General features: G+C 39.6%; 1 protein-coding gene and 1 long non-coding RNA gene across 3 annotated transcripts; one reads left to right on the top strand and one right to left on the bottom strand.

Moving 5' to 3' along the window:
* Window positions 1-34407: 34407 nt before the first annotated feature.
* On the bottom strand, window positions 34408-121568 carry LOC134878040 (uncharacterized). Its single transcript, XR_010167647.1, has 4 exons — window positions 121273-121568; window positions 120292-120334; window positions 120053-120120; window positions 34408-34548 (listed from the first exon to the last, which is right to left on the bottom strand). It is a non-coding gene; the product is annotated as an uncharacterized LOC134878040 (long non-coding RNA).
* A 1646-nt stretch (window positions 121569-123214) lies between these two features.
* On the top strand, window positions 123215-128914 carry lysmd4 (LysM, putative peptidoglycan-binding, domain containing 4). Of its 2 annotated transcripts, XM_063876442.1 has the most exons (4): window positions 123253-123343; window positions 123739-123808; window positions 124958-125217; window positions 127328-128914. In XM_063876442.1, exons 3-4 carry the CDS (start codon window positions 124966-124968, stop codon window positions 127862-127864), a joined length of 789 nt encoding a protein of 262 aa, XP_063732512.1. In that variant the 5' UTR covers window positions 123253-123343; window positions 123739-123808; window positions 124958-124965; the 3' UTR covers window positions 127865-128914. The 2 variants fall into 2 exon arrangements, with proteins under 2 accessions (XP_063732507.1, XP_063732512.1); XM_063876437.1 differs by lacking the exon at window positions 123739-123808 and having other exon boundaries at window positions 123215-123343.
* The last annotated feature ends 15265 nt before the right edge of the window (window positions 128915-144179 follow it).

The following is a 144179-nucleotide window of genomic DNA, read 5'->3' as shown; positions in this document are numbered from 1 at the left end:
AAAACAAATGCCAAAATATATTTAAATGCAATGAATATCAAAAACCAATGTGTGAATTTCTTGACATAAAATATCTAATATATCTAAGACATTATGTAATAATTGCATAATATATAATTGGCTTTACAAGCAATACTACAATAAATCTGCCTTACCTGCAATCACAAAGGGGGCGCCGTATTTGTCGTGTCATTTAAAAAAGGTCAGCAGTTAATCACATATTACAAAGCTAGTATGTCTGCACCTAATTTATACATGATCTGTATAGTGAAACAGTCCCACTGCAAGGCCCTTAGGAGCGTATCACACAATATTGTGTGTGATATGTCCACAGAGGTTGCATGTAGCACTGAGGGGAAACACTGACAACTATACAAGCATGGAAAGTAAAAGGAAGCGAGCAGGATTTCTTTTGGGATACCAACGCTCTGATATCCTTTCACAGTACTTTGATCCCTCTGGTGTAGTGAAGCAAAAAGCCAATCATTCTTAACCACATAAAAGTTAACAGAGCATGGCCTGGTATTTAGCTTTATGTTTATCTGTCTTATTAATGTGGGCGAGAGGAGCGCGGCCTGTCGCTGCGGGTCAGATTGGCAGGTGTTGATCTGCTCTGACGCTGTGATTTCACAGCCTCTTTGCTCTCTGCTGCAGGTGAGTGAAATGATGCTCGCTTTAATAGGGGACTCCGGTTGACATCTGTAGGAGTTTCACACGGCTCAACAACAACAATCGTCACACGGCTTTTTTACTTTGAGCTTTTCTTCCTCAAAGAAAAAAATAAAGCTGCAACGAATTGTAATAAGTGTGTTAGGGATTGAAAAAAGATAATTTGTTGAACGGCTAAATAGGCAGTGCTTTGAGATAGCATCTGGGGGACAAGTGAGTGGCGGGGGGGGGGGGGGGGGGGAGCAGATAAAGAAATGTGAGCACGTTTTTACACATTCTGAAAGCACAGGCAGTCCTGATGAAGATGATAGAGTGAGTCTCTGATTAACCATCCGGTAAGCAGGATGTGTGTCCCTGCCAGAGCAGACAAATGGAACTATTGTAGTGCCATGACAGTCTTTGATCATTGCTGTGTTCAGGGAGAGATCTTCATCAGAAGTGCTCCTTGTTAATGCTGTCACACGCTAGCAGGCATAAATATTTGCACTGTATTATATTCCATACAATAATTGCATTGAACAAATGAGCGCCTTCGGGGAATTTTGAACATCAAAGCACACGATTTGTATTTTGACTAATTTAAATCCATGTTTTATTGAGCTCTTTAAGATCCGAGGGAAGTGCATACAAATATAATTTTCAATTTAGATAGCACAATATCTAAAGAAATTACATAAATTAATCATATATTCATATTTTCTTGAATGTGTGCAAATGTGTGGTATGTAGTCTACTATGGAGACTATTTCAGGCTAACTGACAGACATTAAGATTTTCAGCAGCAGACCAATTGACCTACAGCAGACAGCAGAAAACTTTTCACAGCCAGAAGCCCATCTGTATGGTTCCACTGAATATGCATGGGGCTAAGCACGGTCTACCCTGAGCCATTAATAATCTTGTCATCACAGCTCAGAACTCCCAAGTTATTCACTTGTAGTCTAACTTTTTTCACAGCCCCGACAACTCCCAAATTACTACAAATATCACAGACAGGAGACTAAAAAGCAATACCTTCCAAAATGAAAGCAGTGGTTCACTCTTCTTTAGCGGGATTAAATGTTTGGTGACTTTGCAAGGTATTTGCCCTCACACATACAAAATAAAAAAACACATCCCAGCTGTGTGCAAGACATTTTTAGATGTATGTAAAAGCAAAACTGTTTGTGTAGCTGTGTGTGAATGTGCATGTGGGAGCTGGCCTGGCCCTATAGTGAGCAACTATCAGGAGCGAGAAAGCGGGGGGTAAGAAGACTGACGCAAGGTAGCATTTGCAATTGGGAGGTTTTGGTTTCAGGCTCTCCAGTCATCAATCATGCCGGGCCTATTCTGTTCTTTGACAGCTCACTACAAGGCTTGACATTTAACACTCACGACCCTGCACCAGGCTGTGCTCAAGACCAGAGACTTCAGAAAACACAAAAATTGAATAGAATGACACTTTTCCCCTTTTCGGTAAGTGGGAGAACTGAGGCAAAGCAGATACAAATTAATAATTCCCATCTGCAATACACTTCACTCTTGTGAAATTACTGCTTAAAACCCTGTGTTCCCCCTTTGCCCCTCACTCTGACACACACAAAAGAGCTAAATGAGAGAGTCAAGAGGCCTCTAGGCCTATTAGACTAAACACTAGTATGTTTTTTTATGTATGGATGGACTCTGTGAACTTTGGGAAAGGCAGCTTTTAAACTTACAGCCCACAAATTCATCAGTAGTGTTTTGGAAAAGGGAGACCTTAATACTTTTATAGTTAAATGTTTTAGTTTTATATCCAGCATGGTGTAATCTAGATTAATTGCACAGACTCAAGAAAGCCCATTTTTTAAAGCTGCCTCTGGTATCACACCCATTCATATTTTAAGCAATAAGCTTATGTTTTGTGACCACATTTAGTTTCCTGCTTTAAGGTCAGTAGGGCTCAATAAATGGAGTAATAATCTTGAAAAAAAAACCACTGTTTTGATCCACACTCAGCCTGACATGAACTGGATAATGCAGCACTATGGCTTATGAAATGCCAGATTTACCAAATTTGAACAGGGTTGTTTTTTTTTCTTTCAATAAGCACATCTGTCAGTCCAGGGATGTCACAATGTGACCTAACCGATTCTGTAAAAACTGGTTCAGCAGTATTATATAACAAAACCCAAGCACCTCTCACACACACACACACACACACACACACACACACACACACACACACACACACACACACACACACACACACACACACACACACACACACACACACACACACACACACACACACACACACACACACACACACACACACACACACACACACACACACACACACACACACACACACACACACACATTGGTGACCCACGATAACTCAACAAAGAGCATGCTTTTTTTATTTACACTGTTTTCTCTCAGGCCATACAGGCATGGGCCTCACTGTCTTGCTTGCTTCCCTCATGGATTTAGTATGTGGATACCGATAACATCGCCTGGACATCAACCATATCCATTCACTCTTATGTCAGGGAATTGATAGCTTCTTTTGGATTGTGTGAGCCAAAGAAAATCTCCTCCATCTTTGTGTGTGTGATACGCTCTGCTTGCTGCATACTAAACATGTTGCCAGACAACTGGTCATGTCTTAACTGTGAAACTGGCAACTATTGTTCGTACTGCTATTGAACATGCCTCTAACGACTCCAGGGGCAACCTTTCATCCCGCACAAGGTACCAGGGCTCTTAAACTGTGTAGCTATTTAAGGCATTTAACATTACAACAGGAGTCGATATGGTTAGATAGTCCAGATAATAATAGAAGCATATACAAACATTATTGAAAAAATGTTGCATGAAGTTTTTTTTTAAAATGTTCTAAATAATGGATTAGGTGCATAACCACCTCGCTATGTATCTATAGGAAAACCAGCACATGTGTGGACCTACAGTTAATCACATGTGTCCCCTGAGTACTTTTGTTCTTCTTCTAAATATTTCACTTTTTAAGCTGTACACTAAATATGCATGCACACAGACACAGTGCAGACTGTTGTGCAGGCTGGACAAGATTGGCTGTGATGTCATCATAGAAAACCTCTTTTCTGAGAAAGATTCATCAGATTATGACCAAAGCCGAGCCTTTCTTGCAACACTCCACTAGCTGCACCATATGGTTGGGTCCTAAAGCCATGGGTGGAGGGTTTAATGACAGAGCGGATGTGCAGCGCACATGCCGAGGGATGTTGGGGGATGGGCTAAAAAAAACACTCATCAAGTCTTTGGCCTGGAAAGGCTGCGCAAGGTCAGCTGAGCGGCGGGGGCAGGGTGACGGAGCCAGACACATGTCTACAACAAAAGGCAGGTGACTCGAGCTAAACTTTGTATATGGAAAACACTAAAGTGCAGAATTAGACATGTCAAATCTTGTTTCAAAAAGCTATTTTTGACGTGATATTTCTTTACTTAAACATCAATCACAAGGCTGACCTGTTTAGCGATTAATAACAACATCTTTCCTCAAATACACAAGGTCGATAGTAAAGGCACAACACCAAAATATAGTGACATGGAGATCCAATCCTCTTGGCAAATATGCACAGCTGCCAGTGTGGGGTGTAGGGATGAGTAAATAAAGATGGACTCATAATTAATGTTTACTAAGGCTGATGCAACTGCATGACATTTCCACCGCTGCACGACTTGTCCACTGACCACAAATGATCTCTATAAACACTTTCTTAGTCTGACATCTTTCCTTTAGAGCCGCACACATTTTTTAGACATAGAATTTTAATTCTCTCGCCAACTGTGCATGCTTATATTACTTCGTCTCAGCAGCTAAATCGATCTGATGTAGAAGAAAATAATAATAATTTGGAAAACAATACAGAGGTCGATATGACGACATCTGATTCTCTGCCCTCTAAACATAATGAATATGTATATTTGTAAACCCCTAAGTTTCAGAGGAAGAAATCACTTTGTTTTTTAGTCGGTGCATACCACTACAGACAGAGCTTTAGGTAATATCAGCCCAGCAGTGGTGAGTTGGGACATGGAGCAGCCCGAGGAGGGAGAAGGCAGGGCAAATGATTGATGGAGTTGTGGTTGGTCTATAAAGGTCTGCAAAGAGTGCTTGGAGATAATCAGAGAGAGGGTGTCTGCAGGCCTCATAACCCCCCCACCACACACAAACATGCGCACACCCACATACGCTGACTCAAGAGACGAGATGAGACGGGAGCCTCCGAATTATTAAGCAGACAGAGGCACTGATGATGAAATTCTGAAGGTTGGGCGTAACAAGAGGCACCTTACAAGGGTCACAACCTTTTCCTTGCTGGGTGTTTTGTTCTTTGTACCCCCCTCACAACATCACCTTCCCACCTTTGTGTTCACTGGGGGGCAGGTTAGTGGGGGGAGTTGTGTTACATCCCTGTTTATCTGTTCATGACCTCTAGCCGGCAATTCTGCACTTGATAAGAGGAGGGCTCGCCTCATAATGTGCACGGCAGCTGATATCAGCCCTGTATCCTTGTGAAATTGATTACCAAGGCCCAGGGAGCGTGCAGAATATAATAAATAGAGATGACACATAAGGCACACATGGACTTGTAGGCCGATGGGTAACACTGCCTCAGCAATTACCTGCTACCCACTTAAAGCAGGGGTCATGCAGGGCAGGCTGGCAGTGGAAGGAGTTATGGTTATTTCTTATTTTCTCTGCCGGGTAAGACACTCTGGGAAACATCTCTCTCTCTCTCCTTCTGCGTATAACTGTCTCTGTGTGTGTGTGTGTGTGTGTGTGTGTGTGTGTGTGTGTGTGTGTGTGTGTGTGTGTGTGTGTGTGTGTGTGTGTGTGTGTGTGTGTGTGTGTGTGCAAGCAGGTGTCTCAACTTGATGTTTGGGTATAAAGGTGAGGAAAAGGTGTGGTTAAAGGATATTATTTTAATTATGTTGAACTGTGGTGCAACTAAAAAATAACATTAAGGTAAGGGCTTCATCAGACTTATTTGCTATTTAGAACCTTTGACAATCTAGTCTGCAGCTAGGCTCATCTCTCTAAATATTTAACATCATGTTGGTGTCAAAAATCCAAATAACTGTTTTGGTTTGATCTTGATTACATCTGTTTTATTATTTTCAATGTGTTATGAGTGTGAAAAAAATAAAATAAGGCCATGTGTGTGAAAAAGGTTCAATAAATAGTTCAGCATTAATGTTAAGCTTTCTTATTGGGAGTGAATATGTGCCATAAAGCGGTGATAGGGCTGTACAAGGTTACTGAAGGCCCACACGTTCACCAGAGTCCACCACCAGGCATGCAGCAATTCAATCAGTTGTTCCTCTTTATGACACAACCATTACACAGTACTTTTCATTAGTCAAATTAAATCAATGCACTGTTTAAAGCTAAACATATAATTTTCCATTTAAACCCTCTTGTAGCCTATATTATGTCAAAGACAGATGGATAGAGAAATATAGGCTGTGTATACACATGGAAAGAGAGACAACATCACTTTAGTCATCAACATTATTAGCAGAGCAAAGCCATCGTTATATAACCAGACAGCCGAGTCATAATCATCACTGTGAGAATACAATGGCTTTTACTATTTCAATTTCATCTCATAACATTTACAGTGAGACATTTTGTTAATCATCTTTAATCTGTGTGCCCTTTATTACGCCACCGTCTGGTAACTGTTGCGACATCCGCAGAGAGACCATTATCACTGCTTGAGACTTGAAGATGCCAGGGCGGTATTTCTTGTCATCAAGTTCCGCTTGATGACTAATAATGTGTTTTATTACACTTGCATCACATCCCCAAACCAAGAAACATTGGATGTAGCCATATCCTACCATGTGGATTCAAAAGTTTGATTGATCCCTATCAAATATGATCATTTATTTCCATAAATTATAACTTGCAAAACTATAAACTTATTGTAATCTACCCACCCTGGTTTGAATCAGCTGTGGGTTGCATCTTGATTCTGATCATTTATTGCATAATAACAAACAATCTATCAGATGCTCTTTGCCCTTTCAAAAAACACTTACTTCAAGACAGGGGGAAAGTTTACAGGATGTACGCATTCCAAAATGATTATCATACAACGGGTTGGAAAGACAAGCAGGGTTATGAAAATCAGGCCAACCTGTTACGATGTTGATAAATCGTGAGAGAAAATGCTAATTTCCCAATCGTTATTCTAATATTTTGGATGATTGATTGCAAAAGTAAACACTTTTTAAATTGGTGATGATGCTTTTATCCAAATTAATACAGTAACAAAGTAACACTGTGATGAATAACACATTAGCCGCCAACACTGCAAACAACACATTCAGGCTGTTGTTGTGTCTTAAAAGAAAATCACCGACATTCCAGTTGATTGTGTGCTGCATATTTAATTGGCCCAAAAGAAAATGTATCTATTCATGTTCCTTAAAGTTTCCATCTGAGATATCTGAGCGAGTGTGGCGCATAATGTATGGTTCATTTCAAAAACAGGCACTCCAGTTGCTTAATGTTAGCATAAAGCAACCCATGTGGATGTGCTGCTCGCGGTTTCAATGAAGAAATCTGAATGGCTGTAAGCTGCCAGGCAAACCTTTATATCTATTTGTTCCACTTGTCTGGCTCTCAATGAGTTTAATCAGCTGAGAAGAAGCCGTGAGGGGGGTGTTGCCTTACCCGCCCATACATTAGAGAGCCCCCCAAACCCTCCCCCTGCACCACACACTCACACTCAAACACACACAACCCCACAGCCCCATTCTCTGTGCATCGATGTGAGAGTTGAGGGTCTCCCTCTCCCCTGTTGCCTTACGGATTATCAAGTACACTTCAATTACTGCCGATCGATACACTTCTGGCTGCAAAAGGGAGTGTGAGGGAAATTAGACAGACTTTGGGTATGGCCGTGACTACAAAGCAATGGATTAACACTGATATGCATCTCTTCATTTACATCAGGAATGGGCCCATTCTCCATCAGCACACTGCACTCTCCTCTGCTCGGACGTACATTCACATAGGCTTTAAAGGGGGACTTTTTGAAAGATTGCTTCTTTAAGTGCTGGGCAAGGTGAGGGCAAGTCTGTCATATACTGTAGGAGGATTAAAACCTACTGTAGTCACAACTGGAAAAAGAGCCACTGTAACCGCAGGCTTTCAAAGTGAATAAAAGAAAAGAACCATTTATGTCATCATGATAATACTATGTCTTTGTACGGGTGTCTTGTGTGTGGGTGTATGTTGTGCTCCAAATTGTCCCGGACTCATTAAATGATTAAAGACACACTAATCCTGAAGTGCTTCACAAAGATGTATTATCCAGCCAGGTTCAAATATTTGCTGTAAAAGAGAAAAAGAAAAGGAGCATTTCCACCCTTAGAAAATGCATGTCAGCAGATAATACAATGGCTGGTGGGTTGGTAGGAAATAATGCCGGAGTACTCGTCCTCCTAGACCGAGAGGAAAGGGAAATGAAAGCAGTGCTGTGGAAGAGGATAAAAAAGAAGTAAAAGTGTAGGAAGAGATAAGCAGTGGCTGTATCCCCCTGAGGCCGGCTGTGAAGGTCTCTCAAGCACGGCCCCTGATTCTGAACCCCCTCCAGGTCATCTGCCCTCGCTCTCCCACCCTTCCTCTGTACAGAGGCAGTGAAAACACTCCAACACCTGGGTTCTCCTTCTGCTGAGCGCCAGCTACAATACTACACACAGCCGACTACATTTTTCATCTGCAGACAACACAGACTCAAACACAGAGAAAAGACAGAGCGCTTTGTGATTACATCTTGTCATAACGAAACCAAAAATCTCCTCTCTGATAGAGAAGGCCAGGTAATAATGACTGCAATTACAACATCTGTACAGACATTACTATGGACTGACCTTCAAACATTCCTAAAACAAAAAGCCATTGATGGTCTTTTTTTTTTTTTTTACAGTTGCAGGATTTAAGCTAAACTTTTGGAAATCATCTGCATGTTTTCCTCCATTTCCAATAAATTACTGTGACAAATAATATCAAGCGCTCTCTGAAGCTTGTGAATCCAACCGTTTGTTTTGGTTGTGATAATTTAGATATGTCTGTCACTAAAGCTTGCGTTTACAAGGCCCGCTGAACCGCATCCACTTCTCTCATCTCAGGGTCAGAGTCACATTACACATTACTACCCAGAGTGGGAGTTCAGTTTTGCGTCTAAAATGGCCTCCCTCTCCAAATAAAGATGCCTCTCTATTGAAGGCTCCTCACTCCACCATGAATTTGGCCCCCCCTCCCCTCCTTCCTTCCCTCCCACTGCAATCTGTCCTGCCAGCTCCCACGGTTTGTCTTTGGAAGTGATCCGTCCCTGAGCGTTGAGCAGAGCCACTTCATGTTCACATCGGCCCCAGAGGCATTCCTGCCTGCCCACTACTCTTGCTTTCTTTTGTCAGCCAAATGGATACCAATTAAATCAACTGTTCTCCAATTAGAATTTGGAAGAATCTATCTTGTTCAGTGTTCTAAATCCCACTGCTTGACTTCTTTCTCTCATGTAGCTCCTTTCCTGGAATCAGTTACAGAGAAAATGAGTCTAGTTATTTCCTGCAATAGGATACTCCTGGGTTTCTTTGTTTTTTTTCTGTTTGTTCAATACATTAAAAGTGCATTTAGTCAAATGTTTATAGGACTGTACACAAGGGACATTATTATGGTGCAAGTTAGTTTGGGGGCAATGGTCAATTGTGGAAAAGAGAAACAGGACTTTGTGACAAAAATCCCCAAAGCACAGGGATGGGGCAATTTACATTTTAAACTGGAGGCTTTACTGTGCATTTCAAAAAACAGCAGTTTCTTTTTTATTTACTGCTGAAAACTCAGGAAATTAACTACATTTACGCACCTGGATACTCACATACTGACCCCACAGAGAGGCCACTATTTGATTAATACAAGAAGGGGCATATCTTAATCTGCAGACAAGGACAGTGAATGGTTTGGACTTGAGCCACGTCATTATTGCCTAATAGTCGTGTTCAGAAAGTATGCCCCATTGTGTTTCATATGACCAGGCAACACCCCCTCCTGCCACTCGAAATCACATCCAGCTAAACAAACCAGCAGGCCTGCTTCCTGTGGCGCAGCGATTCAGATCCCAGGCACAGTTTAGCCCTCTGCTGCCTGCCACCATCCACATGTGGACCGCGTAGCCTGCTGCTCACTCCTGAACCCTCAAACTAATATATCATTTGTCTGTTTAGCAGAGTTATCTTAATGTTTAAATCCTAACTTGGTTTACTTTCTACTTTGCTTTACATTAGCCACTTGTTAGCTTAAGAGTAGTGTTAAGTAATCAGCCCCCTGTAGGGACGCAGTAATAGAAACACAAATCAAGTCCTCTTGCAATGTAAAGACGATAAAGTGAGTTACTAATGAGGCAAATGTGTTCTCCCTGATTTGTTCGTAATTTATTGACGTTTAAATAGTCCTGATAGCACAACAAAAAGCGCAATTACAAGAAGCAAAGCCAATAATGATCATTTGGTAACATTTTATATACACAAAACACTTTTCTTCATACTTTGAATACTGCCTTCTATTATAAGGCAGTTTCAATGTTTTTATTTTAATTTCATATATTGAAATAATATTAAATAACAAAAGGGTAAATGTGAGTGACTGTCAGAAGAATATTTTAAATCAATAATACTTATTCAGCTTTTCCCTCCATTAGAATGGCTAATATGTAAATAGTGTTGTTTGGACCCGTCTAGTTTTGGAAGTTTGACGGCCCCCTACTTTTACTTTGTTATGCTTATCTGCTTTAAGAATGGAGCCTTATTGTCTCCGAACAATGGGAGCTCTTTTATGTCCATCACTGAACAAAGATGGCAACTGACATTGTGCAACAAAGTGAAGTAACTATTTCAAACTGTTTGCAGACTTCAGTTAGAGTTTAACATTATTTCTAGACTTAAATATAGAACATTGATATATTGAAATGACTCGTGACTTCATAATTGGTATTTTAGTTGTGAACCAAAACATCTCATAGCCCTATAAAAGTAAAACTGGATTTTATTGTATTTAAATGTTTAACACTGGGGTCTATATGTATACACTATTTAAAGATGTTTAATTTTTTTTAATGAATGCAAATTTGAACACTTACTAAACTGATTAGCTGGAAAGTAAAGAAAAAATGTTGTTCTTTTCTGAAGCATGAACCCTTATTTGGTCTTCATTTCACATGTGTGCAGCACCATTTATCCTCCCGTGCTGGAATCACATCTGGCACTAACTATGTTGAGGGTGCATTTTTCTTCAGTAGGTATTCTGTTACAAAGATAATAGAGATTATGTTAAAACATTAACTGACGGTATTAATAATGAGTTCCTAGTTTGTACAATTCACAGAATGCCTATACTAAAAATGAAATCTTAGACATATGTTGTAAAATGCTTGATGACAGATGACCATTCCTCATGACACAATAAAGTATTTATGGATCAGCTCTGAACCCATATAAACAGAATCAGATATATATGAGGAGAAAACAAAAACAAAAGGAAATTAAAGCAGACATCTATAAAAATATATGACTGTAAAATAAACACCATAATCTCATCTCATAATAAGACTTTGTTCTGTCCATCAGAACTATTGTTATGTTAACGGCTGTAATGTTGCCAAATCAGGAAATGTCATTCTATCCGGATGAAAACCACCGACCAGTTTATAAATGTACTTGCTTCTTTTTCAACACTTTCCGACCCTCAACCTCAGAGCTGAACTCTGAAATACCTCCAGTTGGGAAACCATCTCAGTGAGCTCTTAATGAATGCCAAAATACAGCACTTGTTATTCCAGCTGTTGACTGAGTGTATAAACACACAGAGTACATCATTTTAACTGTTCAAAGTAGCTTGATTTATATCATACTGAACAGAATTAATATGCATAATTTGGATCACATGGAGAACATTAGCAAACATTACTGCACGAGTTACATGAGAATAGCATGCCATAAGCAGTCACTGCCACCCACAGTTTAAAACCTTATCCACTGTAAGGTAAATAAAGGAACAATCACTGATTTTTTTTTTCCACTGACTAATTCCAGTAGAAGAAAAAAAAGAAAAACAATTAAAAGTCCCTTCCCCTTCCCATCCAGACTATTCCCACGCATTTCTTGGCAGAGCTCTGCTGATGATCTCCAGAGGCTTTGCTTCTTGAGGAACTTGTCAGGAAAAGATCCACATTTCCCAGGGATGAGTGTGGGTGAAAGTGAGAAGGAAACTGCGAAACAGAGCAGAAGTTTGAGTGCAAGCCAAAAAGCGAGAATTAAAAGTGAAAAGAAGAGTTCATGTATTGACAGGGGGAGACATGGGGTTAAGAATTTGAGGACTGGGCTCAGGGGGGATTTGTGATATCCACAGAGAAAGGAAAGAAAAGGCCTAACTGAATAGCAAAAAATGGCACCTATCTGTCAAGGATCTCGCGCTGACTTTTGTATGATAAAAGAAGTAAGGAGCCAAGGGAGAAATATAGATCCTTTAATATCACTTTTGTTCTTCAAACTGTGACCCACTGAACACAAGTGCATTACTAATCAGTTTAACCCTGTTATACTAATTCAGCTCTGTAGTTTCACATGATGTGTGGCTGACACAAGTGCCAGTCCCACTCCAGAGTCAGTGTGGCCCTGAACCCTAGCCAGGGCAAAAGCCCCGACCTCAGAGGCATACTGACCTGGCAGGGGCACACCTCTCATGGCATTTTGACATCAGGTTCAGAGACAATGGAAATCTTTCCAACAGCATCTTATAGACTCCTCAACTTGCCACTATTATGATATTATCCTTATTCAAATGAGGGTTCATTCCTTTTGTTTTTTGATTTGTCCTCACTGACACTTTGTTGATGGGCTGGGTCAGTGCTACGAGTAGTGGGTCACAAGCTGACAAAAATGTCAAAAGTGGTTTCCTTTGGCTTTTCTAACACAAACACAAACACACCATGCCTGTTTGCTTTATCTCTTGAAGTGAGGCAACTATGAGACATATGAGTGACTGAAATGTGAGAGACCTAAAAAAATAAATGTTTCACATGTTTGACATTTTACATTTGAAACACAACTGAGCTTCCCTAAATAATGCAATAAATACTGAGTCCCAATTGAAACGTGTGCTGTGCTGTAATGCTGTTATAAAGAAAACACACTATGCAGTGGCTTAATAACAGAAACACCAAAGTTTTTCAGCACTAATTTAGTCTGTTTCTTATGATTTATAATCTCAGTCACGGATAACTATCTTGTTTTTTTTCACTCTGTCCAGGACATGTTCATCTCAGGGGATCTCCAAACTCCAAGCCCAACAGGAAGTCACTACCGTCACGCCCGTTAGGTCAATAAGCATTTTTGTGCATCAGAAGGCCCTACTCTCAGACATATTTATATACTGCAGACATGGCCATTCGTCTTACTTTATGTTCACTTTATTTTATTCAATGCTTTCATACGAGTTGTATGTGCTAGCTGTAGTGCTGTAGTGTGAGAGCATTCAGTGGGACTCTGCTGAAGGGAAGGATGTGTTTATCTTTCTTTTAAGGTTGTTGTGCTTGAGTGGCTAACCATTGAGATGTTGGCATCGCATCTTTGAAATGGTTAAACATCTCAAACACCTTGAGTATCTGCATCATAGATTCAAACGTGGACACCTAAGGCTGTGGTAGCTTATCCAAGATCCAAGACTTATCTCAAATCAGAAGGATAAGGGGCTCACTACTACTAAAAAAAACCTGGAGACAAATCTATCTGCAAGCCAAAGGCGAGAATAACTATACAGTGTCATACCATTTAGAAATAATTTATTTCATGTACATAAGAAATTCAGCTTACTAGAAATAATTAACACGTTTTTTTTTTTAACTGCCATTACACCAGCAAAATATAACACTGAACAAGTCCCGTGCAACAGCTGCACTTCAAAACATGAATGTTTGATGAGCTACACTTCATGCTGACAGTGTCTGAGCCTCATTACAAAGCAATACATCCCCATCATTTCATTGCTGTTGTCAATTGAATGGCTCAAGACATTAGTGAAGAGATTGACAGCCAACGCCTGGAAAGCCCATACAACATTAAAGATCCCAGTTTATGACTTAATTCCGGGACTTAAACCCTTTCGATATCAATGTAAAGTCTCAAAGTCTCAATGTATGCCCAGTACTTTGAGATTGATATTCTAATATTTTAAATAGTTATCTGGAGTATTGCATTAAAGCGATTTAAAGATAAATTACTGACTGAATGAAAGTGCAATGAATTGCAAGCTGCATTGGAATCAGTTACATCCAAACCATCTGAGAGTCAGCCGTAACTCATTGTTTTACATGATATGGGTCTTATGTCTCTACTTGGTCACAGGCTACCAAAGTGTAAAGCGTGTCAGTTTGTCTTTATTAAGCAACAAGCAAGTTGAATCAATGATGGGGAAACTGTATGCTTTCTTCTCTCTAATGTGCCATTAAGAGCCATTCAGAGTGACTGAACAGTTGTCACAGAAAGTGGAGAAACACTGAACAATCAATGATAGTTAAGAACTGTAATTTATCACCTTGCCACAACTGAGGGTTCGCAGAATGAGCCCTCCTGCTTGTAGAAGAGAATGTGTTGGGGGGAGCTAGCGCGATACGTTGGTCGAGGCACACAAGGGTCAGGGCCCAATTACTCTTCATCTACTGCTCCTCATCACCACTGACAGAAGCACAGTTCAATTGCAGCATTATCTAAGCATATCAATAGTGCGGAATTAAAAGGCATTGATTTTTGGCAAGTTTCTTTTTTTTCTCCTTTTAGTCAAAAGAAGGTAGAAAGAGCTGTTTCACTGAACTGATGTTTTTTAAATTAGTAAATGCTATAGAGATTGAAAATTGAACGGGAGGAGCAATTTATGTTGATCTTTGTAACAGACTGTTTGAAATGAGTGCGGAGTCAGCCATATCAAAGTTTTTAACATGGCAAAACAGATTAAATAAGGTAGCTTTAATGTGAACTTTCTGCTAATACTTTAATGTTAAAAAATAAAAGCCAGTTCAGGAGCGCTATATTATATTAGAAAATAAAGAAAGCAAGGTTTTCCTTTTATATTTCTGTTACAACCTTCCTTCTATAAAGTAAGAGTTCACTGTAAGGTGGAGTCCTGATCGTGGGTATTATAGATCTGTCTTTGAAAATGACCCCAGAAACATAAATAAAGATTCTAGCAATCAAACATCAATCATTTTGTGCATGAACAGTCAGAATGGCCATAGCAGGAAAGGGTTGAAAGGGCCAAAAAAAGAGAGAAGAATTTCAATTTCAAGAGCATTATTATTTTCATTAATCATAGCCCTGCCATCAACCTATCCTTATGCCTTACCGAGGGATCTATTATACGCTCCATTTAGCCTCAGCCGTATTACCTCATATGTTTTCCTGGCTGACCAAATAAGACTTAAGAGATAAAACAATTTACTGTTCATTATGAGCCATGTCACTGGAATCAATCTATTAACCTGTGTTAACTGGAATGGCTGGCAAGATCTCATGAACTGTATTGAAGAAGGGAAAATTGATATTTATGTTTTGTATGCCCATGGTCATAAAATGACTGGGCATTTAATTTGCTCCCTCCAACTCAGTGGACGGCTTTATTTTTCCGGTGGCCAACGCGCCCTCCTCGCCTTTAAGCAGCCCCTGACCTGTGAAAGATTCTAACAAATTAGCTTCTATTGTGAAGCCAAAGGTGCCATCAATGAGGAGGCGCTCCACTGCACCTAAAGTATGATGGTAGAGGCAAGCAACAGAGCAGGGAACCTTGACATGATTGAATTAACCCTTTGTAGGAAACGTGCTGATAAGGATTGTGGTGGAAGGTGGGTTAAAGGGCTGAATTGTTTGTCTCGTCTGACAAGAAACAGGTGCCACGCCTGAATCTTACTTCCTAAACACAAAGACTCTGGATGGACCCCGCAATTAACCTACAGAGATGTTTCTATTGGGATATTTGTTTTTTGTTCATGCTGTGATTTAAAACTGGTCCGGTTCAAATGTGAGAAAACAAGACACTAGTTTACAAGTTTGCTAGCATGTTGATGTGTAGCTGCTATAATGGTAACCAGATTAGCTACTTTAGTCTAGCGTGTTTACTTCCAAAGGCTATGTTTTTTATTGACCGTCTCTACTATGGCAGTGTTATGACTCGGAACTTCATTTGCCCTTTGATGCCTTCATGAACCCGCTAGTTTGTGAAGCAGATACAACACACAGCATACAACGTATTGAGCCACAAGATGAAAACTGTACCTGGTTTAAGAAAATATTTGTTGTATTTGGGGTCTGGTTAAAATTATACATTGAGATTCCAATGAAATTACTGTTATGGAGCCTTTTGGAAAAGTGTAATAAAGTGCAAACAGTAATGCGTGTAAAATTTGAGAAAGCCATAAGAAATGCACATTTAATGTTAAATGACACTCAAAAAACACATTTGTGCTGGACTGGAATATATTCATAAATATGCCACTAATATATGTTGGATTCTGTTTGGATTACTGTTTTCAAATCATCACATTGTCAAATATTGTTGAACCAGTTTACTGACATTATCATATTTGTAATCAGACTTCCACACCTGTGACACTTTTCATCATGAAAAGAAAGACTGCCAACTATGAATATATGTTTGGATAGAAAATGAAGTTCATAGGTCACCAGCATGATATGCAGGCTAACAGGGGTCAATTTTGCTTGTTTGTTTTTTTTAAGTCAAGACTGATTTGGTTAAGAGTGGGAAAAGGTCAGCATGACACGAAGAAGAGATTTTACTCCTGCAGTGTGATCCAACCACACATCACTGAGCGAGTGAACCTGAGGATGCTGCTTTGGTTGAGGAATCTGGGTATACTGGTTTAAACAAGGACATATTTCCCTCACTACAAACTGCATTTTAATATATCAAGACAATTAGAGAATAGTATTCTTTCCTAAAATGGAAAAGTCTTAGGTTAAAGAGATTGTGAATTGTGAATGAAAAATATGGCTGCATTTACTCAACCAAAGAACCTGTCCAGCATATCATTAAGCTATCACGATGGGTAAACACCATTTAAAATCAAAATGTTAGCTGGCGGGGCCTGAATGTCGGATGGTTTACCCAAGGAAATGTATGTACCTTATGGCTTTAGCAGCAGCCATACAAAGGGAAAAAAATAAATAAAGGGAAGAAAGGATCCCATACCACAGTATTGCCTTTAGGGGACTCGGAGTGTGGAGAGGACAATGGGGTCAAAGCAACTTGATTTGTATCTTGTGTCCTGTGGGACATGAGAGTACACCAGTCAAATCCAAGTTACCTGGCCTTTGGCTACCCCTTTGCTCCTAAACAATAAGCTGGAATACTACAAGATGTCTACCCCAGAGGTGCAAGAAAGAGGAAGGGAATAAAATTGTGTGTGTAAATAGACAGAAGGGACGGGGGGAGAAAAAGGCAGAGTTGGGGGTTATAAAAAGGTATGATCACAAATAATTGCAAAACTACTTGGGAACAAAATCAGACTCTTATTTCAAAGGTTGACAAAACCATATGAGCTGCTGGGGCACCCTTAAGAAAATCCTAAATAACTTACAAAAAAGACAACATGCAAATCTCTGTGAGGTTGAACCCTAGATCCTATATATTTCACCTACCAAGGGCAACTTTATGGTGTGCAACCTGTTTAAAATAAATGATATGTGGTCTAAATAAGCTTTTCATGGTTATATTTAACTGAGAGGACTTAAGTTAAGGCTAAGTAAAGATGGGCGTCAACATAGACAAGAGTGGACATGTTAACACATGTTATTACCCCTTTCTCATCTTTGATTTCCATAATTAGTTTAATGCCCTATTACAAAATGTTAATAAAAGTAGCATGAAGTCACTTTTTCAGACTGCCATCATCATAAGCCATTTACTCCTCAGCATTGTAAATCACTGAGGTGTTTTTGTTATCTGAACAATGTCACACTATGATTGTTTGACAGTATTCTAAATAATATAATACTACATCTAGAGTCAGAGAAAAATATGTGAATCCTTGGTTTTATTATTCCAAGCACGCATGACCTATAAAAACCTACATTGTACGGTATATCCCTTTTTTTCATTATAATCCATGCTCAATAGACAAATAAAAAACAAAATGATGAGGTCTAAGATAGCAATTTGTCTTAACACACGGAAAGCATATCTAGGCCAGGCAGGGGGAAGTGATTTGGCACCTAAGCTCCTTGTAAGATATGCTGTGAAATATGCATCCAAACAGGTCATCCCTCCGTTTCATCATCGGTATCAGGTACAGTGATCAGATGCTGACCCAACAACATCCCTCTTGACACAGCACTGAACAGATCTAATATTCTTGGACACCAGTCAACCAACATTGCATCAATGTGATGAGGAATCACTTATCAGGTATTTTGTAAATTCAAAAATCACCAATGAGGTTAATGTAACATTCTTAAACATATGGATTGCTTATTTTTACTTAATATGAAATAAATTCCTCACCAGCTTTTATATTTTGTGTGCTGCCTTCAATACAATATGTCTGCTTAGAATTAGGAGCAGTAATTCAACTAAAAAAATGACCAAATTATCTGGCAGGTTTCTTTTCTCTTACCATCACCCTAGGTCAATAACCTAATGAAACCTTAGTGAACGGTTGTGTCCTGAAGGGTGCATTTATGGTTTTATTGGTAATCTTTCTGACAGACGGCTGGGATATTTCAAGTTCATCATCACTGCATGACTGTGTTTTGCAGTGGCCAAGAAGCGGGAGAGTTGTGCAAACCCTGATCTCCAGGGTTATTGGATTGTTTCGATTCATTGGTGAGGTGATTGCATCCTTTATTAGCCTCCACCAGCGTCAAACATCCCTGGTGATTGATTTGATTGATTGATACCCTTGTGTATTTTGACCAAACACTGCTGTGATGAGGTGCGTTACAAGAAGCAGCCAACTGATAATGATTAGGTCTTAGTGACCCAAGAGCCTTTTGGGAATTCCTATATCTTCTGGCAGATTTAAAAGGTTTTAGGTGCTAAAATGATTTAAGAAAAACTGAACAAAGCAGAACAATGAGGTAAAGACTAGCGTGTTATCTGCAGGTTTTTCATTTTGAATAGGTTAGTAGAATCTACAGTATGTTAAGGCTGCACTAATACAATGGGTCTAATGACTATGTGTAATGGGAGTGGTCGGATAGTGTTGGGAAAGAGTATTTAGTGTCTTTCGACTCATTGTTTTGGATTTTCGGCCCGCAACAACAGCTGTTTCCAATGTTAAAACTAATGACACGTTAGCACCAGCTGTTGAACAAAGAGCAGCATTTAGATTTAAAAAATGATTAAATCAAAACAGGTCTAAAAAAATGTAGGGAATGTTGGATTCACATTAACCAGGTATTACAGGAAAACACAACTCTAAATGATACAAAATATTGCTAAATGTCGGCTGGATGTGTAAATTGGCATTTTGGCCATTGCATGTCTAGGTGTATATTTGTCAGTGTTGTATCTATAACTTGTAACACTGCCTCCAATTGACTGAAATAAGGTAAACACAAATGTCCAATTTACAAAACGTGTTTATAACCAAGTTTTTTTTTTTTTCACACTCCATTGTGCCACTATTCTTTTAAAAGGGTTAATTTGATGGACACAGGTGTAAGAATAAATTGGTAATGCTGTCGGCCAGTTAGCCGAACCCCAGAGGTAATTAAATGTGGAGCTCCTCTTCACACTCCTCTAACCCATAGAGAGGAAATGGCTCTGATAGCCTATTATCAAGCTATGATATGACATGACTCACATAAATAACAACCATAATGTATGTTTTTTTTTCTCTGCTTCCCTATGCCATAGGAGTTCATCTGCAGTGTATTGACATGTTTCGGCTTCCAATGAAAGCGTCACTGAAAGCACGGACAAAAATCAATATAAAAATATTACCTAATTTAGATGAGGTAGTGAGGTTACTGCGGTGTGATCACAGAGCAACAAACCAACACTTTCCTTCGTATCCTCTATACGGGGGGGGGGGGGGATAAAAAACTGATAGAGGAAAAGAGAATGCACAAGGTGTTCCTGACTGTGTAATGGCTGTTAAAAAGTACAAAGCCAAACTGTCTAAATGTAGCACATATATGTCATACATTTGTACTTTATGCAAACAGAGGTGGTTCATGATATTACACAGCACCAAATAATCTCTCATGAATGTTAGCATTGCGTTCGCTTACCCATACCGTTCTTATCCAACAGGATTCACTTGAACACAAGCTTATTTATTCATGTCAAATTGAATTATAGACAATGAAGCGCTCATTCCTACCTTATCATCATTCATTCTGCGTTTCATTTTCTAATATTAATAACAATCTGCCTTGAATATCTACCGAATTGCCGGTGCAGTACATTATCTTCAATTCCTGTTTCTAAATCGCTAGGCTTCATTCCTTCCACTTCCACTGGTCATTCCATGACTGACTTTCTATTTTTGCTTGGGTTTATTCAAAAGTAAATTACTAGGGCAGTAACCAATGCTGGACTCACCTATTTGTGTGTTTAATTGGCCATATTGTCGCTGGAGTTAATTGGTTCTCTGAGTCCAGGTAGTTACTAAATGTTTGGCAGCATTAGAACCTCAGCACTTTTCCATTAATGGTGCGTGAAATGAAATGTTTGATACTGCAAATAAAATCAGTGATATTCAAGGATGTTATGGTTGGTAATGTGTTGAAACTGCCATTTAATGGGTCCTGGAAGATTGGGGTAGTGTCAGCCGGAACCGCCTGGGCCCTCTCCTGACATTGCTAGTTGCCTCTCCATTCCCTTAACGACTGTCTACACTGATTACACAGACCCCCCGAAAGCTTAAAGCTGGGGAAACAGTCTCTATTAGTAGTCCAATTAGAGTCATTAGCATATTCTACTTCATTTTGATGCAATGATTATGCTGCACAAAATATACACCTTATGTGTAGGAAAATTACAGTCAACAGAAACGTCTAAAAAGAAAAATAACAGGGTTTTTTAAGGACATGGGGAATACCGTGCAACAGTTACTTTATTTAACTCTGTGATGAAAGCTAAGGCTGAAAAACCAACATTATTATGTTTGAAAAGCAGTCCTGGGAAAGAGGTGTTGCAGGACATGCATTAACTATGTTTTTGAAGGTGGATGAGGAGTGATGCAATCTTTTGAGTCTTCAAACAAAACAAAAAAAAAAAGTTTCCTTCAAAAAATGCTTTCTTTTGCAGTGAAAATAAATACCATGCTTTTATCAGTGTCTCAGTTGGTCTCTATGAGCACTAAGACTGAAGGTGCCGCAAAAAATTGTTAACTGTGCTACCATTACTTTGCAGGAAGATAAAATAAACGATGCCATCAAACGTATTGGCCCACAATTGGTTGAACTGCCAAGAGATTTAAGATTATCTATGACGCCCCTCAATTAATTGATTGACTGAACATAACATTAGAGAAAATAAAATATTCAACTCAAACACAGGTAACGTTGGAGAAAATACTTCATTTTGACAGGTGGTTAGTTGCATTCTTTATCTCAGTAATGTCAAATCTGTTCTATGAGGGTTGGCAGGAAACCACTATACAACTCTTTGGTTAAAGGGTTAGGGTGATACTCTTAGTATTAGTAATAATATAAATAATAACGATAATACAGAAATACTTTAAAGCATTTGTTGTAATATTGCTTGGATTTAGCTAGAGTCATTTATCAACATCATATTGATTTAACCTCACAAACCATGAACAATTACAGAGATATATTCCGAATATTAAATACACCAGCCACAAGAACGGAGCAATGTAAAGCTGCAAGTAATCTGGATCCTCATGACAACTCTGACAATGATAGATGGTGGATACAAAGCAGCGCTGTTTGTGAGAGAGAAGGGTGACAGACAGGTTTTAATGAGCACAGCGGTGTGACAGTATCAGATGAGAATGGAAATGAGGCCTCAATCTATCTCTGCAAAGGTTATGTCCCAATTTCATAAGAACATACAACCAGACAGTCTTTAGCAATGTAATTGATTTCCTATTTTAGTGCCACTAAATGGACACTGTGATATGGAAAATCAGCCTCTTCCGGCGCAAATTAAGGCTTTTGTGTTTCCTTTCAAAACACGAACATTTTACGTTTCAATGTTGTTGTTGTTCATGTTGAATTTCACCCTTTACCCCAACATGTATAAATTCATTAGTTTAAAGTAAAACACACTAACGGCATTAAAAAACAACAAAATTAACCTTTAACTAATTCGCCCGGAGTGCATTCCTACTTCACACTATACTGAACGGTGTGACATAGAACATGTGCTTCACGCCATGAGAATCAATGCACACACGTTACATTTACGACTCATAATTCCTAGGTCATTTATTGATAAGTGAAATACTATTGATAAGGCAATGCAAAAATGCAACTTATTGAAAACTAATAAATTATTGAGCGATGTGCTGTCCAACCAAGCAGTGGTATGTACAGAGAGAGAAACAGATAATTATGTGTCGTATCAATTAGTGATATTATTAACACAGATAGTAAGTGCCAGCTGATCAAGAACAGGGCTGTAGCTATTTTCTTAACAATTTAATGACGAAAAATAATTGGCTAACATATCTTTATTTAATGTAATGTTCCCCATTCCCCTAATTTTAGCTTCAGTAGTATGGAAATGTTCAGATTTCTATTCGACATTGAGTATCTTTACATTCTGGAGTGTTATTCAAATTTAAAAAGCCAAGCTGTTTGGTTAGATAACTTTATACTTCAGAAATGTACAATGAGTTTCATATATGTTATATGTTAATAACAAGTTAATCCTAATCAAGAACCAACAACCTGTTTCTCAATTAGTTTAAATATTACATTTGAGGTGGAATACTAACAATAGTGGTGTGTAAATTCAAAGAGCCATAACATTTCAATTACACAAACATGTATTTGCTCTGCGTTATATTGCCTCGTTTTTATGCTGCTACAACGTAAACATTTCCCAAATTGGGATCAATAAAGTAATTCTATTCTATTGTATTTATTCTACTGATGTAGCCACACTATATTTCACAAACATGTGTGCTGTAATTAATTGACCTTCATGTTGATTTGGCTATTAAAATAAATGAATGTATTTCATAGTAAAGTATTCAACATGGTTGGGTTTTCTATCCTATAAGAAACAGGTTATAAACAAGGTAAAATAAACACATACACCCTACCGTGTGGCATCTCCGTTTATATACTGAATAACACATTTCAAAGTGATAGTGTTAAATTGATCAAACTATTTCTCCTCTACGGTTTCTTTTTATGTGGGTAGGTGAAATGTTTACATGCTTGTGGTTCAAATATCAGCGGAAAAAAGACCTCTAACTTGTGTATAAATTGGTAAACATGCAGGCAGGAACACAAGTCTGTTCTCGGCGATAAATATGCAGTTGCCGATGACTGGACAAGATAACAGATGTGTCTTCAGAGGTTATCGGGGAGGCTGCCACATTTGGATATATTTTATCAGAGTTTATCTGTTATCTGTTTAGCTAGTGGCTACGGCAGAAATCACAACAGAGGAGATTTTGAATCAAAATGAGATTGTACTTAGTGAAATCAATATATCTCTCTCTACATAACCTTTTGTGTAACGCATGGACAATGATGCTACATTTTATCCTGCTTTGAAATGTTAACAGAGCATTTTGTACATGGCTTTAAAGCAGTAATGTTTATCTCACTAAAACGTCTAGCTTTTTTGTATTAAAGAAATGTCAACGATGCCAGCCCAAAGAGTGTCATCAACATAAACATCAAGTTGTATTATATATCAGTTAAATACATATAAGGATCTAAAGGTTACAAGATAAAGAATAAGAGATTACTAATCACATTTGATAAAAGCCTGTATAAAAGTGTATCCCTGGTGATTTGCTTGATGAAAAACACACACTCGATCCATTGACAAATAAGTGAATGAAGAAGAAACAAATTGTATTTTCTACCACCTACACTTGGTGAGAGAATAAAATTGTAATTAATAAAACACCCAAGAGCCAACATCTCAGATTTATTCTATACCTTTTTGTCAATTAGGCCTTTGAAGGTGGGACCTCTTTTGAAAGAGGCTTTTAGATTAATCATATTATCTGCAGGTTCTGAAACAAGAATGGTTCTTGACCTCCTCTTCCATAAGAATCCATTATCTTAAACTATCACAGTAATCCTGGCTTTGGGAGGGGAGAGAAGGAAGCAAGAATCAAGCCTAATAGATAGCAAATAAGATTAATCTATGATCTAAGTGCCGATTACACTTGGACCTGCCCTTGAACACTCAGGTGTAACCTTGAGATCTGCATCCACTCTAAGCAAGCAATTGGATTGAAAGTCCCTTAAGGGCCTCGGGTCGTGGGGGGGGGGGCACTTTGCCAAGACCTTACCCCGAGAGATCAAAGGCCAAGCAGCTTAACCCTTACAAAACCGAAGGTGTTAAATATCATAGGTAATGGCTGGTTATAACAAATCTATGAAACCATTTAATTCTGTATGGCTCCTTCACATTAGTAAAGCATATTTAGAATATGATGTGTATCTGTTCTTATTGAGTGGCACATACAACATATGTAGGCCCCAGTGGAATCTTGTGGGAATGCTTTATTTAAAAAAAAAAAGGAATATAGGAGTTCAATTAGGTTAATATAAACTAAATTCATGAAGCTATTTCAACAAATCTTATACATGCTGCCTGAATGTATTCTCTATTAACCAGAGAAAGAGAACAGGTAGCAGCAGGTAGACATGTGCCTCTGCTCTGAATAATTGTTTTGTGATGGACTGTACATGTTTAACATATGGAGATCAATATATAAGACTTTCACTCAAGGTTCAGATCAGCAGCACGGACGAACCGCAGACAAACACAGACTGGTGGATCGATGCTCCCCTCAGTTTGACTCTGAAGCTGACTATTTGATTAATCTGCCGGGGCGGCCGGGGAAGGGAAACCAGGCATACAACAGCTGATAGTTTCATGCCATTAGGATGGCTAGAGTAATGAAATTTCATTTAATTTGTCAGGAAGAGAGTGCTAATGTTAAAAAGCTTTTGGGTAATAAAAAAAGTCTTGAGAGATGTGAAGGAAAGCCTTAAGTAATTACTCTGTGTATCTTGGGTCCTCATGATGGAATATTTACATTACTGTCATGGAGGTCCTAAGAGTAATTAAATTAGCGAGGTGGGTAAGCTCTTTATTCCCACATTTTTCTAGCCTTTTTGTGAAAGAAAAGACTAATATGTGGACAAAGCCACTTTTCCTCATGATGGAATTGCTTTGCAGTCGAGCCACGGCACGGAGGCTTACTGAATGACTGTTATTTTATAGCATATTAAGTGAATACCACCTTTACCCCTTTGAACTTGAGTGTGTGCCTCAATCCAAACCTTTGACAGTGCACAATAAGCTTCAGTAAACCCATCATGGCTTTCCTGAAGATATCATTCTGATGTGGTGCTTTTTCATGCAGCATTTACATTTATGTCATCTTGAGTTTGTCTGTCAAATTAGCACATAACGCTCATCTGTTAAGCCTCTAAACTGGAGCCGTGATTTAAAACGGCTGTCACCGTGCTAAGAGGCAAGTTGCTGCTGACAACTGCAGAACTTAAGAAAATAAATTGTATGATGAAATAATGAATGATACGTATTAGAGCGGGAACAAGGTTAAGCGTAATGCTATTCCAGTTTACACTCCAAGGGTACAGGCTCCATGATGGTGTTAAAAAAGGTCTTCAGAACAAAATAATCATAAATCCAGCAAGCTGTGTGTTGCGTCTGACATCTCTATCAGGGTATATCAGCATCCTTTCTCACTCTATTCGAGTCTTACCAAGACAGATGTGTGAAAGGGCCTGGAAATGTATCTGACCGCTGGCTTACTCTAATGAATAACTTCCACTTTAGGTCTTGCAATGTAAGCAGAAAATCCACCTTGCAGACGCTGGAGCCCCGTCATGAATCTAACCCGACAGCCGACATAATATAAAGGCGACAACACTTGTATGACTTCCATTTTCTTTGCTATCTATTGATTTTCAGTTAATAACGGAGGGAAATACTAAACGTCCGCGCTGAGTACCTAATAAATCCTGTCTGAGCTTTTTTATTGAGGCGAATTTAATAAAAGCAGTGGGCTAGGCATGGGGATTTGTCTCAGTGAGAGCAGACAAAAAATAGGGAGGAGTGGGGAAGGGTAAACCCACATACTAAACACTCATTCAAGTCTGATAACCATGGTAATTTATCCGTCCATTTATGACGGATAAATGTTAGCCTTTTACATTTAAGAAAATACTACGTTAGTTATTTTAAAAAAGGCGTTTTTTTTGTATCAAGATCAGACAAGATAATACAGTGATGACACAGTAAAGGTAGTTCAAGTTAAGTTTAAAAGCTGAGGCCTGATTGTCAAAAATATTTGCGATCCTTCCTCAAATTCCTGGAGGCCTGAGTGATAGTAGACGCGTTATTAACAATAAATAGCTAATGACATGACTGCAAATAGTAACTAAGTGGGGAGAAGCATCTTTCCCCAGGGTGAAACATGTCAACCAATGCTTAATTTGTCCTTCATAAACATCAAAACAATTCATTAACTCAGATATACGTACTTTTAAAATGGAAACTAAAGAGAAAAATGTCTATTTAATTTAACTCAAGTTAGGAGGACTATACTATGAAGTCTTTTTTCCCCCCAGGTGAAGAGAAATAGACAGCCCAGATGGGTCGCATGAAGGTAAAACATCAGCTGTAGCCGTGATGTCAATCGGTTAAGGCAGGGCTCCACTGAGCCAAAGGTCTCTGTGAGGTCTAATTATGTGCCTTTGAGGGATCATTTAGAGCACAGCACATTAAGCTTTCAACGCATACCACAGAACAAAAATAACATGTGAAGTCGAGGTTGATAAAATGTTGCAGTTTCACATTCAGGTTCATTACTAGTGCTCATGTCAATGTCAATGACTTCTTGACCATTCAATGTCTCCCTATTACAGTTATGAATGCAATAACCGCCCTTGTGCACAATCTCATTATCTAATCTAAAACACAGATTTCCTGGGTCTTTCAATAATGATATTTTTCCAGCATGACTTTTTCTCTATCTCAGTTGAGGACAGAGAGAAAATAAACCAACCAACAAAATAAGGCTCTTAAAACAATCAGCACAAAAATCAGCCCTGATAAAATCAACCCTACTGCGGACACCATCACATCAACACTTAAAGGAGCTATTACACAGGACTTATCCTAAATGTGCATACTTAATTTTAAGGTTTTTTTTACTACTCCATTAGGCCAGCACAAAATGCTTTATTGCATCATGAACAGTACCATCACAAATCACATAATCATTTGGCCAAATTGAAAAACAGTGTAAGAACACATCCACCTGTGACAGTGCTAATGCTAATGCTTTAAACTACTTTGTATGGTATAGCCGTTTAAGTCATGAGCATATTTTAAAGCACACATTATATTTCATACTCGCACAACAAGATAAAGCTAGCATACACCATATACTCAAAACTCAACCTCTGCAGTTTGCAAAGCTGTTACAAATAAGTGAAATTACTAAATTGACTCAAGTATTCTTATTGTGTTCCTTGAACATTGGTGTCACATTCTTGCAACTTGACCAGCTCATTTCCACTTTTCTTCTACTTCTAAACCTATTCCACCAAACAACAAAAACTAAAATATGTGCACCTGCAAGTGGGTATAATTGTAAGATCAGGATGTGTTTATGTACAGTACCACATTGTTAGCTCTCAGACACAAGCTCTTGTTTCTCCTTCCTTCCATCTTTGACACTTAAGGAAAAGCTACAGAGTGGAGTTTTGCTCCTAGCTACCAAAGAGCTAAGTAGTTTTGCTAACACTAAATCAATGAGCCCTGCAGTGTCATTGTGGTGATGTGCTATTCTCATCCCTGGTTTTGTACCCCTTAATGTTGTCTTGCAAAAATCAATGAACAAACAGCAATGTCTCACTGCTCTCTGCAATTGATGGATGGCCAGCAACACACTGTAGCGGTAATAGTCTCTTTCCTTCTGGTTCTTTCATTCGTTCTCCCTCTTTCTACTAAAAACAGGGAGCCAGATGCAATGGGAAAAGTGTTTTAAAAATGTTACTGGACAAGTGAAAACTTTGACTTGTCAGCGGCGCTAGACAAAAAGCTAAAGGAACACAGGAGTCTTAAAGACCATCCTCTGGGCACCATGAATGAATAAGAAAACCAAATAATGACAAACAACTGGAGGAGATGAATGACTCATGTAGAACTCAAGTTTAGCTCTTGATTTAGGAAGGTAATTGTTGAGTTAAACATAAAACAATTCATTTAACCCACTTTGAATTTGACAAATAAGAGAATAGGCCAACCTTTAGTTATACGAGAATGGGATTGACACCGACTGAAATGCACAATGGGTTTAATCAGGTGGACTGAATAAACAAACACCAGCAATCTTTTTTTAAATTTATCATAGTAAAGCTTTGATAATCAGCCATTACTAGAGCATTGCCAGGTTGTCTGTCTTTAAAAATTCTAATCAAAACATTGCAGTCATATTGCTTTTTCCAAACCCCTGTGGCAAAATGTTCTCAACACTTACTGTGTCTCTCTTTGATTTCCTTACCGCCCTTTTGTCTGCATGAGAAAAGCCACTCGGGGTCAAGCCATTAAAGGACTACCCTCGTAGTGGCTGCATTTTCTCACAATTGAAAGCTAGAGCAAGAGATTAACAGACAATTGATTCAGGGGAAGAGGGAAACCAGGTATGCAGACATGATAACCTGTACAGGTCAAGCAACAACAGCAGTGACGATTACTATTATCTGCAATTATAATTCAGTGCCAAGAGCAAAACACTGAGCAACTACTGTTTAGACAAAGTAGTTATGACTAAAACAATTACAAAGCAAAACAAATGCTAAAATACCCTGTAACCTTTGACTTTTTATCTAAATGCTTTTCATGCAGTGAGTGAGTGAGTGAGTGAGCGATAACATTGTCTACATCAGTGGTTCTCAACCTCCTGGGTTAAGGCAGTGTAGAACGCCTTTAAAAATACCAGACAAGAAGTTATTGCAAGCTAAAAAAAAGGAGTTATTTAAAGTTGCTATCCAAGCATGCACTGGATGAGTGGTAGAGTACAGTATGCACTGGGTAAGAGGCAGAGTACAGCACAGTCTGAACAGGTTACTCATCACATGCATTACATATTTAGACAGGAAAATATTTCATTTAATCCAAACTGCATGTTTTTGTGGGGGGGAAAGCTAAAAAGACCTTGGTTGTTTCTTGCTCTGTTCAAAAATGTAATCACGTAATTACAAACATTTGGAAAATAGATGTCCCTATTTTAGCTATATATGTTTATCTTTATACTTCAGTGTTGTTAATAGGAGGCCGTTAGGGTTTGTGGGTCGACACAGCCCACAGAAAACAATAGGTTGAGTCTTTATCTGACCAGAGAACGCAGGCTCAAATAATTAAGTAGCAACATTTAAATAATCAAAGGTATAAATATCAAGAGCACCAGTTTACAGGACTCAAAAACATATGGTAATTCACTTTTAGTTCACTGATATTATATATCGACCCCCAACCTGAAAACACACATGTACTCTCTCACACACACACACACACACACACACACACACACACACACACACACACACACACACACGTCCATTAACATATTGCATGAGAAGAATCATTTGCTTGATTGGACATAGCTTTTAAATACTGCAGAGGTGCAGGAACCCAGTGGAGGTCTTTTCATTTCCTCCATCATGAACAACCTACAAATTAGTATCTATGAAAGATTCACAACATGTCTTTTACTCAAGCAGCAGAAGTGTCACGTTGAAGTCCACCAAAGCAAGCAAACTGTTAATCTGAGGAAGTACACTCTGAGATCTAAATGATTCCAACCTCAATGTCATTGAAACATTTTTCATTTCACTTCAACCAAAGTTATCCAAAAATCTTCACAATATACAGGACTACTTTTGAATCTTTGTTTTATTTTCACAGATTGGAGTTGTGTATTGTCTACCTGATACATTTATTTTCAATATTTATTTTCATTCTAAGTTCGGTTTACACCAATGCGGTAAATATCTGGCTCTTGAGCTGCTAAATTGTCTTATAGGTTCACCAGCTACTTTAATACTTGGTCATTTGGTGCTAAGAGACCAAAAATGATGCTAATGATAGCAGTGAGACTTAACCAAAACAGTGACTTAAAAGTGAAAAGTGTATCTCTAAACAAAGTCTCTAACAAAGGTCAGTTAGATTTTAGGTGATTTAACATTTCATTATTTCTTTCAATTATATATATTTTTTAAATTTCTCAGAGTTTGATTAAAAAAACCTAAGGGTAAAAATATATAAGTTCATAGTTTGTGCATCTCAAATTACAAGTTTTTGTTCAGATCGAAAGTCCTTCTAAAAGTGCAAATGTTGGACTTTCTGGAACATTTGCTTAATATTGTTTTTTTATTTTATTATTTCAAGCCCTGGCTACATCCTATTTTTAAATGTTTAAAAGATACAATGAATGCTAATGAAATAAATATATATGCATGTCCAGAACAAAAGTTAAACACATATTTACTAAAAACAACAGTTTAGCAAACTGTAAAATCCTCCCAACTATAAAATCATTTGCACAGGATCTTGTATTTGTTTAGGGGAGTGTGTCTGCTCACTCTTAATAAGTCGAGCAGGCGGCAGCCGTGGAACGACAGTTTCCTGTGTTTTAGAGCTTGTGGTACCAGACCTTCTGCATCTACTCAGCTGCTATTATTCTGTCAAGAGCTGCCGTGTTTTCCCGGGAAAAAGGAAGTTATTTCATTTCCACCCTTTGTCTGCGTCTGAATGCGAGCGACGCTCTTTCAGCAATATTCACTCATTTCAACTCCCCTCTCCATCCTAACCAAAATATACAGCCTTTCTTCACCCCGCAACTCTCGTTGGTTGCAGAAAAATAGGAATTTCCTCAATTGGTTCTAGCTTCAGCAAATTCCTGCTTTGTTATCAGCTGTGCAGACAGACCGCTCATAGAGGGATGAGAGATGATATGAGAAGAAAAACATCTAAGTAGATGTCAACAAAATATCTAAAATGTTGAATGGACTCTTATAAAACACATGCTGCCTCTACAAAAAGTGAAATGGTGCATCCTGATCTCCAACGTTAATACATATTGCCTTTTGACGGCCCTATGTCTGAATGTTTGGCCCACTTGGTCTCCTGGCTCTATGTTTAAGAAAACTGAGCCCAAGAGCAAACACAAGTGCAGAAGGGCAACTTTACTGTTTCACTTCTTCAATTTAGTGCATTCTGAAGGGAAGTCCAGTCGACTTCACATAAGATAAAACTGTCCTTGTCCTTTCCCATGTACTGTTAGTTTTCAGAAATGCATGTCATTGCAGGGAAAATGATGCCCATAGGGGTTGATGTGGTGATGTTGTGGAGGATTGGGTGGCCAACTAAGATTGATTTAAAAGAGCTATTGGAAATTGAGAAATGGGCCAGGAATGTGAAATATATCCGAGTTTCTTGATTAGATTATAGTGTGTAAAAACTCAAAACTCCTGCAGGAAATCTGTTTGTGCTTCCACCTAGCAGCAACCAACAGCATTTCCGTATGAGGCCAACCTGATAGAAAAAAGGCCACTATTTATGCCAGGCTAGCTGATGTCAAATGTCTTACCCAGCAGCTCTAGAGAATCAAACCACAGTCATTCTATAAGACTGACAGCCCAACTTTATGATGAAAGGTTTCAAGTGGTAAAAGTGGTGAATTGGCCTTTTAAGTGCTTGATTAGCACAAAGCAAAATCATGCTTTAAACATGTTCGGATCGGCAGGATTTGAAGCAATAATTGCAGCTATCAATGACATCAAAGCGTCCAGGAACACTCGGTATACTACACCTTTCCTTCAAAGCAGACTTACACTAATAATTTTTACTGCTGCTATGATCCTATTTGATATAGAACTAGTTGTCCATGCTCCAAAGATTCATAATCCAAAAGTCCCGGGCGTCCTTCACATCCCACCACTCTTGTTATTGTTGCTGCCTGACCTGCATGGCCTCTCCAAAAGACACACTTTGCTTTGCAGGACTGCTGTTAATCCTTCGAAAGAGCTATGAGCTTCCCCATCTGCTCCCGTATAACAGGTAATAAAAACAGTAGGCTTCTTTTTGCAGCACTGTGTGCAAGACTTTAATATCTAAAATGTCATCTTAGCTTACCGACGGATATCTTAAAGTCCAAATCAACTGTTTTGGGTTTGAATTATGTTTAATTCCCATGAAGCACATGTTTTTTTCTCTTCCCTTATGAGAAACGGTTTATCCTGTATTTTCATTTTTGGCTTTTGTCCACTGATGTGCACAATATATGACCTGTCCTCCTGCTGAGGGGAGCAGACACATTAGGAGCAATGAAGCTAATGATATCAGAGCACTCTATAGAGCACATCAGTGCACAGGGATGACAAACCTGTCAGAAGGCATAATCTAGGAGGAGGTCGTAACATCCTCAGAAAACCGTAGCGATTTGCACTTCTTTCTCTGCCATCCCCTAATAATGGAGCACCAATAAATTCCTAACCTGCCACAAGGCAGCGAGTTCATGCGTAATAGCCAATAGCATTAAGGGATGAAACATATCAAGGAGACTGCTTGTCTTGCTAGGCGCACAGGACCTTGTTTAGGTCTTAATTTCCAAAGAAGCCCTGAAACCGTTCATCACCGGCTTGTTTTGAGAGGATTCCTATTTTTATACTGCGGTACGAAATATGGTCTGCATCACTAAATATCCGGTAGATGTGAACGCAACAACATATTCCTAGGTATACAAACTGTAATATAGTTGCTGTGTGATTGGGTCAAAGTGGCATTGTTCTGTCTTAGAATTGACACAGACCAACTAGCCAGCAAGAAAAGGTTTAATGATAGTGTTTACATGCAATCACATGCATCTCACAACCATTAATTATTAACCAGAAATGACAGGTGTAATATAAAGCAACTGCATCAGAAACATGTTTTGGTTTCAAATATGTCCAGGAGAGCTAATACAGCAAGGACCAAGTGTAGCCCAGCAAGTGGCGTCTTCGTCCAACCAGGTAGAGGAAAGGTTTGTGTTGATGTGTGAATAAAGATATATCAGCAGGATTTTGTCTAAACCGGGTAACAGGGGCGCTGCGCCCTCTTACTATCTGCGTGCGACCCTCAGCGGATCGATGTCCGGTCAGTCTGCCGGTGAATGAGTGGAAGGCTGACACTTAAACTGTGATTTCAGAATTAGATTGTTTATTTTACTGTCCTGGAGGAAGTAAAGAAACCCTAACTCGAGATGAATTTGTTGTTTGAGGTGCAATACATGACTCAGCAGCTTTAAGACATGAAGAAACTATTATTGGGAAAGTGGGAAGGGCCTTCATTTTGGCTGGAAGTGGCGTTAGCACCCTCATACTATATTATTCCATAAAAACAACCATTTTGAATACTATAATATTGCTTAAGTATTGCATTTATGTGGTTTTTCATGGTAAGATCTTTAGTTCAGTGAGACTTTTCTGCATGCAAGGGCCTGTGGCGGTTACAGTACATCAGGCCAAAACTGTTACTGTATTAGATCTGTAGCTTACTCCGCTTTGAATGGTATATTCCCTTTGCATGCAAGTGGAAATATGTTATGACATTATTACAGCCATGAAATATGTATCTCATCGGGTGAAACGTGATAGTTACTGTGTCAATACTTCCTAACAATAGATTCTCACAGGGAGAAATGTGAGATAACTTTGTTGTATTTTTCCTCTTGTTCGTGTTTGTAAGAAGTGTGTTATGACAACATGTATGCATTTGGATCAGGAGAAAGGAAAGCGATGTTTCGTCTCTCCGACATAGGTAGGATGTCAGAGATAATAGAAAAGATTGGTGAAGGGCTCTGAATGTTGAAGCATACCTGTGTTAATCCTGCTCTAGAATGCTGTGCTGAGACTGCTTGTATTTACATATGCAGAGGATCCTGCTGTTTTGAGCACACCATTGACAAGACAGAGCAATTAATCATCCCCAAATACTCCCGCCGTGCAACAGACGACCCTCGCAGAACATGCTCCCACAGACGGTGTGCAGGTGTGAATCAAGCTGCAAGAAGGATTTTCAGAGGCAACCTCTTCCTCAATCTTCCCAGTTTGTCACGACTATCTCTGTAGTCAACAGAATTCATCCATCTTGTCTTTGCTCCTGCCCCCTTTCTGAAAAATAATTTCTAGTGCTAAATCCATTTAAATGATTTAATAACTTACAGCTAAAAAGGTAGAACACTATCATCCTTGTTACATGGTGTGGTAAGGCTGTTTAAGTACAGGTCAAATATGATATTTTTGGAACTACATTTTATTTAATGCTCATTTAAAGCCTTTTTATTTTGTAGTTTTGGTATAATGTTTGTCTAAATGTTGAATCCTTTTTTTATTAGACACAAGGCTTCCATTCAGATGTGAACAGCTCTCCTTAAAATGTGTATAAATAAAGGAAAACATCAATGAATGTTAAGTTGGTTTAATTTTACTATTAGAAGGGTACATTTTTTTTTCTACAAGAGATAATGAAACTCATAAAAAGGTGGAGTTCTTCATCCATAGTCCCCAACTGCAGGTCGTCCCCTCACCCCCTTTCCTGTCGTTCTCCATCTGTAATAAAAAAAAAAGCCAAACTAAATAATCTTTAAAAAGAATGAAATGAACTATTCAAGAAGATTTTCAAAAGGTAGCCAATAAATATATACATGTTTTAAAGTGTATTTAAAACAACATTGACTGATTTTTGGGGCAGAATAAGCCTGAAACAAGCTTATAGACGTCCAACCCTGACATATTACCATAAATATAGCCGTGTCAAGTGTGATTATCAGAGCTCGGTTTCCTCAAAAGCTTCTTAAATGGGTTTGATAGCTCAGAGACTCAACGATGTATAATTTCTGAGTCCAAGCCGCCTCAACAACGAGCTAAAGGGCTAGATAGCTTACTAGGCATATTATCTTTGTTTAAACTACTCTAAAGATGGCATGTTTTCTAATATTGGTAATGCCTCCATCCTAAATATTTTCATTGTATGTTTGGAAATCATACAGCTACCTCATGTGCATTCACTGCATACAATATCTGTACTACAACATCCGTTTGTTAAATGTGTCAAAAGCTAGAAATGTCCATGCCAGCAAATCAGAGAGTAGGTTGTGTCTTCTATCATATCAAGAGACATTGCCTCCACATCGTTTCCAAACCCCTGGAGCAAGGGGAAGATTGTTGAATTTCTCTGAAAACCATCTGCTTGTTGTGAACTACAGGGGATAAGAACATGCTGAGGAGTAAGCTCTCCAGATAGCTTGCGTTGGCTTCTGAATCGTTTGCCTTTAACGTTCCTTCTGGCAACCCGTCTTTGGAGATACCACAACCACAAGCCTTTGGGAGTTTGGACTTGTTGAAGAGTTGAGATATCTGCTGTCCATACTTTGAATGTGAGGCTAACATCCGAAAGAACCACAGTCTTACATTTGTGTTTTCTGCAGTTTGCAGTAGCTCTTCTGTGATAACCGCAATCAGCTGTAATGAGATGAATATTCATTTGTCTTAAATCAAGCTAGGGTCCACACCAGGTTGGAAAAATGACACACCTTATTATCAGATACATTGCCCCTACAGCCAAGGGCAATTTGAAGAAGAGAAAATAACACCATTGGTTGTATGAACATCTGCTCCCTGGGTATTTGATTTCCCAGGCAGATGTTAGACCCCAGCTGCTATCACAAGATAATTTGTATGTTTGTGGAGAGAGCTCCCATTTGGCTGTTCTGTTGATGGTTATGTCTTCCTTTTGTGAATCAGCCAGCATTATTATTAAGGATGTTTTACAGTCTCACCCGCCCCAATGCCCTCTATGCCCCTAACGGCATTCATCCACTTTAACATTTGTTTAATTATGGTGCCAGACTAAAGGTTAGCTGAAACATTCACTATTTGCACAATACTGTTAGTGTGTGGGTTTGTGTTCGTACTGTACGTTACAGCATGATTTCAGTAAAGCTGGACCAAATGTCCATGTGCTTGGCCGATGTGTATATCATGTCTGTGTATACATTGGCTTTTAGTTACAAAAAATGCCTTTAGAAACATGTACATCATCATTTTTTGTTTGGAGTTAAAGGTGCCATAGAATGGAAAACTGTATTTACCTTGGCATAGTAGAATAAGGAGAGCTCGGTACATTGAACTGACATACCGTGAACCTCAAACACTTTTGTTTCCTCCTTCACGTGCAAATCATGAATATGCATATCACAGCGGTAACACGGGCGAATTACAACAATCCCTGTGTGTGACGTAACACACGGTAGTCCAGCCCCAACATTAGCATACACCAGCTGCTGGAAACACTAATGCTAACACTTACCACTCCCTAACGTTGCTCTCCAATCTCCGACCAACTGGCTGTTCTTCAAATGGTTTCCTCCTCCGATAAAGGCTCAAACATGTAAGGTTGGATGCCAATAGCCTTCAAGGTTCATCTCTCAGTTTCGCGAACTTCACTTACTTCTGTGGGCTCTGAGGCAGCCATGGATTGCTCCTCGTAAACCAGCCAATCAGAGCAGAGCTCGTCATACTTATTTAAATGAGCCCCCAAATAAGGCAAGTCAGCTTGTTTCATTCTAGGACCAAATCATAGGGTTGTAAATGAGCCTGTAAAACCATATCAGGACATTTTTTGGATCAACCAAAGTAATATACCTTCTTTGTAGACATTTGAGAACAATTTAAAATACCAGATAGATGCTTTCTATGGCCCTTTAGTATTGATTCTAATGTCAATAAAACTCCAGTCCGCCTCTCTACTACTCTGTACTTTTTAGTCATGGATGTGTACTTTTTAACTAATTTCTTCTATGTATTAATATGATAGATTATTCTGTATTATTGCATGCCTTTTTTTTTTTACCTGCTATGTCACTTTTGCTGTAACAATGTCAATTTCCCCGCTGAGCGACTAATAAAGGATTTCTGATGATAAGGTACGTTGTGGTTTTATTTCTATTTACTTGTATGCAATTAACACTGAGATAGTTCAAAAAAAGTTAATAATTGATCTACTTTTATTATTCTTTTGATCATTCAGTGACCCAGTCATGATGCCAACACTGCAGTCAAAAAGATACTCCCAGAGAAACAAAAATCAACAAGATCTCATTGATCTGTTCCTGTCATCCTCTGTGAGGCTACTCTACCTGTAACATTATCCGCAGGCATGAACTGTACAGTAGGTAAAACAGCAGATAAACAGCTGTTGTTACAGAGATAGAGATCAGACATGATACAATTTTACAGTGAAATGAGAATGTAGGACTTCGTCTTTACACTACCTTCAGAAAAATGGCTGCAATTTATAGATTTTTTTAAAATGGTGTGAGATAAAATAAACTAAAACTACAAAAGGCAACATTTTAGGGGCTAAAATATGTTTGGATTTACCTCAAAATGTAATTTATTACACACAACTACATATTCCCTGTAATTAGATGCCTATTTCATTTCAACAATACAGCATAAAGACAACCGAATTTCTACACGTAAGACCATGTCTGTCGCAAAGTGGCCGCACCCTCTGCTCACAATGTGCCCAGCTCAGGTGCAGGTAATGTCATCATCTGTGACATGTGAAAGAGTAGGCGGTCTACGGAAAGATAACTCAAAAGAGATTAGTCCCACTCCTGACCCGGGAAGAAAAATGTAGCATTATCTGCTGGAGGAGAAGCATGTCAGAGCCGCACAGGTCTTCACTGACCCCACCACTCCCCACTATTGTTGAAGGCTTTAAATTGTCCCCTCCCAAGTTCAGAGTCGATTTGTTATCAAATCAAGCGTCGAGCATCTGATTCATTGCTATTCAGCACTCTGGCTGATTTATATGCAGAATGTAAAACAGATGCCTTATGCGATACATATTTATGGTGAGCCCTGCTCTCACAAGATTTATTATAGCTTCTTTCATCGGGGTGTGCATGAGCTGCGCTATGATGACTTGTATTTCCTCTCAGCTGCCAATGCCAAACTCATTAAAAAGAGGTGTGACTATTAATATACATTGTAATACTGACAGCTCCTAATTTATAACCCAAGTGCATGTTTGGGGTTTCTTCTTTGCTTGGCTCTCATTATTGGGGTGGGGGTAGTGATCTTTTTGTATCTTCAAATATGTGTATATCTTCATGTGCATTTGCTTTTATGACTCATGGGTGCACATCTATACAGTACATGTACCATGCAAATCATTTTTCAAACGCCTTTTTGTTCTCTTATTATATCTCATATTGATTTACTGGGTGTAGTCCCTTGACCCTTATACACTGTGCTCCGGGCAAAATGAAGAGAAAACCGTATCATGCAAGGTTCCAGCTTACCGCTGTAAGAGCTCCTACACACATACATGTAAACAGATTTTAAAAAGCTGTACATTCTGAAGAAAACATCCATACACATTCACACTCAAAACCGTCACATAGCTGATTATTAGTAATCTCATCTGTGAATCAATGGGTTTAGGTGAAAAGCACAAGGGCGCATCAACAAAGGGTCATGATAGTGTGAGTTAAACCATCAACACAATTTGCAATACCAGGTTTTCTTTTAGACGTATTTCATTATAATTCTTGTGAATCACTAACAAAAATCCGCAGCATAGGTTTTAGAGACTTATTCTACGTAGGGCTGACACTATTCTGACTAGGTGAAGGTCTATTTTATGAAGTATATTGATAAACGAGGCAGATACAATATTGAAAAACTTAGATTGAGAAGAATTCCTCTTTACCAGTACAATGAGCAGACAACCTGTGGTAAAGGAGAGTACTATTTAGGGAGGCCATGGAGAGGACACTTACCAGACAGTTGATAAACTCAGGTCAACAAAATGGTATTGGTGCTCTTTATCTAGATGGAGCGCTTACTTACATCTTTTAACTCGGTTGGTTTTGCCCAGTTGAAATCTTTTTATCAGACAAAGTTAAAATATTACCGCTATCCCGGTTAGCATTTGATTTGAATTTGAAATAAGTTTTTAGCTGAAAGAACTCAAACAGGGGGAGGTCAGGTAATGTAATGAACACTGACAAACACCCGGTACTGAGGAAAGCCATTTTAACAGAGTTTTTAGTCAAATTGCTTTGCAAAAAGCACTAACCTAACCTTAACAACCAGTCTGACTAACCATCCTTTAAGAAAACCAATTAGAACCGCACCATCCTGCTGTCAAAGAACATTGTTAAGACCATTTCATCATTTCTAAAAACATACTGGAATCAATACACGACTACTCTATATAGTTAGCTTTATGGCACTGCGTCATACTGTTACATAAGGTTTGTGGATCAGAAGAGCAAGTTCTTAATGTTCATAGAAAGTATGGACTTTATTGTTTAAGGGTTTTTTTCTGCCTCCTCTCCAACATTTTTTACATTGTTCTAATGGCAAATTCATGTCAAGTGGAATTGCTGTAATTACCAGTTTCCTATTTGTAAATACTTTTCATATCAACATCCAAGTCATAATTATGACTGTGGAAGCTCTGGTATATCAGACTTGGGACTAAATCATGAGGAAGTGCCCGAAAAAGCTTCTAGAGTATGTTGTTCAATGAAATGAAATGCGGATAAGTGTACTGACTATGTTTAACATTGTATAACTACACTGACAACTCCCCTTTTATCCCATAAGATGTAAAACAATGCGCATTCATAAAACACTAAATACATTAACTTCATAGAGAATATTTTAAGACATCTGTGATGCAACAGAGGGCTCTGGGAGCATACTGCATTGACCAAAACAAATAGAGCAGATTTAATAATACAATATGCAGAATATGTAACAAGAGCTGTGAAATTCTACTCACTACCTTGGAGTCATCGAGAACAGTTTCAAGATACTGTCTTGTAGAGATATAAAGGAGTGTGCAGGGTAAGTGATAAGACTTTAAAGTCCTGGGTGTATTATTTGAACTGGGTTTTCTAGATCGTATTTCCTCTGTAGCAAAGCACCCACACCACTGCATCCCTCTGCCCTCCCTTTAATCGCAGTTGTGTTTTCAGTCTGAAGAAAGACTGCTAACAGTTTAGGGAGGGCCCGCTGACATCCTGCTCTAATTGTGTCACCCTTTAATTTGTTCGTGCATGATAGCACCGCATCAGGTACTTTCATTAGCAAATCAAAACAAACTTTCACTCCTAATAGCTAGTTGGAGTTTTGGCACGTTTAAAAAAGGTACTAATTTAGGTCTAATCCTTTTAGACTAACAATTGTCACCAAAGAGGAAAACTACCCTTTCATTTAAAAAAAGAAAAGGCTAGCATACTTTTGATTGACACAATGAGCTGAGTGTTATTCGTGGGTCTTTGTTAACTAACTAATGATGTCTTTTTATTTTCAGACGGGTCGGGCTGTAGATGGTTGTTTGTATTTAACGTATAGCTGGGCATATATGGAGCTAGCATTAGCTTTTGCAGCCAGAGAAGAATTATGAAAGAAATAATTAAACACTTTCAGCCCGACCTCATTCACTCTCAGGTTTTGATCCAGACAGGAAGAGTTGAACCATCATCACTCAATATATAAAAGTATATCATGGGCTTTAAATATGAAGATACAGCCAGATGCTGGTTAGTTTAGCTTAGCAAAAGACTTCAAATGTAAAACAAATATTGCCTGTCTCACTGCCAAAATGTTCTACTAGCACATTATATGTTGATAGTTGACTTTTTGGTTGGTTTTATGGTGGACATCCTTTTGGCCGGGCGCTGTAACTTCCTGAAGTTTCAGCGGTCGCCACAACATGCAACCTCACGGTAATAAAAAGGCTCCAAAAAGTCACTTTACTTTGCACGAGAGGAGAGCAGGTATGGTAAGTATTTTATGGTAAGTGGTAAGGAATATATTTCATATGACACCATAGGGAAATGCTTAATGAAAATATAAGTTGGAAATGTTTCATAATTGTCTAAAAGTGTTAAAGTGTGACGTTAAAAATATCAAACTCTCCCATTGGTTGAAATAGGGCTATTTGGTATTCACCGACAATATCTCAACCTGGTGAAAGTACACGAGTGCATAGAAAATAGATAAGAAATGATTTTGCGCGTGTTATCATTTCCCATTTCCAACACATCCAGCCTTTTATCCCCTTGTCTGGCTCTGTGCATCCCTCCCTCAGCCCACACTTGAGGTGCTTTTATGTTACACGACCACTCGAATTTGAGCCCAGGGGGACTCTAAGGGTCCCAGAGCGAGAGAGCCCCCAAAAAATCTATAGACCAGATGTATGATGTTATATGGTCAAACTGGCAAACACAAAGGTCTAAAAACAAAAGCCATGAATTAACTGAGGGCTTTCAACACTGTGTTTTCAAAACAGCCCAGCTGAGAGCTCAGACGCCTCTCCTCCCTCTCCGTCACTCCCTCGCTCCATCCAGCTCTACCCCGGCTCTCCTTTCACCCTCACTCACATCCACCCCCCCCTTTTTCACCGTCTCCTCCTCGCCGTCTTATTCTCTTTCTGCCACCCCCCGAGACTAAATGCCTAAAAAAGAAAAGAAAGGACACCATTTTTGCTAATTAGTTGAGGACTTAACAGGCGCTGGATAGGCTGCCTTAGTTTTTCATCCGCTGTCCACGGGCTGTCGACTGTCCTGTGAAGTTGAGCCTGTGTGGCTAAAAGTAGAAGAAAGGAGCAGGGTAGACACACATAAATGCCTCAGTGGAGATCCTGAACAGGCCTCCAGTGGAGGTTGAGCTCAAAACGGGGGCCAATAGTTAGTATTTAACATTTGGGAATAAAGAAGCCTTAAATTAGAAGTGTAAATGGCTCTGCGCCCCACCTCCATCCTTAGAAATTTTTACAGGCTGCTTCTTTTCCTCAAATTTGTATGTGTGGTAACAATACACTTTAAAACATAATTATATTTAATCAACCTAAACACTAATTAATCCTGCAAAAAAAGTTAAAGTATGATTCAGTAATACTTTTAGTACTACGTTGAGGATTTCACATGCAATGCATGTTTAGTTAATCATGTCAACAACATTGTGCTTTTGACCCAAAATAGACTTTTGTGAATCATTTTTTTAAATATTAGGGATCTATATTGTAATCAGTATCAGGTTGAATTATGTCAACTGTATCTAAACGTGTCCTTTTGGAACTTGTGCGGTAATATATCAAAACAGACGGCAGGATGTGTCAGTAGACAGTGATCTAGTTGGTCTTTGCGGAAAGTTACATTTTAATGTTTATGTAAATGGTATATAAAGGATTGATCTTAGGCTATATGCAATGTGGACTGGTAACTGGTTTCACTTATATTCTATCACATATGCTGCTTATGGGTGGCGAAAAATACTTAAAATATTCCCATCTATTCATTACAGTTGCATACAGTCAACACCAAAATCTGTGTCCTGCAAAACTAACAAACAAATGAGAAAAACTAAAGTGCATAGGAAAAAAATGATTTACATTTCAGAAACCAGCAGGTCAGTCACAAGGTTATTCTAAAAATACGTCTTAATAATCACATTAACATATGCAGGACTACAGCAGTCAGCTTTCAACTATAAACCCTCTTAATACCCATAACGTGTTTCATGTCATTGAGTCCAAGGAGGGAAGGAAACTGACGTGGTAAGCTGGAGCGTCTGAGGTTTAGAGAAGCACAACAAAGTGGAAAATTAACAGCGTGGAAACTTAATAAACAGTTGTTTCACTGCAGCACAACTTAGGGTAATTCCCGCAGGAAGAGAAAGGCCAACAGCAGAGGAATGGCAATGAGAGTCGCAGTGGAGGACTCTGCTGCGTAGAGAGACAGGAAGTCAGGGGTGAGGAGAGGGAATCTGAGAGTCAGAGTTCAGCAATCACTATTAAAAAGAGGGCAGAGTGTCTCTGGCTTCTAACAGCCTTTCACCATTTCTGCCCTTGAAAGTGAAGTTACAGATATATTTTTCCCTGATAGCTGAATCAGATAGAGCTTCTGTCAGCGGCAGGATTGGTGGTTATGTTGTCATGTCCTAAAACACTTGCATTGAGATCTCTAAGAGGCTGTTATATTGCTTGCTAAAAGGAACCGGATAAAACAGTGTCGGCAGCTAGCATTCTCAGCTACTTTGCTCAAATGGGTGTATTTATCAGAGATGTAAGACACACATCCTATAAAACCAAGGGCACCAGAGAAATTCCTCACATGATCACCACAGCCCCATAACTGTCCGGGACAAAAACGGAGGCTGTGCCGTATGTCAGTTATATGGAGCAATAACCAACTTAAAGAAGTGCCGTAATAGAGCCATTTACCCAATCCTGAAAAATGAGGCGACACCCCCCCTAACCCCTACCCCCCTCTGACCCATACATAGCTGCAGAAACACATGTTTGGTTTGTGATCTTTGTTTTTTTTATCTAAATTTTAAGTTTAAAAACATCCCTAATATTAGATCAACCTTAAGATATTTATAACAGAAAAAACGGCAATGGAATTTTTTAATTTTTAATTATCAATGGAGTAGTTGCCTCAGATGTCTCCTGTACTCCTGTTTGATTGCTTGTTGCAGCGGACGGCTATAAAGATGTTGTTTCATAGTTTTATGCGTGATGAAGATCTATTACCGACACTTACACTTTTAATAAAGTTAGTGCTGAGCGTGTGCTACACATTAAATTATTTTCTCCTGTGCACCCGTCCACTGAGGGTATTTTTGACAATAAAAAGAGATGTAAATAAAGTATTTAATAATAAAGAACGTTCATAAACCTTAATTTATTTAGTTGAAATTACTTATTATGGTCACAAGACCTGACATGAAGCTAGTGAAATAAGGATGAAGAGTATAACTGAAACAATTCATGACTTTTTAAATTGTGTATTAATTAACACCACTGTACTCTGCTTGTTTTAAAAGATAAGAAATTAAAAATTCATCCTATGGTATTTGTACGGTAAAGTTCATGTGATAAGATGTTGAATCTGCAGCCACTGACATAACAGCTTGTCCAAATGTATCAAATGTTGTGTTGCGGTTGTTGTGCTTTGTCTTGTTATTGTTGTTGTCATCGCGCTGGCTGTTCTTGTCACACGTTAATGCACATCAGCTCAGCACATTGACTTTTGTTATTGAAATTGTTAAAGATTGCTGATGCAGGGAGGCGAGCACAGAGTACCTCAGCTCGCTGTGTTTCTCTCTCTGACAGTCAGCCTGGACGTGCTGAGTAATGTGACTGCAGTAAACTACACGTGTGTACACCATCTCGCGTGTATTGCTGAAAAGTGGAGCAGAAATGCCTAAAACAACCAGCTACTGCTACTGGTAAATCTGTTGTGGAAAAAAACTATGGCAGCAGAGCTATTATTGTGTACCAGGGAGAAAAATAAACTTGCCTACAGTATATACACAACAGCTGTTTTGTTTCCATCATTTATGCTCGTAGTCATAGACACAGAGTACAATCTCATAACAGGAGAATCTGGGAGAGTGTGTGAACGGGCATGTTGTTCAGGAGCCGGGCAGGATTACGTCTGAAATCCTCTGAAACGGGAGCAGCGGGGGCCACTTGAGGCAGGGCAATTGGGCAGACTGTGAAGCAGGTCTCCAATAGAAATATGCTTATTTATGTAATCATGCAAGAAATATCTGTTCTGTTGCTTGTGAAAGCATTTAAAGATGGGAACCCCGAGCTCCTGTTCTCTGAGATTCAGGATGAGAATAACAGTATAACTGCTCCCCCTGGTGTGCTTCTCCCTGCATTGCCTGGGAGAATAATCTGCGGTGTAATTAGTATGCACCCTCAGGTCAAAGTACCGACTTGGTAGGAGAGCGTTTTCACATAATGCTCCAGCTCGGTAGCCTTTCACTCACCTTTCCTGGCAGCAAAATGACTGTCCCATATTCCAGCACTTCACTGAATGAAAATGAGAAAAGAAATTCTCAAAAAGCAGAAATTAACCTGAACATAATTGCTCAATTAAAAACATTTCATACCATAGTCAAAATGTCAGGGTATTGTCTCTTTAGCTTATTTCTAAGTCTTGAGTATTAAACCTTGATGTTGAAGAATTAAGATTTATATCTCTGTCGGGGTTCCTAAATGGAAAAAAAAAAAGAAGCTACACGGAGCGACTCTCTTTCCCTCGCCTTCCCACACACAGACATACTTTACACGCTCACACATACACAGACTCCTTTAAAGACAAAATGTACTCCTCATAATTCAGTAAGCTCATAAATCACAGCAGGTTAATGCTCCACAAAACCCCTTCAACATCCTCTAAGTGTTAAATCATCACTTCGTGGAGGGAGTGGGAGCACAGACAGGAAAAAGAGGACAGGCGGGCAAAATAGATAGTGCTGTACTTTTTTAAAGTATGAAGTCTGGGAGTGTGTAGATCTCGCCCTTCAGTCAAATATGGTGCCATGCGAGGGGATTAGAGGTCTGTGAAGCACTAGGTCTTGACCTGCAAGCCTCGGAGCCTGGCTGTAACCTGACCCGGTACCAGGTGTATGCCTGTGGGTCAAAGGGGTTGGGAAAGCATGCAACAAAAGACAGCTCCTCAATAAAACCCTCACTGTTCCAATTAACCGTTTTAAACCTTGTTTTCAGGCTCCTGCGGTGCACAAGCACGCCTTTGCAATGTGCGGTGAAAAGCCTCATATTCCCTTAATTGTAGAAGCCCACACAAATGTCAACTAAATGAAATGTGTAGTGTGTGTATCCTAATAGAGAGAATGTTAATGGCATGCTTACTCCCTGCACCCGCCCCGGCTTTGCTTTTACTTTCAAAATAATTTACTGCGCCTTTAAAGCACCCCGTCATCTGCAGTCGGAGACCCATAACTGTCATGTGAGTCGATCATTTACCCAGCGATCTCCTAAGTGTTACGTGTTAATGGGTGGAAGCTGTGGAAAACATAGGGAAATAACTAACACCTACAGAACCAACAGATCATCTGTGCAGAAAGGAAAGCTGTATCATTTCATAACACATTCGGGACCGAGGCGGTTAATCAAGCTACCTGCCATGGGGAGCGCCGTATCTCAAGAGCATGTCAGAGGAGAAGTCTTTAAGTACGCTCATGTGGGACTGTATAACCGAGTGGGATTCTTCTTTCACTTACATTAGATGTTGACACTGGGGAATTGGGAACATTATATTTTGCTGTGACAAGGTTAATGTAATGTAATGTAGGCCTCTAATATTCTGTGCTCATTGCTGGCCATCCCCTGCTCTAATTGTTCAAATTGAGAATTTAAAGATTAAATAATAATACACACACTTCCATACTGAACCACTTCCCAGACCGCCACATGATTACATGTTCTAAAATAAACAAAATAACTCGGTAATTATCGTCCTGATTATTGCAATATTTATTAGGCATTCCAGGCCGGGTTGACCTAGCGGCTGAAATTGACTGCACTTGAACAAGCCCACGACCGGCCGGCCTCAGAGGGTTATTAATTGCTCCAGCATGCCCTTGCACAATGTGTTTGGATAGGTGTTTCTTGTTGCTAACAAAAAAGCCTTTGTATTGCTTCACTTTGCTCTGTGACTCAATTAGGGAAGGAAATGAGAGTAAATACAAAAAGCCATTGTCTTTCTTCAGGACACAGCTTGATGTGAAGATGTTGCATAACTTTACAGTATCTGTTCTGTTGTATGTATTAAATGTAAAGCTGCAGAAAGGGAGAAGGTCAGGGTGAGGGGGCAGTGCTGGTTATACAAGAGGTAACCAAGCAGCGATACATCCCATGTTGTCCTAGATTCATATCTTTTAGAGTGTATTTCAAGAATCATTTAAAAGTGCCTTGAAGCGAAATGTAACATTAAGTGAAACAGCAACAAGAAGTAAATAGCATTCATTATCTGTTTTAATTAACTGATGAGTTGTCTTGGTAATAAAGTTTCACAAAACGGTGAAAGATGTTTATCAAAACTAACTGAGCCCATAGTGGCATCTTTAAATGACTTGATTTTATTTAACAGTCCAAAGATTAAATTTACCATCACATCAGGAAAATAAACAAAGAAATGTCACATTTAAGGACCTGGAATCATACTTTGTTCAGCTTTTCCTTGAAATTGTGTAAAAGGAATCAATACATTTTCTGTTAAACGTCTTAATAAAATAATTGAATAATGGTTTAACGCGTATATACTGTACTACAACCTCAGGTTGAAGTTAGTGTATGTTTCCTGGTACAGGCCAGCAGTACCACAAAAATGGAAAACTATATGATTATACAGTATGATTATTTTTTGAATGGTGTACATCAACACCTTGAAGCTTCCAGAGAGTTTCCTTTGTGACACAGTGTTGAGCGTCTGCTTTGTCTCTCTCTTCACCTCTGACCGCCTCTCCCTGCTCCTCTCATCCACTCTGCTAGTCTTGGAAAGGGGTTTCCTAGTGAGGCGAATTCCGGCGTGCACTTGCCAAGTGACCCATGACCATGGGCGGACAAGGTTACCAGTCATGACTTTTACAGCCGGTTCTGCCTCCACACGAGTCTCTGAGTCGCCCTGCCTGAAATACAGAGTGGGATCGTGTCTGTAATGAAAGCACAGCGCAGAGAGGCTCGGGACAAACCTGCTGTTCTGATGCCCTCCAGGCTCCAGCTGACAAAAGCATCAAGACAATGACAGCAAAGTATGAGAGGTGAACAAAACCCCAAAGGATGTTAGAGAGACAGGGGAGCAAGAGGTGACGGAGCACTAGGATCTACACGCTAAATAAAAGTGCAATTTAGCACCGTTACGGCTCCTTTGTCTTGTGCTGTGCACCTGTGCGGCAGATCTGATCGCTGTCAAGCTGAACATGTGGAATATAATACAAATAAAACAATGTACACATCATGTTTGGTCTTATGTACAGGAGCAGTTTATACTCTTCAGAAGACGTATCCCTGCTCTAATTTTCTAACCATTTTGAGATACAATTTTAAGTAATTTGATATCCTACATTACATCTGATAATAACAGTAAGCGTCAGTAAACAGCTTTTAGCTTTCTTTAAATGGCTGCATAACAAGAATTTAGCATTATACTGCATTTCATATTTTTAACCCTCAAAGTAAAAGTACATTGTATTATAATACTTTATGTTTTTATACTCTCTAAAACTGAAAAGACCTTATGTGTCATCACTTGAAATAGATTTTTCAATTCATTTTCGGATGTGTAATCAGGTTGATCATTTGTTTATGTATAATTTGTTAAATTGTAATATAATGTTTATAAATGTGATACTGCTTAAGTTTGTACAGTATCTTAATTCTCTTGTTTCATTTTATTATTATTTTTTGTATTATTGTTTTACACATTCGAAATAAATCAAATCGTTATACTACTACTTATTCTCATTTAGTGATACATTCTCTACGATATCACGACGTAACATGTCCTTTCTATTGTTTACCACAAGAAAGAAAATGCAGTACTAGAAAGAGACGCCCAGTGCTGACATGCACTGTAGTCTCAAATCTGTCTTTGAGTAACACAATGTGACAGCACGGTCCATAAAGGCGGATGTAAACCTCAGTCATGCAGGACGGTACAAACTGTGCTTCAGATATAGTCCCGTAAAATCACCTCCATAATCATGCTTTTAGATATTACGGCTAACATGGGTATTCTCAGCATGTCAGAAATACTAAACATGCCGTGAACAAACAGCTTGTCAACAGTACAAGGGAAAAACATCCAAGGTTTCCAAAGGCTCGATGCTTCCCATACTTATTTATAAAAACTCATACGTAGTGAAGTCATGAGAACCATTCAGTTAAAATGTGTAGAAGGCAAAGGTAGGCTGTAAAATGTAGGTTTTGGCAAGGAACTTAACAGTTCTATAGGACATTTCCCGGCAATATAAAACAGATATTAGAGAGGCAACAATGACCCGCTAAACTTCCTAACAGAAAAACGTAATGAAACTGTAATAAAGGATTTAAGGTCATTCAAGGTCATTATGAAGAATCTTGGAATGTACTGGTATTGTTATGGATAACTTAAAGGTCCCCTGTTGTGCAAAATGCACTTTTTACTGTCTTTTACACATAAATATTTGTCCCCGGTGTGTAAGTTGACTCACAAAGTGTCAGGAAAAACCGCTCTCTTTTCCTCCTTAACCACATCTCTAAAAACGTGGGTACAAACGAGCTGATCCACATTTGATCGGTTATGACGTCATAACAGAGGACAGAGAGCTGCATGATGCTCCAAAGGGGCGTGGCCAGCTTCAGGTTAGCTCAAATTTAAAGCCACAGTCGAAAAGTCAGCACTTCAGGTACAGGGCTGAGGCATGCTACAATGGGGGATCTGTTTGGTATTTTGAGCAAAACACTTCACAGACATGTTTTGTATAGATATTGCCCTATAATATATTGTTCAAATATAGCATAATAGAAGACCTGATATTGGGGTCACCCAACAGTTTAGATCTCCCGAGACGAATGTTGGGAGTTCAGGATCCTGTTTTTGAAAACAACAGATTTGTGCTATAAGTAAATATGCTGCTACCTTTTGAGAATTAAGAAAGAAGAAAAAAAAGCGGAAAAAAAATTAGCCCACCCAATTTCTTCAGTACTTATTCCTCTCTGGAGCATTTGTTTGTCTTTAAAGATTGCTTCCAGGGGGAGACAGAGGACCAAAAGGAACATTTGAGAGAGAAAATCATGCATGAGTGGCGGCTTATGCGGGGATGGCATAGTCAGTGTGTGTGTGTGTGTGTGTGTGTGTGTGTGTGTGTGTGTGTGTGTGTGTGTGTGTGTGTGTTCGTTCAAGAGAGTATGAGCTCCCAGTCCCCCGGGGTGCACACCCTGTCAGAGAGATCATAATAAAGTGTCATCTGTACAGCCAGGGGCTAAAGTTCCATGCTGGTGCAGAGACCAGAGGAAGACTCGCCACTAACTGATGCCGTGCCTCAGAAGGCTTCTGCACGGTGAACACACACGCCGGAAGACAGGTGTGAAAAAATGTTTCCCTCCAAAATAACAATGGAACAGGATCAGACTCTCTCTCTCTCTCTACTACTACTACAAGTTACTGGATATTGGAAACAGCTAATCCATTTTAAACCAGATAATAACAAGCTGGCAAGTTTGTATCGGTATTTATTCCTTACAAATGCAGCTGTTTTGAGGAAGTGAGGCGAAGACCTCGTGTTGGTGGTGGAGAGGAGGTCGGGGCTGCTAGTGGGCGTAGACGGTGCAGGACTGTGACACTGGAGGCCACGGTTCGTAGTCCCATGTGAGCTAGGTTTAGCCAGCGAAGCACGGGAGAAGCCACTGGTTTCACTTAAATCTAAACATGTTGGATCTGGTGTTTTGAGCCAGTGTCGACGTTCTCAGCAATTAAGCGAGATATCAATCTTTCCATAACCTCTAACCAGAGTGTGCGTCTAAACACAACCTGAAAACAAGTTTTAATATAACGCTTTAGTTGCCATTACCATGAATTAGGTTGCAAGAGCCAATATGATAGGGAAAATTATGAAAAACATTCCTGGTGACCGTGTTAATACAGGGGCGTCCAACTCAATTTAATCACAGGCAGGATTAGCATTATGGTTGCCCTCAAAAGGCCGGTTGTAACTTCAAGACTTTATAAATATACATATATAAAATATTGTATTATATTACATAATTTCCTCTACATTGGATTATTATTGGTTTTAGTTATAACCTAATTAATATCTCCCTGAAAGTAGAAGCCTTGGGTGCACAGTTACATTTCTCTGTGTTACTGTTACATAAATCCCACGAAGTTATGAGATGAAGTGAGCCTCATCATATCTCAATCAGAGATCAACATGTTTTGAATATTAAGTGAATAATAACAGGGTTTTTTAGTATTTATAGATGCACACACAGCTCCAGAAAAAATCAAGAGACCACTCCACTTTTTTCTTGAATCTTTATCTCTACATGTATGGCAGCCATTCCAGTTGGATTCAAACACAGAGCTAAGTCAGTAGTTTATAGAATACAATAAGGAATACAAATAAAAATGTAACTCAAAGACATACCTATAATTAATAGAACAAGACAAGATTATAATGCTGAAGTGGTCTCTTCCTTTCTTACGGGCTGTATATATGACAGTGCTGGTGTAAAACACAAACTAAAGTTGAACATCATACCCTTTATAAACGTTTGACTACATGCCGCTGTGATAAACCATATTAGTTCGGTGTATCTAAGGCATCTGCAGTAAACACTAAATACTGTAAATATAGCAATGCATTTATCTCCTGCTTTGCAACCATCCCCTGAGGGTCACTTAGAGGGTCTCGCTCCTCCGGGGTGTGACCTTTCAGTCCCTGCCGGCCTACAGTGTGCTGATGAGTTCTGTAGGATCACAGACATAATACACGGACGCTTTGAAATATTACACAGAACATTAACATGGATCTAGTGAGGCCGACATACAAGCTCTCATGGCCCACCCACTCTCACTCCAACAAAAACTAGGAATGTCACTCGCAGGCACGGGGGTCAATTGTACAAGCTCAGTCACTGCAGCGTCATGTGAGGAATTTCTCCCCAACCAGCTCCCAATTTCATGGCAAATTTCCACCCCGGACTACATCTGTTTGGGGAATGTAAAGTGAAGCGGCAGGGGGCAGTTCTCCTGGATTAAGTCTGCTCCTCAGTTTATCATTCATCAGACAGCGGGGGTTAGAGTACAGAAGAAAAAGAGAAGACGAAAAAATCCCTAATTTTCTACAGCCATACCTCCCTTTGTACTTCAGGATTAACGACAGGGCTGAGAGGACCCGATGAGTGTAAAGCTTCAGAGCAGACCCGGGTGAAAGAAAGCCAGATCAGAACAGAGATACCATTAGAGAATCTCATAAATCAGAGTGCTTATGGCGGGGAATACACTCTTAAACACCATCTGGACTTTCCAACCTCAACATTTATTTTGAGCTGTCTCCGCTGGGAATATGCTTTTAAAGGACAGAGCTTTATTCAGTTTCACTACACTTAAGGAGGTTCACTGTACGTCTTGTTCTCTGGGTTCAGTTTCTGTCACTCATTAGTAAAGAATGGCCATGTTTGAGCTTAACACACCAATACTACAAAAATTAACTGCATGGAAAGGGGCTAAACAGTAGCCCTGAAGTACAGCGCTAAAGAGAACAGTCACTAAGAGGACGACCAATGAAATAAAAGCCTGTGTCACCCGTTCTCCATGAACATCATGTTAGTCGGCGTGACACCCAGGCCTCTCAGAAAGATAAGTGTGATTCTCTCTGAGGCCTTCACAGCCCTGCTGGCTTCCTGCAGACACCTCTTCCTCTCTGCGCTTCCTGATGTTATCATAATCTGGGACCCAGGGTGGACCTTTGTGGCTCATGGCCTCCCTTTTTCCGCTAGCACACGTGTGCGTCACATTATCTGCTGAGAGGCCAGACTTTGCATCCTGTCAGCTGGGGGAGGGGTTGTACAGCAATGTCGGGAACAGGAAAAGGAAGTGAACACAACCAGGATTAGGTGAGAGAATGGAAGGAACAGAGTACAATATCTATCCCCCGTCTCCCTTCAATAATTTATAAACAACCGTGTCATATTTTTCGAAACTGTACAAAACAGGTTTTGGACCATGTCAGCACGGTTAAACGCATGCAGCAGGAATCAAACCGCCTGACCCCTCGGCGAACAGTTTCTGCATTCATTGGCATTCATACCAGTCGGCTGCTGCAGTCATAGCTAGCTCTTAAGTGCAATAGGCTGAGAGGTTAAAACTTTTTAAAGAAAAAGAGGGTTTCTGGGTGTGTTTGTGTGTACGCTGGTCCATCACTTGGTTGTACTGAGTGAAAGCCATGAGCTCGGTCTGGCTCTGCTCACTTAGCTGGGCTTGGAGCTCTTATTTCAATGGATGCCTAAGTAGAGTTTGACTTTGAAGGCTTTGATCCGGAGGCAATGCTATGGCATTTGACTTCTAGCTAAAAAAAAAGCAGTGTGTCAGACCTCTGGGGTCACCGGGATCACTTATAGCAGCTGAAAATAACCAGTGGCAAGCCACGATTTGGGGAATCTAAAAGAGGCCTGACATTAGCAGGTGCCCCGAGGTGGAATAGAGACAGCTACAGAGCAGGTCACTGACCTTGGACCACAGAGAACTTCTTTTTCTTTTTCTATCCTCTTTTTTTTCTTTTTTTTTAAACCCGAGGGCCTGGTTTCACTTAGCGGAAAGGTTCTTCAGCTGAACAACAGCACTGCTTCACTCTGCAGATGGAGCACCCATTACTAAAACACAATCAGGGCCCATTTTTAAGAACCTTTGTTGAGCATTTGTGTTACATTTTATTGAAAAGGCCATCATCGGACGTGCTTTTGTTATTTTGAGGGACGTATAACATAAAATATGAAAACGTTATTAAATAATGAGCAGTCCCAAATAATTTATAAATAGCCAAATAGCAAACTACACAACTTTCCCTAATTTCCTCATTCTCCTTAAGCATCAGCCATGCAGTACTGCTGTAGATATGACAACAACTGTGTCCAACATTTTTGCTTTGTTTGTTAAACCACAGAGTTTATAAGTGCGACAGGTTATCCGAGTAACCAACATTGTGTGGTTTACATGCAGATTTAGTGCTTCCATTGCTCAATTTACTGATTCAGAGAATCCATGTAGATTAAGTGCTTATTGATTTTTACTTTAGCGGTCATTCTGACTACATAAAAGGCACAACTTAAAAAAAAACTTCTGTGAGGAAAGTTGTTTTTTACTCCCTTACTTAGCTCTAAAAAAGACTTTGGTAGTTCATAACTTATTAAGTGATTATAAATTACTATTGGCATTAAGGGGGAATGGTTTCAGTAAAATACAATGGAGTAGGGATACTCCAGATTCATAAAAGCTACTCTTTCTAAATATATAGGCCATGGTTTTCATGTTGAATAAAATCAAATTGAAAATCTTGAAACACTTGAGGCACATTTAAACCTTTCTTGATCAGATCCCTATTACATAATTAGTTTTAATAGCTTATAGCCGCAATTCACCGTAAAGAATGCTACCATTGGTGTTCTTTGTGAGATGTGATGTAATGTGGATCATACAGCATCACTGAGGCAACTCATACCATTCAACAACGGTAACACCTCTAGCCTGTGTGACACGAGCAGGTGCTATGTAGGCCTATTACCGGGACCTTTCATAATTCCAACGACTGTTGTTCTCATTCCTAAAACAATAACTATACATGATGGACAGTTTGATTTCCTGCAGAGCAATTCCTGGACTGAGTGATTCCACAATGATCACCTGGACTGTAGTATCATTCATAGAGGTTATGGGTGTCAGAACTGCCATAGCATCAACGTGCATACCGCTGCTCAACCTCTAACCGTGCTCTCTGTCCCCTTTGTTTGCTTGAAATGAAGAAAAAAAATCAATGGGGCACAGATGTACACAACTGTGTTTACAAGTTCATCTCAGGACGGAAGGCCATAGAAGATTAACCCAAACACAGGCAGTGGTAAAGATTTCAAGCTTTTCGCATCCATACATTTAAAAACAGATAAAGAGAAAGCATGCCTCCAAAACACGCACAACAATTCCCTGCATCACTGTAAAAGTGTATCAATGACTCTGAAAATAAGTTCCTACATGTCATGTCTGGTCTTCAGGAAGCACTAATATTTCTCATCAACAACATTTGAAACGGCTTTTTAAGGTTACAAGAGGATGAATCATACATGTCTGATAATGCAGACTTCCCCATTAGATCGCCATCATTTCCAACATGTGAATAAAGCATGCTGGTGCACTCTGGGATGAAAACAACCGGGTAAAGGGAAAAAAGAAAAATCATTCAGAGCACCGACATGCTCCCAAGAGGATAGACCCATTTCATTTTAATGACCCCATCGCCTTTTTCTATTTTGCCACCATCAGGACAATCCTACAATGGTAGAGCTTTAGGAGCTCTGTTTGTTTAGTGGAACGCTTTTGTGTCGCAAGGTGTAATGAACATGGCAGGCTGCTGGAAAGGTTTTATTCTTTTAGTCGCGTTAATCCCTAAACCACACACTGCCCCTGCCTCAGCTGCTGCTCGCCCAAATAAGAATGGAGCCCTAATAATGGCAGTAATGCTGCCAGTGGAGCCTTGGTGCTCCATTACAAAGACTCCCACTGGCATCCGCTTTGCAAGCAGGGAAGGGAGACATCATGGACCCAACAAATGTGCAAATGATTATAATTTTCTCATTTTTTAGGTTTTAACACTGGTCAATGTGTTGTTTATTCAATTATAATATCAAAACATCTTATTACAAATATTGAGACCCCAACAGTACTTCACATCTACTAATGTCTTGTTTTGTCGCTAAATCAGTCAAAAATCCAAAAAGGCATTCGATTTGGTATTATAGTTTAACCATAAACACACATTCAGACAAAAATAAGTAAACATATTCACCCAGACACAACAGAAACCTTCTAAAACCCCAGCTCCAGAGTTCAATTGATACTGACAAAAAGAATTGTGTTCGACCCTCTTAAAAAGGTTTTAAAGGCTATTTACTTTTCATTATTTAAAAAAAAACAAAGGCTTTCAACCTCTTAAGAACTCTTTAAAAAAACTCAAAGCAAGGCAAATAAAAAGGCCATTGGAACGCCTTATTCTTTGTGTTTAAAAACACAGGAATCGTTCAAAAAGATTACACAAAATTGCTGCTTTTCACTTTCAACAGCATATTAAATCGTCTTAAACTACAGTAGGGTACAACATGAGAGGGAGAGTGAGAGAGAATGTGAGGGAGCAGCGTGCAGGAGGCAGACGGGGAGAGCAGAGACAGATCTATACATGTCAGGAAATAAGGTAGAAAAGGTTATTTACTTGACATTGATCTGTTGTAGCGGCAGCAGAGCTTGCCCTGTTTCTCTTTTGTTAACCTTTAAGCCCGAGTATACTCACAAATGACGGGGGAGTCACCTAACACGTTTAAATTATAGATCGAAGGAGCTCACACTCCCTCCGTCAATGACTGGTGCCTTTATAGTTACGGTCAGGACATTTTTTTTTAACAACAATAAAGATAATAAGGACAATTTTACTATGCTTTGAGAATTCCTTTAAAAAACAAAACCAGCCGCGCCACATTATATGTACTTAACAATTCTGGAAGTACTATCATGGGCATTACATAATGAGTATATGTTTTACATTTAGCAAAATAGCCCCTCATAGGTTAAAAGATATATACACTTTATTAATCGGGAAATCACTTTCAATGCTTCCCCTGGTTGATTCCAAATAAAGGCTCAGTGACTTAACATTAAAATATGTCGATATGTGAAACCAAAACAGGAAGTGACGAGTCTTTTTTCACAACAACAGAATCTTTCCAGAGTTACTGGCAGGATAATAATCTTAATCTCGATGACCCCCGCTGTGAAAACACTGATAGAGAGAAGACACAGATCTGTTGCACCAGGACTTGATGAATGTTGTAGGAAAAAAATCATCCAATAAAATAGTCAAAAAGTGATATTATGACACTTTTCATATAGAGCCAAACCCTCTTATAATATGAATAATAATTCATATATCATTCAAGACTCGATGAGCAGTATCGACAGTGGCAACTAGTAGCTAACCGGTGGGTGCAAATTCCACAAAAGGTAGTACTGTTGGATGTTAAATAATAAAATATAACATGTAAACTTACTCTTCAATGACGGGCCAAAGGCAACAACCAGCCTTTTTTCTCATTACTTTAGTTTGAATGTGAAGAATTAGTTTGTTCCTGAATATTCAAAGGGAAAGTAAGCACCCACACAAACTGATCACGATAACGTTAAGAGGACATCCAGATCAGACAGAAGGGTCATGCTGTCGCACATCAGCAGGGCCTGGCCCCGGCCCAGTGCGCACTTCCACACATCCATCATGTCTCTTTTTTACTCCATGAAGATGGCACAGACCTGATGCACTGAATGAGGAACTATTTGTTCTTCCATATGCCAGTACTTGTAATCGGTTTCTCAGGATCCTGCCAAATGTTGCCCTTTGCCAACAAGGGCCACATGTTTCCACAAAGGAAAGTCTGGCAAATAGTCTGCAGATGATTTTGTTTTTGGGGCTTCATTAGGACAAATCCGGATAATAATCAAAGTCAGTAAAAGTGTAGTATTGTTTCACCTTAGTTTCTTAGAAAAGTTTAAATCATAAAGAAAGTGTTCCTAGCCTCAACCTGAACAAATGAACATAGAGTTTACGATACCAAAGAGTGGAACATTTCTTGTACTTTCTTTCTGCCTGCAGTAGATGCCCACCTGAGGGCATGTTGCGTCTGACTGCTGACACCAATAACCTCACACGTCTTTCTACCCACCCTGTTCAGGCATTGTAATTTCAACATATGGGATTTTTTCATTGGCCTCGCTAACTGACTGAAACTTAACCAGTCTCACCGAGTCGGCAGGGCTGCTAAATAAACATGCATTGCTCGCTCAGGTTCACAACCTCTCCAAAAAGCACCACCATGTGCTCTAATGGAAACATTCAATGTTGCGCTAAAGGCCGTTTTTTTTTCCTCGTTTGTCACATTCCTGAATTTCATTTAAGGACGACAAAAACGGTTGCATACGGGAGCCAAATGCATGTAAACAATCATGGTAAACTATGAATACTTGAGTAAATGCATGGCTTGCTTTGTCACAAGGGTCATGCAGCCCTTATAAAAAAATAGGGAGAAGAAAATATATACATATTTGAATGGCCCTATACAGGTTCATGTGGAGGCACTTCAGAAATCAGTCCATTGTGTATTCAGGTGACTCATTTTCACAGAGGAAGTGGACCCGTGGGGTGAGGTGACCCTAAAAGAGCCAGGAAATGTGTTTTTTCCTCCTGAACTTGGCTATATCTCACTTTCTAGAGGTGGCTGTCCCACTCACTCACTCTCAAGGAAGAAGCCAATCTCCCTTTGTAAATAGAGCTATGTTTTATAATTCCCCCCTCTCTCTCAGATGACCATATCAATAATGCAGGGGAACCGCATCTGTCCAGAGCCATGAGATTATTTCTCTGATTTGGGCTGACGGTTATGGTAATAGTTTGGCAAACAATCTACTCTAGCAACAATGACCACAGATTACAGCTGTTTTCGGATCAAAGAGACTGCAGAGAGGCCCATGATTGATTGCTCACCGAGAGACAGAGTCAGGCAGTTCAGCCCCCACATCTCACTTTTGCCTCTGCAGGGTGATAATGGGAAAATTCCTTTATTTCTAATCTTCCTGGGAATTCTGCTGTATTTTAGATACGGAGTTCCCTCGTATATATTTTTGAAAGGTTTAAACTCAACAAGTGCACAACTGTTTTTTTATGTGTAAATCTCAGGAAAAGATTATTGTTCAAATTGAAATAATTAATTGTTATATTTCAAGATGTTTTTTTTTGTTAAAAGCTTGCACTGTTTAACACCTCACAAGAAAATGATCATTCTGCCAACAGTATTCCATGCAGCTCGTTCATTTGGATGTCTTTGTTTATAAATATACACATGCTGTTACTGTTTCTTTATAAATCACTTGTAAACACTATCAGCAAAGAGTTAAAAATGCCATTTTACACGGTACAAGCTAATATGACAAGCTAGCTTACCTCAGCTTACCTTCTTTAACAAAATGTTGGAAAAGGATGTTGCCTATGTCACTGCCATTTTCTCATGTTTAACTTTACATTCTATACATCTCTCATTTTTAATTTGGTGTTTATTTTAGTGCATGTATGGGAATATCCTATTGAAGAAAGCAGGTATGGAAAGGATCCGTCATTGCCAACCTTTTCTGGCACATACAAAATGTGATGTAATCTTTACTGTATTTAACATGTTGACGAAGCTACATGGTAAGAAATACAAAACATATAAATTGAAAGGCACAAAAAAGAGCTCAATGCATAGTTTTGTGATAGCCTTTCACCATATATCATCACGGTAAAACACACACTTGCTATCCACGCATCTTTGTCTGCTAGTATAAAGAGTTTGTATCTAAATACCTTAGCTATCCAACAATGAAGTACATTATTTATTAATGACACAAAAGCTGTAACACCATTTGGCTAATACAAATTTGCATATTTATTAAAAAGGAGACATGTTTGATTAATGGCATCCCGCCCTGTCACATGAGGAAGAGGAGAAAACTCATGGATCCTTGATCAAACAGCCCCGATCAGTACGCATGTCTTTCACCCTCGTTCTCTACCAATGTGTGAATAGCCGGTTATGCAGTATTATACACATTTAGAAATAATGATGGAGTATTAAACAATTACGTTATGGCACAATGATTAATATATAAATATGTCAGAGTTTAATCAAGCCCTAATCTTGTAATTTGAGCAACACGCTGACATTATATTACCTGAGATGGCTGTATTAGTAACACACTAATCACACGTTAGTAGACTGTATTGAACTGTAAAACAGGGTGTGGAAACACAGGCCCGTCTACCCTTGATTCAAAGGGGGAAAAATAAAAAGGGAATAAAAAATGGTCTTGACGACAAGGACATTGTCAGATAAGTGGAGAAGGGCAGTCAGAGAGCTATTCAGAGTGACGGTAAATGGCCTTTTTACCATTTCAGCTACCCCTGCCCCCCTTCCCCCGTTTAGGGATGGCATTAGAGACTGCAGACTGACATACATTTTTTATAGCTTCATAAAGTCGTCCAATGACCAGGTCACCCTTCTCATAACTAGGGAGCAGAACGCTTGAAAAAAGCCATTCATCACCATGAAAGGGCCTGCTTGTCCAAGCGCCTTCAAACATGCACACAGTCTGGCAAGAGACGCTCCGCACAAATGCTAACGTACTTCTGCCACTAATGCCAGATGACCTTCTCACATCTATTAGCGGGCTGGCTGACGCAGAGGGCACACACGATCCCCTCTTGTCTCCGGCAAAGATTTCAATGACAAGGAATGGGAAATATCATGCATGATAATGTCTGTTGCCACCAACAAAGCAATCTTTGCCTTTTAAAAAAAAAAACAACACAAGGTATTGTCAGGTGAATTTCAAATAATGTGTGATTTATTATACACGCAACTAATCTTTGTCTCAGAATATATTGCCCTGTGAATCAGGCGTTATTGTAGAGGTGCAGTTAGAGGTAATATAACAATAACATGACATGCTTTTTTAAATGTGTCCCCTTTGATTTGGCCGGGCAGAAGGACCTCCAGTGCAGAATTGGAACGCCCCTCACAGACAAACCATCAGACCACCAAACCCCATTAGTGGGCAATTAGTGACAGCTGGTGGGTTGTCAGCTTGGTAATGGCCTCAAAAGGAGTACCCACGGAATACAAAAACTACCAGAGATGCAACGGCTTAAACCTTGGCGATAAAAGTCAAAACAGTTACCATGTAGCGTGGAAATTCATGTCAATTCATCTCTATTTCTGCATGTATCAAATGTACAATACCATGTCAATTTGAGATATTTTGCACTCATAAAAACATATAGGATGCGGCCTCAAATTTGGAGCCTTGTTCCAATATAGACACATCCATCTAATCTCATTTTCCCTGCAGTATAGCCGTGCTATTTTGGTGTTCCACCAGTTCCTCTTATAGCTGGCCTTTCAATTTCAAAAGCAAGGGCTAAACTGTGAGAGGCACAAGAGGTTGGCGGGCAGAGAGGAAGGAGGAGGAGGGGTTGAAGTAGTTTAATAATTTATTTAAGAGGGAAAGAAGGCAGCCGAGGGGAACAAATAGTGTTTCTCCCAGAACCAAGCCCTCCTGACCCCGGCCCTGCGTACCTGAAGCCCAAGCCCCATCGCATTAGTGAAATTCTTATTTGATGGCATTTTAATATTCTGCCTTGATGACTTTTTAGCAACATTTACTTTCTGAGGTCTCGAGCGCTTCCCCCAGAGGAAATGAAACATGTCAAAACCCATTACGAAAAAATCAAAATTTAAATACCTCAGCCGTGTTAGCGGTAATACACACAATCCCCACCGCTCAGAGGCAAGGCTCACAAACACTCATCTGCTTGCCGGCTCGTAATGAGTCTGTTTGATGGGTAAGCGATTTGTGGGTCACCGAGCATACGTTACAGATCCAATTTAACCCTTGATTGCTTGTACTCTGGAGGACCTGGGAAAACGTGTTATTGAAATTTAATACCAGATCATTTCTTCTTCCTCCCATGCAGGGACAAAGGTATGCTTACATGACTCCGTCGATGGCCTGTGCAGATGGGGGAGGCAGTGGGAAACGCAACCAAGGAAGAAGAGGGAGACGAGACGGGAGAGAAAAACAAAGACAATTTTATGCATGAAGGTAATCCTTGCCTCATCTGCAGGTCTTGCTAAACACCAATCCAATTAGCCCCTGAAGGCGCTACACTGAGCACCAACTCAATTGAGAATTGTTTTTCTATAATGTGATGTATCACTTTTATAATAATGTTTATTGCTGTTGATTGTCAGCGTTGACACTCAAACATGATGAAGACTGATTCAATGAAACAGGGACCCTGCTAGGGGATATAGGGGCAGAGTAGCCCGAGATGAGAAGTATCAAAAGTAACCTGTGCAGATATCTTGTAAACAAACACGCACGCTATCCTCTTCTAACCAAAAGCAGTGTGTGTATTTGAAGCACAAACAAACATGGTCAAAGACATCAGCAAACCCCGATTGTTCATGTATGTGAAATGTGCTAGCTGTTTTCATATTCCCTGATCATTTCTGGAAAAGCGCTATGTTTTCCTGTTACATTACGGCTAACAGCTAATCAGTGGAATAGCAGGAGGTGTAATATAGCTTGCGCATATGCATTACCACCTATGCCGTCAGCGGGAATGTGTCTTGTTGCCCACATGTTTAGGCAATGGCTAGCAGTGCAGAATACAAGAACAAAACAGGGAGGGTTTTTTCAAAAATACTCTATAGTGCCTCAAGAGGTCTATAAACTCTCCATTTACATACAATATGGAAACAAAAACTAAAATGGCTCTAAGCAACTTCCCCAAAGAAGAACTATTATGTTTAACTTATACACTATTTTATTTATCTTATTTGCACCATTGTATGTTGAGTTGTTGGAGGAGCATGGGACATAAGATTTTCATTGCCAACATATACGTTGTATATGCTGTGCATATGACCAATAAAACCTTGAAACTTGAAAATTAACCATTCAGATCAGTGCTTTATTAAAGACCTTTAACTGCAGAGATTGTGTTGTTGGAGATGTTAGGAGTGACAACACTCTAAAACTGTTCCAAAAATGTGTAGAATTCTATCCAATTTGTAAGGTTTTTATTAACAGACCTCACTTTGCTACTTCTGAATTGCCAAGTTAAATAAATTGCATCCCAGATAAGAAAAAAAAAAAAAAAGCTTTTAGGATTTTCTTGGTAAGCAAGTACATCAGGTTAAAAAGTTCAGGATGATTAAAACCGTGACTTCTGAGAAGGAGAGAAGAATTGGATTTGTTATTTGGTGTCTTAGGGAACTCTTTAGGTATAACATTAGATATGTTTTTAAAAGTATCATACTTTACTCACTAACTACTGTTGACTCACACATTTTTTCTTCCATCTTGAGTAATACTACAGCTCTGAACGGGCCGCAGACTTTATGGTAGGCGGGCTAATTGAGAGCTCAAGTGAGCAGTCTGCGGGCTGGCATGGCTCATTCAGTGTTTGTCATTAGACCCGGCTGCAGCCAGAGAATAGAGCGCACTGCACCATTGGTGTGTAACCAAGATTTATGCTAATGTCCCACTGCATATGCTTATTCTACATATCTATATTAAACTTAATAGACTGTTACATTGCTTCTTAACCCCGGCTTCCATACATGATTACCTTTTCTGATTTCTTTACAAAATGGCATATAAACACGGGGCAGGGGTTTTATCAGCGTGTCAGTGAGTTTGTTTCCAGTGGCAGCCCATGGCTCCCATAATCATTTTGATACTTCAGGGACTCTATCAAGAATGCCTGCCTCAGAGTCTACAGCTAACATATCACCAGCCGACTAGATCTTTAGGTTTCCGTCTCTACATTTACCCCTGATGTGTCAGTAATTACAACATTTTAACACAACTACTTTCAGAATATTTAGCCATTTAAAATGTAAAAATCAATGATGACAATGTTTTAAAAATATATTTCAGAATATTTAAATGACATAGCATACTTTATGTGTTTACCAGCACGTTCTATGATCTATAATTTATTCCGTTTAAAATGCTATTTCGAATAAATGCTAATATTTACATAAAACTGTTCAACAGTATAGTTTGGGCCCTTTCAGAGGTTTATTCAAATACAAAAAGTACAATTACAATTATATGTTAGTAAGATACACTTTAGGAGCCATCTCAAAAGTCTACCAAATGTTACAATGTGATCACATCTCGTGGAATAAACCATAATATACAGTATAAGGTGGACTGTTGTAACATCTAGCCTAACAGGCTAGGGCTCTAAAACATGTGCAGGTGTATTTTTGGTAGCATTGGCTGGTGAGATGACATTTCCAGAGGAGTAGAGAGGAGTATTCATCACCTGCGCCCATTTGGCATTTTGGTGACTCGCCCTGCGCCGAGGAGCGCGGCAGTCAGGGTGTGCCATTGGCGAACAAGGACTTTGGTGCCAAGGATGACAACGTCCTACATCTGCCAATTAGCCATCTCAACAAATAGCCTGTCAGCAGACTGATACACGTGTAATAGATCACATAAAGGGAATATGGTTTATTTTAAAAGTGTGTTTTCACATTTCTCTGCACATGGTGAATTTCACTGGGTTTGGAACTTTGAAAGGCTGCTTAGCGTCTTCCACTGTACAATGTTTGCAATTTATTAAGTACAGTAAGAATGCAAGTCTTTAACATACAAGCAAAGCTACAAATCTAAAACTCAATACAGATGTGGACAGAGACTGCAACATGAAACATGTTCCCTTGAGTTCCCTTTGTTCAAAGATAAATACTCATTAAATATTTCAATTTGTTCTTTATTAGAACTTTTTCAAATGTTAGGAGTCTTATGACTTGTTTTTCCTGAAAAATCCACATTACAACATTTGAAATCTCTATGGAGATGACTAGATAGTAAATTGAGTCCAACCTAAAAAAAAGAAAGTTATTTAACCATCTAGCAGCAGAGACTGAAAAAAATCTGTTGTAATGTGTATGTAATAGATTTAACTTAAGAGAGTGACAACAGTACCTAATAGGTGCATAACGCAGGTTAACAGTGCTGCTGGTGTCTACACAGCAAGCTGCAGGGAGCCACTTAAGTGGCATGCTAAGCTGACCAGAGCTCTACTGGCACTAAACAGACCCTGGGCTCTCACTTTCAAACCAGACACTTTCCACTCCCTTTTCCCCCCAAACTACCCATTTTGCAAGGCTCTTGACTTACAAATTGCTACTTTAGACTTGGTTTCATTGTAGCAGCTTTCCAGGAAGAAGGGAAAAAGCATGTTAGGGAAGAAAAGCCCACTCAGGACCCTCATGTGGCCCATGCACGGCAGCAGAGCTGGTCCTTGGCTAACAGTCAGCACATTGTTTTCACTTGTCCCTCAAAATACAAACCTCCGCGCTGTCAATAACCTCTCTATCCATTCTCTAACCTTCCTATCTTTTCAAGCTACTTGGATGACTTCCAAGAACCATGAAAAAAAGTTGAAATGCCCTGGATATAAGCCCTCAATAGCTCAGCGTAATTCCCTCTTTAAATGTTAGACAAAAATATCAGGGGCTCTTTAGCATGCCAATGAGACGGCACAGAGAGCAGCGTTCCCGGGGGACCGGAAGAAGTCCTTCCTCGGCATAAAAGGTCCCTGTGTAGTGGAAAGCAACCCTTTGAGGTGATACACATGCACACAATCCCCGAACAGTACCAGAATACACAGATATTAAAACTGTAAACAGACATTAAGTGAAACCTGTGTTCACGCTAATGCAAAGCGTCCATATAATAATTTGCTTTATCATACAACGCATCTCAGCACTAAAAGTCAAGGCCTTATCTTGTAAACGTTTAATCACCTGCAGAACATTTACGGCTATCACTCACATTTACTATCATAACAGCCATTTTTTCAAACTGCAATCCCATTGAAAGCAAAGCAAGCCCTTTAAAAAAAAAAACTAAAATACCACTCCACTCAACAGCCTCGTACATTCCACCACTCATCATGGCACAGAAATCAAAGAGTGATCCAATGAAATATTAATTAAATTATTGTGGGGTTTTCACTTAAGCGCACCATTTTCATAATTGTTCCATAAATTATATTTTCCAGTACATTTGCTTTAGATGGATAATTAATTTGCAGCTTTACCCTTTTCAATGTGATTCTGTTTGTAGAAACTGCAGAAAGCAAATGTTTGTGTTTGTTTTCACATACAAATTAAGCTTTTAGTCATGCAAAGAATTGATAATGATAATATATCAATTTGACACAGAATCTGAGAGAAACGAGAAGGTCGAGGCCAATCAGATGCTTATTACAGGGATACAGAGGATTTTATGATGGCTTTGTGCTTCCATACAGCTGCTGACCAGTGTGGGTTCTTATATAATATAATGACAAAATGACAAGATGTACAGAAATAATATAATGAAGCATAGGTGTGATGCAAAATGATCATTTAGAAGCTAATGGGCTACATACTTCCCCTCGGAGTTAAAATTAAACTAACCATTGCTGTATAAACAGACTGCTGATGACAGATATTGAATTAAATGAATGTATATAAAGTTATATGCACAATAGATAAGTAAAGGGTAAGCGTGTCCAACATAAATCAAATCATAGTATAGATTTCCTCTTAATATCAACATTGTATCATTGTAAAAGTGTGAGCTTTCTAAATGTAATCAAATAATGTAAAACATCTTCAATTATGTCAAACTAAATATAATGAGACTGTTGAACAAATATCCCTGTACTCTCACTTACTTGTTAGACAGTAATGACAAGAACACACACAGCAACCCTACGTCTTCATGTGGCTCCTCCATGTCTGTCCTATAATACGTCCTGCAGCTAAAAATGGCCGCTCAGTGTAGCTTGAGCCTCTCGTTTAAGTGAGGCCGCATTATCATTTCACACAGCAGAGACAGAAGGCAACACATGCCCGGCACTGTCCTTTGGTCTCTCTGACTCAGTATTCATCAAAACGCTGCGCTCTCCCATGAGCTTGCTGCCATATGCTGCTGGAAAATGTCACCAGTAAAAGTCATAATAATTCACCGGCTTCAGATCTGCGTTTGATATTCCTGTTTTTCAAATATCGGGACTCGCAGCTCATTCTTTGGAGATATATGCTGCCCAGCAGGGAGCAGAAGACAATTCTAATCATTGGCCTTTACACCTTACAAAAGGTAGGCACAATATTTGTATGTCTACGTTACTTTACTGTAGGAACTAAGACTGACTGAGTTTAGGCATGACTATAGTATGCTCACTGTATAAAAGTCACTATGCAATCATAACGGCTTTAGCTTCTTATTCTGTTTTTTTTCTTTTGAACAGAGGCTGACTTGTTTTATCTTTTCACAGAAGGTTGATTTAGGTTAACTAAATCAATTTTTAAATCTGACCCAAAATAAATCAAAGTTGCTTGAATCATTTTAACATTGCCATTGGGAGGCACGTTGAACCCAATTTCTGTATGTTAAAATATTATACACGCAATAAATGTATCAGGATAAAAATAATCCCAACAAAAGAGGAAATAAATAAAAATGTGTTTAGAATAAATAAAGGTACTTGTGTTGTGGGTGTAGCCCCAAACACATGACTATTAATCTGTTCATTTCTTAAAACAGTTCAATTAATCTCTTGAAACATTATCCTTGTTTACTTAAACTGGGAAACATGTGACCAGTATCTAAAATCAAACTGCCAAGAGGAGAAAAATCAGAAATCCAGTAATGTCACCACGGGGATATCAGCTACATCCATCAGTGTCCTTGAAAAAAATCCCCCTGACATCATCTGTGAATGCTTAAATAACAGAACAAATTAAATAGAAGTGACACCTACAGATTATTATTTTATAATTGGTTTTGAACACCAGAACATGGCTCCTTTGTGACCACTCTGCTCAGATAGCACTAAAAATCTGCATACATTCTAAAAGAGGGCTACACTCTGCATGATGGCCCACTGTGGAGTTCAAAATGCAGGAGGGAGGGATAATGGTCTGTAATCACAGAACTGGCAATCCAGAGCAGACCGTGTAGATGTTTGGCAGGGAGTATTTTCTGACCACAAGCTGTATCTCGCTAAAAGATTGTGAACGATCAAACTACATTCTGGAAACTTGTATTGTTGGACGCACACTTTAAAGGTTTTAAAAAGGAAACTGGGGTTTTCCAACGGACACTATTTGGCAGGATCTCTGAATAATGTTTTTTTTTGTTTTTAAATGGTTGAAATCTGTGTTTTCCTTATTCATGCAAGGACAGAGGGAGGCAGAGAGGCCGCAGCAGTCTGCGTGTCAGATGAGGAGCTGGGCTGTTATCTGCTGATCCCAGAACTTCCCTTGGAGCACCGGAGTGGGTCTGTATCACGTAGTGCACCCTGCACTGGGACCGAGCAGCCTGCTGACAGGAAAGCTCGATTAGCGAGCCACAAAGAGGCCAATATAGAGGAGCACTTCCTCAGCCAAAGGGGGTTCGTCCGGAGAACACGCTCCAACCCTCCTTCCTGACAGGGGACAGTGACAAACACACACTGGCCGGCCCACCTTGGGGAATGCATGATGGATTGGGATTTGGTTTCTCCGACACACATGCATGCATGAATCACAACGTACAACACAACAAATTCACGAAAAAATTTCAAAAATATGGCCTTTTAAAACAACAAAAAGATAAACTGAAGCCTTTGTTACTCAAACACAACTGCTCAATTGATTTGGAAAATCAAAAAGTTGATGTTCTTCAAAGAATGCTGGCAGTGGTCCAGAGAGAGAGATGAGTGTGTTTGGACTGGCCCCAGCCCTGCGCGTGCTGCCTTCACTCAGACAATGGGATGTAGATGTGGAAGTGGGCCTGGGCCAGATGAGGAAAAGGAGATAGCAAGGGTGGGATGAGGGGTGGAGGTGCGCTGAGCACAGACTGGTAGGCTGTTATGGGACCCTGTGGCGGAAGGGCATTGTTCAGCAGAGGAAAAACACAACAACAATAAAAAACAACTCTTCCTGGATCTTTTTATATGATTATGTGGAGAACAATTGAGTGGGTGGGATCCGCTACTTTGAGGATATTGAAAGAAGCCTCTCCTTTGAGATTCGGAATGATCCTTTCACACCTTACTCTGGAACTGGAGCAGGAAAATAAAACAATGCAAGCTGCTGAGCGAGAAGCTTATTGATCAAGAACAGTGTGTCCATTGAGAGAGATTACAATGGCCTTTGGCCTGTGACACATTAAGCCATGAACTAAAGGTTAATGAGGGGGAAATTAAATGATTATGGATCTCTTTTTTCAAACATACAGCATATTATGCATTACACTTTGGCATAACGCAAAGTCAATGTGTATTAAGTGAAATTCAATTTAGAATTGACTCATCCAATATAATTAGGAGGTACAGCAGAAGGCAGGGAAATATAATGCACACAACAAGAAGATATGCAAAGATAACACTGCTATAAATACATCCATTAATGGAAAAATATATATACATTAAGATGTATATCCATCTTTTAATCAAACATAGAAAGTATTTCGCCTTGTTTTTTGAGAGTGTACGAGTGTGCGTTAAACAGAAAAAGCAGTAGTGTGTGTGTGTGTGTGTGTGTGTGTGTGTGTGTGTGTGTGTGTGTGTGTGTGTGTGTGTGTGTGTGTGTGTGTGTGTATAAGTGCATGCTGGCCACATGATGCCTGGATCTGCGTCTGCCTTGTTCAGCGGATACTGCTTGGCTGTAGATTCCACTAACCCTGAGGTCATGCACCTGATATACCTTTGAATCCCGCTGTTTGCCGGAGTGCAGATTCTTCTCGGGGGAAACACACATCCACAGATAAGAGTCGGGTGTGATGTTGCACATTTTGGCCCTGAAGGCCTAGACATTGGTTTTCTCTTCATCTCGTTTTCACATTTTGCAGCTTTCCATTGATTTAGTTCTGGCTCAATTCACGGGCCGTTAAAGCGAGGGTTGTTGGAGCTGCTGAGCTGTTGTGTGGAAACAGACGGTCGGGACCCAGGACAGGTCCGCTTTTTAGCCATGTAGACAGGGTCTTCCTGTTATCCCCTTTACATACTCAATGTATCAGGATACCATCAGGGTCCTAAACAATGTTACAAAGTCTCGATCTCTAGCAAGAGTAATTATCAGATCAGATGTTGACAACAAACTGAAAACACATATTTGTTCTCATATTTATGGTCTTCTTCAGGCTCCTCTTACTCACGTGTTACTCTCGTGTTATGAGTTATGAGTTTATCAGCTGTAAAGCTAAGTAAAAAATCATCCTAGAATAACCGGCCCCTGATGGACTTTACTCATATTAAGACAAAAACAACAACAATTAAATCAGTATGTTACTGCAATGTACAACTGGATTCAATAGTGTAAAGCTCGGATATCAAACATAGTGAAATGCTTACTCTAAAATTGTTTTTTTGGACACATTTAGTTGGTTAAAGATGGAGACCCTAGTGTGGAAAGGAACCTTCTCATGTCTCAAGGAAAGAGCCTGAACCCACAGACCTCTTCCTTTAAAAAAGGTAAACATTTTATTACTTCAGGGGGGCCCAATGGGCTGGGAGGCCCTCACTTCTCCACGCTGTAAATGTCATCTTCTCTTTTACACATTAGTGACAAATGAGTCAAAGCTCCAGTGGCAAGAAAGATGCTTTTTCCCTTCCTTCCTCTGATCCGGGCTACAGGAGCTCAAATCACAGGCAGTGCTCTGTACGTAAATACCAGAAGTAAAGTATATACCATAAATAAAGAAATGACACGATTCAGAAAGGCTTGGTGGACTAGTCTTCCAAACTGAAGCCTGGTTATGACGGCGTATGGGATTTGTGAGCTTAATCCGTTAAAGTATCATTATTATGTGTATACAAAATGTTTAAAAGATACAAGACTATGAAGCATGTAGTAAATAAATGTAGACATGTAGTAACTAATTGTAATAAAAAGGGGAGGAAGCGATTGATAGCTGCAATATAAACACAATTGAATTAAAAGAACAACAGTGGTAAATCTCCAGAGCAGGGTATATTGTTTATGATCTCTAATGTTTGTACAACAGTGTTGTTGACCTATACCGACACATCACCACATCGAGTGGTTCCACATTATCTCCAATGTTGTAAAAAAACAGACATTTTCTTCTTCTCTTTAAGGCTTTTATTTTCTTTATCTACTCATGACTTTGTGATGGTAACTTTGTATTGTTGGGAGGAAACTAATTTAGGTAGGTCCTGCTAATTATAAAAGAGCTCAATAATCTCTAAGGCTTCCCCCCCCTCCCCCTCCATCTCTTGGACTAACATTAGGCCGCCTTCTGGAAGTTCTGACCTGGGCCAGACAGCAAGGCTTCAGAACTGGCAACTGTCTCTCCGCGCCATTAATCAGGCACACAGAGGACTGTCTTCATCCAGATGGGGAGCCTCTCTACAACCACAGAAAAATAAGCAGGCTAATTAATTCTTATTGTTATAGACAGAGGGAGATTAGATGGAGAGAAATTGAGAGAGGGACAAGGAGAGAGAGTGGAGTCACCTTTAGCAAAGCCCTGAATATACAAGCATCCCTACATGGTCATTGTTTCTGCTGCTAAAATGTATCTATGACTGGAAATGCAGAATGACTGAAGGAGGAGGACAGTGCCACATCACAGCTAGAGGTTAATGAAGGATAAGGAGCCGGGAGCACTCGAGGGACGTGTGGCAGTGATTAGAGGGGCCCGATAGGATGCAATCAAACTTTGAGTCCACTTTATAAGGATAAGTGAGATAACTTGGAATAATTCCCACTGGTTATTATCACTATTTAGCTACTCTGAACACATAGCAACACACTGATTTCTAAAGAAACAAGATGGAGGTCAGTGGCTACTATTCTATGTGGCTACAAAATGAGCAAATTAGGGATACTGTCCACATCCAACCCCAGCACAGTGTTGAGATTGAGACATTTATTAATTTAGTAAAAGGAACAAAGATAATAAATAGGTGTTTTATCAACTAAGCTTAAAACAAAAGCATGAATGAATTGAGACTGGGTGAGCTGCTATGGTAATGGATATTCTCATCTGTGTCTGGTTTGACAGCAGCTATGGGGAAAACTCTGATTTAACCCACTGTACGCATCAGAAAGCTAGCGAACATGGTGGAGAATTACACTGCAAAGCCCCAGATATTCTTTTAAAGAGTTGGTGGAGAACAAATACTGTCAGAAAGAGGGTGAACATACAAAGCTTCATCAGGTGAAAGGTCAGCGATTTCAAATGAATGCTTATGCTTTATATTTTGTTACTTCAGTAGTGTTTACTTGTCCGACAGTTTATAGATTATTTACCTTCATAGTCGACTGTATATACATCTTCTCTAATGCCAGTTTATTTCTATTTGTTCTTTTGTCTACACTGTTTATGTCTTCTTTTTATTTCTAATTTGTTTTTGTTTCCTTTGCCTTGTATTGCATTATGCTGCTTCAAGACACAAATGTCCCAGTTTGGAATGAATAAAGTAAATCTTATCTTTATCTTATGTTGCTCCATCTCTGCTGGACATGTAAATGGGCCTCAACCATATCCCACGTAACGGCAATATGATGAAAGACAACTCTGGGACTCAACTGGGAAGTTTTACAGCTTTTCTAGATGGCTATTTTGACACGGTGCAACTTAATGGATTCATGATGCTATCCGAGTCACAAAGAGGATACGAGTGCCTTTTCTACAATAATGACACAGCAAGTTAAAGCGCAGTTTATCAAATACACCTTCAAAAACTCCAAGCTGTGTATTGGTAGTGACCAAACAAGTTGCTAATACCTCCAAGAGTGTAGTGTAGTGTGTAGCTGTGAAGAGGAGAGTAGTAGATGTGTTGGGTTGATTTTCCATTCCCGGGGCAAACACACTAACAGACAGTGGATAATGATAGAGGGCGTCTCTAGAGAACCTAACCTAAAGCCTCAACTACATCTGGGGATCCCCACCTGATATTATGACACACACGGAAAAGGAGGGGAAGCAGAGTGCCTTCACTGTGCTTCTATGATACTTGTGTTTCAAGCTGATCCGCTTTGACCTCCCAAAAGCAGATTGCTAAAAAGACTTGGGCGATATTTAAGGGTTAAGATTTTACAGAATGATCACTCAGTATACAGCTCCGGACTCCTAATTGTTCTTTAATCTTTATCTCTACTCGTATGGCAGCCATTCCATCCCAGTGTGTGTACCTATAAATAGTAAAACCAGAGAAACTGTTAATGGTGCAGTGGTCTCTTCATCTCTTCCAGAGCTGGATGGTTAAGGAAAATTATACAAAACTGATCTTTCCCTCATAAATGGGAATTGAAAAATCTGCCAAAGAGGAATCGCAATTAGATTCTCCTAAATACAGTAAATAACATTGGCTCAATGACCACAGTTAGATTTAAGGGTCATAGTCATATTTAGAGTGATATCTTTATTACTGTTGGTCTCAAACCACTCACACAGTCACTGCCCGACCAGATCCGGTCCCAGTCTGAGATTCTGCCCGTTATTTGACAGACCTGTTTGGTAAAACTGTTGTAAATTATGTTTTGTTTATCTGCATAATTATCCTTCTTGGTGTGAGTTTGTTCATTAACTAAGACTAACTGGCCTAATGGCCCGTTTTATGCATGCAGTGGCTGTGTACGGGCCAGGGACACTTGCTCCGTTTCGTGTGCAGACATCGTCCCTCCTGAACCTGCGAGCACGCACCTCAACCCCGTGTGAGGCTGTGAAGGAATCTATTATTTTTCCAATCCTGAGGGAAGGAGAAAGGTCTCCAGCATCATTATTTTCCTTCAAAATGTAACTGACTTTACTGCACACCCTAATTTGCTTGGCGTAATTATAGGTCATGCTCCCCTTTTGTAATTTATAAAACCTTTTGTTCTTATCAATAATGAATGGGCTTTAGCAAATCATGGCGCTATAATATTTTGATATTATGAAAATGCTAATGCGTCAGGGACCTTAAGCCTTATCGGCCAGGTCCGATGCTCTATTAAACAGCCGGCAGAAGAAGTTGGACGCAAATTGCTTATGTTAATGCCCCAGTTGTACCCAGACAGCATGAGGAGTCTGCAATTAATTTCATCCAGGCGGTGGATGGACAGGCAAATTTATTTCCCTTCCACAGGATGGTGGCTCGCCCCCCCCCCCCCCTTTCTCTCAGGTCTCCATGCACAGAATTGGAAAGGCTATGAGAACAAGAGATAGAGGGTAAAAGGGAAAGTGAGAGGGGAGCCGTAACTTAGGAGCAATCTGTGACCTAATTGAACAGCGGCAAATAAGGGAGGGCAGCGTCAGGAAGACAAGAGGCCAGATCTTCATTCATTCCGCTGACAAGTGTTTTCACAACTTAAACCTGTTTTATTAATTATGTTTGACATTTCCCTAATTACTTTCATTTACATCACATCAGCTTCTCGCAGGCGATTAGACTGCATATCAATTCAGAGCGCTGTGAGAGCGCAGGGAGAGGAGCGGATACTGACGCAGGTATAAAGTGCTGTTTCATTACGTGGAGCATGATGGGATACCATCTCACACACTCAGAGACAAGTCTGCTCAGTCAACTTGTTGGGTGTTGCAAATAAAGTGAAAAAGAAAAACACTGCAGAGTCTGACAATGTTTCAAATATCAGTCTCTGCAGAGGACAGCCATCTCTGATATTTTCAATGATTCCAGTTACAGGAGCCCCTGCTTTCTAAATGCCATAACGAGAGAGAAACACACACAACTTGTTATTTTGATCAAACCGTAAGATAAAAAAGCAACCTCTCACAGGAATATGGAAAAGGGCAGCTATAAGGTAAGATAACTCTCTCCGCTCTCACAAGACTTGTCAACTTGAAACCCAACAGCTTTTTCAACACCGTCCTAGGGGAAGCATTTTGTTTTCCTCAATAAGTTGTTCAAAACCACTAAGAAGATAAACCTGTATAATATTACAACAATCAAATGATTAACAAAAATGGTCAACGTGATAATTATTCGTATTTCTTCAATTAATAGTTTATGCAACATAAAGAACCTAAGAAGAAAAGTCTCTCGTTTGAGAAGTTCGAACAAGGAAATCATTTTTGCTTAAAAAAATATTCAAACACTTAACCGGTTCTCCAAACAGTTACCAATAAGCATTCTGTCAATGAACTATGCGATACAAACAGCTCCGGAAAAAATTTAGAGACCACTGAAGCATTAGTAGTTTCTCTGGTTTTATTATTTATAGGTCTGTCTTTGAGTTAAATTATTATTTCTTATTGTATTCAATAAACTACTGGCACAATTTCCTGTTTGAATTCAACAGACACTGGAATGGCTGCCATACACGTACAGATAAAGATTTAAGAAAAATGTGGAGTGGTCTTTCTCCGGAGCTGTAGTTTAAGCTTTAAATCATCGAAGGAGCCGATGATAAATGTGATGTTTGGATGCACTGTAGTTTCATTAATTGCATTCTTTGTGAGGCTGTCTGAGGAAAATGAAGGATCCTTGAACGCACCTTTAACCTTCAATCTGCTGGAAGGGGTGCAGAGTAAGATTGTCTGTTTAATCCAAACAGCGGTGATTCTTTCACTTTTAAATACATAATGGAAATAGATGAGGATGACTCATAAAAATGTATGTATTTTTAATTTACAGCCCACCCTCCAGGCACATATTATTCAAACATTAATATAAAAAAGTACTATACATCAAAAAAGTGTCAGCTTTCACTTTTCCTTCCATTCACAGTCATGCATATTCTATGTGGTGCGGGCTTGACTGCTGCCCGTCTTACAACAATTACACATTAGGACAGGAACAGATTGATGGATTGATGGATAATGTCCATACTCTGCGTTCAATATACCTCCATTTTAACGACCTCTCCAACACCTCCACTTTTCACTTACATGTTTAGATAATACACTTTATGCAAATGGAAGGATTCTATAAATTTTAGATTTGTCTCCATTCATCTTTCTCTGTGTGAGATGCTCATTGTGAAATGTGATTAAAATCAGGTTTGAGCCGTTCGTATTCTGGGTTTCAGCTCCTTCCATACAGACTCCGCTTCATCCACTCACACATTCGGAACAAATAAAATCGAAGCTTGTGTAGAACTGAAAACAAATGTCATCCATCCATCAAAATAACTTCTGTCAAGTACGGAATAATACTTCCTTATCTCTGTAATCATTACCAATACCACAGAGATCCACCTCTGCTCAGGGGTAAGTGAGGAAATAGATGCTAATCATGCCGGATAATGTATTGATGTGCGGTGTTCTACTTACCAACAATCATTAACAATCCACTCATGAGATGTGATACTAACAAACTGTTTGCCTTAGCTACAGGGGGTTAGGTAAACACTGCTTTTTCCCCAGTTGTTGTCCTCTCCGGTTTTAGCCCTGTATGTTTGGTAATCGGCATTGGTAAGTCAGAAGACATCAGCTTGACTCTATTAATTACCACCTGATCCTTTCTTCCTGGATAATTAGGTACCCATTAGTTCTAATCAAGTAGTTACTTAATTATTGCAGTAATTAGTCTAATGGTCTAGCAAATTGAAGCTTTATCACTTTCGGATACTTAATGTTCTTGGCAGAGTACATCACAAGTGTCAAAGCTCGGGCTTTAGCAATCTAGCAGGAGAAAATAAAGTTTATAACGTGGAATTGGTCTATTTACGTTTTAAGATGCATATTACACAATTTCATGATGAGTATCTTCCCAAGCAAAATGCTCCGAGCTGTGGCACCTGAGATCCTTCATTTAGTGACAAACATACTGGGTAGAGAGATTTTTAATATTAGAAATATATTTTAATTTGATTTAAACGCAACATCGCTAATAAACAGACCGGGGTGTGTTGCTGTTACTTCTCAAAAGAAGAAATCCCTTTGACACCACGGAACGAGGGCAAGGTAAAGCAGCTAGGCTAATAAAATGGGTTGTTTTTTTGAAGAATGCCTGGAATTCAGTTGATTCATTTTTCCCGTTGGGATGTTTCGATGTCCCGTCATCAGACATCAGGCTCCCAATGCGTGCAGGGCTGGGGGAAAGCAGCGCTCCTACATTGGGACTCACCCGGCCCGCCACAGAGGGGGAAAGTGAACGGGTTGTCTTCAAACTGCAATAAATTGGGCCCGGCTTGTCTGTCATCACCTGCCAATTAGCTGCCCTTAATTGAGTCGGCCAGAGACGGAGGACGCTGGCAGGTGAGGAGAGGTGTCTGAAAGGTGCCTGCGCCAGAATACATCAGACAAGAGCTCACTTGTGACCCAGACATCCTCCCCCCCACCTTGACCCAAAGACCTTACAGACAAAATACATACAGGTACACGCAACTGCTTACAACATACAGCACAGGAAGATCTGTCTCCACGTTTATGCTTAAACAAGACTATAGTTTATTTTTAACTTAAAATAAAAATGTCTCAGAGCTGGAATATACTCGCAGCGGTCCAACGCAACAAACCTTCAATAAATTCTACCTTTTCAAGCATAATGCAAGGTTTTGATACTATTTGGGAGGATGCCGATAGTAATACTTTTGCAATGTATGGATTTAAACAGATGTTCTCACCTCATTAATATAAATGGGATGGATACAATAACAACTGTCTGAATAATAATATACAGCCCCGGGAAAAATTAAGAGACGACTCCACATTTCTTTTAAATCTTAAATCATATGTATGGCAGCCATTCCACTGTCTGTTGAATTCCAACACAGAGAAATATTCTCAGTAGTTTATAGAATACAATAAAAAATGTTTAAAAGTAATTTAACTCAAAGACATACCTATAAATAATAAAACAAGAGAAAATGATAACGCTGAAGTGGTCTCTTAATTTTTTCCGCGGCTGTAATTCAACAGCATTACAAATAACATCCTCCAAAATCAACCTAAAGGTCAATAAACACAAAAATGTAACACCACGCTTTACTAGGTTTCTTTAAATACATCAATAATATATGGAAACAAGCTTAAAAGAAAAAGAAAAAACGTTTCCTACCCGGCCTGGTCAAAACAGAAGTTTTAAGATTAAAAAAAAAAACAGACAAACTCGTCGTCTTCCCTTGACCTATTTATAACGTAATGCAGAATGCCCCAAAAGATGCATTCACAGTAAAGAGTAAAAGGCAAAACTCTGCAGTGCTCCTTGCCTTATGACAGGAGTGTGTGAAAACTGACACACAAGAGTTCTCAAATTGGGGCCCGGGGAGCCCAAGCATAAAATAACTTCAATCTCAGCAGCTCTCCGAGGAATAGAGCAGAAGTGCCACCAACAACAACACAACAACAGAGAGGCAGAAAGGGGTGAAGGTAGGAGTTATTAGAGGATAAAACATGCCTCTCCATCTCACTCCCTCTCTCTCAGGAACCCCAAGGATGATCAATGGATTTAGTCAGAGGGATATTCAAGCAGAAAATTGCTGCCTTTTTGCTTTTCTTTGAAGTATTTCCAGAACACATACCGAAGCCCCTGTCCACCAAGGTTGAAAATAACAGCACAAGTGCACCCCCGTAATCCTGGGAAAGAGGGAGAAAGGTGGGGGGAGGGTGTCGACGCGGGCACCGAGTGTTAAAGGACGCAGGGCGGGCTTAGATTGAAACTTTGCAGGTATAAAATTGAAGGCAGCCAGCTGAACAGACATAGTCAAAGTGTGGCTATTTTTCAAAAAGGGAACCTCAATGACCAACACGGAAACTCAAAAATAAATTTAAAAAGGAGCAGTCCTGGGGCCAGGACACGCGCTGAAGCTATGCAGACATGGTTGCATGATTTATTACATCCAGTTCACATCTATTTACTTTAAAGATCCAGTTAACTTTACTGCACAAATGTTTGCTTGGCCGGTAAATCATACTGTAGCATGTCGGAAAAGTCCTAAGAAAAGGAACTGTGTTTTATCCATATTTAAGGCATTAATGGTTTCTCTTTATAACTTAATAAGCAGCAGATTTTTCGGGTCATACTGCTGTTGAAGGTTTTCTAAACGAGTGATCCAGAGTGCACCGGTGAGAGGCTCAACTGAAGCGCTGGACAGTGAGGACCTCCGGGGCCCCTGGGGGACCCCGTGGCACTGTGCAGATGACAGCAGAGGCATGTGGCACACTCGTGGCATTATGGATAGGACACAGCGATGGGGGACCGGGCTCCTCAGCGTCCTGCTGTGAGGTGTGATGGCCTCATCTGTTTTCCCATCGCTCCTCTGATACATCTGCAGCGCGCTCGCTCCTAATTAAGACTCCTCCGTTCCATTCGTCATCGGCTGGAAGAGGAGCGCACATCGCAGAGGGTAGTTTAGCCACAGTTTTTGGATTAATTGCTGGGCAAATCACCACACGCACGAATGCTCACCAAGCCCAAGCAAGACTACTGGTGACGATAAGTCTTTTTTTAATGTTATTTTTACAGATAAGCCTCCATGGGGAATTGGATCCAGGAACCATTTCTCACAGCCTGTAACTCCCGTACATTAGTTATGCTTAATAGAGTGCAGTCTCGCAGTCATTGTTTAAAAGAACGGGTGTTTAACAGTGAGCCTGTATTTGTCCACAACCCACATAGGTGCAGACGCACTTCTGTTTCATGTCCTACACCAAACATGGCATGGATATCCATTGTTCTGATTTACTGTTATTTTAAAATGGTATAATGGTAGCCGTTTGATTGGTGGATATTGCAGTTCCCACTCCATTCAGAAGTTAGTCATTCTCTCCAATGACAAAACCAAATGCACCAAATACTCCGTGGATGGAGGTAGTTTTGGGATTGTGTGTACAAAAATGTATCAGAACAAAGCATCTGATACATTTATGTGCCCAGAAATGTGCATTGTGCCAATTAAATAGAGCTAAATAGATAAGCAACACTAATTAACAGCAGCATTTTAAGCAATATATTTTTTGAGATTGTAATCCATCAAACCGTTAACATAAAGAATTGTTTTCTATGTATTTTAATACAAGAATAAGTGCAATGCACATTCGTATGCGCCCTCCTCCATACATGAACTCATGCACAGAAGATAGAATACTCCAGGTAAATCCTGGAGAATAAAATAAAAAAATCCTCCATTTCAGCACGGTTCCCGTCATGTCAAGGGGGAAGGATTTCTTTTTATGGTTTAATTCAACAATAGCATTTGCGATTGGGGTTTTGGGCATCTCAAGGGCATTCCTGGTGAAATTACTGAGACTGTGCACCATTTATCACAGCCTGACATGTGTCATGTTCCAGATTCTGGTGCAGAGAGGTTACAGCTGAAGACAGCTCTCTCTTTGTTGAGCAGCCATCAAAGACAACATCTCGTATTTATCACAAAAAAGGAACCCTGACAAGAGGAAAGGAACTACAAAAGTGCTGTCATATGTTCTCCAAAGCCCTCATATTCAGACATATTAATCTGATAGAATACAGGAGAAATCAGAGGAGCAGTTATTGGAATGCGTTTGACCATAACCCCGGATCATCAGCCTGTTAACAACATAGTGAGAGATACACTACATGCTGCTCTTTCAGATCAAAAGACAGATAGAATGAAATACATACATTTGAGATGGAATGCGGGTGCTGCATATTGACAATTGTTGAATAAAAAGCAAGATTAAAAGAAATCTGCAGGTTCCAAATAATAATTTCCAATCCGTACTAACATACAGGAAGGGCCAGCACCAGATGGGGAGGACCATCAGAAGATAAATAGAAATACCCTGTACTGTACTACGACCTAGTTATCATAAATATAGTATAATGCAAATGTCCACCACTATGACCAATACAACACCACAACATGCTACACTCTACCCTCCTATCTTTTTAACCAAACGCCGTCTTCCCTCACTTCATTTGTTTTAATTTGCCATCATTTCCCTTGTTTTATTTCCCTTAATTAATACATTTTGGTGGTGTTGCTCTTGTCCAAACTGGCAGTGAAGCAATCCCTTCATACTACACGTGAGGAAACTGGGGACACAATGCGCAGCCCTCAGTCGAAGAAAAAAATGCACAGCCGTCTCAAGTGGATATCTTCATCCCACTCGTCACATGTGGATTTATTGCAGGTCATTTGTCGCAGCAGCAGACAGTACAGAACATGCATCTAGCACAGCGATTCCACAGTCAGTGTGCGGGCATACATCGATTTAAATAAACACTGCTCTATTTATTTGCTTCTGTTTGAAGCTTTTTTTTTATTGAAGAATCATGGAATATTTCTAAGTGATTTTTGAGATCCATAATTTTTGGGAAGTTCACAAGTAGGTCATGATGTGCAAGACCTTTGGAGAAACACTGTGCTAAAAAGGCTGTAAGTTGTGTAGATGTTCCCGAATCTGTTACAGCATACTCACACTTAATAGAGGTATTTTCATTACTAATGTGGAGAGGAGAAATGATGAAAGCAACCAAAAACTCATGGGCATGTGTGTAATATAATAATAAAGACTTGAAAACATTTGAATAAGTGTTCTTTAACCCCGGCAGGAAAACAGATCATAGCCATGTGTGTTTGGGTAGTTTGCTAGTTAACTCGTGAAGCTTTTAAAGTCAAAATACAGCCACATAGTGAATCTATCAAATACCAAGCAGCTCGCCAAACCCAGGTTCAAACAGCCATGTTACATTTGTAAACACAAGTATGAAAAAATCGTAACCACTGCCATTTATCTGACATTTTAGCGAGCAACAATCATCTAATTATTTACATTTCCAGAGATGTGTTGTGGTAAAATGATGCCTAAAACAATATGAACAGCGTAAATATACTTCTACGTTAGCTGGTGTTTCCCTAGAGGAAATGTAACAAACACCATCAGCGCCTCACAAACCGGCTCCCTTTAAAAAAGGCATGTTAAATGTCATTGTTTAAAGAGTGCATCAATAACTGCTGACATAGTTAAATGTAAAGTACCACACAGGGGGGGAGGGGGGTGTATAAAATTAATTAATTCTACTGGCACATTATTTATGACTTAATATGATATACTGGTGTGCTTTATAATAACACTGAATGTGCATATTTCTGGAGGAGACAGTGGAGTAATTATGCAGAATGCTTTTTACCATGAATGTACAATATTAATTACAGCCACGGTTGTTTATCAATTGTGGAACACAGTTTAAAAGCTGTTTGGAAGATTGCCACGATGACCCAGCCTTGTCTCCTATCTTTTACTCTCAGCTGCTTAATGTGACGCGGGGCCGGGCTCCACAGAGCCCTGATACCCAGATTAATGGAGGAGGAAGTGATGAAGGAGATCCCATTGTGGTAGAAATGAATCAGAACTCAATCAGAGATCCAAACGCAGGATAAACCTGACAAAGGTGAGGGCAATAAATGAGTTAGGAATATTAGAACTTGGTTATCAATGTCATATGTTTTAAGTATCAGGACTAATTGACATGTGATGGATGTTTGTTGACCAAATACCAACCGTAAGGGCTGCACATTTTGGAACAAAAAGAAGTAATTGCGATTATTTTGACTGATATTGCAACTGCAATATGATTTGCGATATGACAGAAAATTAAACTACTGCTCATGGTTTTTAACAGGGTCAGTATGACACTGATTCTTTATTTGGTCTGGACAATACTGTTTGTAAGGCATGACTCATCACAAATATTTTCACACTTGTTGCCCATACCAAATAAAGCGTTTACTGCAGTAAGGTCATTGCACTCGTTGCTTGGTGTGATTTTAATAAGTGATGCAGCACTATTGATTGTACACCATTGATGCCAATCTCCCGTTCCAACACACCCAAAGGTTCCCTATCAGATTTAGATCCGGGGACTGGGAAGACATGGTTTGCTCAAACAACCAGTCCGACACGATTCAAGCTTTATGACATGGCAAGTTATTCTGCTGGAAGTAGCCAATAGGAGACGGAAACGCTGTGGTCACAGAGGTATTGAAAGGGTCAGCAACAACACCCAGGTAGGCTGTGGTGTTCTGACCTCCTGAAAGGAACCAAGAGGCTGAAAACAACAACGATGGCACGTTTAATGTCCAGGGTGTTTTTAAAAGAGATAGTTTGAGGGCGCTGATCTTGTATGTGATATATCAATTCTCGTGAGAACATGATGCCCGTATAAAAGATGGAACCGCAGATGTGAACAATAACAAGACAACGGAGCTCCATAAAAACAATGCCTTCTATGAGTTCTGAAGGCCTATTTGACCCAATTTTCATATTTATGGAGTAATCGTATCATTTTTGACTCAGACAGAAATACTGTTTTCTGGAATCATTTAAAAAAGTTATGGGGAAAATCAACATTTTGTAATGAGGATACTGGGCCCCTGTTACCGCGTTTAGACAAATACCTGATGTCCCATAAATCCTCTTCCTTCCCCATTCTGAAGCTTTGTTCAACCTCCAGTAGATCGTCTTGACCGTGTCTCCATTCCTAAAGACTTTGAGTTCCTGTAGCTCACTTGGTTCATAATATTTTTGTTACCGAGAGGCAGAGCAGGTGTCTCTCATTCGGTTGCCCGTGAGTGTGTATGTGTTCTCATCTAGTAAATCTGCTGCACTTACCTCCAAAAAAAGAGAAGCAAAGCCAGGTCAGGATGCAATTTGGACCGTGATGTGCCATGGCATTACAAGCCTAATCCTCTACATTATGTTGTATGAGAATCTGGACTCTGATAGTCTAAAGCACAGAGGAGGATTTGATCGTGGGGCCTTCTGTCTGAGAGAAGCATGTAATAATAATCTGACAAAAGTGACAAAGCTCTGATGAGCGTACAGTGGTCGTATGTTTAATCTACACTTGTACAGTGTGTGCTAAAATCTGATATTCAAAGCAAACATAGGAGTATTAGATTTGGTGTGAGCTGAGAGGATGTGGGCTGTGGTTTGAAAGATTAGATACTGCAATTTGTGAGTATTGTTGTGTGTGTGACCACAATCAACCAAGCACAAAGTAATCACAAAACTTTACAGATGTGTGCTTAAGATCAAAATAAAAGTCTACTTTGCAGATGGGCATAGTCCGAACAAGAGGTGTGTGTGTGTGTGTGTGTGTGTGTGTGTGTCTTTGGATCCATTTTGTGACCACGATATCGTCACAACTACTCAAGATGTAGCACCGATACTTTACAAGCGTGTAGTTTAGATCAAAATGTAGTAGCATCGGAAGAGGGGGAGGTCCGTGCTCGGCTCCCGTACCAAAACTCTCCTTGAACTTTCAGAGACGTAACGTTTAAACATCCACACAAGGTTGGAGTGCTTTCATACATTTCCTAAATAAGATTGAAAAATGTTAAGGTTTTATTTGATATGTTTCTGATTGTGAAACTATATTTCACTATTATAAAACTTTATCAAAAAGCCAAAAGTGAGTGTCACATTAAAAAGTAAAAAGGAGTCCAAGAGTCAAAGTTAAAAATAAGATACTCTCCGAGGACGGACTACAGTGGTTATAGGCTCACATGGCTCCGCTCACTGTGTATTGCATAACTGTAGAAACAGTTATCTTGAGGGTTTTATAATAACACAGTTGTTGAGATAAAGACTAAATTCTAATTTTGAGGAAGTTAATATATCTAAAATATACTACTACAATATCATTCTCTCATTTAAACATGTTTTACTTCAATGTAAGGCTCCAAACTGAAGTATTTCTTTAAGCACAAGATGTTATTTTAACGGGTCGCTAGTACTGATAGTCACCGAGAATGGTCAGCCTGCCGCTTCCTGATTGGTTGTATGGGTGTGTCAGTCATCTTTAGTTAACAGCTCTCACTGTACGCTCCATGTAAAGGCCAACCCACAAGCTGAGTACAGCACCAAAGGCTAGATAGAAGAATTAGGAAAAGGAATGGCTAGTGAAGAGTTCAAAACGTAGTATGTTTAGGCCCTTAAAATGCAACACAATTTAACTAAATAACATGTTTTACTCATTTCTAATATAAATCTGTCTCAACACACTCAACCCTTTTGGAAATGAAATGGCAAATCTCTCTGACCTTTGAAAGGCCATAAAACTAGTTAAAATGTTGGGCAACATGCCGATTTAAACCCTTAATACATCCTAAATAAGCATTATTTTATTGTTTGCTGTACTACAAAAAAACTCCAGTTGCAGTTTTTCCTCAAATAAATGTGAAATATTTTTCCCTGAGATTTTTTTCCGGCAAACTGTAGCGCTATCACTGGCGGTTTGGTGTTGCAGAAGAGTGGCTCTAAAAGGATTCCCTTATTCCACTCCAATGCTGCATGCATGTGCTGCTGCTAGAGAGGCCAGGCATGGATAACAGTGCATTCAGAGGACAGGGCCAGGCTCACACTGTGCCATGTGTCTGCACTGCCCTCTACAGGATGAGGAGCACCCTGTGATCTTTGATATGTCCTTGTGCCCCCCCCCCCCCCCCCCCCAAACATTTTTACAACCACCCCCTTGCAGCACTCGAGACCTTATGCTCTACTTTTTACACATGGACGTAGAACAGGCTATTTCAGATGATATCTAATTAAAGAGAGTTCATTAGGGTGGTAGGACAGGAAATGTTCACCTTAAATTAAGTGCATGGTTGCACTGGCTGGCATCATAAATCATTTGTTTACTATTACATCCTCTCATGGGTTTGAAAGTCATACTTTTTATTCTAAGTCTAAGTGGATCAGGTAAGTTTTAGGGTAGTTTGTGTGTTTCCAAAGAGGAAGATTATCTGGAGCTAAAAGTGCTGACCTAGGTGGCAGAGAGCTTAACCAGCAGAGCAATTAACTCAGGAACAAATCCCAAAAAGTCAGTTGTCCAGAGAAATCTATACAAACCAGCTTAGCGTAAGGGTCTATTTTGTCTTCATTTTTGTACTAATCATAATGACCTTGTCTTGAAACGGACATATTAGAATGAAACAGGAAGGATTTAAAGAACACTGGTTGATACACCGTGGCATGTCTTCATTGTTATTAAATAGACAGGTGCATGGGCATCACTCTGTTAGAACAAGAGGTGGGGACACTTGTCAGATTTATAAAAACACTACTGCATTAACCTCCCTCTACAAACAGAACATACATACATACACAAGATGCTTCCAATACTCTTTTTATTTTTGACAACTAGTGCAGTAACTATGCTACACTGCTGCAAAGCAGGAGCACAATCGCTTTATGTTCTCTATTTAATTATTACTAATATTAAACGTGTTGCAGGTCCAGGTTGCATCACTTGGGTTACCAGAAATACAGCTCCGGGAAAAATCAAGAGACCACTGCAGCATTATCACTTTCTCTGGTTTTACTATTTATAGATGTCTTTGAGTTCAATGATTTGTTCTATTGTATTCTATAAACTACTGACAATTTTGATCGGCGTTGGAATTCAACAGACACTGGAATGGCTGCCATACATGTAAAGATAAGGATTTAACAAAAAATTGGAGTGGTCTCTTCATTTTTCCCGGAGCTGTACACTCAAAAGGTGTGACCAGTCCTGGAGATATTCTCATTACAAATAAATTGCCAAAGTGTAAAATTTTCCCGACATATTGAATAAATTATCCTAATGTAAAGTGGTGGGGACAAAATTGGCCATCTCCAAAAGTAGACTTATCTACACCTATCGCAAATTATAGTGGCCAGCAGATGGTTGCCATAGAGCCACAATCAATATATTGGACGAGGATTGAGCCTTCTGCTAACTTTCTAAATTGCCTAATTATGTACAGGGAGTTAGTTTAATTTTATCAAACCATCAAAAGAGTTTCTGATAGAATCATGGTGATGGAAATATTTTCTATTAAATTCAAGTGTTCTCTAAAATTATAAAACTTTGATGGACCGAAAGTATAATATACTTTATTTTAATTTATTTTAATTTGAGTTCTGCTGTTCCTCTGGATGGGAAGGGAAGTTTAGCTAGAAGGAAGAATTGGCTCCTCTCCCATTTGGCCCAGCAGCCAAACAGAAACTCCTAACTGCTCCACACATCATTTAAATGGCCATGTTGGTATATTGGACAGCACTGCATATAATACGGTATTAGAACTATGGGGGGATAAAGCAGCATCGTGCAGCGCTTACAGTAAACACATGACAGCGGGAAGTGGTCATCAGCACTAATCTAATAATAGCTTGAAGAGGTACTTTGCATCAAAATGCAGAACAATGCAATGACGAATTTCATAACACATTTACACAAATATAATGCGCTTGTTCTGCACACACACAGACAAACACACATTCAAAATGTTAAGCTACCTCAATCTTTAAAGGAAAGCATCAACCCCCTTATTAAGATGTCTCCCAACTGTTCATCAAACATTTACTTTGGATTCAACCCTTTCTTTTCAAATGGGTCCGGCACGTGATGTTTTATTTGTGTGTTGTTTTAAGCAATACTGTGAAATGTATCCTTGAATTACCTCCCCACATCACTCCTCTCACTGTATGCCTGTGCGTGCTCTCACACTCTGCTGAGCCCACTCTGTTTCTCTCTGTGCCTCTCCTCCTGTCTCACCCGCTTGTCTCTCTTTTCTCTCCCTCCCTTCTCTTCTGTCTCTGAGTGGGGCTAACTGAGGTAAATGTGCCAAACTGCCCTATTGAGGTCACATTAGCAACACAGCACAGATTCACTTGCAACCAAACCCCGGCGAACTTTGACTACATCACGGCAACAGGGCAGTTCAGGACATGAGTGTGGATTCGTCACCAGACGCAGAGGACTGACTGAAACACAAATGTGTTCATGAGACAAAATGATCGAGTGGGTTTTCTTTGCTTCATGATTCCAAGAAGCTTTCATAAAAATCAAGGGGATCATGTTGCCTCTGAGTACTCTTACTTAATTTAAGGTCAAAAGAGGTAAAAAGTAACCTAGCTCTTTAAGAAGTGGCAGCACTGACACTGTGCACAAGGACAGACGGAGCAGCTGCTGTCACGTTTAATGGCGTCACAGATTGCTTTCAGAAGCACCACCGCTGGCTTTGGGTTCCTGTGTGATTTTAAGAGCTGGACAGAGTAGCCAAGCCTCACTGCTTCTGCTGTTGCATTACCTGCCATAATAGGTGTCATACTGAGGGGTAGGGTGCTATTTTATAAATCCTTGAGAGTCTCAGCCATACATTGATGGCACTCTCGCAGTAAACACTGATTTTTAAAATGTGATAAAAAAAAACCTCATCATCTGAAAATCCAAAAAGCATCTTCTGCATTTGGTGGGCACTTTCCAGTAAGTTACATCACGTTTATATAATGTTTACTTATTTATGTAACAATGGCTGAGCACAGTAGGAGCTGCAGCTTGAGTTGAACCTCAGCAGCCGTAAGTTTGGTCGAATAGAGAAAATATTAGACTTGGTCAGTTTTGCCTTCACTGAGACGAGCTTCTTAAAAATATTCCTCTCCGTTGTCCCTCTGTCACATCTCTAAAACTCATCACTACGGTGTATGATGGGATTTGTGATGTGTTGTGCTGCCACTCAATCTTTAACTGTCAAAACATACATGCTTCCACATTAAGAGGGCAGCAGTGACAAGCTGGCTCTGTGTGCTGTGTGTGTGTGTGTGTGTGTGTGTGTGTGTGTGTGTGTGTGTGTGTGTGTGTGTGTGTGTGTGTGTGTGTGTGTGTGTGTGTGTGTGTGTGTGTGTGTGTGTGTGCCTGTGATGAATAGGGGCTCCAACCGCCAAAGCAAAACAAGCTGCACTAATCCGGCATGATCCGTGCCTCCCCCTCATCATCTCATTGGGTGTGAAGTCTTGGGTGTGGTTATTAAGGACACTGATCTTAGTGGTCCTTCTGTTCGCTCCCTGATTGTTCCTCGCCAGGCAACTGTCTCACTCCGCTGACAGGCTTCCAAGTTTAGATATTGCAGAGGCAAAGTAAAACTATTCTAGAAACCGTAAGAGCCATGTTTTGTATCGGTCTACCCCCAGTCAATTCATCTGTGTTTCCATCTTCATGAGAAGATTCCTAACCAAACTGTCTCAATATGCACACGCACACACACACACACACACACACACACACAATTGTATTACTGTATATATATATATATATATATATATAATTAATATGTAACAATTGGAAATGTATGTTGATGTTGTGTAATTATTTTGTGCTTTGGCAACATTATTTCTTTTAACTTGCTAAATAAAGCCCCTTTGAATTGAGTTGACTGTCACAAGGACTGATACAGGAGAACATTGCTGCCCACTGCAATAACGCTTTATAACAACTCACCTCTGGCTGACAACGCTCTGCTCCATAGCTTCACTGTGATAACTGGACTTAAACCACACTGTACATTTATATTTTATGTAATGTTCCATACCTTACACACTTAATGTATTTATAATATCCTGCTTTATGTTTTGTGTACATTTTTAGTCCAACATGTATATTTTTTCCTTTTTTCAAATTGTATTTAATGCTATTTTATTCGTATTGTAATGTACAATGCCTTGTCTTTTTGTTGCTGCAACGCAAACATTTCCCAAATTGGGATCAATAAAGTGCTTCTATCAATTGTATCTAAAGCCCAGAGTTCAGAGAGCAAGGACATTTGTTGTTCTCCAAAACAGTAAATGTTTAAAAGTTGACTTTGTTTGTCGTAAGCTAAACAGATCTAGAATTAAAAGTGGCAGCAAAGAGCATGATTCCCGCTGAAGTGAAGGCGTCGGGGCCAGTGTGTGTGGAGCGCACAGTAAAAAGTTAGGGAGTGGATGCTGGAGGGAAGCAGACCGAGAATAAGCAGGATCTGAGTGTCAGGACCTGTTAGAGGTTTAGAAGTACTATTCACAGTTTACACCAACGTCCAAGGGTGCCTGGAGTCCCCCCACCCCCCACCTACCCTTCCAAAAACCTTTGCCCTCTGCAGTTTAGCTGTCTCCAGGGTTAATTCCATGTCCTGGAGCTGAAACAACAGGATCACAGCCACAGCACTAATACTCAATAGACACTGACCTACTTTGTTGGATTATACGGGGGGGGGAAACGGATCTGCTGCCCTGATGCCAGCGATGAAAACGATCTAATGGTCCTAACTGCTCTGTTTAATCTGAAAGCATGCTCATGTTATTAATTTCTCATTATGGGAATGCAGTTCTGCTGATGGGATTAAATGGCCTGCTCTGGCTCTCTTTCACTCCATGACCTCCCCGCCCAAACACAAAAGCGAAAAACCATCTGGCTGGACGCTCCCTCTTGTCCCTTGTTTATTTGTTTATTTATGTCTTGTATGTGTTTGTTTGTGTGCGTGAGGGGAAGTGACTCACTTTTCCATGTTAAGACTTCAAGACCATTTTTAATCTATCCAAGACAGCGGGGGCCGGGATTATGCTTTGAGACGAACAAACACAAAGTATGACTGCAACAGATCTATTTGCTTCGTCTCTATAATATTTTTGACACAATATATGTATGGACTCCTCTCCATCTGGCAGATACATAAAACATCAACACATTGTTTGAGGCTCGTATTAATGGCTTTACAAGTTGTTTTTTTCTGCGCAAATGAATGCTCAAATAGACATAGAGTGCCCTTGGCTGCTTGTACATCCAATTTGAACAATCAAAATCTATTTTTCTGGTCCATTACATCACCACCAGGGGGCACTTGATTCCTCAAGCATGCAGTGTTGTGTTTGACAAATTGCCACAGAGGTAACACATGCATTCAGCGAGGGAATTAGGGAATAGGAATGGCTTTACAACCACCAGTCAGCCACCCACTGAAACAGCCTTGATTGTCTACGTGTATAATATGCTAAATCACGACAGCCGGCAGCTGCAGAGGAAGCCATGTTCAGACACTATTACCCCCCCCTGGTCCATAACTCAGTATTAACAACTTATTTGCCAGGCAACCAGGAGGGAGTAAAGTGTAATTAAATATGGATCTGGTGTTGTAGTACAAGAAGAGAAGAAAACAAATGGCTTCATTGGGAATAAAAACCATATTTTCCTTATTTTTATCTACAGCTCCATTATTGGTAGTAAACCGCTGTAAAATAACAACAAAGTGCTACCTAGGATGTAAAGTCAGGTTGCAAATGGCCTTGTTATGACAGTTTAATCCAGGGTTGTGCTTTTTGCCAACATATATTATAAGATAACATGTTCATGCTCTTACAAAAATGTAAGAGGATTTCACATGAACTTCTTAAAAACAAACTACAGCATACCGAATGTACGACTGCTATATTCACCTTGATCTTTATCAACTACACAACAAGAAACATCTTTCATTTGGTATGCAGAGAAGCTTGTAGTCTTTACATTTTCACCAATCTATCACAGCAAATTTGGATACGAGAGGCAAACTATTCAAAAGGCTGAATAAGCATAAAATATGTCCAAACCTGAGGCTTTCAATATACTTAATAACACACGCATGACATGCAATACATCATATCAGCCATTACCGGTTAACCATATACACCAGGAGGAAAGTATGCAGGCTGTTGACAGATCACAAAAGGTATTTGCATCACCCTGTGGTGTCTTCTGCTCAGTCCCCCTGGCAGACCATGTTCTGAGGCTGGCTGTATTCAGGGAATACTCCTTCACTGCTCTGTACCTTAACTAGTGCACCGTATTGATCAAAAGAATGCTTGTCTGTGTGGAAGTTCATTCAAATTCTTAAACATTTATTAAATGGGATGGATTTCCCTTTCAAGCGCATATTATACAAATATCTCAGTTAGTTGTAACAAATTCCAAATGTGATACTTTTAGAAAGCGCTGCTGTTGCAACTATATTTAAATCTTGTACCTTTAAGTTCAAAGAGTAAACCCTGGGGGGCGAGGGCTATAAATTATTTGCAAGGGAAAAGGCATGATGCATCTTTTAACATGTGCAGTCGTTTCAGAGTGCAAAACCTACAAATGTCATGTCCTCTTAAGATCAAAAGTAATTGGTCAGGCTGCACAACAAGGCAAAGGGGTAACGAGGCAGTTTGCCACTGTAACAGACTCAAATGACATACTGTGTAGCATGTCGGTGAGCTAATAGACCCCGTCGCACAAGGACAGACCGCAGTTTCAGTCTGTCTTATCAAATTAAGCCCAAGAACTGCACCTTTTTTCACCCATAAATAACACCGTTCTCCTTACTGCTGGATTTTTAAAAGCTACTATGGCTAGGCATCCTTTTTAAAAAGTATCTACATTTAAATAAGCTTACTAAAAACTGTTTTTTCATCTCATAAATGCCATCATACCACTGACTAATTAAAACTGTACTGTACAGTGTGGTGTTAACGTGGGGCCATCCTGTGATCCGAAGAGACAAGTCGCTGAGTGTTCGAGGTACGCCGAAGAGTGACATTGAAGTGTAAAGGCCATTAAGAGGGCAAAGAGGGGGATGGTACGCATTAGGGTTGGCTGACGGAGCAGTGACCAGAGCCTGTGGTGCTGCAAGGAGGAAGAGGAGGGTGACAACAAGGGAAGCAGGTGATGTGCTCCAAGTGGCCTTCCATCCCACCGCAGCCTGCAGCAGGCGCTTCCTAAGCTGCAGGATATCAGATGTCACATCCAATAAATATGGCTCGGATAAATTCAATTCCAGATTAGAATCAGGTCTGGATAAACTTCCACAGTGGGGGTTTAAAGCAGAACAAATATATATTATTTATTATTAACACTATTTATACATCGAATGGAGGAGATCTTTTTAAGACATACAATTAGTGATATAATAAATACCAATATAGCTTGTCCATTATTCTTTTTTAGAAATGTATAAAATAATTACAGAAAACTCGAGTTAATTCTCAGGAATAGATATTGGACTATGTTTTTTTTTATGTATGTTTTTGAAAGGGCACTGAATTCCTGGATTATGCAAACATATCTAATAAACAAAAAATATTTGCCACAAAACAAGAGACTAACATTCATTTGAAGCCATATGGTTCATTGTCTTGGAAAACAATCACTTACTGACTCTGTTGTGTAAAAGCAGTCTGTACATTCATCTGATGCAGCTACATGTTTACAAAGGAAACAATGGAGCCGCTGTTTGAAGGTGAGGCTGCTTCATACGTAAGAACATGACTGTCACCCTCCCGTCAGCGGGTAAGTGGGTCACAGGACCGTACGTGACCCAGACATGGGTCTTGCCCCTCAGGGTCATGGGCCAGTCAGGCATGAGGTGCCAACTGAGCGCCTCTGATTTGACTCCCAGTTAGGTGGCCGGGGCCCAGGCCCTGAGTTCAGCCCATGGCTCGCTCTACTGACACAAGCACAGCCTGCATGAACCCCTGGGTCCACAGTCACAGTCACATGTCTTCTGCAGGACACTGGAGTGTCCTCAGACTGACACCACGTACCCTCTGTTTCTCTACTTCTCTCTGGCTTCTTTACATCAGCTCTATGAGTCCTTCTTAAAACTGAAACACTTAAACTAAATGCAAACCATTTGTATTCACAATAATATTCCTTAAACTCACTTTTCTTAAAGATAACACAGAAAATAAGAAGAAAGTATGGTGCAAAGCCGTCTATTTACTTTGAGGAACTAAATGTAGCTTTGCTGGTCTTGGCTGACAGATTCTAACACAGCAGACAGCCCAGAGGACTCTTCCCAAACCATGTCAGAGGCATGCTGTTCGGCACTGAGGACAACCATTTCTACAATTTTGAGGACTTTTATATGTGGCCCCAAAAAATGTTCTTTTAGCCAACAAGAGTGAAAAAAGCAATTCTGTCTTACCTGCCCAGGGCCTGCTGATTGAAATCACAGTATTACAAATAGGGCAGACATCAGTCTGTCGCAGGACCCCCCACTGTGACAGAAAAGCTTTTTCCAGGGCTGCTTGATGGACATGATTTATAAAGCTGTCACAAGAAACAAAAACTGGGCCAAAATGGACAAGAGGATATAAATTACATCTGGAATACAGTAGGGAGGCCTTAAAAACACACGTAGAGAACAGAATGTCACATTTTTAGCCGTAGCCATGTACATTTATTTGTAGGAACAGCAACATGGCAGATTAATCTCCTTAATGAAGCTATCAAACAGCAAATACAATTAGAGTCACAGGCTATACGCATCCAAATGCTGCTTGGTCAGAAAGTTTGAGCGGGGGGAAATTAAAACCCAATACTAATTAATTCAACTGGCCTCTGTAACCCTAAGACAATTCGCACTCCAGACTGTAACATCTTTATTGATCCTGGGAATGCTTCATGGACTCCCTGAGCTTATCTCGCCATTAAAAGCATCTCTGGTGAAGAACCACCATTTAATTAGATGACAATCACGTTAGCAAAGCGCCGCTAACATCAGAACATTTGCACATTACTGCAGGCAGCGATAAATCTCAGTATCTCCGCGGGGACGACTCGCATCCCTCACTTAACCCGCCTTTAACAAGATTGTTTTATAACTTCATGATGAAAGGATGACAAAAGGGGGACTTTAAAAATATCAACAGACATGACTACATATTTTGGCACATGCGTACACACAGGATGTTGTACATTTTATAGAGACAAATAAGGAAAGGACCATTTTTTTTTGAAAATGGACACTAGTTCTATGTGGAAAAAGGAGGACTTTTGGGGGGGATTTTTTGATATTGCTTTGTTCACTTGTTTGAGTTTGTTATTGGCTGAAATGATATGCCTAAAATTGAGTGTTTTTGTATGTAGTAGTTTACTATATTTATTCTTGTTTTAAGTTTTGTCTGTTTTCCCTGGTTTCATGGTTATGAAACTGTTATGATTTGAATGTGTGTCTTTGTTTTGTGTTGTGCATATTTATGTTATCCTGATACAATGTAAAAGGTCTATTTTTTCATAATAAAAGACAAACATTAAGGTTAACTTCACCAGAGTTGATCCTACAGTACATCCCTCTGCAGCGTGAGCAATGGAGGGAAACCACCACTGGAGGGCAGCGTACAATTTCACCACGAGGAAATGATATACATTACACACACTGATATTATATAATGAAGAGGAGTGGGAGTTTATGTTGGCGGTATTTTCCAGCATTTTTGCCACTCATTGACATATTAATGATGCACTTTAGTAGGACGCCAAACACTACAAAAATGCATGTCATTTAGAAAACACAGAGGTATAAGACACTATCACACAGATGTTTCAAGAGTATGATTTGTGCCCCTTCACAATCAAGAAAAAAATGAATATTTGACCCAGAAATTTAAATCTTGAATCGAGGGTCATCAGGACAACAATGGGAAGACACAGTTTTTTTGGCAGGGATCATAGGTGGAGGCCGTGGGCTAATAGCAATGAGGGATTTGTCAGTCATTCCTGTATTTAATAATCCCTAGCTCTCCATTTTCTGCTGTTTGTTTATATTAACCTCTGGTTGAACCCTCTTTAGTGGCAGCCTCTTTTGCCAGAAAGTTCAGTGAACATTCAGCACGGAAGCGGAGAGCATGTCATCTCAAATCTATTAGCCCACAGGGGAGATTGCAGCTTCTCTTTCTTTCCCTCTCTCTCTCTCTCTCTCCCTTTTTTCTCTCACACACACTAGGTGAGCTGCTAACCCACACATTTTCCATAGTGATGGTGCATGTAACTGAGATTATTGCACACAGTGATCTCATTCTGACCTCATCTTCTCACTCATGCCTAATAATCTCATCATTCCACGCACTATATCCCTCTACCCCACAGCTCCAGCAAACTGAGGGACTGCAGCTAAAGAAATGCAGCACACTTTACTTTATCATTTTAGAACTTTGCATTTTTGCTTTTGGTGAGTATTTCTTATTGCATATGGATTATTGTAGAGAATAGTGGATGCTATTTGAAGTACTGTACGTGCATTCTAGGATACCGGTTGTTAAGACTTTCATTTTTAGTTGGAAAAACTACTTTGAAGAAGTCTTGCTAGCAAAATGATAACTATATAAAACTGTTCAATCAGTAAACACGTTAGTATTTTAAAGTGGAAAACTGTGAAAAAGCATATGATGTATAGGAATATATCTAATGCATTAATGTGTTTTTATTTTAGTACTAAAGTGAGTTTAGGTGGCGTTAATTACAGCTATTTGATACACTTTAGTAATAATATTTTATTTTTAACCTTTTTAGATTCAAGATTCAAAGGCTTTATTGTTATATGCAAAGTAGCTACAGTGTAGAAATAAAAAACATCTGTAATTCAGTAGAATAGATTAGAATGCATTTTATATATAATATTGTATTTTTAACTGCAAGGTAATAACATCGGTCAGAAAAAATGTTCTGTAGTAAAAAGCCCTAAAACTTGCTTTACAATATAGTGGATTAAATTCAAATCCAAAATTGCAATTGCGTACGAGAAAATCTGATCAAATATTTATTTTCTGAATATAAGTACAAGAGTGCTCATTATAGAGCGATGCAACGCTCACTTCCTGAAAAGCAGCATTCCTCTAATAGTGCAGTAAATGTTGTTGGGTACTTCCCACCACAGCTGCCAACATCCCTCTTCTCCCCAGGGGCCAAACAAAGGTCACCATGTACCAGAACACAGCGCATCTGATCCTTGGAAAACATATAGAACAACCTTGCACTGTTACAACCACACAACAGGCTCTCTGAAGCCAACACACGAACATGCTCTGAAACTATTAAGATGTTGGCATCTTATTCAACGCCAACTCTAGGGGGCCTCATTATCCTCATGAAAAATCTACTTTAGAGGGAATAATGCTGTTCTTTTTTCACAGGACATGCACAGGATATTTCTGAGGGAACTCAGAATACTATACCTCACATCTGAAAATGTTTTGTTGGTCAAAATGAAATAAAGTGTCTAGCATCACGTAACTGTTGATTTGTGCTGATTGAAACAGCTTTCTGCAGCCTGTTTTGCTCTCCTACCAGCTGAGTATTTTCTTCTTATTAACGGTTTTTGGGCTAATATCCGAGATCATATGACTGATGCAGAAATGTGTTTACAACGGCTGTGCTTTTATAATATAACAGTAAAATAAACATCAGTTTAGGGAATTTATTTTCATAGCACAAGCATGAGCAAATTTAACACTTCTCAAAAGCTTTTATTGTTTGTGATGTTTCAAAGACCTTTGGCGGTCCAAAACTACACAAATTAAATCATTATAATTATTATAACAATACAAAATAACATTACAATTAAACTTGTTTTGGGTCATAACAGTTTGGCAATTTGAGTGTTACATGCACAGGATTCATTCTAATTTAAAAAAGGCGTACATTTTGATTGTATTAGTGTTTTTTACTTTATTTGAATGTTCCGCTCATTGCATTGTCTGTGTCGTGTTATAATGATACTAACACCGGACAGAATACGATGTAATCTGGAATCAAGCTCATCATCAACACGATTTATATAGATGAGTAGTAAGAAACACATACAGAAAGTAAAATGTTATATCAAGTTGAATTCAAACAAACAAATGTTACTGCACTGCCTCTATAAGGCCAGCTGTGTGAAACATGTCTCAGCTCTATCTATCATTGTCGATGTGAAGCACCGTGATATCTTTGAAGCTGAGGTTTTAAACATCTGGGTGTGGTTGGACTCCTCATTGAAACACAGGAACATCCCACTCATGCAAGGCAACCAGTATCATTTTCAGGTCTAGGTTGGACACATTATATTAAAAGGCACGACACTATTAGCACACTTTAGTCAAACAGAGCTCATCAGGGTGTGACAGTCTGATTTCTGGGCCGGTGCACATTTGATTTACCTCCTTTATTACTTCTTCAGATGACAGATTTTTATCTCCCTGTCACTGTGTTGATAATGTGAGGCGATGTGACACGAGATTAGCTGCAGGTAGTAGAATATTCTGATTGGAAACGCAGTCAATGCACCTCAAACAATACGTTTATACTGTTTCGATTTGCCACTGACACAAAATACAAAGATAGTTTTGGTTTGAGAAGGAATATAGTACTGTAACATGTGTTTTACAGACCACAGCTGTACATAGTTTGGTCTAAATTGTTGTAGGATACTGGTTAAGTACAGTTGAAGAATGTCTGTTTACAGCTGTTGGAAAGTACTAGGACATGTGCCAAAAAAGCTCTCTGATAACTTCACTCCTGTGCTAGTGAGGTAGGGGGCTGGAAACTACACATTTGAAAATAAAAAAAGTTAGGAAGACATAAAGTCATCAGACTTCTGTAGCCTTTTCTGCTTGAGGCTAGCTGCTACAAGCATAACACAACGAGCGTACTCACTTTTCCCGCTCGATGGATAAAAAAGTGTACTTTCCTTCACTAAACTACAGCTCGATTATGATCTCTTGGTTCTCACACCCTTTTCCTGCATCAACAACACTGTGAACTCTTAACTTTCCCCACACTCCCACATCCGTTACATAATAAACAGGAACTTGTCACTTTATTTCGTACAAATTCAGCAAGATTATTCCTGGAAATCTCCTCTCAGGGTAGGGGGTGATACTCATTAAGGGTGAGTATATCCTTATGGGAGAAGTGGATTTCATCCTCATTAAATACATTTCAGTGTCCCCATTTATCTTGCTGGCCCATTTTCCTCAAAGAAACATGCTGCTTAACCTGGGCCAGCGTCTGATAACCGCCGGCAAATACCCACGGCATCACCGCGCTTGATCATATTTAAAAACAGCCGATTCACTTCATTTCCAGAGGCGTGTGGAGATTAGTATCCGACCGTTTGCTTAGACAGTCACACTCTGGGACAGTAGAGAGTTAATGCAGTGCCTTTTATAAGAACAGCATTAAGATTCATGAGGGCGGAGCGGGCTACAGCAGTTTAACATACACTCCGTTAACATACACCCTCCGAGGCTAAAGAAGTAATTAGAAGAAGTTCCTTTGCACATCTGCAGGTAAAAAGGTACGTTTGATTTGCAAGGATACTGCTCTGAGAAGTGGGTCACACAAAGGGCAGAATCATTTTCAGTGTATAATCCTTCCTATTTAACTATTTTAAATCCAGCAGACAGGTGGAGGTACATCCCTACCGTTTCTAATAGAGTAATTATGGCGAGCATGTTTGTAAACTTTAGGCCCATGCAGGTCTGGAAGAATCAGGGCGACAACAGTAACATTTGAAGTCAGATCTTCAATTCAAACGGGGCTTCTTTTTTTGTTGCATAAAAGCTTTGTTTGATGAAATAAACATTATTGCCAACTCTTTAAAGGGTTGAGCTCCCTTGTTAGCTCTGTGCTTTTTCAACTAAACAATTGTCTCCATAGGTTGTTACGGTTAAAGCTGAAGGAAAGTCCATGAATATAATCATGACTTATCTACTAAATTGTTGGGATTAAACAGAGACGACAGGTGTCCTATTACAGAGCCATAACGTATTACATTTTACATGACAGCATTCCTCAAAAGAATAAGAGCCATAAAAAGTTCAGGTAACGTAAAAATAATAATGTTTAATAAACTGTGTAATCTCCCTCACAGATCTGTTCAGCCCAAAGGTATGTGTGGAAGTCCTCACGTCCCCTGCACATGTGAGGGGTTAAGTGAAGGTAGTAAAGGTTTGCTTCTTCCATATTGCTCCCTGTCGTCTGCAAAAAGCAGCTACAATGTGTCTTGAAAGTCAACTTATAAAAGTTTTATGGAACTCAGAGAGCTTAAGTGATCTTCCCAAGCTCTGCAGCAGCCTGCAGCGAGCAGGATGTCTGCTTATATTAATTTCATGGAGTTTAAGAGGTCACCAAACTCATTTGGAGATTCTTACTCATTTATGAACTCTGCAACCCTTCTGTTCTGCATTGCTCCGAGCTACTGGTCTTGAGATGCTTCAAATTTACATGGACTTTTATATGGCTAGGTGGCAGAACATATCGGGCATTTGGAGTTTAAAGCACATAGGATGTATGAAATGCACTTTGAAATGACATTTACCTGCGTTTTAATGAAAAGGGAAGTGAGCAAGCTGGTGTTTATCTCTGTTGTGTAGGGAGCAAGGCTGGAGCAGCGGGGGGCTGGGTTAGGGATAGGGGCTTTGCAGGAAATTGGTTTATCCAATATTCAGAAGATTTCCAATAAGACAATGGACTTCTCAGAAAGCAGCTTAGCTGGGGAGCAGTGAAACCCTGAGGGTGAAATCTAGTAAATGAGCTCACTAGCTGCTCTTAACTCTCATACCGACAATGAAACAGAAAATATGGAGCATTCCTTTCAATTAAAAATGGAGTTAAGATACTAAAGCAGGACTATAAAGGGGAAGTAGTTAAGGCTCAGCTTAAAGGTTAATCTGATGGAGCTCTCTCACACTGACCTCCCCTCCCGGCAGCCTGACTCACATATTGGGGAAAGCTTCACTGTCCACAGACGCCCTTTGACTGAGCCAGTTTGTGGCAGTCTTACGTCCACAGCAGATCTCCCAGAGAGAGTGTTTAAAACCAATGAGGCCTCACATCTGTGCTGGGACTGAGCTCGGTCAGGGGGTAGAGGGTGATTAATTGATGGTCACATCTCGCTGACTGCTGCCCACAGTGCTTTGATGAAGAGGGATTAGGTTGTGCACCACAGGCTCAGCTGATAATAGGAGAACAGAAAGGAAATGCTCATGTCACGCTCCATGGCAAGGATTTCAATCAAAGAACCACTTCATTCAGAGAGCAAAGACTTTTTAAAACAAGTAAAATCCTTAGCTTCCTGCAGCCATTCTTTAGGAAGTAACTGTGTCACAACTAAAAGTTTAAAAAAGGCTTCTTTGTAATTGGCTGCATTATTCTCGAGAAGTAGAAAAACAAAGAAAACTCTGAATATAAAAGTGCTTATTTCTTTGAAATATCCATAGGAACATCATGGGAAATGTTCTGCTGCCATCAATGTTGTTCTCTGCAGGGATAGCCTCATTTCTACGGTAATACTTGCAATGCAATGGAATAACGTTATTGCATTTGCCTTTAAAACATTTTGAGAATGAATTTCTACTGTCACTATTTATAGAGTAAGAGCCAGACAACGAGTGTGCTTTTCTTTTCAATATCACATTTTCTGTTTGTTTTGTCTTAATAAATGTCAATAATTACAGTTACAAACATCCATGGTCTCCAAAGCATAAGCCTTATTTGACACAATGAATAAACTTCCCTGTGAAAATATTAGGAATACTATAAATTAGTCCAAATTGAAGTTGAAAATATATAAAATCATCCATTATAATACAATAGTATATTTCCCAGAGACAACATGGATGAACATGGACGTCGTAGAAGGTAAGTGATCGTCTTGAGGTTGTAAGGTTTCGGTACACTTTCATCTATCTGAGCCTTTATTTAGCCCCCTATCCTGTCCCGCTACTTGCTGAACTGAGATCAGTCTGCAGTTTTCCCTGGAGACAACACTAATGTCACATACTGACTTGGCACACCGATATTTCACATCCAAACCAAACCTATTAAGGATGACTACTTACCATAGACAAGATATGTCCTTCACAGCGGCAACCTTCACATTCAGTGTTTTCTCAATCCTCGCACACCCACGTGCATATGCGCACACACACACACACACACACACACACACACACACACACACACACACACACACACACACACACACACACACACACACACACACACACACACACACACACACACACACACACACACACACACACACACACACACACACACACACACACACACACACACACACACACACACACACACACACACACACACACACACACACACACAGCTGTGCATATTCTTTGGTGTTATATTTCATCTTCTGCCACATGTGATGGTGTTGTCCTGCCTCCCAACACCCTTATCATACCCTTGAAATCTGTTAAATCACATACTGTACTTCCCCTGGGCCAGCACTTCTCTGATAACAATGGAAATCAAGTCCAGGACAAGTAGGTCAATTTAAAGTGTGAATTCTTGTTTTACTACTTTAAGAAATAAGTTTGTTTGAGTGTAACTTACAACATCAGAACACATAAAAAACAGTGGATATATGCATTAATTACACATGTCTTTATCCATCTGCCAGAATAAACAACAAAGGAAAAAAAACGGCCTTTATTTCATTTGTATTCATGCTCTCAAATCAATAGTCGGTTCCTAAAGTCCAGACTGTTAAATTGTTTCTATAGCGCATGGAATTGACAACAAAAACTGCAAAATGTTTCCTTCTCAATCTGACTTAGAAATTCTGGACTTCAGTGACTCAAAATATACAAAAGAAAGCAAGTGATGAGTTATTATCCGGAGCAAATTCTATATTTAGAAGGTTTTAAAAGTCAATTTGGAGTGGCCGCTGAGCAACAACTTAAAGGTGAGTTGGTGAGCATGTCTGACTGCATGTGTTTTTTATGGCTAGGAAAATTACAGTTTGGGCCAGCATTTTGCAATAAGAGGTAGTGAAGCAGGTGTGATGATAAGAGTCATTTTTGTGACAAAATCAATACAAATATAGGACTTTTTTTGCCTGTTCTGCATAAACATTACCTCAGCTGTACATCTCTACCCACATCAGTGCAAACAAGTTCACCTGGAAACAGGTAATTACCCACAACAGGTGCAGGAGCACAGAAACAGGAAAGCACTGGCAGAGCACGGTTGAGAAGCAGGCCTGAGTGTAATGATGTGTGTCAGTGGCCAGATTTATTTATAATGTTTGTTTTCCTTGCCACTTATGGCCAGTGGAAACAACAGAACACCACAGTGACACAAATGTGTTTGCAAACAGTAGCCTACAAATCCAGGAGCTACAGAGATATATCGATAAAGCACTAGCATGTTTCCATTCATCGGGTGACGGTAAGATATATTTACTCATTTGAACTCAGTTTATGGTCACCACAGAGTTCTGGGTGAAAGATCTGGTTGCTTAGACACTATATACTTCATTTTATCAGACTAGCTAAAGGCTAACTGTCAGTTTGTTGTATGGGGTCAGGCAAGTAGAAAGTAGGGGTCGGAATCACCAGCGTCCCCACGATACGATACTATCGCGATTCCATGACATGATAAGTATTGCGATACGATGTATTACGATACGATGTATTACGATACGATGTATTACGATACGATGTATTACGATACGATGTATTACGATACGATGTATTGCGATACGATGTATTACGATACGATGTATTACGATACGATGTATTACGATACGATGTATTACGATACGATGTATTGCGATACGATGTATTACGATACGATGTATTACGATACGGCGCATTTCTGATTTCTTTCTCTGCTGACTCCATCTTTCTTTAGACTAACTTCCTGCCAATCCCACAGACTTTACCCATGCCCATGACCGCACAAGACAAAGCTCAGCACCAAGCAATTGTTACTCAGCAAATGTTACCAAAACTTTCATTTGGATTTGCAATTTGAATCATTTATATAATAAAATATCCATAGTTGGCGTCAGTGTATCGATACAATATCACCACGCAAAGTATGGGAATACCATGCTGTATCGATTATTTCGCCCGCCCCTAGTAGCGAAGTGTGGTGGAAACTTCTGAATCAATGGAGACGAAACTCAGAGAGACACTGGAGAGCAGGAACTTGATGGCAAAACACTGTTGGGTTTATTCGGAGTTACGGCTGGAAAATTGACAGCAAGCAACGCACAAAAGAGTTGAAAAGCGAAAAGATCTAAAAGAAAAAAGGCTTTAAACCCATTATTATTATAACACAAATATTGACTAGACACTTTGTTGCTGATTTGATTCAATTATAATGACTATGTTATGATTGAATAGATGTGGGTCTGGAGTGCATGTGCTTCCTGTTGTGAGGAACAGAGCGTCTGATGGATGCTCTCCCCCTCTATTGAACTATACAGAGGAACTTTCCACCTTGACCGCTCTATTAAAGTAAGAAGCCAAAGTTATCAATCGAGGCGCTGAGAGGAAGGGGTGTCTTCTCAACAAGCCATGCTTTCTCAGCTTAATGGATCATACTATGCTGCAGAGAGCAAAAGAGAGAGAGACAGAGAGCGAGTGAGTGAGAGCGAGATGTTGCTTCTACTGTATGCTTTTGACTGATTATGCATTTTTTTTTTAAGCTATTCATAGAAGATAGATTTATCATTCCAATTTGTCAAGCTAGCAAAGATTTCAATTAATTATGTGCAGCGAAAGACTGGGAGTATTAGGGCCTCTCTGTCAGCTCGAGTCTGAGTCCCCATTTACCGGACTCAGAATAAAGAGGTATCACAGAGGTGCTTGGATCCACCAGTAATTAATTTGATGAATGCCTTAGCGGCACAAATAGTGGCAGCCGTGCATCTTTTCATCAGACAGCGGCAGCCGTCTCCGTGCTTGGTGCTAATTTGAAGGGGGCCGCTCATCTGTATAGTGGATGTGTTGGTGGCTGGGTCTATTCTTCAACCCATGCAGCCCCCTGCTGTCCAGACGGCGTGTGGGGCCCTTATGTTTTCTGTCAACTTTGTCCTTGTGCCAAGCAACTTGCTCCACTTAGTGCCCAGTTTTTTGACTTTGTGGCCTGAACTTGATAATGGGGGGCCAGCCGGATTAATGGAAGGTGCACTCCGGTTGTTTCACAGCTGCTGCTTTTCCACAAAGAACACCATGTCAATTACTCTACCCAGCGGCGTTTTTATATGTACAAAACTGGTGGGGCCCACAACTCAGATATTTACATATAGGCTTCTTGTACCTTAAAAGGTCCCCTATTATGCAAAATGTACTTTTTGATGTATTTTATACATACATATTTGTCCCTGGAGTGTAAGGAGACTAACAAATTGTCCGAAAACACAACCCTCTCTCTTTTCCTCCTTACCCACATCTCTAAAAACGGGGGTACAAATGAGCTGATCCAGATATGACGTCATATCGGAAATGTGGGCTGGCCCACCCCACGTGACACGTCCCAACCTATCGTCCGCAATATTCAGTCGTGAGCTGAATCCCCTCCGCAGCATCTCTGTGTGTCTGTGTGTTCAGCAGGATGTCTGCAGGAGGGACTTAGAGTTGTTATATAATGCATATAATGTCTCTGTTCTAGTGGTAAACACTGAGAAGCGTTTCAGAAATAATGCTTGATGTGGTTTGGAACATCATATGACGTTTAATCACGGCAGCGTTTAGCTGAGTATCCTCTCCCAGTAGAAAACTTCCACGGAGGAGAGAGAGCTGCATGACGCTCCAAAGGGGCACGGCCAGCTCAGCTCAGCTCAAATTTAAAGCGACAGTCACAGAATCAGCACTTCAGGAACAGGGCTGAAATAGAGGTGGATGAGGCATGCTACAATGGGTGATCTGTTTGGTATTTTGAGCAAAACACTTCAGACAAGTTTTGTATAGATATTGCCCTATAATATATTGTTCAAATGTAGAATAAAAGGAGACCTTCAACAACAACAACAACCTCAATGCGTCAGCATGAAAACACCAGACTGTAAGGAAAATACAGACACTTGGTTACCGTGGTTACAATAGCAATCGATCCAGCAGATCGATAGTCTAAAGACTAAACACATGCATAAACTATACTTTCGCTCACAAAGCTCCAGTAGATGGTCAACTTTTTTTCATTTTCTGTTTGTATTTTTTTTACCGCTGGTGATGTAGTCTCTCTTGCCTCCTCTTCATAACTACACTTTTGGCAGCACACACACTTCAGCCAATCAGCTTTGACTTATGAGATGACGTTTAAGTGGGGCTGTGAGCGCTTTGCCACACTTGTGATTTTTCTTTAGTAGGGGCAGCCCGGAGCTCGCCCCACAACGCTAAGCCCGGCTCAATAGGCACACTGTGGACACTATTCACAAGAACGCAGACTGAAGCAGCAATGTAGAGACGACTTAACATGATCTTAAAATATATTTAAACATATTTTGGGAATTCATATTTAATGAATTTCTGTAAATCGGAGGTCCCTAATGACGAATCGCCACTGACTGTACCTCGCAGAACTGCTCAAACTGATGAACATTGCGATTATAACTCCGATCTGATGAACTACCAATAATCCATTAGAGGAAAATGTCTGATTACAATCTTAAGGGATAAAGGTTCATCTGCACAATGATAGATGAAGAAGGCAGCTCGGTGGGAGGTGTGATTGGGCCAATCTAAAATGATGGATCATATTATTGTTATTAGGTGAAAGCTTCAAAGGCGGCTATTTGTGATGCACACCGTCAATGTGGACAGGAGCCTCAGCCGAACAAAGAAATAATTGGACTGGTGCCACATAATTCAGGTTCATATTTTCACAAGTGGGGGAATCTCATTATAAATCAGGTCAGCCAGTGATACAGCACCATAAATCAAAGAGAGACATAGCTCCAACAATTAGATAATTACTAGACCACCGTGTCACCGCCGCTGAGATGCCACTAAGGAGGGGAGAGAGTAACGAACAGCAGTGAGAAGCCGCTTTCTGCTAAAAATGATACAGCAGAAAAGAGACACACTAAAATGTTGATAAATAGATGTTGCTTGAATGTTGATTTAATAATGATGATGACAATGATGATTTTAATCAGATATGACCACGAATAAAACAAATTAAATGATCAATTGTTGCTTTAGGTTGAGTAATTGTATGAACCTGTGTGTAACTCCTACAGATTCTGTCCCCTGGTCACCCCTAGAAGTGTTTCTACACGTGTTGGGAAGGGTCTCTTGACAGCACAATTGCATGGACTGCCACTGTCCCCTAGTGTTGCTCCGATGTTGAGCTGCGGTGTTTGAACTACAGTAGCAGAGCCTGTTACTCTAATTATATCTCTGGCCCTTGATAACCTTGAGGCAGAAAAGCAGCCTGAAATCCGAGGCAGGGGTCCAATTGACCCCAATTGAAAGTGTCATTTCACAGGATTGCCAAGTTAGAGATGCTCTTGCAGCCCAGGATGAGCGGATGGTAATTCAACTATCCTCCTCAGCTACATTGTTTCATTTTCAAGCAGCTCTTCCACACTGCCTCCCCCCCCCTCTGCTCAGCTGGGCGGGTGTGGAGCTGCCTGTATGGTTCTCATGTCAAACCACAGAGCAAGGAAGCTCCAACAACAGTCAGAAATTGAGGTCACAGCACAAGAACGAACCAACTGGAACAGATTGTTGTGGAACCTCCAGGCTTCTGCAGACACGTGTTGATCCCAGCGCAGTGTGCCCTAGCTTCTACCTTCCCCAGCCCTCCTTCACGGCCCCCCCTGACGGCAGCTTTTGCATAGCAAGAGTGTCCAGGACTTTATGATCACGTGCACCAATCATCCTTAAACATACATGACCTTTATGACCAGCATCATAGAAATATTCAAATGGAAGATTTTTGACAGGTATTTTAAGTTTATGTGGTATTCCTTTTATTGACTGCAGTCCGTCTGAATATTCAAACGAGCCATCAAAGTGATGAGGAAAATAAATTGTAAAAAATACATTTTGATTTTAATAATATAAATTGAAGAAAAAAACATCCAGGAAATTATTATGCAGTTATGTTTGGGTTTTTTTGGGGGGGGGGGATCTGAGCAGATTGCATGTTTTTCCCATGTTTCACAGACAACAATTGTCCGTAATTTATAGAATGCAATAAAGACATAAATAATAAAACAAGAGAAAATATTAATGCTGAAGCGGTCTTTTCCGGGGCTGTACAACAACTTTTGGACATTGTGACACAAAATCCTCGTGAAAATCTGGATATTTTCCTTTGAAATTTTTTTGAAACTTCAAAAATACCCATCTGAATTTAAGTTTATATCTTGCATGTGTGCCAGCAAAGTTTAAGAAGATTTAAGCTGGAAATATTAGATGACAGTTAGCTTTTGTCTAAGCCTCCTCAACCCAGCTGAACAAAATGTAAATGTCTCATTAGATCATTGTCTCTAAAGCACTTTAAATAGATATTAAAGCCGCTCTGCATAAGCCCCATCTGCTCTACCATATATCCCCATGGAGGAGAAGCAGTGTTTTAAGGCACAATTGATCCTTTTATAATGTCATGACCATTGTATGACCCAAAGCAGGGGGCGTGTATGTTCTGGGGGGGGTGTGTGTTGGGCGGCTGGAATCCACACACACATCATCAGCAAAAACAGTGTGTTATGGTGTGCTGATGGGCAGTGGGAGGGAGACAGGTATGACGTCTCTGTTTAAGCACAAAGTGTCGTCTCGTGTTAACCGGCCACATTTGGCAACATTTCTGACAATCTGTCATTACTGTCACTTTCCATGAGAGCCAGGACAGCAAAGAGGGAGCACTGACAGCAGATTGACCCCAGATGCTGTTCATTTGATTGATATCTCTACAGACAATGATCCTTTTCCTGCACTGCAGTGGTGGTTACACAGGGAGGCGTTGGGAGGGGGGGGCAAATACAGGAGAAATGTCACACCAGGGGAGTCAGCGAGGCGTAAAGCCCTGCCTGACGAGCGCAGGGTCAGTGGCTCCTCTCTGCCCCCTTTGTGCCCCGGGTAAAATGATCTAAGTGACTCTGGACCTCTGCCACCGATCTGCTGGAGTGCAGGAGTCAACTGCGTAGGCATGGCAGAGTGAAGCCTGGCAAGAGACTCGCTGGTAAAACTGCATGAAGTGTATCGCCTAGAGGACAAACTCCTCTTCTGGTGGTTACATTACATGTTCTCCATAACTAGGACACACTAATAAGACAAAATATTTACATTCCTACAACTGTTCCAATATATTATATTATATATATATATATATATATATATAGACCAATCTGGAGCCGACGGTGTTCTGTATTCGGAGCTGCAGAGTTGAGCCTCCCAGAAGATGGATAAAGGGGAGAGGTTAAGATTACATTGTTCTGGTAAATTACTCGCACAAAATGGCTGCGAGGCAGAAGCCATATCAGTGGATACATCCTTAAAGACCGCAGCAAAGAATGTACAATGTGTCAGAGCGAGATGCTGGCCGTCTGCCGCCGGTGTTTGAGGATTGCGATCGACCTTAATTAAATGCGCTAATACCTTCTTTGTCTCATTGAGGCAGGTGCAGACCGCAACACACAACAAACTACTTTTATTCCACGATGATATCCATATTTTTTTAATAAATCCAAGCATTTATTAAAAATATTGCTTTACAATAAGATTACCCTTATAGTTTGTAATTTATGTATTAAGTAGGTTGTGAACACTTTATAAATCACTAATAAGCTTTTATGAGACAAGAGATAAACAGGGCAACTGTGACCGGTTGCTTGCCAAATAGTGAGCCCACATGTATCTGTACTGCTAAGCTATATTGGATACTTAGCTTACTTCGTCTTCTTCATCAGCCAGCATCCTTGGTCTCTGTTGTTCACTGAGTTGATTCTCCCCCCATCCATCTTGATGTTTGAAGAAGACAAATAAGCTAGGTAGTCAATATAAGGCTCAGTCATCTTGCCAAATAGTGAGCCTGTTTCGATGTATGAAAACTATGTTAAAACTGGTTTATAAATGGTTGTTAATGATTAATAAAGTGTTTACAACCTAATTAATAACCTAATTATAAACCCTTTATAAGGGTAGTCTTATTGTAAAGCAGTAACCAGGTGTCTTGTTGTGGTTTATAGAGGATAAAACCTGTTTAGTGAATCCACTCCATGGTGTGCTTCACAGAGGACTCAAATTGTGTGAATGTAGTCACTATATTTTATGAATATCGAAAAAGCTTTTTCTGGATTGATAATTAACGAGTATTTGCATGTGTTTGTGTGTTAAAGAGTCAGCGGGAGCAATTTATGTGGCAAGCTCGTCACTGTGCAGGGTAATAAGGTCAGAGCAAAAAATAACCCAGGGGCACATTTCCCAGCAAATGTACACACATTCACACAAATAAGCGCACACACACACACACACACACACACACACACACCACTGTCCCAGCCTTATGTTGCAGAATCCAAACCAATCGAGTCAATTGCCAGAAAACATGACATGACCTTTCAGATTCACTGAGCATCAACCGTGAGTGGGACTGGCGTGCTTTCCGTTTCAGCGCACCCTCTGCCCCTCCCGCCCACTCCGTCACCCCCAGGGCCCTAAACCCTCCACAAATAATTACTCTCAGTGGAGTCTCTACTCTACAAGACGGAGCCAAAAAAACTTGACTCTGATCTTGACCCATACTTAGGGTACTCTCACTATTAAATCATCCCTCACAGGGGTTTGACTATTTGAACAATTCCGTCCCCATAAATTCAAAATGAGTAAGGTCAAGTTCATGTTTAGACATACTGTGGTCAGAATATACGTTATGAGCTTAAAGCATACACAGTGAAACATAAAATGATACATATTATCTGAAAGGTAACATATGCAGGATTCCTGTTAACCAATTGTTTTTATCCGTAGGTTAAATGTTCTATTGACTTCAAGTGTGCAAAACCTTTAGTTTGTTTAATCTTTTGATTGTTCAAAGTATGTAAAGTATTTCAACTTATTTTTGTATTTGTTAATGGTGCTACACGTCTACTTACAGAAAGGCATGTTTTTGTATTATTGCAAATTGAATTACCACAAAGTAACATGTGGACATGGTTATTTACCAAAGTTTCAAACGGTCCGAAAAGAGAATCTCTCAACAGACTTTAATCAGAGAACAGCTGCAAAATAAGAAAGGACATATTCCCTCCTAAAAGCATTCTAAAGCCTTTGAATAAGTACACATCACTTGTGTAATATGACTACCACCTACTGGTTAGGAAACAGATTTTGACATCCATCTCAGAAAACTCTTGCTTGTCACATCTCAAAAGTGCAAAAAGCTGTTATAGCTTGCTAAAAATGTTAAATGTTGAGGCCTATACCTATGATGGACATTTAGCAGGTTAAAATGTATCAGTAACATTTACATAGAGTTACTTTGAGTGGCACAGACCTCATCAAACTTGCTTCTTTGTTAATGAGGCACATGTTAAAGGTCCCCTATCATGCAAAATGTACTTTTTGATGTCTTTTATACATAAATATTTGTTCCCGGAGTGTAAGGAGACTCACAAAGTGTCAGAAAATACAACCCTCTCTCGTTTCCTCCTTACCCACATCTCTAAAAACGGGGGTACAAATGAGCTGATCCAGATATGACGTCATATCGGAAATGTGGGCTGGCTTTACATTGAACTCCTGGCAACGTCCCACCCACGTGACACGTCCCAACCTATTGCCCGCAGTCGTGAGCTGAATCCCTTCGGCAGTACCTGTGTGTCTGTGTGTTCAGCATGACGTCTGCAGGAGGGACTTAAGAGTTGTTATATAATGCATATAATGTCTCTGTTCTAGTGGTAAACAATGAGAAGCGTTTCAGAAATAATGCTTGATGTGGTTTGGAACATAATATGACGTTTAATCACGGCAGCGTTTAGCTGAGTATCCTCTCCCAGTAGAAAACTTCCACAGAGGAGAGAGAGCTGCATGATGCTCCAAAAGGGCGTGGCTAGCTTCAGCTCAGCTCAAATTTAAAGCGACAGTCACAGAATCAGCACTTGAGGAACGGGGCTGAAATAGAGGGGTATGAGGCATGCTACAATGGGTGATCTGTTTGGTATTTTGAGCAAAACACTTCACAGACAAGTTTTGTATAGATATTGCCCTATAATATATTGTTCAAATACAGCATAATAGGAGACCTTTAAGGTAGGAGGACTTTAAAATGACGCCACACAACAGCAGGTACAAACTCAGCTTGTTTGTGTCTACCAAACGGATGAGGTAGACACAAACCTTAACCTTGTTTAAAGAGTTAATAGTGGCTCTTGAAAGACAGATCAGCTGTGCTTGTTTCTTGTTATTTAATTTCAAATATTTTATATGGCACTAGTTTAAAATGTCAACTACAAGTAAAGCAACATTTTTCAACTTCTGTGGTGTTTGAATTCTTTTGGACAATGTCAAAATGTCAGGGGTCAAACAGCCAGGTCGAGGCAGCGAGGGGACTAATTCCTCGGTTGTGCCGCTGTTCTGCATGGCAGCGTCTGATAAAGTCATGGATCACTGAGGATTGGAGCAACTGACACTCAACAGTGAACTTAAACAATGTCATCAGCAACCTTGATGGTGAGCCACTGAGCTGAATCCAAGACTCTGTTACTCACCAGGCCTCCCAACGCATGATCCCTTTGGAACCCAGCAGAGCAGAACTGATCGTCTTTGTGCAAAATATTCAAAATACTTGAGAACCATTATGAAAACCACTTCAACAACCTCAGTAACAACAACAGAATCTATTCTAAAATATGACCTGTTCATCATGTGGAACTGATGCTTTAAATGTTAGCAGCTTTACAAATGTACTTACTTTTAAAATGACAGATTAGTGTTATTAGCTGGAAATGTATCCCATCAACAGTATATTGAAGTTACTCATTATGCTACGGAGACTTCTTTTTTTTTATCATTCCTAGTCATCAAGCTGTAAAAGAAATAAATAAATATCCTGAAACTGCAGTGAAGTTTGAGGGTAAAGTTTGAAAAAAATAAGATCTTTCTGGTCTTAACAAAATCACTTCCTGTACGAGTTGCTCTGTGCTATGCTCTTAAAAATGGTTGGAAATAATGTTAAGAATATGTGAGTTACTGAGCTAAAACATGCACGACCACCTATATGGTACCATGAAGACAAATCCACAGGCTACGTTCTACAACCTCAGACAATTATTATCATGGAATAAAAGCATCTTGTTATTCAGACACACTATGGCAACAGAAATATAAGCATTTGGCGAGCAGTCAAGAAAGCAGGTGACCAAAAATAGTCATGGACTGTCACAACAGTCTTTGTTGAAAGAGTTAATATTGGGTCTTGAAAAATACATCAGCTGTGCTCGTTTCTTTTTATTTAATTTCAAAAATGTAATATGGCACTAGTTTAAAATGTCAACTACAAGTAAAGCAAAACCTGTTTGAATATGTTGTGGTTTACAGATCTTCTTTCCTTCCACTTCTGTGGTGTTTGATGAATAAAGCTCAAATGCGCTTATTCCTTCACAGCTTTTATAAAACAAAGAAAAAGGTTGAAAAAGGTCAAATGTCAGGTCTTTGAATGCTGTTTTTTTTTTGTTGACTTTGATTGTGACCCACTCGTATTCCCGATCTTCCGTCTCACTAAAGCTATTTAAAGTCTGCAACAATGCAAGGTCAGGCACATTTAACCCTAGACATTCAGCTTAGTCCACTGTCACATCTGCATCATCAAATTAATGTCAGGCTGCAACACTTCTTACCCCTCTGAGAGGGTAAAGCTTTGTGACACACAGCGGGGATGATCCAAGAAGTCCCTTTTCATTTACTTCAAAATGAGGAAGGCGGAATGATATGGGGCCAAAAGTCTTAATACAACAATCTTATTTCATGGAGGATACTGCCCTCTCCCCTCTTTCTGTGCCTGTGGAGTTGATTTGAAGTCATGGTTAGTCCTTTTGATATGAGAGCGGGTCAGAGCAATTTGCCACCTGGTGAGGAAGGGGAAGTAGGGAGGTACATTTTTTAATTGTCAGGTCACTTGGTGCAGGGACAGAAGATCCTTTGGGCACATTGTCAGTCTTTGTGTGAAGGAGCAGCCATCTGAAATCCCCCGCCTCATTATGAGAAAGGGAAGATTAATTGACCAGTTCACTAACTGGCAGCCTCAAGACTAGATCAACTTAGCAAGGGAACTCACCAATTAAGACTGGACTACAGCACCTTTCCTCAGACCAGGAGTAATCCTTTTTATTATCATTAGTCTCTATAGTCCTGTAAGGAAGATCAAGTTGCCCTTTGTCAAAGACACAAAAAAGACTATAGGGTGTGACCGCATGACTTAATGTTAGTGAAAGCTTAGTTTACTTCAAGAGCAAGGATGAAGTGACCAGTACCTACTCTTATCTAACCCAATTATTTTACACAAACAGGACGCACCGTTACAAGAGTTATTGTTCCACAACAGGAAGCCAAATCAGGAAACTCAAATTCATGAACTCTGTAAGATGCTACAGTCCTAGATTAGAGCTCTACATCAGAGTGATCCAGGTCACATAAATGGAATCCCATTATAAGCAAAGCACTAAGTCTTCTTTTTCAACTGAAGGCAAGGCCAATTTCCTCTCTAAACTGCTGCCCAGATGCTCTGATTAATCTCAAAACAGCTTATTCGTTATTCCATTTCCCCTTTTCTTTTTCTTGGTATTTCAATTTCAGCGCTGTAGCAACCATTCAAACACACACACAAAGCATCCAGCAGCTGAATTCACACCTGGGATTTTTCAAAAGCGGTTGTGATGAAAGCTTTTCCAAACGGTTTTAAGGCCTTGAAAAACACCACAAAGTGCATTTTATTTTCACTACAAACATTGGTCGTATTCATAATACATGGCGTATCAGTCCCAAATTTCCATTTATATTCGTCAACACAGATGTGGCTGTTGTCAGACCACCATGTGCTGTGGTAAAACTCACCGGAGGGGATGGATATGTCAGGACCAGTGAGGTGTCAGAGATCTGGTGCCAACACCTGTCGGTTCCCAGGGAGCTTGCATCTCCAATAACAACGCTGACTTTGACACGAAGCATATAACACATTCATACATATACACACACTTGAATACTCACGCACTCTCGCTTTGTCTCTGTGCACACTCAAATGCTTTGGGGAGAAGCGAGCGCTGAAAAGATGTCATCATCACTCTCTTCAGGAGGCCATTATGGATAGGAAGCTAATATACTGTGCAGAATATTCCAGCGTCTTTTTCACCCAGGGCTGCATATCCCTTGTGGGTGATCGGTAAAATTGGTTGACATTTTCTTGGCTCCAATTAACCTTCAATTTGACTCTCAGTTTTGCCTGTCTTCTTTTATTGTCCTCTTGAAAAAGTAGCAAAGGGAAAACACGGTTGAAGCAAAAGTGTTGTTTCCCGATGTTGCCCATTTCCTTTTGGATCTAATTGTGCTCTCTCCCTGTGGATTAACGAGGCGGAGATGATCGTCATCATTTCAACAGTTAGATGTACAGCAGGCTAATAAAGCAGTTGAAATAGGGCAGTTGAAGCACTTACTTACAAAAAATTGAATAATTAGAGCTTGTTTCATTAATGTGTGTGATACATTTGTAAGCATTTAAAGATGGTGGAATACAAATGGCAATTTAATGATTACGTCTTTGTTTACCTCAGTCAGAAAGGGGATATATAATAAAATAACTAAGGAAATAAATGAAGATTACTATAAGCATAAGTCAATTTGGGGGGGGGGGGGGGATACATTTTTTTATTTTAATCGGAGCAGTTCTCCATACAATATATTTTGAAACAAAGATGAGGGCCGGTATGTTTTCTTCATAAACAGACCTGGCCAATAAGTATACAGCATATTTGAGTCCAGTGTTATTTGTTTAGATCACTAGGACTTGTATTTAACCTCGAGCGATGGAGTCGTGGTTGGGGTTAGTCACTTGTGAGATCTGGGTCTAAGCGCCTATAATTATATATGTACTCGGCTGTATAGCACCCCTCCCCCATCCCTTACGTGGTTCATTCAGAGGTCACTCAATGCTTATGTTAAAGTATGTACTGTAGGATTTACGCATGTATGAACCAATTTGACCCTGTTCTCCTTGGTTAACGTCATCGGACAGCCATGAACTGTAGGTTTTATCTTGTAAAATGAGGAAAAGGTAATCTAAATCTTCCTCATGGTGTTAAGTTGTTTGGATCATAAAAAGAAAAGAGGAATGTACTGGTTAAGAGGATTAAACCAGAACTCAGGTTCCTAGACGACAGCAAACAAAACGGTATTCTAATAAAGATGGACTTCATCAGCTCAGAGCAAAAGTCTAAGGACTTCCATGGAATTAATAGGGTTTGGTTAAGGTAATGACAAAGTTATTGTTTAATGTAAACAGAACATAGCCCTTCAGTGATAACTAGGCAGATATTAACCTGCAAAGGCGATTCAATACGAGCGGTTCAGCTCCTGCCTTTCTGGACCCCAATGTACTGTTAGCACTCGTCCCCTTGTTGAAATAGTAATGACCTTAGTCTGTCACCAACATATTTTATTGTACAGTTTTGCAGAACTTTATTTCAGACCATTGCACTTTGACCATTTAGCAGCTATTTTGCTGTTATTGTTTATTTATTTTGAAACAAAAAAACACACACTAGGTTTCAGTTGAACAAACAGGTTATGTTTAGACACACTCAGGTCGTCAGCAGGCAAAGGGCAAAATATAGTATGTTCTAGTTTTTGTATCCCTGCGATGGCTTCCTCTAGAGTCTTAATCAGATCCAGGATGTTTTATAGGGAGTATCCACACTACTGCATAAAGTCTAGTAAAATAATCAATATTTCAATGCATCTCATTTTCCCCATCGTCAGTGACGACCTAATGGCAGGAAAGTTGAGTTCATGTCGTGTTTCAGGCGAGGCAAGGCCACATTGCGAAGCTGAACACAACTTGTATGCATTATTAAAATCCCACGGTCACAAGAAGCTCACGTCCTATAAAACCTCATGGCAAAGGTAGTGGTGGTCGTGACTGCAGTTTGAACTCGCACTGAGGATACCAAGCATTACAAGATAGACCCCGCTCAGAGGGGGGGGGGTGTTTTTCTAACATACATAGCCCATTACATGAAGCCTTTCAACTCGATGTTTCCTTGCGGGTATATGGATTGGGGCGAGGTAAAGAAATAATCAGGAGGGGAATGAATAAAGTATTACACAACTAAAGTATATGATTTTTTATGCTCCCAGATAAACTTTGATTCTGGCTTTGCTAAACAAAACCCTGAACAATGAATGAACCAAAACCAACATTACTGTGATCAAGCTGTTTACTTGTAATGTTTTTGTTATTTACAGGATGATATAGCTGATGGTAAAGCTTTGTTAACATGTTACTTATCCGTAAAAGCAGCTTTTTATGTTTAGTCGTTGTTCTGTAACTGAGTCCTTACAGAAACATTCAGATTTGAGCTCAGATAACACTTGGAGAGAAGGTTAGAAAGCCGTGTGCCCTTGTTAAAGAGAGGTACACGCTGCAAACACAGATCCGCTGCCGTGCCCCAAATGCCCTAGCCCTGGTACCCAGCTAGGGCGAGGTTATACAGAGCCTCAGATCTCAGAGGGCCGGAGTGTCGGCTCAACATCAATCACAGTAATGTCGGCTGACACTGTAGTGAGGGTGGTGACAGGGCAAGGTTATGTGTCACTGTACGCTCATGGCCTGCATCAAGACCCCGACTGCCAGAGCTCTGTCTCATGTGAGGGGCCACCCTTAGGGTTTGGGATCCAAATGACTATACCCCACTACAGTTGAACTGTACCCATCAGCAAATAGCCCTGGCCCGTGGCTGCAGGCCTTCCTTTCCTAAAATGTTAACCTAAACTGCCTGAAACTCATCCTCATTAACTTTTCATTATTATTTAAAAAGTTTGCTTGCATTTTTTTTTAACCAGAATATTTTCTCTCAACTATTCTCCTCACAGAAGAATAGTTAACCTACTTATTGTGTTGCTTGAATCACATACTTGCTATCATGAAAGCACAGGCTCTATTTTTGTTAAATCATTCTTTCTTGAAAAATAAAATAACTCATGTATAGATTAAATTATTTATTGTATAGTCTATAAAACATCAGAAGATATTGAAAAAAATGTCCTTTGCAAATTCCCAGATCCCAAAGTGACTTCTTTAAATGACTTCTTTTAACAATGAACAAACGACTAATACTTGCAGCTTTCATAATTGACCACTGAAGTTAGGAAGAGTTCTTAAACAAATATTTAACATTCAGTCATAGATTCGTTCAGGGCCTTCCCCAGACTTCCCAAAACCCAGCAGCTTCTTTTGAAATGAATTATTAAGATGTTAATTAAGATGTTAAACGAAAGTATAACTTTTTAAGCAGGTTGTGTTGAACACTAGGAAGTGTGATTGAGGGAGAGAGACACACAAACAGAGAGAGAGAGAATGTATGTGTGACAATAACTTAGTGTCCATGAGATTATTAAACAGCCAATCTGTGACCAAAACAAGAGAAAGAAAGGAGGATGGAGCAGGCGTGTTTATGGTTTAGGATAAAACCTGTTTAACTCAACATTAAGGCTCAACAAAACTTTGAGAACAACTCAAATATACAGCATTTTTGGGGACCACTTTGCATTGTTGTAAATGCATTTGAAAGTTAAATACATGAGGTGTAAACATGCAGTGATGATGTGTTGCTCTGAATGTTCCCACACTGGTGATGGATTGTTGAATTAGGCCCCTCTGAGTTGTGAATAACGTTCACCTGGTCAGTTGACATTTAATCAATAGACATCTGAACTGTTGCCCCGACCCCGAGCTATAAGGATTTCATTTGGCTTTCCCCACAACAACGACTGCAGGACCCCCGCGGGTTTCCAAGGAAAACAACCAGTCACCTGTGGTCCGTTTCAACTGCCAACAAGCAGATGAAAACAGAAATCTTATGCTCTATTTTCTGCAAGACAAATAATCAAATGTGTCTCGCAGTGAATGGCGATACGGTGTAATCAGGCGTGCGTCAACACTTCAATAACCTGAAGAGAATTGACTTTAATTTATTGATGACATGAAAGATTTGACCCTTTTTTCATGTAGATTTAAAGGTTTTTTTCAGGAAATGCCACACTTAAAACCTTTTTTTTTTTTTAAACAGGCAGAAATGTTGACAGAAATCTAAACACCCAAAACTGGTTTTAGTCTGAATATTGGAAGGAAAGAATATTTTAATATTCCCCTTAACTGTTACCACTAAGTACATCAAAATGAATGCATATAAATGAGTAAAGTCAGTGTTTGTGAAAAAGGAAACATTGTTTGTTTGTTTTTTTTGGAGCAGGAGTCATTTTATTGAAACCTGATATAATGTGGCCACACCGCAATGAGTTCATGGAAGTGGCATACATGAATGTTTCACCTCGATAAATATTTAATCTTTGCTCTAAATCATTTACAGCAAAGCCCTTACTGTTGTTCTTCAGGCAACATGTGCATGCAGTGTACACGGTTTTATCCCCACTTCAACGTCCCTGCCTTCCCCTCTCCCTTTCCCCTCGCTCCCTCTCCATCTTTATCTCTCTGTCAGTAGGACAAGCTGCTCAGTGGCCCGGAAATATGGCGCATTATGCCGCTCTATTGATCGTCGTTCAGATATACACCCTGCATCTGAATGCAATGTAAATGATATGATGATTCCCTCTAAGGCAACATTAACTTTACTATCATTCTGTGTTCTCAAGTGCAAAGGTTGACTTCATGAGACAATGAGCTGAGCGTCACTTAATGCTGTGGTTGCGCTGGCAGATGAGCATACAACAAAAACAACTTCAGGACAAAATATGTTTGAAAGAGGGCAATAGCGTACACATATGAGATCAATAACAACTGAACGATTCTTTTAATTAGCAGACTGGTTTATTTCCTTAAACATGAAATCAGTTTGGCTTGGGAGTCAACTATGCTATCTAGTTAAGGGGTCAACTGGAGGTCATCTGGGGTTTCCAGCTGAATGAGTATGCATATGTGGAAAGACACACTAGAATATGCATGACTGCTATAAATTCCATGTTTAACTAGTCTTGCTTGTAGCTAGCCCTGTATGAAGTGTAACTAGAACTAATGTATCTGTCACAGACTTAAATTTGCAACAGAAAGATTATAGCAGCTGAGGACAGGAAATACGCTGTATTCTTGACAAATCAGTTGTTTAACCAAAAATCAACTGCCACGTTAATCCAGCGTACTGCAGGGGAAATACTGTATATAAAACTGACAATTCAGATACAAAGATTTTTGAAAACTGCAGTTAAACCAAGAATCTTTCTTCTAATCTTGCATAATTGACACTATACCTTTTACGTTTTCGTCACAGAAATTATGACTTTTATATTTTTAGCTTACGGATCAGAAAATGTTGCTTTTTATTAAGTCCGTTAACTTTTGTCACTGTTGTTTTGTTAATTCAACACACACCAATATTAATATCTCGACTGCAGTTTATTTAAAACACATTATCACATTGTAGCCATGTTACTGTGTTTGTTGTCGTTTGTGCAACATGTATCCTCATGACAAACATCTCTACAATCCGGTGGTGCACTTCAGCTGTACAGGTACTGAATAAATAACTAAGATGACCTAGCCTACTTGCCATCATCATCTTCCACTTGATTCCTTTAACCTAAAATGTTTTGCTTGGGTCAGTTAAAGGTTCCTTTTTTGTGTGCAATAACAAATGAGTAACATGTGATGTAGTTGTAACCAGGAGCAGTTATCCTTGTCTGTCTGCCATTCAACGTCAAAGCTATCTATGATCAATTGTTTGTCCAGCCAAAGAAAACAGATCCATTTGAACAACATGCAAATCAGGTCAAGCTGGTCTCCATCAACGGAGAGCTGGTGAACTTTTTCGGTTTACTTAACAATAACAGCTATCTGTGACAGACAGCTGGCTTTCAACTACCAAAGTAACACAAACACAAGGATCAATTGCATCGATAGACTGAGAGCAGACAAAAAAATGTTCCACTCCACAAATCAAAGTAATAGAGAGTAGAAATCCAGCAGACAGCATGTGGGTTATTATGACGCATGAATCCACTGAGCTTTGCTTTATGTATTTTCTGTAAACAACCCCTACCACCAACAGAAACTTATAGCAAATCAAATCACAGTCACAGTAATTGTGATATAAATGTTCCACAAGATGGCATCAACTCTGCCTCAGTGATGCATTTCACTGAGATGACCTCACATTTGTTATGTAACCATTTGTATTCAGCTGGGACAAAAAACTTCCATGACAGGAGAAATAGAAACTTTCCATCTCTGTGTCACTTTCATTTTCTTAGCCTCTCCAGCAATAGAGACAACAAGTTTTTGCTTGAATCTTTATAGACTGCAACTCAATTAGCCATAAGCAAAATGGACCGCACCATGACAAAACCAATGAAATAGTTTGGGCGAGGACACTTACCTCTTCACTTCTGCCATTCTGCTCTACAGTTGGTGTGCGTTCTCCTTCTCCGTCTTGAACTCTGAAGCCTGTTTTGACAAGAATATGTCATAATTGATATCAATTTTGACACTTTACACAAATTGTTTTTATTTCACTTTATCATAAATACAAGAAAAACAAACCTTGCAGTGACTAATCAAATCACATTTATTAGTGATATATATTAGTTAACATTACAGTTCAATGTTAATCCTCACCTGCTTAGCTTGGGCTGTCTCTGCATTTCCTTCATTTTGATACCTGTAATGACCAAATGTGAGAATCAATATCAAAATCATGCTCTGTTAGCAACAGCTAAACAGAAATACAAGATAGTTACACATTTTTGTTAGAAACCAATAAAGTTGTGCATCAACTACACCAGATTGGGATAATGGGCCTACTTTTAGTGTATCAGTATCAGCATTATCAACCACAATCTATACCCAGTCCATAGTTTGCTGCTTTTACATCAAGTGCAGAGCATGTCCGATTTTGTGCTCTTTTGAGACACAAGAAAAACACAGAGTTTCAATCTAGTAGAAACCACCTTTCAGACACTGGAATAGTACAATAAACTACCAGGACCAACTCATGCATCCTATTTAGCTTTCAGGCATCACACCGATTTACTTGTTTTAATGTAGGCTTAGTGCACACTGTATCAGACTCCATACGTAGTCAGTGTTACAGTGACAGACCTGTGTAAAACTGAATGTCTTCAGGATATCCATACTATCAATATCAAAAACTTCAAAAATCAAGGTAGTCCTCCTTGAGCATGTTTGAAAGGTTGGAAGTCATCGGGAAAAGCCCACTCATTTACAAAAATCCAAGCAGTGTTTTTAATTTTTTTAATTAATTGAGGTTAACAACTAAAACACGTTTTAGGCTATTTTAAATTATGCTTTCAACTACGTTTTATACCCGATTAAGTTATCCCCACAACGACACAAGTTACGTTACCTTCAATAGTAGGCTAGCTGCTAACGATTTGGAGCTAAACATTTTAAAGCTAATGGGCTAGCTTACCTTACCTTGATTAATGTATCTGCATTAGCAAGCTATTAAGTAAACGTTAAGTGAACAACTTTTCTATCTCTAACCGTAACATGCCATGAACATGACCATTGTTTTTTGACAAAGAGACGCTTTATGCTTATGTTGACTAACATTGGCTTACACTTGCTCACGCTTACCATTATAGTCTTGTGTGCGCACTGGCACAGCGACGCTACGAAAACAAACAGGTGCTTTGCAATGGACGTTTTGGCAAACCGGAAAAATGTCCTGGGTTCAGACCTGCCCCAATCCGCTTCAGAAATACACTTCAGCTAGCTGGCAATTGTCATGACGGTCTCATATAACGTTGTGTAAGATAACGCCGCAGAATCACTTTTCTGTATATATTCTGTATATGACTGTACATGTCATGGGAGGGTTGCCAGCTAACGATCAAACTACGTTCATTGAAACGGAACATGCGCGCGCTTTGGTGTTGACCAATCAGGTTGCTTGTAGGCGGGACTCCAAACAGTAAAGATGGAACTCGCGCACTACGGGACTTAATTATTTTAAAAAACAAATTTAAAAAAATATATTCAGAGAACATACATTTATTAAAGCATTAATTTGGTATCGATCTATTTTATTAGTGCACTGTCATGAGGTTTATATTCATATTGTAAATGATGTCTTCATGAGACAATTGAGGTGTAGGTTATGTAGAGGAAAATCAGCAAAGTATTGGTCAACGTTTTCAAAGGGTAAAAATTGAAGTGTACACCGAAGTATTTCCTGGTGATTAGTGGTGTAATTAGGCTGATAAAATATATTTTGTTTTTTTATGGGGTATATGCTATGGGGCTTACACAACGCACTTTCAGAGAATGCTTTCACAGGCTATCTTTTCAGCTTGCCTGCATACTGCTCATAAATGGTTTGATGGAAGAGGGTGTGTTGTATTTTTGCGGTGGCATTCATCAGGCAATTAACCATAGATGTAAAATGTTAAGTTAAACTATCAAACTGAATAGTACCTGTAATCCAGTAATCATTAACGGAATGTAATACAACTAATGCATTGCCCCATGCCAAAAAAAAAAACACACCTTGCTTTAGTTGCATCTGATAAAATGAGAAGCTTTCAACAAATCGTAAGCAATATGAAAGATCAATAGCCCCATCTAGTGGTCAAAGAAGGCTCGCCATACCCTGACCTCTGAAACCTTTGTGGCTTTCTCCCTTAGGACCCAGGAAACGGTATTCACTTTCGATCATCCCCTCAGCCCTGGGCAGTGTGCTGTAGCTTTCCTCGCCAACACTTATGTAGCACATAGGAACTTACATAGGGAAAGGGGAGAGGAAGTCAACTGACAGCCCCTGTACTTAAATGGCTTAGGTGTAATGATGACTTTCTACCAACAGATGTCAGACATAGAGAATATTTGCTTAGCGGTTAATAAGCATATACAGAGAAGAAACACATTATCTACCATACAATTAATTTAATACACATTTTAAGTTGTGGACTATAATGATATATTAAAAAAACAGATGACAAGGGTTGATTCCACTGAACCATGTGTGTATTATTTGACCTTACTATTGAACTGCTTTTATTTAGAATAAAACTAACACATTAATTAAATATCTAAAGCGACTTGACAACAAAGCTCATCCAATATTCTGAGAATTACCAACAGATTATCAATAGGAAGATACAAACATTTCAAGAAAATAGCACAATCAACAACAGGAACAATTGTGTTGTTCTGTCTTCTGTATGTTACATAGTTCACACATTGTGCGGCACATTGGTCTTACACCTGGTATCACATGTTATATTATATAACATACAAAGATTGTCTTTGCTTTGCTTCAACGTGTAAATGTGAACAGGTAGGCCATCTATGTTCCTGTATTTATGCAGCAGTAGTGTCCACAGTGTAACCCACTAACAATTAATTATCGATTTATGAAAAAGGTTTTAAAAAAGACACTGCATCATAAATGAATATACTTAAACTTTGTGTAGGGATTTCTTTAGTGATCATATGATTGTCGTTGTCATTGTTTTGTCACATTCCAGAGCAATGGGTGGCGGCAGTGCATTTCTTGCAGCACCTTTGAAAGAGTAGAAGAAGAACAAGCAGGCTAACGGCAGCTAGCGCGAGCACCACCAGTTGCTGCTGTAATGTTATCCTGTCCGGCCGGGCAGGACTCCTCTGCCAAGGCGCTGTCCTGCATTATTGTTGCCATTTGGATAAGGTAACTAGATGTGGGGAAGCCCAGTTTGAGATTAAAACGTCTGTGACACTATATCTACTTTTGTTATGTAGTAACACTATGTGTTCATGTGTTGTCAAGAATATTAGCTAACGTTAGCTCACTGTAACTGGAGCTGAAGTGAAACAGTTCGCTGACGATACATGCTGAACTCCAACTATTTGAGTGAAAATTAACTGTAATACGGATTTAAATTATTTTTAGATTGATTGACTTATTTCAGTTTGGCTTTAGAGTGTCACAAATTGGTTAATAATTGATTGCCTAACTTTTGAGTGCACTCAAATACCGTCCGTCAACATCTAACGCAAAAGGAACATGTGTAACGATGCTGTCACTCAAACTTGTGTGTTTGCCTTTTTGCTGTGATCGTGTAGGCAGGTGTGAAAGCTATAATTCAACCAGTGAGCTGAGAGGAAGGAGCTATCGGCCCGCAAGTGAACTCTGGTGCGGCTTTTTATGGTTCAAAGTAGCCAGAGTATTTGTAGATATGTGGCATAAGTATGAATCCAAAAGATACACTATTTTTGTTAAGCTTATACTGCCACATAATGATGTCATCTAGCTGGGTGTAACACTATCCAATCAAGTATAGCGTAATCTGCTTCATGTCTTCCTCTGAAAAGTGAGCAAAACAAAGCAAGCACACTCTTATTTTACAGCAACCATTATTTTTATTACGAGATAGAAAAGTGATAGTTATCAATATACAACTTTAAAATTAAGCAATTATCTTTTCTATGGTAAGACAGGACATCTATATCAAGAGACAGGAAGACTCAGTGTACAGCCACTGACTACAATGCAGATACAAATGTCTGCTCTCTGCTCAGCTAGCGCTTAGATTGGGAGAAAGCTTGAAGGTCCAATGGGTCAGACACATAGGGTTTCTTACACAGATAGTAATGATGTGTAAGACTAATGGAGCTAGATAAGCAGGGATAACAGCTGTACAACTAACAGGCCGTGGCATTCAGATGACACAGCTTAAACAAGCCAATGCAGTTTAGTCTAGAGCAGAAGTCAGCTGTAGATATAAGGCCAGGGCAAAGCATCTGCTCAGATTAAAGTTACTGTATGTTACATCAGACCTTGAGAATGGTGTGTCTTGTCATCTTGTCCGGTAGAGTCATAACTGCACAGCCTGATACCCACTGTTGGCCCACAATATGGTTGAAACACAATCTAACATGAATGCTGGGCTTCTATAGGAATTCTCCCCAGCAGCATTTGATGACATTTATTTACTGTATATTGGTAAATGTAGTTTGTAACATATTTTAAGTTGCTGGACTGTTTTAGAATTCATTAACTAAACATCCAATAGATAAGTCTATCATAGTTTGCCAATGTTGTTCATATTCATTTTATGTTGTATTACTCCTTTATTATCTTGATGAGATGCTCCATTTTACTGAAGTTTCTTCAAAAGACACAAGAAATAAAGCCTTTCTTTAAGAAAAACAACCCTGCTCACCAAACAGCCAAGGCTATCTTTTATGAATTAATTAACTGTGATTTCTATTTAGTTGGGATTCATCCTTTAATGGGTTTTTTAATTGTATTTTTGATTCAATGTTGGGACATTTCTTACAGGCTTCACTATGCATCGGGGGGAGCATGCTTCCCGGGCTTTCCAGGCCCCGGTGGATGTCCATGCCAGTGCAGACGGGCAGATTTACATGTTCAACAGAAGGCCCGGTGAGTCTAATGTATCCTCAGATGAGGAGCTGAACGTCATGGAGATGAGGCCGCGGGTTTCGCTGCAGGAGCAGGACAGGAACGTCCAGCTGCTGGAGCGGGAGGTGTTAGATGGTGACAACCTCAACAAGCTTGCTCTGCAATATGGCTGTAAGGTAAAGAATTCGGATAGTCAATGATTTGTATTTTAAGTAAACATGTTCTGTGTTGGTTGTGTTGATTTTTTGCCTTCATCCAAAAATCAAAATAACATATGCTTCCTTTTAACTTAATTGCATTGTAAATTTGCTGCATAACAATTGAGTTTGTTTTGGTGACAGTTTAGAGGTATTCATCCGTTGTAGGAAGGCACATAATAAAAAGGAAACTCCACAGATCATGTTGTGAGCAGTTTAATGTAGGAACATTTATTGTTCTTCGGTTGAGCTGTATAGTAAGCTAGCTCAGAAGTGGTATGCATCATATGGCGTTGTGATACGGTTGGTCTGTGTATAAAAGAAACTTGCTCTTACATGCCAGGTCATGATTTCTGGGAAGAAGACATACAGTGGTGTGCAAAAGTGTTTGTCCCCTTCCTGATTTCTTATTTTCTTGCATGTTTGTCACACTTAATTGTTTCAGATCAAACAAATTTAAATATTAGACAAAGATAACACAAGTAAACACAAAATGGATTTTTTAAATGAAGGTGTTTATTATTAAGGGAAAAAATCCAAACCTACATGGCCCTGTGTGAAAAAGTGATTGCCCCCTAAGCCTAATAACTGGTTGGGCCACCCTTAGCAGGAACAACTGCAATCAAGCGTTTGCGATAACTGGCAATGAGTCTTACAATGCTGTGGAGGAATTTTGGCCCACTCGTCTTTGCAGAATTGTTGTAATTCAGCCACATTGGAGGGTTTTCGAGCATGCACCACCTTTTTAAGGTAATGCCAAAGCATCTCGATCAGATTCAGGTCAGAACTTTGACTAGGCCACTCCAAAGTCTTCATTTTGTTTTTCTTAAGCCATTCAGAGGTGGACTTGCTAGTGTGTTTTGGATCATTGTCCTTCTACAGAACCCAAGTGCGCTTCAGCTTGAGGTCACGAACAGAGGGCCGGACATTCTCCTTCAGGATTTGTTGGTAGACAGCAGAATTCATGATTCCATTTACCACAGCAAGTCTTTCAGGTCCTGAAGCAGCAAAACAGCCTCAGACCATCACACTTCTACCACCACCATATTTTACTGTTGGTATGATGGTCCTTTTCTGAAATGCTGTGTTACTTTTACACCAGATGTAATGGGACACACACACCTTCCAAAAAGTTCAACTTTTGTCTTGTCAGTCCACATCATCAAGATGTTCTCTGGCAAAACTGAGACGAGCTTTTATGTTCTTTTTGGTCAGCAGTGGTTTTCATCATGGAACTCTGCCGTGCAGGCCATTTTTGCCCAGTCTCTTATCTGCAGTTCTTGTGCGGTTTTTTGTGACCTCTTGGATGAGTCGTCGCTGCGCTCATGTGGTAATTTTGGTCGGCCGGCAACTCTTGGGAAGGTTAACCACTGTTCCATGTTTTTGCCATTTGTGGATAATGGCTCTCACTGTGGTTCGCTGGAGTCCCAAAGCTTTAGAAATGGCTTTATAACCTTTTCCAGACTGATCTCAATTGCTTTGTTTCTCATTTGTTCCTGAATTTCTTTGGAAAGCAGCATGATGTCTAGATTTTGAGGATCTTTTGGTCTACTTCACTTTGTCAGGCAGGTCCTATTTAAGTGATTTCTTGATTGAGAACAGGTGTGGCAGTAAGCAGGCCTTGGTGTGGCTAGAGAAATTGTACTCAGCTTTCTAAAGATGTGATAAACCACAGTTAATTTTATGTTTTAAGAGAGGGGGGGGGGGGGGGGCAATCACTTTTTCACACAGGGCCATGTAGGTTTGGATTTTTTTCCCCTTAATAATAAACACCTTCATTTAAAAATTGCATTTTGTGTTTACTTCTGTTATCTTTATCTAATATTTAAATTTGTTTAGTGATCTGAAACATTTAAGTGTGACAAAACATGCAAGGAAATAAGAAAGGGGGCAAACACTTTTGCACACCACTGTATATGTACGTTTTTCAAATACTTCTTTTTCCTTTTTCTGGTACCATGAATCGCATTATATTCGAGAGAAGGCATACATAGATGATATCTCAGTGATCTAATACTTTGGTGAATAAGAAGTAAGAAGAAAAACATGTATTTTTGATTATTTGAAATTCCTGTGTTTCTTTCAACAGGTGACGGATATAAAGCGGGTGAACAACCTCATGCAGGAACAAGATTTGTTTGCACTGAAATTCATCAAAATACCTGTTCAGAAACACAGCTTTTTAACAGAGTTGCACACAAGTTACCCTCAAGAAGAAATACCACATTCATCCCCCACACCAGTGAAGCCTCCAGACCGAGCCAGAGCCCAACCACACCTGCAGGAGGTCACAGACTTCCTGATGGAGGTGGACCAGGATATCGAGAAACTGATTCAGAACACGAACGATCAAGATGAATCTTTATTGGATAACTCGAAAAAACGACAAAGGTTTGGTTTCAAAGGACAGCCTCTGAAGAGTCACGGCGCAGACTGGGGCATCCAGTGGTGGAACGCTGTGGTGGCCATGCTCCTGATAGGCATCATCCTGCCATTATTTTATGTCATTTATTTCAAAACAAAAGATAGTGGAGAAGCTTCACCAACAGATGGAGGTGCTTTATCTTCCATCCCCTCCTCAAACACCTCAGGGACAGGAGCCAAACATTTCCAAGAACCAGGATAAAGCAGACCGGAATCATTTTAAGACTGATGATATTAAAAGTAGGTGACAATCAAGTTAAAGACAAATCTCTTTACATTTTACTCACACCTCCGTGTTTCAGTGAAATGTTCCTTCTGTTTTATACTATATCTGTGATGCTTGAGGCAGACACTTCAATGACTGAGAAATGGATGAACAAGTTATAATTTTGTGATAATTATAATATAATTGTGATCATTTAGAAACTCACTTTACTTTATACAGTTGATGTAGTAACATCTCTTACTGTATTATTCTGTAATGTTACCTCAGGCGATTAACTAAATGTGACGCTAATTAGTAACGGTTGTGTCTTGAACTCCCTCACACGAATATTAGTACCAAAATTAAATGCAGTGTATGTAGTCTGAGGGGAACACATCAGCTGTAAGTCTTTCTGTGTGAGATTTACTACAACTTGCCTTTTTTTCATTGCCTTTTGCCAGTATCAACATATCGATTGTCATCATATCATTGTCATATATCAAGCATAATCATGATATCTGTTCCAATACAGTAATATATATATATTGTTAAAATACTTTAATATGAAAAATGGGAGATGAGGTTTAACTATATTTGACATGGGGTTTAGCATTCATTGCATGCCTTGTTTGAATTAACTTATTTGTGGCTCTGTTATTGTCCGCTCATTGCCATGCACATCAAGCCTCTCTTGGTCTGAATTCAGCGCCAAAAGTGTAAAGTGTGTTTACAGTTAGATTTAGGTGCACTATACTTTATATTGAACAGTACAGTACAAGCAAGTGCATTTTGAATGTTTCCTGAGTGAAGTGTGACGTAAAGAAAGTGCCTTAAACCGTCATAGTTTTTATGGTATTAAGTTTGAATCCACCATGAGTCGGTGCTGAATTTGTGTGCCATGTTCAAAGCACTTTTAAAGTCTAGTATTGAAGCTGGATTTTATTTAAATATCTTCAAGTACATTTGTAAACTAATTGATGTGAAAAATGTGCAAGATCATTTTTATCCAGCATATTCCTACCTGAATACAATGTGTATTTAATCTCTCATGTTGATGTGTCTTGTTTAATATCCGATTGTTGTCTAATCTTCCTTATATTCCTTATTTTGTAACACGTGTGTATTGAGATTATTTACAGACACACAATATACTAGGATAGAGTGTTTGAGTGACACCCAATTAAATAAGCACCTAGAAATATATAAATAAAGTAGGCCTAAACTATTAGAATAGTGATCATGTTAGTATATGTTTTTAATACAGATTTAGTTGCAGTACCCACTCATGCCAACAGATGGCGGCATGCACATACAATCCTACTACTTGACCTATGCTAAGTGAAACTTCATGCAGTGTGTGATGTCACAATAGTCATTTTTAATGATGATTAACTACCACGAAGTTCAGTTAACACTCCCATGATATAGATCTTGTGAACTAAATATCAGGAGCCAATAGTAGCCATGTATAACAATATAGAATGTCTCTGTATTAACAGTCAAATCCAAAGAATAAAAATGTGAGGAATAACTTCAGTGTTACAGGGATTTGGGAAAAAAATGCTCAATAGTTGTAAACCCATTTCTAGAACTAATATAACATTTAAAAGTGTCATGCCCACAGATGCTCGCTATAACGGGGTCTGAACATGGATATTGTGTTTAAAAGATAGTGGACCCAAATACTTCCATCAGTTTGTACTTTACAGGTAAAGCCAATTCATTATAAGACAATTCCAAAAGACATGTGTTGACATTAAGGGGATACAACCTATATTAATCAGCCGTACACAACAAAAACAAAAGCTCCCTTTCACATTAAGCGTATCGAGCCAGGTACACTGAGGCCCAAAATGTTCTTTGTGATGGCAAAAGCTGATATTGTTCAAATAAAAAACGAGATAGGTCTGATCTGTAATATGACCAGCCAGAGACAACATTTTGAAAACTTGACTCAAGCGTTTTAGTTTTTCTGAGACTCGTGAACAAAAGTCGAGTATTGCTGCGCAGGCTCTATGCCTTTTATTATTCTATGACCCAAGACCCTCCTCTCATAACTGCAGCTCACGAAGCCTGCTCTGATCTAGCTCCAGGCCGCACAGCGCTGGCGTCCTGCCAGCTCCCAGGCTGAGTCTTATCCTACTGTTGACACATGCCCCCCTCCCTTTTCTCTTTTACCTCCACCCTGGACACTTCTATTCCCTGCCTTTCTTTATTTGATGAAATCCACATCAAGTCTGCTCCTGTAGAGGACATATTTACTAACTATAATAAGGCTCTTACCTTCAACAGTCCTAATATGGTGTGTCTGATTATTACCATGTCAATTAGTGGAGAAGTGTGGCTGTCACATTAGTCACAAAAATAATAATTCAGATGCAGAATACTTTATGGTCCATAAATGTACAAAAAATGGAAATGTGTCTTTGGCACTGGCATATAAAACAAGTCTGACAACATACAGTTCACATACAATACACAACAAGTATGTAATACATATAGGTCATACCAATATTGAATCACAGGAGAGGGAGGGACTTCTAGTTGTATATTTAAGTTGAAAACGGGTTACTCGACCTAAGTATATCTACAGTTTGAACACTGTAAAGGGGTGTGCTGGTGTCACAGAAAAGCTGGTTGTGAATCCAACACATTTCTTGGGGCAGAAAGTGCTTTTTTGGAGGTCGTGGCTGAAGCGGCTTTCCCCCTGAACAAAGAACAACCCCTACATACAGTCTGGGTGGAGGGTAAATACAGTGAAAAGATTCACGAGCAACCCGAAGCTCTGCAGCTTTAAGAAGTTTGCACACTTGAGCAGCTGGCAGCGGGCCACTTGGCCAACATAAACAGCCCTAATCCTTTTTCCAAGGAGCTTTCAACACTCATCTCTCTGGCACAACGGCCACTGACTCACTCTCTCTCTCTCCCTGACATTCCAGTCTGTTTTCATTCTGCACAGCCGTCACCAGGAGGCGCTGTGGCCCTTACAATGTGAATGTTGTTGATCATTATTCACTGCTAAGGTATGTGCCTTCCTTTGATTTTCCCCTGAAGCGAAACAGGTCTCAGTTTTCACTCTTAGTGGGAATGGAGGCTTAGTTTCACAAAGTCATGTTGACCTGAAGCCCACAGAAGTATGGGTTGCTCTTACAATTGGTGTTGACAAAAAGTAAACTGTGAACTTTCATATGGTTTCTATTCTTCACCACCAGGCACTTTGATATAAATCAGCTTTTGGTGAAAGGTTGGCAGAAGTATATATTTTTTAAAGTTTGTTTGAATCAGCTTTTTGATGAAAGGTTACCAGAAGTTCTTGTGCGCTCATGCCAAAAATAAATCAATTTTAAGAATTACAACTCTTAAATTCAGGCCAACTAAAATACCACAGTATATTCTCTCTATTCCTGAAATAAAAACATATGTTTTACAGTTATAAACATAAATACAGTGTGATTTCTGTGTGAGTGAGACTGGGGTCTGTTTGAATGGGGGCAGGGAGATCCAGGGTTTTGATTTCCTCAGCTCCCGGGGGGATTTAGCAGACACAGGGTAATTTGTAGTGAAATTTCCAGCACAGTTTGTTTTGCAGGTGGCTGAGAACGAATGCAGGGCGTGGTGGGGAATGAGAGAAGCAATTTGCTGTCTGTGGGCTGTGAATGTGTGTATTGTTGCACAGCAGTAGGTTTAGTGTTGTGCCGGTATGTGCTATGGTCGGGGCTGGACCAATGGAAGGGAGGCAGCAGTAGATTCTCATGGATAAACAAAAGGATTGTTGAGATATTAAATACACTTTTATTGGTGAATTCAGCTTTTCTTTCCAGTAAATACACATTGTAACTATCCTTGTCTGGACAAGTCAGTCCATTCTGCAAAAAGAAGATACTCTTTACCCTACATGTATGAAAAGAGTATTTCAGTTTGAAACACGAGTCACAAAACAGGGGAAAAAACGAATTCAATATGTGAAAAGGGTCACATGACAAAGCAATATGAGTGTATTCGAAGCTTCTCGCCAGAAGACATTTCAGTCTCACATGCTTCAGAGTGGATTCAATTAAAAACTCTTTTCTTTGAATCTCCGGCCAGAATTTCAATGTCTAAATCCATGCCAGATGTTACAGCGCCACTTGAGGAACACACAAGGTGTCAAGGATAGAGCTAAGACTGTTACATTTGTTTTTATCAGCATATCTTCAGTCCAATGAGAAACATGTATCTGTGCAATGAAACTAATCCTGCAGAGAAAGCTCAGAATATGCTATCAAGGAATATTTTGACCGCCAGAGTGTGATTTCTTTTCACATGCAGGGATTTTAATGAGAATGCATAATATATTCCATGCATGCTGTATGTCATCCCTTAAGTCTGACTGTGTAAGGGAGGGATCATCTGGAGACACAGATGGCTGGAGAATGTGATGTTCTGTCACTCATGTTTCTGCAGGGGCGGCTGTTTTTCTTTCGCCCCCGCTGTTGAGGAACCAATTGGGCAGCACCTGTTTTACATTCCAGCCGAGGTTTGAGGGGTGTTCACCCCGAGGGACACTTCTATAGTAAAGCTAACACAGATACATATGTATGGAAAAGGTTTCTGTAGTCAGTCATTGATGTTGTCTCTTGAATCTTTCTAACATTTCCAAGACATCAGTATGTATGTGCTGTAACAACAGCATATGTCTTCACATAGTATTTATACAATGTATGTGTTTGTTAGGAGATTGAGAACTAGCTTACATTTAGCAGGAAAATGTATTGTGTCCACCATACTCACACTGTACCTCAACATTCGTTGTTTATATAAAGGCTATTAAATAAGAAATGTAATCTGATTTGCTCACGTTAAAACATTTTAAGGACATCATATGATATGATTACTAATAAAATGGTTTAAAGATGGTTAAACCACAGTCCTCGTATGTTGATGTTTCACAAAATAGTGTACGTCTTTGTGGTATTCATTAAGGGAGCATACTTTATCAAAATGTTGGTTAAACATGGAAAGGAGAAAGAAAAATATTATTTAATCAATTCCTGATTTCAAAAACAGTGACAGAATCAGGCAACACATTATCTGCTGTGCTCACAGTCCCTTTACATCTGCAATGAACATACAAACACTTTAAAAAGTACTCCTTTATCAGTGCTATTATTTTCCTTACAATTTTACTGCAACAATAATTACATAGAGTCCTATTGTATGTTGCAATATATATACTTATACCAAAACAAATTACTTGTATGTGTAAATCTACTTTGTAGTTAAACCAATTCTGGTTTTGTTTCTGATATTTTTTATAATGCATATTAAATTAATAAGCATACATAGATGACAAAATACTGTGTACATGTCATTTCTCTTTCAAAGACATTATCTGATAAACTATATATTTTGTGAATAGACCTGTAGATTTTTCCACTTAAAAAGAAGATACATAAAATACATCAAGCAATTGAAAAAACGTGTCTTTTTGCCGAAGAGGATCATAAAAAAGTCAGGTTTCTGTTGATGTGTGTCACTAATTTATATCACAGTTTAAAAAGAACTGGTGGTACTGAGATCATACACTGTCTCATATAGACTCCATTGTGTCCTTGTTGGCTGCAAACGACAATGCTAATTGTTGGCAGGGAGAGACAATCCACTGAGACAGGCATGGATGAGGAGAGGATAATGGGTTGGACATGCTTCTCTAAATCACTGGATGCAACTCAACTGAGCACCTGCTTGGCTCCAAGACGCACAACAAGACACTAACAGGAGGCTGAATATGGATCTCAGTCCTCTGACACTATATTACACCTGCCATACTGAGGAGGTTATCCCTTCTCTGCTAAAAGCGTGCCTCAGAAGTTACTCTAGCTTTACATGCAGAAACATTTTCAATAGAGGTAAAACAAAGACTTTGAAATGGGAAAGAACCGTTAAATCAAAAGGAGTTTATAAAAGATAGAGATTATGATTAACAACGCACCAAGGAATCCTTAAATGAATCATGAAGTTACAAGAGGTAATCAGGTGTACATTGGTTGAAAAGAAACTGAGTGAATTAAGATTTTCTTTTTCTCCATCGGGGGAATGAATAATTCTTTTTCTTATTCTTCTCTCCCACCAGCTTGTACATGCCAAATTAAACACTTTCAACTCATTGGTTTTTGAATAATTGGCCAAATAGGCCCTTTTTCCTTTCTACTTTTTGGCTTGGAGACATTTTAGGGCCGTGACACAAAATCCTGCCTCTGGATCTGTGCTGCAGGAGTGTGTGTGAAACAGCTGTGTCAGACCAGGTGCAGTCTGTTCATGGCTGCAGTCTCAGGCACAATTTATACTATAATTCCTGACGGATAATTCGCAGCTCCCCATGCGCTGCCAGATGAACTCTATTAAAACTGGCAATTTTTTTCTACTAGAACTGGAATGCCCCCTTGCCCAGAAAAAATATATTTTCCTGTTATTAAAATACATTTTAGTGCTGTGGGTTTATTCAACACAAAGGGGCTTTGGTGAAATTAAAGGGAGGATAATGCAAGTATGTAGCGACTGTTAATAAAATGAAAATCCTCCTGTCGCCTCACAACATGTGTATTGTTGGAACAATGTTGTGGACATGTATATTGTGAGAACACAGCATAACAGTAATTACTGCAGGAGACAAACATCACCCCAGCAGTAAGCCCTTTGTTTGGAAGATGACATGGGTAATGAGAACCACTTGCTGCTGGATTCCATAAATTATGTCAGGGGTTTAGAGGTTGCAAGGCTCAATACTGTTCTCATCCCTCTGAAGTACTTCAAAAACATCCATCGCACGTCACGCTGAGAGATGCTGAATTTCCTGCCATTCCCAGATGTTCCCATGCAGATGTTCTCAGAGGATGCTTTCAAAGGAAAGGTGATTTGCTTGTAAAAGCTGTGCTAATGTTTGCTGTTGCCCACCGCCGCGCAAAAGTTGGAGTTCTGCTCGAAAAACACCAACGATTACACAAGACAATAGGATGGCAAAGCTAGAAAACTGTGTGATTTTATATAAAAGGTAGAAAATAACAAGTATATTCCATTAATGTTATTAATGTCAAGTTGTGTATTCAAAATGAATAATGCAAATACATTTTCTTTTTCTGGATGACATGTCTTAGTTTGTCTCCAATGTTGTCCTTAAGAATACATCTTATCCTATCCTGCAGCTACATTTTACACCTTACTGACACAACAAAGTGGCAGATAGGGACTGTCAAGTGAAGCATGGCGAGGTCAAACAAAGTTGATCCAAACATGATAGAGGACTCGGTCAACAAAGAGAAGGGACACAGCGAACAGGCATCCATCTCTCGTCACTGTGCTCACAAAGCTGCCATACATGGGGGAGTACATGTCAGTCGATTCCCTTTGGCGAGAGGCTCCTGATCCAAGGTCAGATAAAGACGCAGAGACAGACCCAAGACTGAATTGTAACCTTGAAGATTATTTGGCTTTGGTAAGACAGACACAACCTGGACTGATGTGAGACCTTTCCATTCAATATGAAGCTTACAAATGACTGTTTTTAATCTGAGATGCTGTATTAATGCCAGTATATGTGAGATGTAAACTAATACGTGTGGGTGTGTACATACTCAGGTTGAGTGGTCATTAATTGTGCTTGCAGTTTAGCAGAGCACTAAGCAGATCATTGCAGCTGGTGTATAACGTGAGGGCAATGGGTTCAGTGGTGTGTGTTCTCCTGCGTGTGAGAGCAAAATCAGGTGTCTAGATGTGCGGTTTATTTGATCTCTTTTTAGTCCAATCTAAATCAGCCTTCCTTGTTGTCAGTGCTCTGTTGGTATAAGTCAAAGCAAAGTGTCCCTGTTTTATAAGTAACAGAGCTTAAAATACATCACACACAAACCTCAATGTGAGGGCCATTTGAAAAAGATAACTGATGTGACAGGAGAAGCTAAGTGAGCTACAGAAAGGTATTCATTGATGTGTGCTGCCTGTCAACTATTGATGGCAAGCAATAATGGCATGATAATATCTTTTAGCTTTTCTTACAATGGTTGGTACAAGGACACAAAATGTTCAGGCGCTTTCTTTGACATTGTAAGAGGCTTTCATCAGCTCTGATGAAGGGGTATCATAGAGATACTTCTGCATCAGTACACTCAGTTATAACCCGATCTAATCAACACTTATGAACTGTGCGTTTAGATGCGCACCACTTTAAAAGTTTCAAGATAGTAATCAGGATTAGTGGAATATGCCCCTTGAGAAATGTAAGCACACTCTTTTCCCTGTGCTCGCCACTCTGTAATAAACATACAAGCCGAGATCACAGACTGCTGAGCTTCAGATTTGTGCTGTGGTCTGTCCTAATGCTGTTAAATATTCAAGCAGATTTCAGCAGGGACAGCCTTTTTTTTTTAGAGCAAAGGAAAGATTAACAAACTTGAAAACATACTTCACAGGGGGAGTAAAGAGTTTTCTTTAACCCGAATGGCTAAATCTGAAAGTCTATATTGTCCCAGCAGGAAATTTGCTTTTAAAGGCTGCTCATGCATATTTCTCAGATAAAACAAGGCAGTTGGAAACAACCTAAAATACTAACATACACAAATACACAAGCTTAAATATGTATACAGCTACACAGATCAGTGATCAAAATAGATGTTTCATTTAGAGCTGTTGTGAAAAAACATATGTATCTGATATAGGATATGATAAATACATTGTGTAATGAAAACATACTAAAATCAGACTGAAACAGAAATAAATATTAGCTGGTTTGACTCTGAACATAGACGGCAGTTACACTACGCTCTGGCACTGAAGTCTATTTATAGTCATGATTTGATGGCTTCAGATTGAGTCCCAGCTCTTTGATTTGATTGTAATTTGATAGATCTCTTTATGAAAGCACAATAAAGTTGCACTTAATAATTTTCTCATTGCTCTGGAATTGATGTGATTTTCCCCGTGTTGATATGTTATTCTGACCTGATTCCCGCTCCCATGGAAACAGCTGCAGCGGAGGCAGAGGGGGAATGGAAAACATGATTCCTTTTTACGCTTGGAGGTACAGTGTTCAGAGACTGTGTTTGTGTGTGTGTGTGTGTGTGTGTGTGTGTGTGTGTGTGTGTGTGTGTGTGTGTGTGTGTGTGTGTGTGTGTGTGTGTGTGTGTGTGTGTGTGTGTGTGTGTGATGACAATAAGGCCTTCTAACACTCTGCTACCCGATACAAAAGTTCAGATTTAGTTCTACACTTGAATATAAGGAGTGTGCCACTCAAATTGGAGGGTAGGTGTGCTTGTAGCTGTTAGCTCCATGTACTGTAAGTACTACCCTGTAATACATCTGTGTCAGTTAGACAGTCTTTAAGTCCGTCAGTAAGTGAAACCGATTGGTAAGTAGCAATACCGAGAGTTTGTGGTTGCCCTGGTATAAACAGTAAACAAATACAAGGTGAATAGCTGTAACTTTGCCAAGAATAACACAGGCTGACTGTTCACTCTCAAACCAGCATATCATTAATCAGACAGTCGTGTTGCATGAGACATTTTTGTATCAGTCTAAATTCATTTTTGCAGTGAACCATACCTAACTTTTTCCTGCTAGGTTGTTTTGTGCTTGGCAATCCTCTCTGGTAAGACTAGAAACTTGAAACAGATAGACACAGATCCAGTTCTCTGACTTTATAAGGAAGTTCAACCACAACGTTTTCTTTTATGAGGCAGCTTTATTTATTTTTAAATGTATTTTCTTGTTCGTTTACACCTGCGTTGTGGCTTTAGGTAAGGTTATATAGGTTGTTTTTCTATGCATCACTTTGGTCCAGACTCAGATATCTAAAAGAACTACTGGAGAGGCTGCTATGAATACATGTTTGTGGTTTACAGAGGATGTATCATATGACTTTGATGGTCCTCTCAATAGATTATCAAATATGAAACTGTCAACAAAATGTTTTACTTTTTTGTCATTTGATTTTTTTTCTTCCTTAACCTTATGTGCTTTTGTACTTTATGTAGTTAGTAAAAACCTATAATTTCCCAATGTATATGTTTTAAATATGCTTTATAAATACTGTTTGATGTGAATGGATTTGGTACATCTCTATGCCAATGAAGCTTGGAGAATAAACAGAGGTTGTTTGAGAGTTTGACAGAGGAGGTGCTGAGCGGCGGCCGCGGCCTCTTCATTGTCTCCAGTTGGTTCTTGTTGACTACCAAGAGGTTTCCAAGGAGTCTCTCAGTCTCATCAGGTCGGAGAGAAGCCCCTCTCAGCACGGCACTGAGTGAGTGACAACAGCCGCCCAGAGATAAGAGCAGGGCGAGAGAAAGACCTCTGCAGATCAGTGTGTGTGAGTGTGTGTGTGGCCATTGTGCATGCACATGTCCCTGTAGCTGTGTGTGAAGGTGATGAGTGAGACTCAGGCCCAAAGGGGGATCACGTCACCACGAAGATAACCACCATCGCCTAGCAACCTCAGCCCTCAGGCCCACTGAAGGAAGTGCAAAGTGAAAGGTGATCCTCTTAAAAAAAAGAAGTGATAATAATGGATCTTTTCAAGCAGGCCTGAAATAAACATTTGTCTTCCTCTGATGTCTTTAAAGGACACATCTAATGATATATTCGATGAAAGAGAAAGAAACAAATGAAGCCACAGACTGATGTAGCCTAATCCTCCGTACCATATATCTCATTTGTAGGTCAACAACATGTCAATGAGTCACTTAGTTCACACTCCTGCTATACATTCTTTCCAGCACACCACTTATTTAAAACTACTACTATGATATAAAATAAGAATGTCTTTGGGATTTAAGTCTTAAAAAGAAACAAATTAGCTCTATGCTCAATGCTATAGACAGGGAACTTGTGCATTATTGGTTTTAGCCTTTTTCATTTGTTGTAAATCACCCAAAAATATAGAATATTGTCAGCCTTGTTCTTTAATAAATACTTATTTCTGAATCCATTGTTAAACAATCCTTATAGTACATTGATGATCGTTGTATGTTATAAAACTTAAAATCCATACCACATTAATCCCAGAGCTGTTTATTATGAAGAAATAAAAGCAGGTTGAAGCATTTAATGTGTAGTTTGTGTGGTAGCTCCAAATGACAACCCTAATGTGAGATGTCCTTTATAAAGGGAGCCTGTTACTGGCTGTCACTCTGTTCCTAGCCAACAGCGTCCAGACTCTGAGCTCATTTCAGTCAAATTATTGTCTTCCTGCTAGACACCCCTGACGAGGCACGTCAATACTGCAGGTGCAGTTGGGCCTGAAATTGCTTTGTTTAAACTTGTCAGGTTGGAATGGAGATTTTAAAAGAAGGATCTGTCCTCATTTGCACGACTAAGGCTCTGTGCAAACCTACAGAGATTATCACTTCAACCTGCAGTGTGTTTTAGAAGAAGACGCTCTTTTAGAATCTGAAATGTGATGAGTTGATTTCTTTGCTTTGTTCTTTATTAGAGCTGTCAATAAATGAAACATTCAATTTATTTTCAACTCGCTGCTGGGCTTTCACATTTTTGTGTGGGCTTTTCACCCCTGTGTTATGTGTCAAAAAGGGAATGTGGCAAGTAAACCAAATGAATCTTTGAGAATATTCAAAATAATGAGCTCCATGCTTCTTATTTTACATAAAGCAGGTGCTCATAATATAGCAAAAGGTTACTTTTCTATCTATACAATTTATATGTTTTTGCCATGACCATTTTCCTGCCTTGGATAACATACTGTCTGACATTTCACCAGCGTACAGTGCACACACTGCAGCGCTGGCACTTCAATTGACATATCAACCTTTTTTTCAACTGACATTTAAACTAATTTCAATGCTTACACTTTGACTGACACTTCGACTCCTTTAAGGTCTCAAGTCATCTTTTTAAAGCAAAAAGAAAAGGCTCTCCGCTCCTCCAACTGTCTCTGTTAATAAAAGATTAACTTCAACTTGGTTGCAGTTCAGCTGACACTTAAACTGACATCGCTATTCTTCATTTTATACAGTATACTTGAACTGACAGTTATTTATTTAGGACACCATTTTTTAAATCTCCTTTTAGCATTTTCTATTCATCTTCTACTTTATTTAGTGCTTAATGATAGGGACAGTTTAACAGCAAGTTTGACTCTAATTTGAACCGTAACAGCTTCCATTAGTTGTTAGGCCACTTCAACTTTAACTACTTCAGATTTTGAATATTCAGCAACACCAAATGTAGACTTTTTCGTCTTATCCTAAGGTTGCCTACACTTTTGCTATGCATATTGCCGCTTTGGTAAGACCTTCCGAATGCTTGAATAGTCTTTCCCCCCAATTTGTTCGGAGGACAAAGGGCAATGATGCACATTCCTGGGAGCAGCAGCGGAGAGGCATTCCATCCCCTGTTTGTAATTGTTCGCAGCTGTAGGCAGAGTCTGCTTCCTATTTGTCACATTCACGGGTCAAGCATTACCATATTTTTCAAAATCACTCGAAAAATAGAAGTAAAGCTCTAGTAGGAAAAGTGTTTATGTGGACTTACTGCAGTAGGTGAAGCAGTGCAGCTGCTACCCTCTCTAAACCTCTGCTATTTTCTCATCCGCTTTGTCATTGCGAGGATGTACCCGCCATTTATTTATCTGAGCTGAGGGCGGTAAATGCGTTTCTGTAAGATTTTCCTGCCATGTCACAAAACGAGGTCTACATTTGTGAAAAGTGTCTCTTCATCTAGTTTTAGCATAACATTATTGGAGCATACTTGGTTGGCACAACATTTTCTGAATGCTACTGCTGGTTTGACGCTTGAGCTCAATAGCCTACAGGCAATACACACACCACACAGTATGTCCTCACCAAGCCACAGAGGGGTAATCTCTCTTTTTTATCTAATAATTGAGGGATGTCAGCAGTATGAAGCTTTGTTAGAATCAATCTTTGTTATAGAAGATTTGGAACATTCTAAAATAGTAGTAGGAAAAAGATGTAGATTGCAAACTGTCCTTTCCAGTAACAGTGCTCTCTCTGTATGAGCTTCTCCAGAGGCACACTATTAAAAATAGGTGTGTGTGTGTGTGTGTGTGTGTGTGTGTGTGTGTGTGTGTGTGTGTGTGTGTGTGTGTGTGTGTGTGTGTGTGTGTGTGTGTGTGTGTGTGTGTGTGTGCAAAAGAAGTGTATGTGTGTTTGTACAGCTGCCAACAAAATTCTGCTCTGAGCACAATACGTGCTTGTGCGAAGAGCGAATGCAAGTGGTGCTCCACTTCAGAACAGAGAGGCACCACCGCCGCTTTATTGTTTAATATCAGCCCTGTAACAAAGCATGTATCAAGCAGACAGCAGGAACATTGCTTTTATAGTTAGTAGTTGTATCCTGATCGACTGAGGCCCACCTCTCCTTACTAAATGGACCAAAAACACAAACATATATTAATGTTAAACAAGTGTGGTGCAAAATTGTGTTTTTTTTATGTTCATTGTTTCAAAGGGTGACAACATGCGAAACAGATTCCTGCTGAGAAACTGACATCAGCTGGGTCATAAAACCTAAAACTCAGTCATCATGTCCAAGTAAATCCCTTTGCCCAAGCCACAAAATTACAGTTTCTAAGCCTGCGGGCAGGAGGATGTGAGTGAAGGTTTTTCTTGTGGATATTGGGTATGTTTTCAGGAACCACAGACCTAAAGGATATCTGCTGCAAGTAGAGGGCGCTGTAGCTCATAAAGTCTCCATGTGGAAATGTTCCTGGTAGTTCTGTAGTAAATAAGGTTATTTGTCACCAGCTTGAATATGAGAAACTGCAGTAATATCTGTGCTCAGCTATTAAACATTTGGATTCATTTTTTGTAGCATTTCCTCCTCTTTCAAGTGTTTTATTGTTATGAGTCACAATGGTGACACTAGACTAAAGACCTACACTTGAAACAATGTGATGGTATGTAAGATGTCTTGGTATTTCTTGTGTGATAAACATCGCCCTCTCTGTTGGAACTCTTCTTTTCTGAATTAAACACAGATTGACATGTTGGACTGGTTCTGCTTACGTTTTTTTTCAAAAGCTGCAGTTTTACTGTTATACAACTTTTTGGAGCGTGGTGTTTGCTTGCATAAATAAGTGTGTGTGCATGGGTGATGAGCTCTATGCTAATGCAGTGTTGTGGTTTGTAGTGTCACCCTCTCTTGGGAACTGAAACAGCTGCCTGGGCTGCTTTGCCTCCAGCTGCTTCCAAATTGTCCCGCCATTAAGCTATTATATGTTTACAACCACAGCATCGAGAAAGCCCACTAGGTGCTAGACGCCCTGATGATCTTCTTCTGTTGTAATGGATCATTATCCCCGTTTGTTATTGCCCAGTTTTTGCCACGCTATAATTAGCTGTGATCCAATTAGACGCACTATCTTAACCAAGCTGTAAAGGTATCAGGCACCATCCACATGGCCTGGATATGTTAGATTGAGGATATTAACACTTATTCATGCCTATCCCCATGCTGTAGAGTTTCACATATACTTACATTTAATGGACACATCCACTTATTCTCAACCTGGCATAATATGCAGTGGTGGAAGGAACACTCAGATATTTTACTTTCTGTAAGTGAAAGGCTAAAGCAATCGAAGTCTTACTTAAGTAAAAAAACAAAAGCATTGACATCAAAATATACAAGTATAAAACATTTATTTTGTATTTACTAGCCATTTCAGAATCATAAATATTACTTGATTATGGTTATGGAATCATGTACCGAGGTGTTATTGGCGCTTTATGTACTGCTGGATATTTCAACTTGTAATTATATGTCAATGTTTTCCTAATGGTTTTTGAAATCTAAGAAAGTAAATGTTTCAAAAAAAAGTAGTGGAGTAAAACATTACAGTACATACCTTCCACCACTAATAATATGTTAGTATATTTTGCATCTGAATTATGCCCCTTGATACCACGAATGTGTGATTTTGCATAAATACGATTTTCGCTCCTCTGTAACATAAACCACAAATGTGCCAACAGATTTTTCATTCCTGCTCTCAGTCTGCTGAGCTGAACTGTGGGAGAGGAGAGGAGCACGAACACATTGATCTTATTTGGACAGGCTTTTGTCTGGGACGCATCCAAACCCAAACAGCCAGGGGAAGGACCACAACAGGCTGTAAGTAATTCTCTTGCAATCCAGACACACTCTGCATAGGTTACAGACAGAGCAAACCCACTTGTAAGATTCGAAGCACTGGTATTTTTTTTATTCAGCGTGTAATGATTTATTGAAAAACTCTCCCATATTTTCCTCTTCTGTTCAGTTGTTACACTGTTAGCTTAAGACATTCAACTCCATATATGCCACTTCAGACTGAGTAAGTAATGTGCCAAAGAGGTGTTTCTGTCAAAAATCAGCCCAAACAATCCCATCTGGTTTATGTTATGACAATACTGCTCTAAGACGCAGCTTGTATACAACTGGACTAGTTAGCAGCTTTCAAGAATTGGATGCATTCACTGAATACATGTTTCTCATTAACTACGAATACAGAATAATACTGTATATTGCAAACATTTCCATTTCTGCAGTTTTTGGTGAAGAATCCTCTAAATGCTGCTGAACCAAGCAAGAGGATGGACTGCTGATCGACTAATGGAGGAAAACAGTATAATAACTGTAGGGTAAAATGTGGTGAACTACTGAGGAGCTGTGTCTTTATCTGCCATCTGTTTAGAAAAGGCAGAAGAAAATACAAATAAGAATCACAGAGCCAAGTTTACGCTCAACTGGTTGCACAGTAATAACATCAGATATGCAGTCCTGCAGCCTCATGGCTTATTGGCTGATTTGGTTTTGACTGGATGGCTCTGTTCAACCGCATCGAATAAGCTCTTAACCAGATGCCTTGAAAGTGATTAAAGGTAAAGTAATTAGTACTTCTGTGTTGTAGCCATTTTTTTTTTCAATGAAAAGTGTTGCTTTGTGTTCAACAGCCCCAACATTTTAACAGCAGAGGAAAAACTGCAAAAATGCTCTGTTTCTATTACAAAAAGCACTCACACACATAATTAAATTCACTCAGTGATCTGGATGCCCTATGCTGGCTAATGTAAGCGAAATGTATTTAACACTATATTATTTTGATAATTTGCCATTATCAAATAAATGTTAACTTGCTCCCTTAATTATTGGCCTAACCTTATAAATAACTATTTCATCACTGGATTTACTGAAGAAGGAAACCTCCATCATTTCATATTAACCCTGAATCCACCTCACAGTACAGATTAATGGGTTTTCATTTCTTTGAAATTCTGCCACTCAATTGTGTTTATATTTTACTTTATTTATGCTCGTCTAATGTGGT

This window comes from Eleginops maclovinus, chromosome 2 (assembly GCF_036324505.1).
Source record: "Eleginops maclovinus isolate JMC-PN-2008 ecotype Puerto Natales chromosome 2, JC_Emac_rtc_rv5, whole genome shotgun sequence".
Classification (NCBI taxonomy): Eukaryota; Metazoa; Chordata; class Actinopteri; order Perciformes; family Eleginopidae; genus Eleginops; species Eleginops maclovinus.
The sequence above is the reverse complement of the archived record's forward strand: the minus strand, read 5'-3'. Positions and strand labels throughout refer to the sequence as shown.

Excerpts from the sequence above, each read along its gene's own strand:
- lysmd4 (XM_063876437.1), top strand. The coding sequence starts at position 124,966 with ATGCATCGGGGGGAGCATGCTTCCCGGGCTTTCCAGGCCCCGGTGGAT. Across the intron at positions 125,218-127,327 it reads CTCTGCAATATGGCTGTAAG|GTGACGGATATAAAGCGGGT; the intron begins GTAAAGAATTCG and ends TTCTTTCAACAG.